Raw genomic sequence first — 144,179 nt, 5'->3', positions numbered from 1 at the left:
CAGTTTTTACGATTTCTGAAAGGCTGTATCAGCCCCCCCCCACCCCCCCCCCCCAACCCACCTCCACCTTCGTAAAGGTTGGGGTTACTCGGAGGGCAATTCGAAGCTTTGGTACACATCAATTCTGCTACTTGAGAATTGTCTGTAAAATGTATATCTTATTAGCAATTTGTTTTTCAAGTTTATTTGATACTTTTCAAAGGCAGCATTTGTCCTCGTGTTTGTAAAACACACTGGTGGTAGATGCGCCCACCTCCCCCACCCCGAGTCCTGCTCCCCTGGCTGAACACAGAGCTGGAATACTCCACCTGCTGGGAGGGGGAAGCCGGGCATGGCTTCTCCTGGAGACATGGCTCTCTGATGAATCATTAAAACCCCAATATATCAGCATCGACAGCTGGTAATTATTACATTTAAATAAGAATATAACAGAAAGAAAGGGGGCGTGGCCGTGGCCGTGGCCTTTGCTCATCCACATCTTAGAGCGCAGCTCTGCATTTCAACCTGTGCCAGAAGTTCATCTTTTAGCGACTGAAATCGGATGACCCTCTGCGGACCCTCTGCGGACCCTCTGCGGACCCTCTGCGGACCCTCTTCTGACCCTCTGCTGACCCTCTTCTGACGCTCTTCTGACGCTCTGCGGACCCTCTGCGGACCCTCTGCGGACCCTCTGCGGACCCTCTGCTGACCCTCTGCTGTCCCTCTGCGGACCCTCTGCTGTCCCTCTGCGGACCCTCTGCGGACCCTCTGCTGACCCTCTGCGGACCCTCTGTGGACCCTCCGCTGCCCTCTATGGACCTTCTGCTGACCTTCTGCGGACCCTCTGTGGACCCTCTGAGGACCCTCTGCTGACTCTCTGCGGACCCTCTGCGGACCCTCTGCTGGCCCTCTGCTGGCCCTCTACAGACCCTCTGCTGACCCTCTGCTGACCCTCGGCTGACCCTCAGCTGACCCTCGGCGGACCCTCTGCTGACCCTCTGCGGACCCTCTGCTGACCCTATGCGGACCCTCTGCTGACTCTCTGCTGACCCTCTGCTGACTCTCTGCTGACCCTCTGCTGACCCTCTGCTGACCCTCTGCTGACCCTCTGCGGACCCTCTGCTGACCCTCTGCTGACCCTCTGCTGACCCTCTGCTGACCCTCTGCGGACCCTCTGCTGGCCCTCTACAGACCCTCTGCTGGCCCTCTACAGACCCTCTGCTGACCCTCTGCTGACCCTCTGCTGACCCTCTGTGGACCCTCTGCGGACCCTCTGTTGACCCTCTGTTGACCCTATGCTGACCCTCAGCTGACCCTCTGCGCATGAACGTCGCGCGGGCCGGGGAGGCAAAGCCGGAGCAGTAACGGGACCACGTGGAACCCTTCCGGGCAGCGGGAACGAGCACTGAGGCCGCGGGACGGAAAGCCCGCGAAAACGCCGAGCAGCAATTGGGTGCGTTATTCAAAATCTGCGAGCCGTCCAATGGGAGAGCGGGGCGGGCGAGCATGGAAAGGTAAAAGGGGGCACAGGCCTCCCTGGTCACACAAATGACCTCACTGGAGAAAGCCTTGCCATGGACGACGCCGTGGACGTGTCTGTTGCAGCGTGGAACATCAAATTCCCCCTTCGACACAGACCAAATACCTCAATAGTAAATTCACTCAAATACATCCATTGGTGGGGCCCATAACACCAACATTCACACTAAGTTGATCTGTTTCCCTAGAGGAATAAGCTTCCAAACGCTGACATGAAAGGAATATCTTTACCTAACTCTAAATGCGTTGACTACAACCCTGAGATATTCCCCTCATTAGGAGATGAATCATTTATTTGTTATCTATGGTTTTAGTGAACACAATCATTTATCTATACTTTACTCATTAATCTAGATTTTCTTCTTCAAATAATCGACACAACACATTTGTCAATTAGTCAAATATCCTTTATCTAAGGAAATTGCAAATGGTTAGAAATCATCCTTAGAACCGCAGAACATCATATTTACCTAATCTGGCTAAAAGTAGTCCTCAAAGTCAGTCAAGTCGTGGAAAAACTTTAGATTCATCAAAGTCAGGCCGCAATTCAGTCTCTCAAAGATTCAGGATAACAGCTGTCCAGCAGTGTCACCGTCCTCTCCGTCAGCATAACGTCAGGAAATCGAGTTCGTCAAGGAAGAAGAGTTTGTTTAGTTCAATTCCCTACCTACTTTTATAATGAAAATAATGTCAAAAAGTATCAAGATTGGGGTTTTAGAAAGTTCTGATTGGTCGTCTTGGGGTCATCCGTTAAAGTGCTCACAGAGTCTGCAAAATGAAGTCATCGCACTTGCTGGTTCCGGTTTTAAGACGGTCCTTTGTGATATCGTTGGCGTAGTTCCCGGAGCAACCTTGACTAGGACATCGGCTCCTGGGGCCAGGACTAGGCCACTGTTGCTGGCGGTGACGCATGCGCACTTCACCCAGAACCTCGCGTTGTCAGGAGCAGTCATGTTCAACGTCTCGTTCAGCCATTTTGACTAGGCCGAAATGGGCAACTTAAGCAAAACAAACACAAAAACGTCATTAAAACATAGAAATGGCTAATAAAATGTTAATCACTCGCTAATACCCTTATGTGTAAGTAATTATCTAGCAGAAAGCAACATCCAAAGCGTTTATACTCACTCAATAAAGCACAATTTACAATTACATCACAAAAGCAGATGTGGGAAATGCTTACATTTCAAATATATAGTCTTCCTGTGTGTGTGTGTGTGTGTGTGTATTCCTGTTTTCATGGCCGGGTACAGCGTACTGATAATAATTGTGATAAAAGGCGCTGTAAGACTACAGTGACGCGTTTCACCGTATATGCAGGACTGCGATGGCCAAATTCTAAACCAGCTGCTGAGAGCCAAGTAGCACTCTGCAAGCCACCCACAATAAGAAAAATATAAACAAAAGTATCTTATTAACAACAGCACCAAATTCCTACATTGAAACTGATTGTTGAATGGGAAAGAATAAAGAACGAACAAGTGGAATCTCTGTTATCCAACGGAGAGTACACCTTAAAATGGAAAGTGAGTCTTAAAATGTTCTTCATATGTGAATTCTAGTTTATATTTTCATTGTGGTGCATGTTTATTTCTTTGGCCAGTAAGCATATCGTGGTATTACAGATGTCACTGAGATGTATGAATCCACCGCATATCATGACACATTTCCAGCTCCACACACGCAGGAAAAGTAGGCAAACAGAATATCGCTGTATTAACACTTATTTTCAGTGAAAAAATACACATGAATATTCTCCGTAACAAAGCAGCAACTTACCAGAGAATAGGTCTCCTTCAGCCCGGGCTGCTATGTGATGGAGGCAAGTGAGTGACACTGACACAGGCCAGGACTGGCGCGAGCTCCTCTCCATCTGCCACTCCCCTGCACTGCTGCCCACGGCTCGTGCTGACTCCCACTTCCGACTGCAGAGTGGGAAGGGGCTGTCCAAGAATGATCCAGCCATTAAAACAAGGAGTGCGACCTTGCGTAATGTAACTAATGCTCATGTAAACACATATTGGGTCAAGTTAACTCTGTATAACAAGCACGCGAGTGGTGCGTGCGCCACAGCGAGACATCTGGTTTCAATTATCGCACCCGTGTCTGGGCCTGTTAATTGAAACCACATGGCGGCCGTGCGGGTAACCGCAACCAATAGGCCGTGCGCAGAGCAATGCGCCCACCTTTAGCCCATTGCGTGCTGTCTTTGTTAAAAAGACGCACGCAAAGGCCAATATCCTGGGGCAAAACTAAAAGCACGCGAGCGAGCGTGTGCGAGCGTGTGCTGTGATTTCTGAAAACCCTTACTAAAAGTCGAGCAGAGCAGCGCATGCTCACTGCGCTAGGCTCGACCTAATAAGGGCGACATAGCCCAAGTCTTATAGAAAAGGCAAATGTCAAAGCGATTTATAAATGCACACCACTCTGGGATTGGTAATTTGGAACCCAAGTCTGCCACATTCCAGGAGATTAACTTAGATTGTGTTTCCCGGGCAGGCAAGGACACCACACCGGCAGCCCCAAGGGTTAGCATGCCAGGAGCAGTATTAGAAAGAACTGGTATATCTAAGCTATGGTGCACTACAGTATCCACAGGGGGTGGGTACTAGTGAGAATTTGGCTAGGGGAAGGATTTGAACCCTGCCCTTTTGGCTTCTGTGATTTAGGGGACATTGGCTACAGGTTACTTTTGAGGAGTCAATCTAGTTCATCTAATGGTTCAAACGGATTATGGGTTGAGATTGAATACATTTCACTCGATCTGGGCTGAGAAGGACCTGAACGTGCAAAGGGGGGAATAGGCCTATGCAGCTGCTGATAGTTAGCCGCATGGTAACAAGTGGGCTTCTTATGAAAATACCCCACGGTAAGAGGCTTAATGTGTATATTCGATTCAGAATTGTTTCCTATCCGAACAGAAAGCACTCGTCGGGCCAGAGAGGGGAACCTGAAGCTAACGATAATGCAGTCCCTTTCATGGTACACTCTACCTGGCCCTAACCATGCTGCCCGCCGGGTGAGTAGAATGTTACAGGCCCGTGACAGAGGAAAATCTCTATGTTTAACCAACCAATGTAGTGTTTTCTTAAATAACACCTCATGGGGCTCTTTCTGACCAACACGCAGCTTTGGTGCTCTAGTTACTATTACAACATACAGGCATAAGGCTGATGGAAGGTTTACCCTTGGGAGCCTTGGCCCCCCTGCGCATCTACTTATATATCATGAGCTCCCAAGGTGAGGGTGCCCTCACAATTCACCCCTGCCTTTCTTTGTTGCAATATATCTTGGGGGGCGGGGGGGGATTGGATGATGGATGAAGTGCCCAATGGGCCATAAGACTGTAGTGAATTAGTTGCCAATCTTACCCCTCTGTGCTGCTGCGTGCCAGAGGGAGCCTTAGAGCTGTTAATATTTTGCTGTTCCCTTACAGGTGCACTTCGGACAACCCTACTGCCCCTGGAATCATTAACATTGCCCGCATCTGGATGGACACCAGCTCCTATTAAAAGAGTCAATGACTCATACAATCTGCGATGAATTCCTCTATCCACTCTGGCTTGGGCACATAACTCCTGCCAGCACGATCCTCAGCAGAGACCTCCAGCAGCGGCTGCTCTGCAATGGCGGAGGAGCGTCGCCCCACTGCCTGGCTAAGAGCCCGCAGATGAAAAATAAACGATGTTCTAGCATCGTTTTATTTTTCATTTGCCGGCCCTGAGCCAGCGCTGTAGGGGGGGGGGGCCGAGGCATGGGAGTGGGGAGGAGGAGTGCTATGCGCACTCCCTAAGATCGCATATGTGTTTGGCCGGCCGTCTCAGGCCGGCCAAACACACGTGCAGTTAGGTTTCTCCAGACCTGCAGCACAATGCAGCCGGGCTGGAGAAACCCCACAAACTCCCTGGTCTGAGCAGAGCGTCTTTCCAGCCTGCTCAGCCCAATCCCCACACTGCTCTCATACCATGAGAGCAGCAAGGGGATTGCATGGGCGTCTGTCCCAAGGGCTGCTGGGAGTAGGAAGCAGACAGGAGGCATGATGAGGGAGGCGGCTGGCGGCTTCAGATAAGTTCTTCTTTTTTCAATATATATATGTATTATTACAAACACCCCCCCAACGCTCCCCCTCCCGTATTCCCTCCACCTGCCATACCACCCTTTGTTTGTGGCGGTCGCCACAGAGGCCTCAACAGAACATTTAGTCCATATATAAGCACCCTAGAATTCAAAAATACACACTAAATAATCTAAAAGCTAGAAAGTGAGGTAAAATCAACCAGAATTAGTTTTTTCAGAACTGACACAGCATCCTGTCAATTCCCCAACCTGCAGGAGTCCTTAGCCTTAATGTCACAACACAACAGAATTGGGGCTTTGGTAAACAAAAGTTGGCAAGAAAACACCTACCACCAGACGCACGCCTAGAACTCCAGCACCAAAACAACTGCTAGTCCGTCTGCCCAATCGAGGAATAACACTTGTAATACCACGAGGAGACTCTTCATTATCAGGAGTAAACAACACACGTGTAGCCAACAGTCTCCAGACTGGAGAAGTTCCTCCCCGTTTATTCACCAAGCATTGCGCGGGGCCCAAAAAGTAAAACATTTATTGAAAACAGTCGCAGACCCTTCTTAGTTCATCCGCACAAAGAAGCTCAAAAGCAAAAGTCCCCTGGTGGGGCAACAGGTATGGCCATCGGTCTCAATCTAGTCTCATTAGCCCAGCATGGAAGTTGGTCGCAGCCAGAAGAAATGCACACCAGATGCTTGGCTAAGACTTAGCGACCCGGCCCCAAGAAACGTGTTGTAATTTAACAAGTATGTGTTTGAAATGTACATGTGTATTTTCCATGCAATGGTTCGCTCCGCTCCCCCTGCCAGTCCCCAGTTATTAGTCCCTCCCAGGGAGCTCAAGTTAGAATGTTGGTGTTCTATCCTGTGAGATGGAGAGTGGATGATCAGGAATAAAGATACCTGGACTCACCTGCCATAGAGTCTGTACTTCTTTTATCTTTATAACACTGGCGACGAGCTGTGGAGGGGGCAGCTGATCATCTCCCCTTTGTTTTCTCTCCATCAACGTAATTGTGATGCTGCTCTCCAGGAGTTGGATACGCTTACTGGTGGTCCGTTTTACGGTGTGGATGGTGCGCTGTTACCTGCATACATGTCCTATGACACTTGTCGTCTGGCGTTCCTGAGGCGATGTGTGCAAGGCGAATCATCCGGCCACGAGTGGGACTTCTGGGGAGAATATTTGCTCCAAGGTATTTACCCGGTACTCATCCCTTCCGGGTGTGTGCTACGGCTGTTCTTGTGGGGCCAGTGAAGCTGAGAGTGCGTTCAAGTGGCCGTCGGTGTGGAAACAGAGAGGCGTCAGTTCTGTGGGTCGCCATCGTTACCTTGGCCTTCACCGGCTTCTGGGAGCGTTATTGGAAGCGACATTGGGAGCAGCACCGGTGCGTGTGGAAGGGCTTCTGGCATCTGAAGTAGCCTCTGTATCGGCTGATGGTGATATTCGAGCGTCTGTGCTGAGGTGTGTTTTCGGCGGCCGTCCTGCGCAACCAGTTCTTCCAGTGCTCACCCTGAGAGTCTCCATGCCGGAAGCCTCTCAGACCCTTTAGAGATCGGCGGAGGGGTGAAGGAAGTTCTCCTCAGCGCCTGCGCTCCACCTCCTGAGGGCCGGGTATGTTTTCTCTTCAGCTTCCTTCCGGCAGTCCGGCGCCTCAGCCACCAGAGGGCCGTGAGACGCCGACTCCTTGTTTCCTCAACACGCCGGGCGCTCCAGTTCCTGAGGGCGAAGTTTACACAATTTCATAGAGTGCTTCCCAGGCTGTCAGAGCTCCGGCGCCCCAACCACGTGAGGGCCGTGCGGGTGGAAATCTTCAATTGGCCCTGTCAGCAGCAGTCCGGTGGACCAGGGAGAAAGAGGACTTGGGCCATGGTGCTCGCCATGTAACTGTTGAAGAGGTTCTGGCATGGCAGGGGGAGGCGCTGTCCTCGCTCACCGTCCAATCTGAGATTCTGTGGTGTTCCTCTGAAGTAAGACTGGGGGGTGGGAGCGCTGAGTGTGTGTCAGCCAGAGGTTAGCACTCTCGTGAATACCCACGTTAGGGAATGACTGGAAAGGTTCTAACTATTTGAATTCCCCTAGTGCATACTATACTCTGGAAGTTGGAAAAAGGTGCGGAATGGATCTCAGCGGTATCATTTCTGCGTTTTATGAGGAACCTGTTTAGGTCACGTGTAGGACTGCCGGGTGAACTCTAGCTAACCTCCCATTTCGTACATAATTTCCGTTGAGAGGTCTGTGCAGCCGGGTTCCAGGGTGGGGGGTACCCAATCAGTGTTGTGTCCAATCCATATCACATATACAGTAGTGGGAGTAGTACAATCTTCATTATGGGCACCCCATGTATCAACCAGCCACCGTCTTTCCTTAATGAGTGCGGGGATCCTGAGATTCATTGGAAGGATTGGACAAAATTATTTGAATCCTATCTGATTGCAATGGGGGGGGGGCAGAAATTCTCTGCTCTCCGGAAACAACACATACTCTTGCATAATTTGGGGGTACATGGACGTAAAGTGTACGAAACTCTACCTGAACCTGAAGTGGATAATGAGGATGATTATGATATTTACGATGTTACTCTAATAAAATTAGAGACACACTTTGGGGACAAGGTTAATGTGGTTCTGGAACGACATAATTCTTTAGCAGAGTGCAAGGGAAAAATGAGTCCATCAACAATTATATTGCAGCCTTGAGGGGTCTCACCCAGCTATGTGAATTTGGGGATCTAAATGATTCTCTCATTCGTGATCAACTGGTCAGATGCACGAACAATAGCAGGGTTCAAGAGAAACTACTAGCGAAAAATCCCATGCTTAGGGAGGCTATCTCGATTGCACGATCTATTGAACACACTGCTAAATGTGTAAAGGAGATGAAAGTTAAAGAAGAGGTAGTCTCCGTAGTACAAGCGGAGGCCGGTAACAATGATGTGCATAAGATCTTGGACAAGCGGGGCAATAAAGAAAGTACTACGGTAAAGCATAGTATGGAGGGGCATGCTTTGAAATGTTTTAGATGCGGTAGCAGCAACCATCTTGCAAACAGTCCTGTGTGTACGGCACGTAGTGTCTTATGTAAGAAATGTAACAGGAGAGGGCACTTGGCACGGGTGTGTAGAGATGGTGGGAGTAACACGGTTAATGTAGTCAATACTCAGGAAGAACCACAGGCCAGATTTGTGTTTCAAGTGAAAGACAGTGATACAGAGTCAAAGCCTAACTATCCCAAGTGTGTTGTTTTATTTGATAACAAACCACTGGAAGTGTTTGCTGATTCATGCTCACCGTTTACGTTGGTAAATGTCAAAGACTTTGAGAAGTCTCTAAATGGGTGTAAAATGATGTTAAGTACGCCGGACCTATCTCCGGAGGGTTACACGAAAGATCCCATTCCTTTGGTAGGCATGGTAAGCAGCCACATACATTTTTAGGGAAGGTCCACGGTGGGCAAAGTGTATGTGGTAGAGTGTGGGGTTAACTTGTTAGGATGGCAACATCAGAAGGAACTGGGGATCATTTTGGATCCAAATGATAAGAATCAAGTACTACTTGTCAATATTCCTGACAGTAATGAACACCTGCAGGAGGCATATCCTAATTTGTTCACTGAGAGTCTAGGCAAGTTACGGGACTTTCAACACAGAATAAAAGTCAGGCAAGGGGCTAAACCCGTGGTACACAAAACACGTCCTGTACCTTTTCACCTTAGAGAGATGCTCAAAGCGGAGTTGGACAAACTATGTGAGATGGGGGTCATTCAACCCATTGAGGCCACAGAATGGCTCGCCCCATTAGTTCTTGCATCCAAAGGCAATGGACAAGGCATCCGCCTGTGTGTGGATCTCCGCTCACTCAATGACAATAGATGGGTGGAGAGGTTTCCTCTTCCCAATATAAATGAGATGTTAAGTACGATGGGGAAGGCTTGTTATTTCTCGGTTATTGATCTGTCCATGACCTATCACCAAGTCGAACTTCACCCTGAGTCAAGACCCCTAACTGCTTTTAGTTCACCTTTTGGGGCATATATGTTCAAAAGAATGCCCTTTGGCCTCGCCTCAGTGGCTTCCATTTTTCAAAAAATAATGCAACAAGTACTGCACGGGGTTAAAAACACACTCTGCTTCCAGGATGACATACTGATGTATGGGTCTACTGAGGAGGAGCATGACATGACGCTCAACACGGTGTGTCACAAACTCTCAAAAGCAGGGTTAACAGTTCGACTGGATAAGTGCAAGATTAAAGTTACATCGGTCGACTATTTAGGCCATACTATATCCAAAGAAGGTTTTAGGCCTAAATACAGCTTAATTCAAGCCGTAAAGGGTGCCCCACACCCATCGAACAGAGACGAATTGAAATCGTTCTTGGGTTTAGTGGAGTATATGTCAAAGTTCGTGAGGAATTTTTCTGATCTGTGTGAGGGTTTACGGGAGCTCCTCAAGAAAAATGCAGTATTTGAATGGGAAGAAAGACATGAGGAGATGTTTGAAAGGATAAAACGGCATATTTTGGAGTCTCCAGCCCTTGGCACTTTCGACCCCAAAAAGAAAACCGTACTAACCACGGATGCATCAAACAAAGGGTTAGGCGCCATGCGGTCTCAGAAAGGTGATGGGGAAGAGACGGTCATAGCGTTTGCATCCCGCACATTGAGCTCTTCAGAGCGTAATTACTCAGTCATTGAGAGGGAGGCATTGGCGTGTTTTTGGGCGGTGCACCACTTCAAATTTTTTCTGTGGGGCACAAAGTTTATGATACACACGGACCACAAACCTCTGACATTCATGTTTTCACCCAAACGTGCTCAAAGCATGTCTCCACGGATAAGTAAATGGGTCCTAGGTTTAGAAAATTACTGTTTTAAAGTACAGTACTTACCAGGTCCAGAAAATGTGATAGCTGACTATCTATCTAGGTCACCCCTAAGTGGCAACCAAAGTGAAGAAGTACTAGATGTCCCCATATTTCCCATCCATCTCACCTCGATAACCAATGATGAGTGGGAGAAGGGAATGAAGGAGGATACATCCATGGAGACATTAAAAGAATTCATCACAAAAGGATGGCCAGAGAAGATTTCAGAAGTTCCTGACAGTATCAGAGACTTTTGGGAAGTGAGACTAGAATTATTCCTCCTCTCGGGTCGCGTACACCGTGGTGATAAAATCATTCCGCCCATGGGTATGAGGAATAAAATAGTAGACTTAGCCCATGAGGGGCATTTGGGCAGGAGTCTCACTAAAAACAAGGTTAGGAGCTGTTATTGGTTTCCTAGAATGGATTCCATGATTGAGGTAAAAGTTAAGGAGTGTGTCAGCTCTGCCAGAAGTGATAAAAGTAGGATTCCACACAAAGCTCCCTTGGCCCCGGTCAGTGTTCCAATAACTCCGTGGACCAAATTGGCCATGGATATCATTGGGCCCCTTGAGATGCTAGGTCCACAGAAGAGGTTTGTGTTTGTTCTGGTAGACTATACCTCCCATTGGGTCAATTTCAAGTTTACAGCATCTACTACGACCACCAGTCTCATTTCATTTTTGAAGAACATCTTTGTCTACGAGGGTATTCCAGCCACTCTTGTCACAGACAATGGGGTGCAGTTTGTCTCTGAGACAATGAAGGAGTTTATGGAAGAGCTGAATATAAGGCATGAGAAGACTGCACTCTATTGTCCGAAAGCCAACGGCTTAGTTGAGAGAGTGAATCGTATGGTGAAAGAACACATTCAACTAGCAATCACGAATGGGTTCAATGTGGAAGACTCATTAAGAGAGTGGTTGTGGGCGTACCGCACCGCTCCCAATGTTGTTACAGGAGTATCTCCCTTTGTGTTCCTAAGAGGGAGGGAGCCCAGTACCAAAATGTGTCCCAAGTGGTTGGGAAGTGGGAAAAGTGTCTGTCCTGATCTAGGCCAGAGCAAAAAGAAAGTAGAGGGTCATCAACAGAAGTATAAAGTCTGGTATGATGTTAAACATGGTGTCAAGAATGTGGATTTTGAGCCAGGCACGCTGCTGAGGGCCAAGAAACCAACGCATGTGCCACCAGGGTCGAGCAAGTATGGGGCCTCCATACGGGTGGACAAGTCTGGGAAGAACGTAGTTCGTCTGGAAAATGGGCAGACATGGATTAAAGATAGAGTTGTGAACTCGTCCTGATTATGTCAGGTGAAAACAGTTATGTTGAACACCGTGAAATGGTTCAGGCAATCCTCCCCTAGATAGGGAGATGTGTTGTAATTTAACAAGTATGTGTTTGAAATGTACATGTGTATTTTCCATGCAATGGTTCGCTCCGCTCCCCCTGCCAGTCCCCAGTTATTAGTCCCTCCCAGTGAGCTCAAGTTAGAATGTTGGTGTTCCATCCTGTGAGATGGAGAGTGGATGATCAGGAATAAAGATACCTGGACTCACCTGCCATAGAGTCTGTACTTCTTTTATCTTTATAACAAAACGTTTTTAAAATGTCACTCACCACACTAAGAGAGCAGATGTGATAGCGATTGTGACACGCTCTTATGGCGCCATTGGCACACAGATGAGAATGGTGACTATTATGGCAAAGGGGGTGTGAGACAAGCAGTCCCCAGCAGCCGCACCCGCAGCAGCGCCCCACCCTGAATGCTGTTCAGACGTGTGGCCCAATGGAAGTCATTGGCTCCAGGTGATATAGTGACTGACAGGAAAGATCTCCTGCCTAGCCCTAATATCAATATCTCCTGTCCTATAGCACTGTAATAAGGCATCATGAAAAGAGGTTATTCCTAAATAGGGACACATCTAATTCCCCACAGGGCATAGGTGCAACGGAGGTCTCCGCCTTGGATAAGATGTGTTTGTGCAAAAAATGTATCCCTGCCCCCTAAAGTGCACGTGCACTCATGAGACAAGCGTGCGACCCGTTTAGATCGATACACTCTGGTTGGGAAATGTCCTAATCTATACTCTATGTAGAAAGTGCACTTCATTTCTGGTTGTAGCTAGTCTCAATTTGGGGCTTGGCTGCAGATATGATGCTCAAAACAGTTGACAGTTAAATGACTCCTATTGCTGCCAACAGTGAATCGCAGATGCCCGCAGGCCTCCATAACAGCTGCAGTGCTTTGAGCAGGCCAGAGATGGTCCAGGCCTGTATCGTTCAGTACTTTGCTTGTATGCTCCCCCCAAATGTAGCTTTCTTTGCGTTCTATAACTAATGTTTCCATGGCAGACTGGACGTACACTGTTGCCAGGTGGTTTCTTTTTTGTGTTTCAATTTTTTATTTTTATTTATAAATAGAATTAATAAATATATTATGATAACTCTATGTATTGTCATACAATAAATATATAAGAACATTGTTATATATAAGCATATAGTAAAACTTTCTGAATAATTAATCATATTATATAATTTCATAAAAACATAAACATATAAAACGCAAGGACAAATATTTGGATTTATATTGAGGCCATAAAAGATGGAATTAATGGAAGAGGGGGAAGAGAGGGGTAAGGAAAGAAGGGATCACAAAAGAAATCGATAAGTGACAAATGTACACATATGAAGCATAATACAATATGAGTATGTTCCAAGGCGAAAAAGACACGCTAGAAAAGCAATGCGAGGAGGTAAAAGAGGAATATAAGAGTTAAGTAATTTCATTTGATGTACATATATATAAATGTATGAGAGGACATTCTGAAAGATAAATAAGATAAGGTAAGATAAAGTAAGATAAAATACGATACACACTTACCATAACAAATTAATTAGGCTGATTCAAAGAAATAAAAAAAGTAATATTCTGTGACATAAACAAAATTAAATAAATTAAATTATGTTACAGGTATGTGAATATATTGTTACAGGAACAAGGGCGATGAAGTAGGAAAAGGAAATACGAGATAAGGTTAGAAAAAGAGAGTGTAATGGATAATATAGAGAAATGTACAGACAATAAATGAAAACAAAAGGCATATTGTGGAGAATGTAAGTGTAAGCAGAGAAACACACATGTATAGTATATTAAAAGGTACAAAATTACATGTAAAAGTTCTGGTGAATAGCTATTAAAAACAACAACAAACAGTAGATAACCTCTTCCGTGCTCAGGACGGCATAAATACAATATGTGTTAAGGTTTATAACCACCAATAATGAATAAAGAATGAGAATAAGAGGAAGTAGAAATTAAATTACTGCGTAGAAGGATCATTAACATTAGCATCGGTATTTGGAGCTAGAAAAGGTGACCATACTGAAAGAAAGAGATCAGATTGATCCTGTACGTTGTATATCATAAGTTCGTAGGAAGCAGTTTTGATCATGGCCACCATCCATGTTTCTTGTGCTGGTGGTTGGGGCGATTTCCATTGCCGTAATATACACATTTTGGCTGTAGCTAAGGCTAAAAGTCGTGCTTGTGGCTTAGAAAGTGATTGTGATTGACGTGTATCATGCAGAAGAATGGTAGCATGCGAAAGTGGAATTTGTCGAGACATCGTGGAACGTAAGGTTTTACCTACATAATTCCAAAGGGTTGGATCACAGGACATCCACAGATGATATGAGAAATGTTACAAGACGTACTATCACATCTCCAGCAGTTAGAATGGGGAAGCAGGCCGGCTTTATGCAGTTTTGTTGGTGACCAGTGCCAATCATGTAAAATCTTGAACAGGCAAAATTTCAATCGTGCTTCACGAGCACCCTTATTGAGATTGCTAAGAATGTCAGACCATTCTTCATCGGCATAAGAGACCGATAATAAGGTTTGCCATTTAGTACGTAAAGTTTGCGATAAGGGTTGAGAAAAAAGATGCAAAGTGAGAGTTTGGTAGAAGCCCGATGTTGCTCCTTTCGTCTTACCCCAAGTGTGGAGATCCGTCACAATTGGAGAGTCGGGCAAGAGCCATGGTGGAGGTCCTAGACTTCTCTGTAAGGATTGACGTAACTGGTTATACTTTGAAATTTGAATATCAGGCAAATGAAATTCTTCCTGCAGTTGGACAAATGATTTAATATCACCGTTTGAAAAAAGTTGATCGAGGGTGGAAACACCTGCTGCTTCCCAAATACGGCAAGAAATTGATTTTCTATTAATACGAATTGCAGAATTATTCCATAATGGTGCTATCCTATGGAGACGAGGATGTGAGCCCAGTAAGCAGTGTGCCCTTTGCCAAGCGGCGCCGATAGCCAACAAAATAGGATTAGTAGAGTCTCGGGAACAAGATTCCGAGCCGTATAAAACAGAAAGACCTGCTTTTGTTAATGAAAGGTAGTGTTCAAGATGTACCCACTGTGGCCCATCCAATGAATGTGGAAGCAGATATGACATTTGAGAAAGTTGTAATGCCAAAGCATAATGCTCCACTGAGGGCAGACCTATTCCTCCATAGGATTGATGAGCCTCTAGTTTTGAAGATGAGAGACGGGGTTTGGCAGAGTTCCATATAATAGATTTTATCTTAGAATCAATCGAACGTAACGTAGTTAAAGGGACCTGAATGGGGAGCATGCCGAGGACATAAAGAAAACGAGAGAGAGTGACCATTTTCACGGCTTGAACCCTGCCCCACATTGAGAGACGCAATGCCTTCCATTTTTCAAAATCACGTTGCATTTGAGCAATGAGGGGATTGAGATTATCCATAACCATGCCCTCTAGACCTTTGTTCACTAGTATGCCCAAATATTTGAGATGAGAAGATTTCCATTGAAAGGGAAAACCTTGAATGGCCGCTATTGTGGTCCCGTTCGAGATGGGCAGTGCTTCGCTTTTGTTCCAATTAATTTTGTACCCAGAAAGGGAGGAGAAGTCATCTATTATTTTTAACACAGACGGTAAAGAGGTGGAGAGATCTGTGAGTGTAAGAAGAATATCATCTGCATAGAGGTAAATTTTGGATTCACCTGTCGGAAGAGAAATGTCCTTAATATAAGTAGATTGTCTTAAGGAGACAGCTAACGGTTCCATGGCTAGAAGAAAGAGTAACGGGGAGAGGGGGCAACCCTGACGAGTACCTCGATTGATAGAGAATGGATCTGAGATAAAGCTCCCACAATTTACCTGTGCCGACGGATTTTTGTACAACAAGCGTATTTTGTTTTTTGAATTGGTCTCCCAGGCCGAATTTTTGTAACACTCTTAAAAAGAGAATCCCATTCAATCCGATCAAACGCCTTTTCCGCATCAAGCGACAAGGCCAAAGCGTCATCAGGAAAATTCTTGGCATACCATAGTGTGTGGGCAAGAGTGCGAAGATGATTTCTAGAGGAACGCCCCGGAACAAACCCTACTTGGGTACAGTGTATGAGAGATGGGATAACCATAACCATACGCAAGCGAGAGGCCAGAATGCTAGCTAGAATTTTGATGTCGCAATTCAATAAAGATATGAGACGACAGCTGCTACATAATAGAGGATATTTACCAGGTTTAGGTAACTCAGCAATAATAGCTTTATTAGATATGAGGCCCAAGGAGGCCTCACGCTCTGCATCTTGGAATGCGAGTAAAAGAGAGTCGAGCACATCCACTCCTGCCCAACGATAAAACTCTGCAGGAAAGCCATCTTCTCCTGGGGCCTTATGGTATGGCAAGCCAGCAACTGCACGCGATATTTCTTCCCTGGTAATTTCACCTTCCAATAGGATTCTACCTTCATCTGACAAACAGGGTAGGGTTACATTTGTAAGGAAAGAATCCAATTTGTCAGTGTCAAGTTGAGTTTCAGCAGTGTAAAGAGATTGATAATACTGGGCAAATTCGTTAACGATATCTTGGGGTTTAGTTAGGGTAACACCGTTCATTGACTTAATGGCCGGTATAGCCATAGCTGCTTGCTGCTGACGTAGCTGGGCTGCTAATAATCTTCCCGCTTTTTGCCCCTGCTCCTAATGTCTCTCTTTCATTCTATGTAGGGCGTATTCTGCCTTAGAGGTAAAAAGGTTGTTTAAGGCCATACGAGCTTTTTCCAATGACTTGCGATGTGATATCGTTGGATTAAGTGTATATAAGCGAGTGTAAGACACAATGTAATGTAATGTAATGTAATGTAATGTAAAATGTATTTCTATAGCGCCATTATCACTCGAAAGAGTATCATGGCGCTCACCCAACCCAGATGAAAAGGGTTGGTGAGAGAGGACACACTTCACGCTAAACATTACATACTTAAATCATTGCCATACATGCAGCATCAGTCATTGAAAAGAGCCAGATTTTTAATGCCTTCCTGAATTGGGTTTCATGAGACATAGAGCGTATAGCAAAGGGAAGCTTATTCCATGCTTTGGTCCCCAGTACAAAAAGGGATTTACCGCCTCTAGTCACCAGCTTAAATCTGGGGGTTGAAAGCAAGTTCTGCCCTGCAGACCTTAAGCAACGTACCGGATGGTAACGTTTAAACCCACTCTGTAGGTATTTAGGTCCTTGGTGGTGGAAAGCCCTAAAAGTAATTAGGAGGATCTTAAAAAGGATCCTCTTAACAACGGGAAGCCAGTGAAGCGCATTCAATGCTGCTGAGGCTGACGACTTACGCGGCAGACGTAAAACTAGACGGGCTGCTGCGTGCTGGACTATTTGCAATCAGAACCGATTTATTTGCTCCAGCATATAAGCTGTTGCAATAGTCGAGCCTGGAGTTTATTAATGCCACAGCAACTGTTTTCCTAGCTGACAGAGGCAAAAGATCAAAGAATTTTCTCAGCGCTTTTATTATATGGAAACAAGTGCCAGCTACGGCAACCGCTTGCTGCTTAAAAGACAGTTGGTTGTCAAATTTAATGCCTAAATTCCGGGCTGAGGTGATGGTATTAGGGGGAGCTGCTGCATCCTCAGGCCAACAGCTCTTTGGGGAAAACAACTTGTGCTTTCCAAATGGCAAAATCTCAGTCTTATCAGCGTTACATTTAAGGTGATTGTCAGTCATCCACTTAAATGTTGCTGTTAGACACTCTTTGAGATTTTCCTCAGCATCAGGTTGCTCCCTATCCAGTACTAAAATAAGCGGAGTGTCATCAGCATACGAAATAGTGCTGATCTGAAATGAGGCGATCAGCTTTACCAGGGGAACCATATACAAGTTAAAAAGTATAGGGCTCAGACTTGATCCCTGGGGAACTCCAAAACTGAGCGCCTTTGCTTCAGATTGATAGGGGCCCAGCACTGTAATTTGACGCCTGTCTCTGAGAAAGTTATCCAGCCAAGCCAGAGCCGTCCCAGCCACTCCTGCGGCAGCCAACCGGTCCACTAAGATGGAATGTGAAATCGTGTCGAAGGCTGCCGACAGGTCAAGTAAAATTAAGACCGCCTCCTTTCCTTGGTCCATGGCCATGCGAAGGGTTTCTGCTGTATACAGCAGAGCAGACTCGGTGGAATGGCTTGAGCGAAACCCTGACTGATTTGGATGTAAGATATTATTTACTTCCAAGAAGCTCGTAAGTTGTTTAGTCACGAACCTCTCAGTCAGCTTGGACATCACCGGCAATAAGGAGATCGGACGTAAATTAGAGAGAGTGGTAGGGTCGGCAAGGGCTTTTTTTTTAAGCGGTTTAACAGCGGCAAGCTTCCAGTCATTGGGAACCTCTGCCGTGGCTAGGGATGAATTAATAATACTGTTGATGATAGGATTCATAATTTCTACCAAGGTTTGTAGTACCAGAGGGGGACATGGGTCGAAAGGGGATCCTGATTTGCAAGCTAAAATAGCTTTAAAGGAGTCTTCAAGAGAGACGGGAGCAAAAGTATCCAAACATACTAGAGGGCTCATCCTCTCCCCTCTTTCTATATTTCCTAAAGTAGGAGACACTGGAGGAAAACTCTTCACAATATTGAGGATTTTGTTCTCAAAATAGTCTGAGATTGCATTACAAAGTTTTAAGGAGGGTGGAATTTCCTGCAAGAGGGCTGATGGATTCATGAAACCTTTAACTATCTGGAAGATTTCTTTTTGCTCTTGATCGGCCATCATTATGGCCTAAAGAAAGTATACTTTTTTAGCTGATTTTATGCCTGCATGATACTTTCTCCTAGCATGTGTATATGTCTCACGGGCAGTTGTTTCATAATTTCTGCGCCACTGTCGTTCTAATCTTCTTAATTTACCTACTTCTATTCTCAACTCCCGAGTAAACCAGGGGGCATTCCTTTTAATTTTGGTTGAAGTAGGATTTTTAAGACTCGTGGGGCCTAATTTCTGGCCTACCATAGTTAGCCAATCACAGAAATTATGGTAGTCTATAGAGGTACTACCTGTTAGTACTGGGGTACAAGCTGCACAGGAGTCCAGCACATCAGATCGGTTAGAGATTTGTTTCCAATTTGGTTTATATGTCAAATTTGATGTTAGAGGGTTATTAGTGATAGAACCCAAGTTTTTCTGATGTAAAGGAACACAAAATGGAATAAAAAAATGATCAGACCAGATCTGGGGGCAAGGGGATTGAACTGTAAGTCCAGTAAAATTGGAACAAACACAGTCCAGTAGGTGCCCTCCCAAATGTGTATGTTGATGCGTCAAAAGGGTGAGTCCTAATATATTAATGGTGTCCATAAAATGATCAACTCCTGGAGCATTAGGGGAGTCGAGATGTAAATTCAGGTCACCCAGTATAGTGAAGTTAGAACATCTAAGCGATAGATCACTTAAGACTTCCCCCACAGTATCTAAGAACTCCTTCGGGGGGCCTGGAGGACGATAAACAAGTACACCCGAAAAAGTCAATGAATCATGGATGCCTAGCGAAAAGAATAATGCTTCCGCTCCTTTGATGTCGACCAACTCGTGTGAGGAACATTTTAGTGAGCTACGAAAAATGATGGCAAGGCCCCCTCCCCGTTGTTTTTCTCTATCCAGACGCTGGATAGAAAATGTTTGCGGGAGGGCTATGGCTAGATCTGGGTTACACCAGGGTTTAAGCCACGTTTCAGTAACCAGAAGCCAATCGAGCTCATTGTCAATGATGAGGTCGTATATATGTTGGGCGTTCTTACAAAGTGAGCGTGCATTAATTAAACCACCTCGCAAAACTGAAGTGGTAGACAAAGACTTTACTATAGGCTTAATAACTGAAGCCATCGTGTTCTGAGTACAAGCTCGGGGACTAGCCGGGTCTCAAGGAGTGCTACAATATGACTATCATGAGGCAGTTCACCACGCAATAATACAGAGGCAGACGGCCCTCACAGAATAAAGGATAATAGTATTTACTTAATCTTACGCTTTATGCTACAGCGACTTCCGCCCTCGCGCGGACGAGCGCAGCCGGGCAAGACTCTGGCACGAGTCTGGCACCACCGCTGCGCGACTAATACGTGCTTTAAATAGGGCCTCCCCTCACCTCCGCCGGAGCACTAGAGCGCTCAGCGTGATTGTGCCAAGAGTGATACTTCGATCCTTCCCAAGATGGCGGCCAAATACGAAGGTATCTGCCGATTGAACCCGCTAAAACAGCGGTGGGGGCACAATTTATAGTGCAAGAGTGTGGCCAGTGTACAATATTAAAAACAGGGGAAAAGTTAAATTAACCCAACGAAAATACAAAAAATGGGGAACAGTTTAAAAAACAAGCTTAAATTAACAACAGAGCAATGTTGAAGCGCAAATTCAATACGAAACGCCGCGGTCAGTGATATTACCTTTCTCACAATATCTTGCTCCAATTCATTTTGTTTATTAAACTGAGCTGCATCTCTCTGCCAGGTGGTTTCTAGTTAGAATGGATCCAATATATGGCAGATAGTTGGACAGCCATATATGATACAGGTCGTATACCCAGCTCTGCATACAGGGGGGAGTCCCAGGGCCCAGTTGTAACAAACTATACAGGAAATTATTTGCAGTTCCCTAACTTTATGATAGTCCTGGATCTCAGCACCATAGACAGCTGCTGCAACTGCTTTCTGCCTGTAAACCTTAACAAGGAAGAAAGCAGGAGGCGTGCCGGCATGTGTCCAGCGAGCAGAGCTCAGATCCTCGAGGGGCAAGAGGCAGAGCGGGGGCCTCCTCGGTGACCGGGGGAGATGTGTCTGCAAGCTACCCTCCTCCAAATGCCTTAAGCTCTCAAGTTTGGTGCCCGCCTGCAGGCGGACGGCTCGAAGAGTGGGCGCGGGCACCTGGAGAAATGACTGAAGGCAGGACTGGCAGGACAAAGCCCTCTTAAAGCGACAAGGCCCACTCAGCACAGGTAGTGGGCCCCGCAAACATAACTTTAGCCTGAAATCGGCCACGGCAGCAGCAAGAAAGGGTTTGATAGTGCCGGTTGAAGTGAGGAGCACCAGAACAGCTGTTCCTTCCGCCACAGCAAGGCACAACAGTGGCGCCAACTTCGCTAAGGACTGCCTGGTCGCAGCAGAGGGGGCCAGGGATTGACAAGCATGCCAGCCAGCAGCAACATGCTTTAAACAAGCACAAGCACGCGCGGCAGCAGGGGGAGGGGGCCTGCGCGATTCTCTTGCGGGAGCGAGAAGCAAGGCGCGATAATTGATAACATATGGCGCCGCTGTTCGCTCCCGCTCCCGGAATCGCCAGATGTGCACGCGTTGTCATTGGAAGCAATGCAACGCGTGCACGTTTTTGGCCTCAAAACCGTCTCCATTTCTAAAGGTCTTTTCCTATGCAGCGCATGCGTGCGGCGTAGGCAAGACCTAAAAAACTATCGCAGTGGCCACAAATTCGGCGATCCAGCCGAGCGACGGTGGAGGAAGAAGTGGCCGGGACAGAGGAGTGCCGGAGGGGCCTGAGAGGAAGTGCAGATTTGGCTTGTTGAGGAAGCGCACGCTCTGAGGGTAAGTAATACCATCAAGGTGAGCGGCGGGGAGGTAAACTGCAGTTCCTCCATCCTGACCTGCGGCATCTGGAGCGGGCACTGGGTGCCAGAAGCAGAAGCATTGGGTATGCTGGACTCGGTTCACCGACGACAGCTGTTCGGGCAAAGTATTGAAGCCCCAACAGCGGGAAGGGCCATTCGGTTCCGGCCAAAGCGGCAGCAGACGAGGGCCCGAGGTGACGGCTCCAAGCGCGCTAGTGAATACATTCGCCTGTCCCCAGGGCACCCACCAATTACTACATGTTTAACTGGCTTGGCCAACCTCATACTCCTAGCAGTGAAAGAAAGGATACCGAGAAAAGAGTACATTGATATATTATCCTTACTAATTCTACTGCAGGGTTAGACCTCACAATGCCTGACAAAAAAGAGGAGGAAATGAGGGAGAGGAGCAAGGTCTGGATGGAGGTCAATAGAAAACATTTATTGAAAACAGTGGCAGCCCCTTCTTAGTTCATCCGCACCAAGAAGCTCAAAGGCAGAAGTCCCCTGGTGGGGCAACAGGTGTGGCCATCGGTCTCAATCTAGTCTCATTAGCCCAGCATGGAAGTTGGTCGCAGCCAGAAGAAATGCACACCAGAGGCTTGGCTAACCACACTAAGAGACCCGGGCATGCGTGTTCGTGGAAACATTCCCACAGAGTGCGGCAGCATTGTTCCTGCATGAGCAGAAGGGGCATGAAGCACAGCAGAAGTACCAAGGGGAAGCATGGCTTCATTATGACGAGGGCTTCCGGGAAAAGAAGCAAACACGGCCAGTCACAGAATGGGACCACCAGGACGTAGAAGGCTTCACAAGTCATATGGTAGCTGCCAGAGAGGGGTAGGAGCACGCAACAACAATTTTTGTCCCTCGGGGTTCCATGGTAAATACGAGAGCCACATGCAGGCTGCAAGAAAAAGGGGCCCACCTGGGGGGAAAGCTGGGAAGGGACTCACCGCCATATGCGGGAAGTTTGACAGAGATGAATGTAAATGGGGGCACGCCTGTAGGTTTCGGCACCGTTGTGGCACCTGCAGCGGCACCCACCCGGCTATCCACTGCAAGCAGGCCAAAGGTGCAGGGGACAGCAGAGATAACAAATCCAAAAAATAGCGATGGGCGGGAGCAGTAGCCCAAAGGGTGGGGGGGAGCAGGCACCAGAAGAAGCATTACCCACCCCGTTAAGGTCAGGAGACTGGTGCAGTTACTGAACGCAAATGAGTGACAGACAACTACTAGCTGAGTGTTTTACAGCGGGATTTTACCAAACCTTACAAGGGCTCAGTGGCCCCACACCTCAGTCAGAATTTAAAATCCGTAATGGATAACTCTGAGGTGGCCAGACAAAAAGTAAGGAAAGAGGGTCAGCTGGGGATAGGGGCAGGCCCTTACAGCAAACCCCCCTGGAGGATTTCATGGTATCTACACTGGGGGTGATACCGAAGAAGGAGGTGGGAAAGTACCGCCTCATACGCCTCCTGTCACACCTGCAAGGGGAATCAGTAAATGATGGTCTGGAGCTGACTAGCTGCTCTGTGTCCTATGCCTCTTTGGATGAGGCGATGTAGCAGATTAGACTGGTAGGATAAGGGGCGCTGCTAGCCAAAACAGAGATAGAAGCGGCTTTTTGCCTCCTGCCAGAGCCTCCCTACAGCCACCACCTACTAGGCTTCCAGCTAGAAAGGGCCTTTCTACTATGACAGATGCCTGCTGATGGGTTGCGCAGTCTCTCGCGCCTATTTTGAAGCATTCAGCAGTTTCCTGGAATGGGAGCAGGGGAAGCGCCGCCCAGTGGGGGGACGCTTACATTACTTAGACGACTTCATGTTTATTGGCCGAGCAGGATCAGGCAAGTGCTAAGGTTTACTCCACCAATTCGAGGACATAGCAGAGGAACTCGGAGTCCCACTGGCCCCAGACAAGGCAGAGGGCCCGGCAACAAGGCTGTCCTTCCTAGGGATAGAGATAGATACAGTCAAAGGGATATGCAGGCTGCCCTATGAAAAAGTAGTAGAGCTGCAGCAGATATTGTGGCAGCTACGGTAAAAAAGGAAGGCGACCCTGAGCGAGCTACAGCAACTGCTCGGGAAACTCAACTTCACGAACAGGGTGATCCCGGCAGGGCAGCCTTTCGCTAGGAGATTGGCCTGGTTGGCAAATGGCCTGACGAAGAAACATCACAGGGTACACAAGGGGTGAAAGAAGGCTTGGAACAATGGGACACTTTGCTCTCCGGGTTCGATGGCACCCTCATGTGGAGAGTGCCATGGATAACTTCTAAAAATCTGGAACTGTTCTCAGATGCTGCCGGAAGCCACAGCTTTGGGGTGATACTGAGCACCGCCTGGACAGCGGCACACTGGCCGGGCACCTGGCATAGTACAGGCTAACAGAGAACATTACACTCTTAGAGCTCTTCCCATTGTGGTGGCCTTCGCCATATGGGAGGACATGCTAGTGAACAGACAGCTCACGCTATGGTCAGACAATCACACAGTGGTTCAGGCAATAAACATGGGGACAGCAAAGTGCCCGGCAGTGGTGCAAGTGCTGCGATTGCTGGTAGACCGCCAGCTGAGGGCGAATATAGCGGTTAGAGCTGACACATTAGGGGTATGGCTAACTCAATAGTGGATGCGATCTCTCGTTTTCAGTGGGACAGATTCAGGGCACTGCCGCCCAAAGCAGAGTGGAGCATGACACCTATGCCCGGGTGACTATGGAGCCTCTTGGACTTGAGCCGAGGATGATGGTTGAAAACGCACCGGCCCCCAAAACAGCAAGGATACCGTAAGAGTTGGGGGGCGTTTCAGAGTGCGACGGGGGCGGTGGCCCCAGGCTGGGTCACATAGGCTGAGGTGACAGTTTTACTAGAAGGAGCATTCCGGGATGGGAAGTCCAAGTCCTGGGCACAAAAACACCCTAATGTGGTTTGACACTATACCAGGTTGGCAGCAGGAAAAGACCCAGCGGGATCTTTCTACATTAGGTCAGTGATGAAAGGCTGGGGGAGGTTACGGCCCAGGGCGGTCCTGGGGACGTTAGCAGAAATATGTACATCACATCCTGAGAGAGTGCAGTTCAGGGCAGCCTTTTCCCTCGAATTTTTCGAAGCCTACAGAATTAGCAAGCTGGTGGCTCCGGCCAGAAGGACCCTGGGGTGAGCATATATATACTTGGAGGACCTACATATGAGGGATGGGTACATGACAGTACACCTGAGACGGTCAAAGACATATCAGAGCAACAAAGTGAAGGACACGTGGATCGACTGTTTGAGGAAAGGGAGTGCTGCCCGGTATACCTCATGGAGGAATACGTGGGTCAGGGAGTATGCACCAACAGACCGTTATTCCCCCACAAGGATGGTACATGCCTCAGCCAGTTTCAATTCATGGCAGTACTGAGGAAAGCTCTGCAGAGGGCGGGTTTCCCTCCCAGGGAGTTTGTGTCACACTCCTTCCGCATAGGGGCAGCAACCACCACGGCCCACTTGGGGCGAACTGCTGAGTGAATGAAGAAGTTGGGCCAGTGGGTATCGGGCACTTACAAAGGGTATATATGGCCAGCAGCCATCTGAATTTTCTCTATCTCCCAGCAGATCCATTGGGGGGGCCTGAACGAGGTATGGATCGTGGGGCATTCGTACATTGCACAGGCACAGCGGTGGGTGGCAGCGCACAGTGACTTCTGGGGGATATGGCTGAGAAACATGGAAGTGCCCTGGCTTGGGCAATCTGGTATGAAGTGGGACCAGCAGCTCCCAGCAATGCAAAGGGCAATGCAGCAGGGAGGGCAACCGGATACAGTCATTGTGCACCTAGGTGGGAACAACTTGGCAAGCATTCGGAGAAGGGAGCTGCTGGGGGCCATGACATCAGGGCTGGCCGCACTGGCCAGGATGGTCCACCCTGCGGACATTGTTTGGTCAGAGTTAATAGCACGATGGGCATGGAGAAGGGCCATTGAACAAGGGACAGTGGACAAGTCCAGGCGTAAGTTGAACATTATAATGGCAAAAATATGCAGGGCGAACAGGTGGGGGTTCATGTGGTACTGGATGATCAACCTTAGGTCACCAGGTTACCACGCACAGGATGGGGTACACTTGACCGGGGTGGGAATGGATATGTTCCTACTCAATATAGTCTAGGTTCTGCAGCAGCTAGGCATCTCATGAGCCAACGTAAAGGGGGAGCTGCCACGATCCGTGAACCCCTGGCTGCATGGCAGAGGCAGCACAGAAAGGTACCCACGCAAAAGAGTAACCTAGATAGAAGAGCTGCTCAAACAGTGTCCTTTGGATGCCTCATGGCAGGGGCATGGGTGAGCAGGCGACAGCACACACAGACAACCAGAATGGAAGGGCTGCTCAGACAGTGTCCTTGTGATGCCACACTGCAGGGGCGCAGTGAGCAGGTGAGTGGTCAGCAAGGGTCCATGGCAGGAATAACAGCACTTGCAGCCCGGGCCAGGTCTGATGGCCGTCCACGAGGCCGGTAGCAAGGGAAGCATAGAACCGTAAACACTGAGATACCTGCGGAACTGGCCACTGGGCAAGATTAGTGCTGTCATACTGGAATGGAAATAAAACAAGAGGGGACAATGTAACTAAGAGATGTAAAGTACGACAAGAAAACATGGGTTTTCGAATGACCAACCAATTGTTGCAAAATGTATGATTCATGGTATGTTTTGGAATAATAAACTGCAGCCTTTTATACACCATAAACTTGTCTCCTCTGAATGATGTGAAGGAAAAGGGGTGTAATGCTTGGGGCCATGAAGGAGGAAACGGGAGAGAATTGGCAGGCCTGGGAGGGGTTATGCCATTTACCCTCTCAGTATGTGGTGGTGTTTCCTCAATAATTTATGTGATTACTTCCTCATTGTTAGTTAATTACTTTGCTACATAATTATTGCACTAATGATGTAGGCGGAACCAAAGGATCAATAGTTCACAGAATTGATTGATTTCTTAAAACACAATCAGCATATATCTAGCTCAAGGACATTCGCTCGGTTTGATTTGGACTCAGTGTGAAACTGAGGGACCTAGGAGTGACGCCTGGCACTTGGAATGATCATTCGATGGCCAGGTTTACACTTCCGGTTCAGTATCAAAGGAAGCCTCATAACACATGGATAAAGTCTATCTGAAATGGAGCCATCTAAACAGGGAAGCCATGCTGGGAGCATCTCAAGGGACAGCGTCTGTGGTGAGTGAGGGCGGAGATGCAGCGGAAACGGAGTTTAATCTATGACTAAAATCAATGAGAGACTAACCTGCCCCCCTGAAAAACTATCTGTGACCAGTAGAGCAGCGCCAGAGCCTCGGTTCTCAAAGGAATTAAAAGAGCCCAAACTGAGACTTTCAGGCCTCGAGCAGCAGGAGCAGAAAAACTACAACAAAGATTGCAACAAAATCTTCAGAGAAGGCTTAACTGACTACAAACATAAACTAATACAAAGCAAAACAATCTACTGCCCACAGAAAATGACTGAAGCCCCTAATATAGTATCAAAAGAGGGGACAGAGGGTTTGTTTAAGGAGGTCCAGTGTACATACCCCAGGAGACTATCTGCGAAGAAGGGTACAAAGTTCCTCATGTACAGTAAAGAAGAGATAAGGAAGGCGGTGGAAGGAAGGACTCGACCAACCGCTAGTTACCAGAAAGGTAACAAAGGGAAGACCGGGGGAATCCCCTTGGTGGAACTAGAGCTCTCACACACCCAGCAAGCTAGGTGTCATGCTTCATCATATGAGCATTGCCCCTCGTCAAGTCGGCGCTGCAATCCTTGACGGGCTCCCGAAAACGGGGCTCTTTATCGGGGATCTTTTGTTCCTGCCGATAGGTGCATGGGGGTGAGGGGTCTAGTATGTATGAATGTAGCAGAGAGTGAGGTAAAAAGGGTCAGTTAGTCCTAATTACTGTTTTATTCACAAGGTAAACTACCCTATTAAAATGGTGTAGAGTGGCTAGGTACTAGAAATAATGTGTCTAGACGTTTAGCTCTACTCTAGGAGATCAACATGTTTCATGCCGTGTATGTCAGGAGGATCTGGGCAATTCATCAGGATCAAAAAACTGTCTACACTACGTGCTGGAGTGAAATCTACATAACACGTCCTTAGGTCTGTGACCTGTTGAAAAAGACAACAATAAAACAAAAATGAATAAAACCAATCTCTTATTACTGTTCACTATATATAATACAATGGTGTCGTGAAGAAATAGGTCAAAATGTATTCTATCTGGTGAAGTATCTCAGAGAGCCGTGAGGGAGTGATAGGAAAGGGGTTGTGGTGGTATGGAGGGGGATTAAGTAAAAATTCTTCTACAGATAGTTATCTGGCGAGAATTAATGGAAAAAACACAAGGACGAACTCACCTAATGATGCTACTAGATTTGCTAGCAACAGTACTGGCGGCTATTAAAAGGACACCGGTTGGGTCCTGTAAGAGAATGTATAAAAAGGGGAGCCCCTAATAAACAGGAAGACATCTTTAAATTCATTACTGTTCTAGGAAAACTCCCTTTTTGGATGATCAACCCACTCCCCCCACACACACACTTTTTGCTCTTGATGCTGGGGCAATAGAACTAAAAGTGCCCCGGGAGCTGCTAACCAGGCCCCAGAGCCAGTGCTCGTTCACCTCCAAAGGTCATGTGATTTGATACACCCAATTGGTAAGATACTTTAACCCCCCCTCATAAGTCTCTAGTAAAAGGTACCAGTGGTACCCAGGGAAGGGGTCACCAGGGCTGCAGCGCTATTTGTGTCACCCTGAGTGACCCAAGTAAAAGTAGAGTCCGAGGGGCTGCTGCTGCAGCCTGCACAAGCAGCTTCTCTAGAGTTCGACCCTGCACACTCCATGTGTGGCAGAGTCCCCTCATTACCTCGATATATGTAAGTCACCCCTAAGGTAGGCCTCCTCAAGCCCAGGAGGCAGGGTGCATTACTTTGTTGGTATAGGCATATATGTACAGAATCATATACCTCTACAATAACCTTTCTGTTCAAGTTTACTGTAAGTGAACGGCGGTCCATATGTTAACGTGGACTGGCTGCTGGCCAAACCCAGGATAGCCACCTCCACAATGGTACCACCGAATCTAGTGGTGTTTGATATCAAACACCGTGCTTATTCACCCCTGACATGAGTCGAGGGTGACGTGGCATGCACCCAGGTGGCACCCTTAGAGGTTGCCCACCAAGATACACAGTCTCCTTACTCCTTGGCGGGCTTTCTGAGCTGTTTGCCACCAAGACAAAAGTCTGACCTCCTACTGGCAAGTGCTATCACTCCTAGAGAATGTGAGACAAAAGGCCTGGGCCGAAAGGAGGTCCAACCGCTGCCCTCCTAGGTCGACTAGTGAACGACCCATCAGGGCAATGAGCATCTAAGGCTTCATCGCCTCTGATATGTAAGTGACTTGTCTTCCAGTGGAGAGAAAGACCCTTCCCTCATGCACACATGTGTGTGAGCAGGCAGAAAATTAGGTATTCGGGAGATGTACACCCCCCCAAAGGCTGGCCACACCTTTAGGGTGGGCTAGTGGGTCTGTACAACCGAGGATGCCATCTTGAAATGTCCTCATAATAGTGGCTTCTGGGTAGTTTGGTGACATACTAGCCTCAGCTGTTGTCACCTCAAAGGAGGATTAGTCGCAGGACTAGATGCACATTGGCTACGTGCCCTCGCACCCCTAATCACCCCTTAAATCCAGGATTTAATGGGCAACCCTGACACCAGAACTCCAAATCTGCTCTGAAGAAGAAAGCACAATAAGAGACCCACGTCAGCACAAGGCAAGACTCCACAAAAAAGAGGCACAAAGTACTGCACCTGTGGTAGCCTCCAGCACTTGCTGGAATATGACTTGTCGAGGACTAGAGACCAGTTCCAAAAGGAAGGCAAACCCCTCTGCGACCCAAAGACTTAACCAGAACTCCCTAGTGCTAGAGGGATTAGTTCCCTGCAGTTGGCAGATACAGACCGCACTTCTGAGATCCAAAGAAGGACTGTCGTGGACCAGCCTGAAAGTGACCATACAGGTGCATTCTGGGAAGCATAGTCCTGAAGCTCAGCAAGTCCTAACCCTCTACAATGTTCCCAGGACCATTGGAAGAAGATAGACTAATTTGTGACCTTTGCTGGGACCAAGGCTTTAAGGTGGTCTGGTTGACTTCTAACTGTTTCGCTTGGCGCCCAACACAGAGGGAACCTTTTGCATCATCCCCCACCCCACTCCTGTGATGCAGTTGTAGAGTTCTTGCATCTCAAAGACAGCTTTGTTGGCATGCCTGGTAAAGCCTCCTCCCTCAGACCCGTTTGGCACCACGGATAGCCAGGTGCACTTCTGCATCTGAGACGCCCGAGCTAGGAAGAGCTGTTCTGTCTGGTGATTCCTGGTCCAGGGGCCCCTCTAAGCTTCACCTCCAACGGGCTTCTCTGAAATCACCCAGCAAGTATTGGTTTGTCAATTACTGTTTTGACAGCTCCTGCAGGTCCCTTTCAGCATCAAGGACAGCCAGGTCACCTCTGTAGCCAGACTCCCTGGGTAAGGTAAAATTCATTCAACCGTCCAGGCTTGGTCTGGTGACCCACAAGACCTGAACTCTAAGTGGGTTCCATTGAACTCACCCGAGGTGACTGGGTGTCACCTGAGATTTCTCCCATTGACAGCAATGATAAAGTTTGACAGCTCTGCAAAGTATTGATTTTATTCTCACTGTAAATTCTATAACTCCGGTTATACGAACTATACTTACTTTATTCTGGTGTGTAAATTTATATAAAAGTAAGCTCTATTTTGCCAAAGTGGCTAAGATCCTGTCTGCTCTTTGCCACTCTACCACGAAAGAGAGAAGGATCACTGGTGTGAATCCGAGGTCTACTTCTGGGTATCGTGTTAATATTACATGGTAAGGCCTCCCAGCCATACCACATAATATTGCCCCCTTGCTACATTGGTGTTTCAGTGGTTGGGATCTACAAATTGTGTTTCACAGTACCACTTGACTGTAAGTATTATTTTTGTTCACAAATAAATCATCAAAAGTGTCTTTAGAAAGCTTTATTAGATCTTTCTAAAAACCAGTTTAATTGAAATTTTTAGGTTCCTGTGTAGACCCTCATTTCAATAGCACAAGTGCAACAGTTGCGTAATGAAAGTTTACGGGGCCCCCCTGCAATGTACACAGAGAGGCACCCGCTCTGAATTTTATCCGGGGCGCTAAGACCTGGGTACTGTGCTGAGTGGGCCCCCTGCAGCTTGTTCCCCCCTGCACCGTGGGGGATGCGGGGTTCTGTGTTACGCCCTTGAAGTTCAAGCTCCTGTATTCTAGAAATTTAGGATGAAAGTGTGTTTAAAAGATCCTAGTAATTTTTAATAAGATCCCCACTTCTAGATAAAGTAAGCACAATGGAGGGTGGACGAAACTTTGATATGCCCATCTTCTCCACTCTCAGGGTGAAGGATCTGAGAGCGCTCTGCACAGTTAGAGGTATTAGCTTTAGATCTACTGCCAAGAAACAGGACCTCGAGAAGGCACTCAGTGCCTACGAGGTGTTAGGTTTGAAATTCCCCTTCCCGTTGTGTATTTGTACATGCATGAAAGCTTTGTTAGCTTGTATGACTCCATTTTGTATTTTGCAATCACTAACAAGACTGCTTGGGCCGTGCTCCTATTAAGCCGTACTCCTCTTTTTGCTTGCTTTAGCAAAACTGTATTCCGTTATTATTTTCTCTCCTGTTCAAGGTTGTAACCCGACTTGCTAATGAATAGATGTTCTTTTCATGCATTCCGATATTTATGTGCAGCTCTGCTCCTACGTTAGGAGACGCTGGAAATCGGCATAGTGGACTTGGAGAACTGATAATGCACCCATCTGGCAGGTGTTAGCTCATCTTTGTGTACCTCCTTTCTTCATGCCCGGCTCAGGCCGGTAGTTTTCCATTAGAGGCGTGGCCGAAATCTCCAGAAGGGTATATTATATATCAGCGTACCCTGGGGCATCAGTCCCCCTCGGCAGACATCTTGGGGATAGGGCCCGACTGGGCTCCTCTGCAGACTGTATACTAAATAAAGTACGTTTGTATTCTCTACTGTCTGACAGACTCTTCATTTTGGGAAGGAATAGCAGGTGGTTATCTATATAGCCCGCGGGGCCCTAGAGGGCCCCGTCCTTCAGAGGAACAGCCGGACAAGGAGAGTCCGACCTCTGAGGTCGAGATAGAAGAAGAGGACGAGCTCCTAGTCTAAATGGACAAATGCTGAAGAAGGTGAAGACCAAAACTCTGCACCCATCCCCAGACCCCCCTCACCCAGTGGGAAGTGACAGAGGTCACTCTAGTATCCCCCACAGGAAGGGACAGTATTGTCATCCCTTCCCTTTTGCTCCACCCTGGGCGTTGGTCTGCGCAGGGGTGTATTGCAGCAAGCCCGATGATGAAGCATGTCACAATTTTGTGAGTGAGGGCAGTATTTGTCCACAGAGCATGTGCCACCTCTCTCGAAGCAAACCCAACACTCTACTCCTCGCTGTGTGTGTTTAGAGTTGTGATTGGGGAGGCCGGAGCAGTGGGTTTGTTTTGCCTCTCCCCCCTTCTTCTGTGTGATAAGCTGTAAAATGCTTAACACATGTTCCTCTAAGGAAGCCTGTCTGCTCTTTGTCACTGTACCAGGACTTAGAGAAGGCTTACTAGTGTGAAATCGAACCACGTTTGAGTATCGTGTCAATATTACATGGTAAGGTCTCCCAGCCGTGCCACATAATATTGCCACCTTGCTGCAACTGTGCTCTCACCTACAGAAAGAGTCACTCAAAGCATAACCCCCATGCAAGGATGCTGGGATAAAACTTAATGATGACTTTATAAATATATTAAAGTAATCAAAAAGTGTTATGTATATTAAGTCACAGGGAAGATAGCAAAATCAGACAAAAATCTTGTCAGTTTACCCTTTTTCAACTAATTGATGAGGAGGGTCTTGAAGATTTGATGAAAAAATGTAAATCTGTCTCTGTTAGATCCCTGTCCATGGCAATTTTAAAATCAATGTTATCTGCAGCACAGACTCCGCTGATTGATTTATTGGATGAATCCATACCAAAGGGCTCTGTCCCCCAATCTCTTAAGAACACAGTGGAAACAAGCGGAAGATCTTACAGTAATAAAACAATTACAGGCCAATTTCACAGCTTCCCTTTCTGCGTACATTCCAGCAGCCAGTGTGGCTCAGTAAATTTGTGGTGATCTACAGAGCTCAGATTACCTTGACCCCCTTCAACCAGCTGCCTCTCTGGCACATGGAACAGAGTCTGTGATTCTTCGAGCGATCTGTGATCCGCATTGGGATGGTGACGGAGGACAGACTTCGGCATTGGTTTGATTAGATCTGTCCTCAGCTTTCGACGCGGTCGACCATGGTGTAATAGTTGATCGTGTGGAAGCTGCTGGACTCCAGGGTCTCTCGCAGAATAGGGGGGAAGTCTTTCCTAGAAGATAGATCTCAAGCAGTTCAGCTGTCCCCTTGCCGGGGCTCCCTGATACCACCATCGACAGACTACTAGTTCTTCAAACGAGGCTGCTGATTTAATCCATAAACTCCCCAGAAATCCCCATGTTACCCACTATTGTAGCTACTCAACTGACTGCCAGGGAAACAAAGAGTTCAATTTAAAACTTCTGCCTCATTTCTAAGGCCTTGAGAGCTGTTCTCCTCACTTTTTAGCCTGGAGGATCAAGCTCTAAATTCCATTACACGTTCTCCTGACATCCTTCCCCAACATTCTGCCCATGTCCAATAATAGAAAGAAATCATGTAGTATCTTGTATGTGTATTTATGCTTCTCCCCTGCTGCTTTGGCCTCTACCTGCTCGGCCGGTGTGAATGTTCTGCGTGGAATGATGGTGATGCTGAATGGAATGCTTGGGTGCCTGTGAGGTGAGATGGACATTCGGAGCATTGACTGAGCAGCAGGCAGACTGCTGTACATGGACTTACCAACCTGCAACTAATCCTAAATAAATCATCTTAAACTGCACCTCGGCAACAAGAATTTGATCACAACAAAGCAGCTATGGGCGGATACTGTTCAGTGCAAGCTGGCTCTCTGTGGAATTCTCTCCTGTCCATCTACACCAAGAAACCAAACTCAGGTCATTCAGAAGAAACCTGAAAATATAGTTCAAACAACCTACCATTATTAATATGCTTTGCCTCCAAAGCCTATCACTGCCTCATTCAATCTTTTACTCAGCACCAAGAAACTTTTGGTGACCGTGCGCTCTATCACGATTGCTTAACAGAGCATTACACAACCTTAAGCCCTCTGTGGGAAGTTGGCTCTTGTGTACGAGTCAAGTGGAATCTTACACCCCATCACTTTCCAAGTGCACCAGTCGCCACCACTTTTTCCACTGTTTCCACGATGACTCCTGAAGGGTTGTATCTAGTTAGGCGAGGGCTTTGTTGTTAGTGGATATGCAGACGCCTCAATCTAATAAATGTTTGTATTTTTTATTTTTTTGAAGGCATACAAAAGTTCAGAGTGTCCTCTGTGGTGCAGTCATGTGGTCCTCGGATCCAAAGATGTTCTGCCATTGAGGGGTTCACTGCTTGTCCTTGGGGTGAGCAGGGCGTTTCTTGCAGGCGTCGGTCTCCAGGTAAGCCTTGAGTTTTGGGCGGGCATCCATCTTTGCTACGAAGGCTTTGAGGAGTGGAAAATCATTGAGGCACCCTGGGGCAAGCTTCAGGTGCATATGGAGGACGTGCAGGAGGTTGTAGTCTGCATATGAGATCTGTGGGTAGAAAATAAAGGCATTAACAAACCTGCAAGAGACTCCATGACCAGATGTCCAACCAGCCAGCCACCTACATGCATTGAGCAGAACAACAAAGTGAATGGACCGTGGGCTCTCTCTGTCTCTTGAGCTTGCAGGATAAGTCGCCTCCTCGATACAGGAGTGAAGCTTACTCCATGGATTTCAAGATTCCCTCAACTGCTTCCAGCCTAGCATTGGTTCGTCAAGGACTATACTGCCAAGTGTGGGACAGACTCCGTGGAGAGGAAAAATGTACTGTCTCTTTTGGTCTGTAGGCGGTGAGCTCATCGAGATAGGAGGGACACACTCAAGGAACAGGAGACCACAGTGTCTATGTCGCTCTGTAGAGAGCGATACTAGTGCCGCAGGAGGGATGGACCCCATGGATCAGAAGACCACACGGTCTCTTTCATTCTCTGGGCACTGAGGGGAGTGCCAAAGGAGTGATAGACTCCATGGACTAGAAGAACACACTATCTCTTTTTTCTCTAGGCAGTGAGGTAGTCACTGGGTCTGTCACCTCCATGCAGTGGGTGCGAAAGGCTCTAAGGCCCCTCTTGTGTGTGTGTCACTGGGTCTGTAACCTCCATGCAGTGGGTGTGACAGGCTCCAAGGCTCATCTTGTGTCTGTCACTGGGTCTGATGTCTCCATGCCATGGGTGTGACAGCCTCCAAGTCCCATCGTGTGTGTGTCACTGGGTTTGGCGACTCTATGCAGTGGATGTGACAGGCTTCAAGCCCCATCTTGTGTGTGTCACTGGGTCGGATGTCTCCATGCCGCGGGTGTGACAGGCTCCAAGTCGCCTCTTGTGTGTGTCACTGGGTTTGTCGACTCTATGCAGTGGGTGTGACAGGCTCCAAGGCCCATCTTGTGTGGGTGACTGGGTCTGTCGTCTCCATGCACTGAGTGTGACAGGCACTATAGTCAATAAATCTCTCATCCACACTCCTCTTGAGACTTTCTGCCCCACTTAATAAATATACAGATATTGTTTATGTTCTTTTGTCAGCGCCCCCCTCACCAGCAGACAAGTAACTGGATAGAGGCGCCCCTGCTGGCCAGTCAGCAGAACGCCAGGCCTCTCAGATGCAGTTCCCACTTTCTGTCACTAGAGGGGTCTCATCTGCAATTTGGATGGTGCCATTTCCTCTTCTGACCCTCATACTCAGAGTCATAGCACAGCCCCCTGTAGCCCTTGCAGCGCAGGGGACCCCACCCTCCAGGGAGCCCGAAGCCCCCTAAGCTCAGTGCATGTCTTCGAGGCATTGATAATCCCAGCTGCCCCTCACCCCTGTTATGCTACTCCTCTTACCTGGCTTCCTGCGACAAAGCCCCCTGGATGTTCAGAGAGGATGCGCTCGAACGGGCGCAGCTGATTGGGCAGGTCTGCGATATACTTGTCTTTTCCGGTTTCCTGCAGTGGGAGACCAATAATATCAGAACACGTTGCCTCCCATAGGGCGAACGATGCACGAGGCACACCATATGAAACATTTGTTGTCATTGCTGCTTGAGTTAAATACCTAATGCACTTGAGGCTTTGGAAATGGACTTAAGGGGCCCTTCATGGTCTGTGTTTAGGGGGATTAAATAGGACCCCGATAAACCCCACTGATGTGGAACATCCCTCTCTGCTTTTGTGGTCTGGCCTCTGGGGGCACTAGCATAGGCTACCAGGGGGCGTGGATCCAGTTGGTGGTTGTGAGTTTATTATTTGGGGTGGTTGGGTGTCCACCACAAGTGATAAAGTCACGATCATGTTAGGTCCAGGCAAAGATTCCAGTCTTTACCCTGAGCTCAGCCCCTGGTAGCTGTGGCACAGAGCAGACAGACCTAACTTAGAGACAATAAGTAATGAATTTAGAAGTACCAAAACAGTTACAAAGTGGAAAACCCAACAAAACAGAATTGAAATGAAACTCCAAATTAGAAAAATAGAATAAACGTTAATAAACACAATGACACCAAAATGACAAAAATCCAATAGGGGAAACTGCAGATGAATTTTTAAAGATTTTAGTGAAAAAGATTTAAGTGAAAGGCTGTCAATGGTCGTGGTGGAGCAGACATAGGCACGATTCGAGGCCGACCACGAAGGAGCATGGGTCGGACACACCCAGAAGATTGGTCCTACTAGTGCCTGCAAGTAGAGAAGTTCGAAAAAGTTTCCAAGTTCCAGTCTGAAAGTGGACGCTGTCATTTTTCTGAAGGAAACCTCTTCTCTGCATGAGGCAAACCTGACATTCGGCCCGACGCTGTGGAACTGCTGGTTGGATACTTCTATCAGTCAGTCCTTTGAAGCACTGGAGCAAAGGCTTTGAAAAAATTCCCAAACCGCTTTTGTTGCAAAAAAAAAAACCACACAACAGGAAGATATATGGCCTGATGGCTCAACTCCCTGCCTTTGGAACCTTGAGACCCAGGTCCAAATCCCAGCATCGCCAGCTCAACTTACCATTGTGTGATTTTGGGCCGATAACTTAAATATTCATGTGCCTGAATGTGTATGATGTATTTGTGCAAATCCCGCCTGATGTGCAAAATCATCTACTGTTTCTTAATACCTCATGAAACGTACAGTACTCCGTTGCTTCAAAGCTTGGTTTGCTCTATATAAATACCTATATATACAAACCTTAGGACTACACTCCTAAGGTGCTTAAGGGAGGCCCTTAGAGACTATGGATGCCAGGCAGAGCGCAACAGCAAAATCCAGTCTTGATCCAGCTTCCACTAGTCAGCAGAGATACTTTAAAGGAATGTCCTCTTCAACTTTTGTATGTTCCTAACTTGTCCTTTTTCCGAGTCAGCAGTATTAGTATTTTAATATGCACTGTAGCTTTCTACATAGGACAGCTAGGCCTGCCACAGTCAAACTAGCTTTTTAGGCCTTGTCACTATAGGGAGAGGTTAATACTAATTTTCTGCATGTCCTACTTGTAAATATCATGCAACCTATCTTTTGGGCTACAAGGCCAACATAGGGTTGACTCGATAATGTTCAAAAGGGAGGCACCTGATTCACAAACGTAACTTGCACTTTTGAGTAAGTTTACACTTTTGAGTCAGTTTTCAATGTTTTGGTATTCACAAACTGCCCTTTTGTAGTAAGGCCAGCATTACATATGGCCAACCACTGGTAATGCAACAGAGTCCATTACACAAAAGTGTAAGATACAAAAATATCATAAGTTACTACATATGTACAGTTTGTGGATACCAAAAAGTTGTAAACTTGCTCAAAAGTGTAAGTTACTGCAAAAGTGCAGTTTGTGAATAGTACTTTGTGGTATATTTTGTAGTAACTTAAGTAGTGCTACAAAACTCACTACAAAGTGCTGTTTGTGAACCAGGCCATGGGGTTTACCTGTCAAAAAGGGTTCTTGTAACAGGCACATTGCAGGCGTAAAGTGCTCTGGTCACGCTACACTTGTAGGCCTGAAGCCATGTTTCCTTGTCACTCTAGTGGATGGCACAATAAGTGCTGCAGTCCATAGGTGACATTCAACCTTTCATGTCATGGATGCGTTTCTACACCATTTACTAGTCTTGTGGGAGAGTTAAATATGCCAATCAGAGACTAGCCAGTTCCTACATGTTTTAGGGGTCAGAGCACAAACACTGGGCACTGGACACCAGTGCCCCAGGGTGCAAAGTCTAAAAACCAACAATAAAGTTTTGCAAAAACATGGATAGTAGCGACCCCACAAAAAGAGGCATTTACTCACAGTGATGGTGACAATGTACAGCCCCCCGGGTCACTGAACCATGTCAGGGGGCTTCTGTGCAATAATGACGTGTGTCATCAAGCAAGTACTGCAGGGAGCGGTAGGAGGCCATTGATGTCACACTTACAGGTTCAAAATGGTGTCTGTGAAGGCCGACTTTTGAAAATTTGCCCTTTCTGCAGGGTCATTCTGGATTTCTTTTTTCTGGACCCTATTTTTCCTAGCTGTGGAACTCTGTGTCCTTTACCCTTGCTATCTAGTGGAAAGGAAAAAGAACAAATGATGGACGGAATGCTGAACAATGCAAACAGTCTCCCCCTGTAATGCGCCCGGGTTAGGCCCATATATCAAAGCGGCTCATTTCCCCCATTGTCCTATTTTTCACAATAACATTTCAGCTGTGACCTTTTGCTCATATTTGCATGCGCGACAATGTTGGATTCTTTTTTTCTGAAACGACTTTGTTTACACATCTAGCTTCGCACAGCATTCTCACGATCCCTCAAAACATCATGTACAAGGCCCTTCTACACAGTATGTACAAATGTTGTTCTATATTCATCCACGGGGCGACAGGGGTATCTACATGTCCATTACATCGCTAATCTGCATTTTTACATCACAAGGCTGCTTTCCATCATAAATAATGAGCATCCCGATAGATTAGCAGAGGAGGCACTTCAGCTGACACAAGGGTCCCTACATGCTGAGATTTCACCATGCAGTGTTCTGATATCTTTGTGAGAGGGTGTCCAGTTTGTGACCAAGACGGGCTCCTACATGCTCTTCCACCAAGTAATGGGGTTGGACCGTCCCTTGGGGAGATTCTTGGCTTCACACCTACACACAATCTAGATACACGCAGAGTACGGTTTGCATAGTAGGAGCCTTGTATTTTATGCCCGCATATATACACTGTCTTAGCACCATGGTAGAACTCTACCTCTTATTTCCTCTTTTGGTGCTCGTAATCACTTTCATCTGCTACTGATCATCGCAGCACATGCATTTTATTCAAGAAGAACGTTGGTCGAATAAATATATTGAAACGTTCCAGTGTGAATTCTCTTAATACTTCTCTGAGAATAAGTAAGCACGAGTAACAGAGCTCTGATCTGTTTCCACGATCCCTGAGGGATTAGGGTGGTCATGTTCAGTGGTTGCCAGAAACTATTCACTCCCTGGTAAGGTTAGGGGGCTTACTGTGGCACCGTGAGCTAGCTGGTTGCTAGGCCAATATATCCTGTAAGAGTGTTTGGAATCAATCTAGGCACTTTGCCAAAGTTTATGTTGTCCAACAAACGTGCAGATCCTACGGATTAGTGGGAACTACACGACACCTCAGTCACAAAGATTTGGGTTTAATCCATCGTTTTTTTGGTCACCACACCACCCCAGTTTGGACCCAGCCATATGCAAATCAATCTTGACCCTGCTCCTCATGGAAACAGTTCAGCCTGAACGGCCAAGCCAGGTCCTCCCTGGACTGGAAACAAGTATCTTGGGACCAGTTTCGGGGTATCACCCCCTCAGCAGCCAGGCTAGCTTAAATCCAGTGGCACAGTGACCTACTTCTTGGTATACGCTAACAACTTAGGGTGACAAAGCAAAAAGAACAACTGATAGATGAAATGCTGAACAATGCAAACAGTCACTCCCAGTCACAACGATCTGGGTTTAATCCATCGTTTTTTTGCTCACCACACCACTCCAATTTGAACCCAGCAATATGCGATCAGTCTTATCGCTGCTCCTCATGAAAACAGTCCAGCCTGAACTGGACTGGAACCAGGCATCCTGGGACTGGTTTTGGGGTATCACCCCTCATCAGCCAGGCTAGCTTGAATCCAGTGTCACAGTCAGCACGGAACCCACATCTGGGCATACCCTTCCCTCTTAGGGCGACAAAAGCAAAAAGAACAAATGACGGACGGAATGATGAACAATGCAAACATTCTCCCCCAGTCACAAAGATCAAGGTTTAATTGCTTGTTTTTCTGCTCGCCATGCCACCCTAGTTTGGACCCAGCCATATGCAAATCAGTCTTGACACTGCTCCTCATGAAAACAGTCTAGCCTAAATGGCCAAGCCAGGTCTGCCCTGGACTGGAAACAAGCTTCCTGGGACCAGTTTCAGGGTATCACTCATCATCAGCCTGGCTAGCTTGAATCCAGTGGTGCAGTGGGCATGGGACCCACTTCTGGGCATACCCTTGCCACTTAGGGCAACTAATGCAAAAAGAACAGTTGATGGACGGAATTCTGAACAATGCAAACCTTCAGCCCCAGCCAACAGATATGGGTTTAATCCATCAAATGTTTGCAAAGACGACACCCCAATTTGGACTTGGCTATATGCAAATCAGTCTTGACCCTGCTCCTCATTGGAGCAGTCCAGTCCAGACAGCCAAACCAGGTCCTCCCTGGACTGGATACAAGCATCCTGGGACTGGTTTCGGGATAGCACCTCCTCAGCAGCCAGGCTAGCCTAAATCCAGTGCCACAGTGACCTACGTCTTGGCATACCCTAACAACTTAGGACGACAAAAACAAAAAGAACAAATGATGGATGGAATGCTGAACAATGCAAACATTCACCCACAGTCACAAACATCTGGATCTAATCCATTGGTTTTTGCTCACCATGCCACCCCAGTGTGAACCCAGTCACTTGCAAATCAGTCTTGACCCTGCTCCTTATGGGAACAGTCAAACCCGAACTGACAAGCAGGTCCTCCCTCGACCGAAAACAAGCATCCTGGGACTGGTTTTGGGGTATCACCCATCATCAGCCAGGCTGGCTTGATTCCAGTGTCATGGTGAGCATGGGACCCACATCTGGGCATACCCTTCCCATTTAGTGCGACAAAAGCAAAAAGAACAAATGACGGACGAATGATGAACAAAGCAAACATTCACCCCCAGTGACAAAGACCTAGGTTTAATCCCTTGTTTTTCTGCTCACCATGCCACCCCAGTTTGGACCCAACCATATGCAAATCAGTCTTGATGCTGCTCCTCATGAAAACTGTTCAGCCCGAACTACCAAGCCAGGTCCCCCCTGGACCGGAAACAAGCATCCTGGAACCGGTTTCGGTATATCACCCGTCATCAGCCAGGCTAGCTCGCATCCAGTGGCACAGTGACCACGCCCCCATGTCTGGACATACCCTCCCAGTAGAAAGTGGAGGACATTGACATACCCCGAATTGGCATATTTAACTTACCTATATAAGTTCCTTGTATACGGTACCTAAAGTGTATCAAGGGCCTGTAAATTAAATGTCTCCAGTGGGCTACAGTACACATTGTGCCACCCAATAGAGTGACAGAACAAACATGACTGCAGTCCTGCCACCAGCATCCTGGCTACGCAGGTTTAAACTTCAAATTCGACCGGTTAAAATAACCCCTTTTAATAGGCCTACAACTGTCCTTTTGAATATGTATAATCACCTCTAATTAAGCCCTACTGCATATTAATACAGGGCACATGGTATTTAAAGATAGGATATGTAAAGCTTATGTTTTACATGTCCTTACAGTGACCAACACAACAATGCTATTTGCACAGTAGTAAGGTTGACTGTTCAATAGGAAGGCATTGGGATACAATATTAAGTTTATTAAATGTTATCTCTGCCTAGGAAACAGCTACAAATGTAATTTTAGGCCTCTTTGAAATATTTATTATAAGCCCAATTTCACTGTTAATGTAGGATTTGTAATTCATAGTTCAGAAATTTAGTTTCAGCTTGCAGGTACTTCGTCATGACAAAGGTGACTTTTTAAATCTGCATTTTGTTCCGTCCCTCCTGCCAGGCAGCAATTGGCATGTCAATGGACATGAAAAAGGTGTGAACATGCTCTCATGTTAGAGACAAAAGGCATTGGGCATGGGGAGGTATTGCTGTGCCCTTGACATGATTGCCTGTGGGCTGGGCCCAAGGACTTGAGTAACTTCAAAGAGGCCTACCCTGTAACAAGCAGATATAGCTAACACCCTTCTTTTGTCCCTTGCGTAAGACTGGCCTCCATCACAGTGGGCGACTTGGTGACATCACAGTGTCAAGACCTGCTTGGCAGGTCTGTTGTAGTTTTTATATGACGTTTGTGGGGGCACGTCAAATGAGGGAAACAGAACGTCAAAACAATTTGTGCATATCTACTGTCTGATTCCTGAAAGCTCAGCTATATCCTAACAGACTTCTGCCTCTGAGTTAGTTGGGGATTCAGTGACATATTAAGAATTTTAGGCACACCGGGCAAGATATATTTTGAGGCCTCCTATTTGGAACAAATTAAAACTTATTTGCCTTTTCGTACCATTAAAGATCTTGTAATAGCAAATGCAAACAATATTGAATGATATGTTATACTTTCAAAAACGGGGGTACACAAATATAGTCGAAATCTCTATCTGCCTGGAATCTGCTACCCATACAGTACCAAAAGAAAGCTTAAACAAGCATCAAATTGGAGGTATTTTAGTTGCGACAACAAAAGGACATAGCATTCAGTGTTTAACCAGCTCGATACTCCCTTTGTAGAGAAAACATGCTGTGAATGACTTGTTAGATGTTTAGTCGACTATCATACAATATGTAATTGAGAAAGATGCACATAGCACTTGAAATTATAGCTTTAAGTGCCAATGCATTATACTCACAAATAAATCCTCCTTCTCTACCGCTGCTATTCCTTCAACAGTGAAACAGAGGTGGGGTTGGAAGAGAGAGAAAGAGTGGTGGGGTAGAGAAAGGTGGGGTAGTGAGGGAGGTGTCAGGGAGAGAGAGGCAGGAGATAGAGAGGTGAGGGGAGTGCTGAGGTAGCGATTGTTAGATTGAAATGCGTACTAAGGTACAGGGAGAGGGGTGAGGTAGAGAGACAATGTGGGGAGAAGAGATAAAGCGATAGCTACAGATATCTGCACAAAGAGAGATAGAGAGAGGGGCGAGGTCATGTGAGAGAAGTACCTGAAGATGAAGTTGAGTATAGTACTGTGACTTTATCAAGACAGCAGTGAGGTAGACAAAGGTGTGGCAGACAGAGAGAGTGAAGGTACACAGAGAAGTAAATATGGAGAGAGGTCAAGAGAGAGAGCTACGGGAGAAGAGATGAGGTGAAGTAAGTAAGTAAGAAGCATTGACGCCAAGACTGGCAGGGTTAGGGCTGGGCGACCACGCCCGCACACGAAGGGGCAACCAAAGCTGCTGCTCTGAGCTGTACAAGGAGGACCAAGCAGCACAGATGCCCGCTCTGCTCACTACCGCTGCACTGGTGCACAAACAGGCATCCTAGCGCCATGCACAATCTTTGCACCACGGTGCGACCCTTCCAGCACAAAATATAATTGCCTCAGCAAATTCCTAAACATTGCATGTGTTCTGTACAGTGCAGCACACATGCAACGTGTGAAATGTTTGGAGACATGTTTTCCATGCTGGTGCCTTCTTTCAAGGATGTGTTATTTTTTGGGCACAGAGCCCAGGCTGGCTACACTAGCCTCAGGTTTTGCATCAAAAGCTTCACCGCCAAGACATGGATCAATGATAGACCCAGGACCTGCTGACCTTCAGGAGACTTCTCAAGACCTGGCTGTTCGATCAGTAGCTGTGCCATCCCCCACCTCCTCTAGTGCCTTGAGACCCTCACGGGTGAGTAGCGCGCTTTACAAATGTTTGATTGATTGGGTGCTTGCACTAGTCTGAGTAAAGCCTCCTGATGGCAAACGGCACCGAGTGGTGTTTGCGCTGAGAAATGGGCTCCTTTCCAGGCGAAATCCCTGCACGATGGAAAGTAAATGTATTACAAGAGTCTGCGCTGCTTTGGTCACTTTGTGTGACCTTGTCCAGGTGCACATGCCTAGGAATCTGGCCCCAAGATTCTGTTAATTATACTTAGCTTGTTGTTATGAGCAGCGTTATTATGGCAGGATTTCCTGCTGTCCCACTCACTTTACCAGGGGCCCCTTGGAAGCTGGGGGCCCTGGGCAATCGCCCACTTTGCCCAGGCCTTAAAGCGTCTCTGTGGATAGAATACAGATGGAGCTCTAACCCCCCTGTTACCCTCCTGAATGGGTAGAGGGCTCACTGCTGGGGATGCTGGAGGGACCCTGGCTCTACTCAGGGCCAGTATTACAGATGGGGCGCTCTTACCATGTTTGCACCACGGTGCACCTTAAAGCAGGCACGCCGGGTACAAACATGGAAAGAGCGCCCTATCAGGAAGCACTCGCTCCTCTCAGGGCAGGCGTGAGCACTCGCTCCTCTCAGGGCAGCGCATTCAAGAGAAATACAGAGCAGCGGTTTAAAAGATACTCCGCGTTTCTCTGTGCGGGCAACTTACTGTCTGCACTTTTAAAAGGGATTAGAGAACCCCTTGCAGGCGGGTACAGAGAGTGACTGCACCCGCCTGCAGGGGGATGTCTGGGGGTCCATGGGACCCCCTTTCATCCCTGTGGAGGGATGAATTTAGAAGGCGCACTAAAAGCACGCTACCTTTTTGTGTCACACTTTCAGTGCACCTTATAAAGGCATGTTTGCCTCTGCTCCCGCGCAAGTGAGGGAATGCCCTCTAATGATAGTGCCGGCACTGTGTGTATTGCAAAAGGTGCCCCACAAGGATCTGCTGCCCTTTCTGTAATACCAAAGTGCCCTGGGGGCGCATAAAAGGGGGTGCATATGCCTGTTGCACCCCGAGGGCACTTGTGTAATACTGCTCCAGGTCTGTGGTGCTTTGCGTAGGACAGTTACACAGTCCTTATCATGAATGCCATACTTTGAATATAACTGTGCCATGACCTCTTAGCACCGCTTCTTTCCTTTAAACAGGACAGCACCAACATGTCTTAGTAGGACTGCTGTACTGCAAAAGGACAGGCTGGCCCGTTTCACAACAGGCCAGCCAGACTCTACACTGGGCAGAACCAGCACTTCTCAGCAGGTCGGCTGGACTCCTGCCGGAACACTTCCAACAGACCACCGAAGTGAAACTCGGGGGCAAAATCAATAATTAACAGGGAGTTCAGACCCGGAAATACGGATTCCCTGGTCATTTCTCATTTCTCAGTAACTCTTTTGGGGAGCGGACTTACAGGTGAGAAATCGAGTCACTCGGAAAGAGGGTCTGAGTAGTTTAGTTTTCATTTCTATTGAAACAGACACTTCTATGTCAGCCAGTTTAAACAAAGGGAAGTTATCGACCCTGAAAGGATGGAAGGCTGAATTTGCCCTGCCAGGATTCATACAAAAGAATGCAACCTTTTGTTTAAGAATGTGAAGAATGTTGGTTCTGTCGGGTACAGAATTAATTCTTGGTTTACTGAATAATAACCAATAAAAACAACAATACTAAAACCTTTCAGCCACAGGCTGCTAACCTACAAGAAGTGTTCCAATCCTGGCTCTTATTCGACCAATTTATGTGACCCCAGGCAGATCATTTTTGTCTGTGTCTCAATCACCTAATATACATAAATGGATGGCCTTGGAAACAGGATGAACAGAGACAAGGGCACATGAACTTGACCCATTAAAACAGCCTGAATGGAGGCATGGCCACATTGTGCTAATGTAGGACCTGATGTGAGTAAAAACCCTTTTTGTAGGATCACTCCCACGTGCTGCTCCCCTCCTTTCGTCAGGTTTACTGACTCTGAACACTGGGGTGCTGCCGTCCAGTGCCCAGTGTAGGTGACCCCTAAAACATATAGGTGCAATTGTTTAAGATACTTATAAATCCCTTGAGTACGGTACTCGGTGTACCCAGGGCCTGCAAGTGAACTATCACTATTGGACTGCAGCAGTGATTGTGCCACCACTACAGGGACAAAGTGAAAACTTGACTCTAGGCGGCCACCGCCTCCTGCAGGGCAGCCTTTAAACTGCTAATACGACCTGGCAAAATACACCTTCTGCCAGGCCTAAATCTTTCTTTTTTGTACTAAGCCTAAAGTAAGCCCTATGTGCCCATAGGGTAGGGTGCAAGGCATTTAAAAGGTTGGATGTGTTCTTAAGTTTTAAATGTCTCGGTAGAGAAAAGTCTCCGAGAAGGCTGGCTCTTCCATAGAGCTTTAAATGGATACCTAAAAATACCTAAACACGTATACGTTCGGTAATAGCTAGACCCACGGTTCAAGGACTCAAATTAATAGGAATTACAATCCAATTTGATGTTAAATCCAAATTTGAAATTAATATTTTGAAAATGGCACTTTTAGAAAGTTGGCATTTTTCTGCCTTAATCCTCCAGAAGCCTTTCAGAGTTAATCTCCAACTTTTACCTGGAACCAGCTGAGAGGCGTGGACTGGTGCGATGAAAGGAGGGCCGGGGGGATGTTGTAGTCGACAGTGGTCACCAATTGAACAAGTTCAAAGTTTGGCAGAGCTCAGGGTGCACCCGGAGCTCTGACCAAGGGAAGAGCGATTCTGCCATGATGGATTTTGGCAGAGCAGGGCACTGTGTGTTTGTATAGGGCCAAACCCCTAGGGAATTATGTGAAAGAGAATCGGGGTGCCCGCTAGGAAGGTTTTCTTTAGCAGTTAGGGAGTCACCACCACCCACAAGCTAGTACCAGGTATGAAAATGGCACCCCTGACTACCTCCCTCAGAACACTGCTGCACCTGTGATGAACAGAAAGACTGCACCTGCTGAGCCAGAAGAGGGACTGGACCTGCTGAACCAGAAGAGGGACTGGACCTGCTGGACCAGAAGAGGGACTGGGCCTGCTGAACCAGAAGAGGGACTGGACCTTCTGAACCAGAAGAGGGACTGGGCCTGCTGAACCAGAAGAGGGACTGGGCCTGCTGAACCAGAAGAGGGACTGGGCCTGCTGGACCAGAAGAGGGACTGGACCTGCTGGACCAGAAGAGGGACTGGACCTGCTGGACCAGAAGAGGGACTGGGCCTCCTGGCCCAGAAGAGGGACTGGGCCTGCTGAGCCAGAAGAGGGACTGGGCCTGCTGGACCAGAAGAGGGACTGGGCCTGCTGGACCAGAAGAGGGACTGGGCCTGCTGGACCAGAAGAGGGACTGGGCCTGCTGAACCAGAAGAGGGACTGGGCCTGCTGAACCAGAAGAGGGACTGGGCCTGCTGAACCAGAAGAGGGACTGGGCCTGCTGAACCAGAAGAGGGACTGGGCCTGCTGAACCAGAAGAGGGACTGGGTCTGCTGAACCAGAAGAGGGACTGGGCCTGCTGAACTAGAAGAGGGACTGGGCCTGCTGGACCAGAAGAGGGACTGGGCCTGCTGGACCAGAAGAGGGACTGGGCCTGCTGAACCAGAAGAGGGACTGGGCCTGCTGAACCAGAAGAGGGACTGGGCCTGCTGAACCAGAAGAGGGACTGGACCTGCTGGACCAGAAGAGAGACTGGACCAGAAGAGAGACTGGGCCTGCTGAACCAGAAGAGGGACTGGACCTGCTGGACCAGAAGAGGGACTGGGCCTGCTGAACCAGAAGAGGGACTGGGCCTGCTGGACCAGAAGAGGGACTGGGCCTGCTGGACCAGAAGAGGGACTGGGCCTGCTGGACCAGAAGAGGGACTGGACCTGCTGAACCAGAAGAGGGACTGGGCCTGCTGAACCAGAAGAGGGACTGGACCTGCTGGACCAGAAGAGGGACTGGACCTGCTGAACCAGAAGAGGGACTGGACCTGCTGGGCCAGAAGAGGGACTGCACCTGCTGGACCAGAAGAGGGACTGGGCCTGCTGAACCAGAAGAGGGACTGGACCTGCTGGACCAGAAGAGGGACTGGACCTGCTGGACCAGAAGAGGGACTGGACCTGCTGGACCAGAAGAGGGACAGGACCTGCTGGACCAGAAGAGGGACAGGACCTGCTGGACCAGAAGAGGGACAGGACCTGCTGGACCAGAAGAGGGACTGGACCTGCTGGACCAGAAGAGGGACTGGGCCTGCTGAACCAGAAGAGGGACTGGACCTGCTGGACCAGAAGAGGGACTGGACCTGCTGGACCAGAAGAGGGACTGGACCTGCTGAGCCAGAAGAGGGACTGGACCTGCTGAGCCAGAAGAGGGACTGGACCTGCTGGACCAGAAGAGGGACTGGACCTGCTGGACCAGAAGAGGGACTGGACCTGCTGGACCAGAAGAGGGACTGGACCTGCTGGACCAGAAGAGGGACTGGGCCTGCTGGACCAGAAGAGGGACTGGGCCTGCTGGACCAGAAGAGGGACTGGACCTGCTGAACCAGAAGAGGGACTGGACCCGCTGGACCAGAAGAGGGACTGGGCCCGCTGAACCAGAAGAGGGACTGGACCTGCTGAGCCAGAAGAGGGACAGGGCCTGCTGAACCAGAAGAGGGACTGGACCTGCTGGACCAGAAGAGGGACTGGACCTGCTGGACCAGAAGAGAGACTGGACCTGCTGGACCAGAAGAGAGACTGGACCTGCTGGACCAGAATAGGGACTGGACCTGCTGGACCAGAAGAGGGACTGGGCCTGCTGAGCCAGAAGAGAGACTGGACCTGCTGGGCCAGAAGAGGGACTGGACCTGCTGGACCAGAAGAGGGACTGGGCCTGCTGAGCCAGAAGAGGGACTGGACCTGCTGAACCAGAAGAGGGACTGGGCCTGCTGTTTCACCTGGGGAGAGAATCCCCAAGGGCTGGACCTGCTCCCACTTGAACCCAGGACAAAAGAGTGGGCTCCACGGGTTAGTAGGCGCGCCTCCTGGGAGGGGCAGGAACACAAACGCTGCAAGTAGCCGGCTACAAAGAGGAGCCCAGCTGAGCCGTTTCAACTGGATTTGTCCAGGATTCTGCTGGCAGCTTCTGGGACATTGAATCTTAGCTCACTTACTGGTGCCCAAAAGGTCCTGCCCCCCGGGCTGGCGTTAGAATATACTCGCTCCACCTCAAGAATGCAAAAGTAGATAGTTTGGTACTTTTATGTAAAAGTTCAGAATAAGTTTCTTTGGCATCAACTGGACCGCCGTCGAACTGCAGCCGCTGACATTGCCTCACCGATTTAATTCCACTTGCTGGTTTCCCACTGAAGCAGCTCGACTAACAGAAAGGTTTCTAAGTGGCCAAGATGGAGGATTTCACCAGGTCCAGCGCCGAGCAGCACCTGGCCATCGTGGAGCCCTCCAATCGATCCAGCCGGCGGCCAGCTCTGGCCAATCGGGCCATCCTGCACTAGGGCGATGGAGTATTTTACTTGGTCGTCCTGACAGCCAAATTTAGAACTATCCATCGACCTGACAGACATTTCTAGCATTGACAGGAACCATCAAGGCGCTTCCTGACAGAGTCATGTGGCAAAGTTAGAATTTAAAAAAAGAAAAAACACACCAAATGGGGACTTTTCTTTTGAAAATAAAAAAAAAACACAATCCCCCCTCATCATGGGAGTTCTCCTATGGCAGGAGTGGCAGTTTGAAGTTTTTGCTGCCCCTAACCCCAAGGGTTTCCCTAGCGGTAACAGCAGTAATAAACGGCTATATGTCCATTCATCTAAACTGGGCAGGCGGACATATAGTTTATCCTCCAATGGCCCTCACTCCAGTGGATGTCGAAGACGTGTGGGCACAGCAGAGAATGAGCAGTCTCCATCGTCAAACTATGGCCCGCTTGTATTTAAATTGGATGGGCGGACCATACTTCTGGCAGGAACAGTACACCTTCGCCGTAGAGAAGGAATAACCCTTTCGCCTTGATATATACTAGGCCCTAAGGGCCAGATGTACCGTGGAATTTTGCATGCACAAACGGGTTTGCAACCCGTATGCGCATGCAAAGTTCCTGTGGGCCATGTACAAACACTATTTTGCGAGTCGCAAATAATCTGCGACTCCCAAAACAGTGCTTCGTGACTCGCTATTAGGAAGGGGCGTTCGCTTCCTAATAGCCACCACACAAGCCATGTAAGAATGTTTTGCGACCGCAATTGTGGTTGCAAAACACTCACAGTTTACCACCCTCTTCAAGAGGGTGGTAAAGCACTCGCAAAAGGGAAGGGGTCCCCAAGGGACGCCTTCCCCTTTGCCAATCATGGGAAAATATTTTTAGGGGCAGGCAGTGGTCCCAGGGAGCACTACCTGCCCTTAAAAAATTAAGCGAAAATGGTTCATTTTTTTTTTTTTAAGTGCATCCCATTTTCCTTTAAGGAAAATGGGCTGCATTTGAAAAAAAACAGCTTTATTTAAAAGCAGTCCCAGATATGGAGGTCTGCTGAGCCCATCAGGCCACCATCCCTGGGAGGGCCAGCCATTCTCAATGGGGTAACAAATTACGAGTACCCCATTAATATTCATGAGGCATGCAATTTGCGACCCCATTGGGAATCGCAAACAGTGTCTCAAACACTGTTGTTGTACATTGGAAATTGCGAGTCAAAATTTGTGACTCGCAATTTGGCACAAATTGTGCGTCGCAATTTCCAATGGTCGTACATCTGGCCCTAAGACTGAAGGGAAACTTTTCACCAGTGAACCCTAGACCTCGGACCAGGCCAGCAGTCTCCCCAGCAGCTTCGCTTCCTCTGCCGCATCGCCCAAGCACAGAGAGCGCCTCCCCAGAGCAGGGTTCGCAGCTGCAGCCCGCTCCCTTGCAGAGGTGAGCTGAAGTGCTCCCTCCCTAGCCCACTACTTGCTGTTTACTTCTGCCTTGTTTTCGTTCCTCCTGCTGCCCACAGGTAATTTTCCAATTTTAAATTTTATTTTCTCCTGCTACCCGCCGGTTTCCCTCTGCTGCTGCCCCTGTGGCCCCTCCCCTTGACACAGCCCCCGCTCCTGCCTCCCTACCTCCAGTCCCGCCCCCCTCCCCTAAGACAAGCCCGCCTGCGTCCGTACGTGACTCGACCGCGGCCAGCGCCAGGAACCCTGGATCTCTGGAACCCCGCCGATACATCTCCGCCGCCCTCCACGCACTCAACCCGGAAGACACAACGGCTGACAAAGAGCAACACCGAACACCACCAAAGGACAATTCTCCTGCAGACACTGCCAACGATCCTTCACCATCAACTGTGCCCCCAAGACCTCCAAAAACACGCTGGATGCCCGCACCACCGGAGCCTCGACATGCATCCTCCTCAACGTACGCTCCCTACACAGACACGCCATAGAGATCTGGGACCTGCTCGACACCCTCTCGCCCGACGTCGCCTTCCTCACTGAAACATGGACAAACGCCACCTCCGGCCCTGACATCGCCACCGCCATCCCCGACAGATACAAGATTCAGAGAATGGACCACCCCCACCGCCCAAGAGGAGGACTCGCCATCGCTCACAAGACCTCCCTTCGACTCTCCACCTCCAACACGAGCAACCCCCACTCCAACACAGAACACCTCCACTTCCAGATCCAGACCAACCCCAGGACCACACTACGGGGCACCCTCGCCTACAGAACCCCCAGACCGCTCACCCAGTCCGCAACCACCATCGCCGACCTCTGCGTACCCCACACCACCACTTCCAGGGACTACATTTTACTCGGAGCCCTCAATTTCCACCTCGACAACCGCAGCGACCCAAACTCCATCACCCTCCTCGACAACCTCTCCAACCTCGGAGTGAAGCAGCTCGTCACCACCCCCACGCACCGAGCAGGACACGCCCTCGACCCCATCTTCGCAGGAGGGACGAACATCCATTTCAGTCATACCTCGCAGCCCCCCTGGACGGACCACCACTGCGTACACTTCACTTTCAATACTTCCACTGGACCCAAACCGCCCCCACGCCCGCCTCGAAAGAACTGGAGCAAGATCACAGAGGAGCACCTTAACATCACCCTCCTCCTAAACCCACCCTGCGCCATGACCGACACCAACTCTGCAGCCAAGGAACTTCCCTGCTGGATCTCCGGCTGCGCCGACAAGCTTGCACCCCTCCACCACCCCGGCAAACAACGCCCCCTGAAAGCCGCCTGGTTCACCCCCAAACTCCAAGTTACCAGGAGCTCCTGCAGACTCCTGAAGAAAACCTGGCGAAATTGGAAAACCACGGAAGATCTGAACAGCTACCGGAACGTCCTGAAGGAATACCACCAGCGCTTAAGAGACACCAAGTGGACTTTCATCAAGAACAAAATCCACACCAACGCAACCAACGCTAAAGAACTCTTCAACATCATACAGCAATTCACCAAACCCCCCAGCGAAGCCACGGACATCACACCATCTCAAGAACTCTGCAACAAGCTCAGCTCCTACTTCATCTGAAAATCAAGGTCCTCTACGACAACTTCAGCAAACAGACGCTGGACACCACCCCATGCGCCACCACCACCGACAAAGAGCTGATCATCACATCCTGGAATCCTGCCACCATCAAACACACCACCGTGACCATGAAGAACACCCACTCAGGAGCCCCCACGGACCCCTGCACACCGCACATCTACCACAGAGCTGCTGCTGCCATTGCACCCGAACTACGACGTACCATCAATGGCTCTTTTGAATCCGGCATCTTCCCCGATGACTGGAAGCAGGCGGAGGTCAAACTCCTCCTCAAGAAGCCCACGGCAGACCCGACAGACCTGAAAAACTACCGGCCCATCTATCTCCGCTCCTTCACTGCCAAAGTCACCGAGAGACTCGTAAACACACAGACTACCGCCTTTAGCGAAGAGAACTCCATCCTAGATGCCTCCCAGTCCGGATTCCGCAGCAACCACAGCACTAAGACTGCCCTCCTCACTTCCACCGATGACATCCGCATGCTACTAGACCAAGGACACACCGGAGCCCTCATCCTATTAGACCTCTCCGCAGCTTTCGACACCGTCTAATATCGCACTCTCGCAGCCAGACTCCACGACACTGGGATACGAGGAACTGCCCTCTCCAGGATCCGATCCTTTCTCTCCAGCAGAACCCAGAGGATCAGACTCCCTCCATTCCTCTCCAAACCCACACAGATCAACTGCAGAGTTCCCCAAGGATCATTTCTCAGCCCCACGCTCTTCAACATCTACATAGCCCCCCCCTCGCCACCATTGTCAGACAACACGGGCTCAGCATAGTATCATACACCAACGACACCCAGCTCATCCTCTCCCTCGCGAAGAACCCCCGAAGACACCAGACTCTGTTTCCAGGAAGGAATGAGGGACGTAGCTGCCTGGATGAAAAGCAGCTGCCTGAATCTCATCTCAGAGAAGACTGAGGTCCTCATCCTCGGACCCTTCACCTCTGCCTGGGACAACACCTGGTGGCCCCCCGCCCTCGGGAGTCCGTCCACCCCGACAGACCACGCACGGAACCTCGGCATCATCCTCGACTCCTCCCTCACCATGACCCGCCAGATCAACTCCATCGCCTCTACCAGCTTCAACTGCCTTTGGATCCTCTGCAAGACCTTCAAATGGATACCCCCAGAATGCAGAAAAACCATCACCCACGCTCTCATAACCAGCAGACTGGATTACGGCAACGCCCTCTACACCAGAATCAACAAAACTCTTCTCCACAAGCTCCAAACGATCCAGAACGCTGCAGCCAGACTCGTCCTCGAAACCCCACATCGAGAAGACAGTAACCTTCAAACTGCTCACCCACGCCTACAAATCCCTCCACAACATCGGACCCAAATACCTCAACGAGAGAGTCTCCTTCCACGTACCCAAGAGGAACCTTCGCACCGCAGACCTCTCCCTCGCAGAGACACCCCGCATTTGCAGAACCAGAGCAGGCGGAAGAGCTTTCTCCTACGTCGCAGCCAAAGCCTGGAATGAGCTCCCTGTCAACATCAGATGCTCCCCCCACCCTCCACACCTTCAGGAAAAACCTCAAGACCTGGCTCTTCGACTGAACCGGAGCTGCACCACCCCACCCCAGCGCCGTGACACCCTCACGGGTGAGTAGTGTGTTTTTATAAATCCCTGATTGATTGATTGACCGTAAGAACCTGGCCCCTGCATATGACCTGCACTCGATTGCAGTCAGCCTTAACATTTGACTTCGACTCTATCTAGCGCAACCAGATACCTGCCGTTGGCACTTTGCTGTTTTGGGTGCTAGAAAGCTTTAAACCTTCTAAACATCATAGCTCCGTTTCTCTTCATCAGATTTTTGGTGTCTATTTGAAGATTATAAATGCGCAAATTTTATGAATTGGATTGGGATTTTTATTGTGTCGTGTTTTTTTTAACTTATTCACTGTTTTGGTTTTGACAAAAGCTTTCCACTTGTTTTCCTTTGAGCTAACTCTGAATGGTCTGTGCTACAGCTACCCAGAACTGAAATACGGTTTGATTAAAAGAAAACTAACTGGACCTGATATAGGATAATGACATTACTACAGAATGAGGTCTCACCACCCCCCCAACTAATAATCCACTTCCTCACACCAAACAAGCTTCCACTCAGAAACACGTACAACCCCTAGATCCGGAGATGTGGATAATAGTGCCTAGAACGTACGTAATCAGTGTGAATGAGGCGTCCAAATTTCTGGCGAAAGTCCTCCAGCCCATCATTCACCATGTCGATAAGTGCGGCTTCCTTGTCATTCTTGCCGTAGAGACCTGCGTGGAGCACAACATTTATAAGAGATGGAAGGAAGGCGTTAGTATAAATACTCAGAAACAGGGCCAGCAAGAGTATTTGAATTGTGATGGCCAGTGAATGGGTGGTGACATCAGGAATGTGATAGCTAGCGTGTCTGTGGAGCTAGCGTGAGGATCGAGGTTGTGATGGCCCATGTATGGGTTGCGATGGACAGGGTATGGGGCTTGTGTGGGTACATGTGGGATGTGATGTGCAGTGCACAGGTTGCAATGGACAGTGTGGGGGGCTCAAGGGGTCTGTGGGGGTGGATCTGGGCCAGTGCATGGGTTGCAATGGACAATGTGATGGCTAGCATGGTGTTTTGGGGGCTAGTGTGAGAATCTGGTTGCAGTAGCTTTGGCATGGGTTGCAATAGAGTGTGAGGGAGGCTCGAGGGGGTCTGTGTGGGTGGATGTGATTTGTGATGGTTAGTGCATGGGTTGCAATGGACAGTGTGGAGCGCTCTACGGGTTTGTGTGGGGCGATGTGGGTTGTGATGGGTTTGTGTGAAGTTAGCATCAAGACCTGGGTTGTGATGACCCAAGCATGTGTCGTGATGGACAGTGTGTGGGGCTCATGTGGGTGGATGTTGCTATGGACAGTGTGTGGGGCTCAAGGGGTCTGTGTGGGTGGAAGTGGGTTGTGATGGCCCGTGCATGGATTGCAATGGACAGTGTGTGGGGCTTGAGGGGTCTGTGTGGGTGGATGTGGGATGTGATGGCCTTTGCATAGGTGGTGACATCAGGATTTTGATGGTTAACATGGTGTCTGTAGAGCTAGTGAGAGGATCTCGGTTGTGATGGCCCGTGCCTAGGTTGCAATGGACAGTGGTGGATGTGGGTTGTGATGGGTGTCTGTGGGGCTAGCTTGAGGATCTGTTTGCAGTGACCCATGCATGTGTTGCAATGGACAGTATGGAGGCTTGAGAGGTCTGTGTGTTTGGAATGGATATGGGTTGGGATGGCCAGTGCATGCGATGCATTGGACAGTGTGAGAGGCTCGAAGGGTCTGCGTGGGTGGATATGGGTGTCGTTGGGGTTAACGAGAGGACCTGGTTGCAGTGGCCCATGCATGACTTGCAATAGACAGTGTGGGGGGCTGGAGGGGTCTGTGTGAGTGGATGAGGGTTGTGGTGGGTGTCTGTGGGGCTAGCATGAGGATCTGGTTTATGGCCAGTGCATGGATGTGATGCCCAGTATGGAGGGCCAAAATGCTCATGCCAGGTGTAGGGTGGTACAGGAGACTCAGGCTGTGATGGATAGGACATATGCATTGGGGCTCCTGTGGTCAAATACCAAAGAGAAGACAGTAAAAGCAATAGGTTCCCTCTCCTGGGGCCAATGTATGTGAGGGCTCATCACTCTCTGATACCAGAATTGTCTGTCACAGTGACTGGTGTAAAACACAATGTAGGGGACCTAAAAGGCACTCACATTGAGAACTCATATCTACTGACCTGAGGCTCTCCTTCAAGAATGGCATCTGCCATCTGAGGCCCTCATCTGAAACTCACACCTACTGACTCGGGCCCTCCTTCAAGAACTGACATCTGCCCATCATAAGCCCTCAACTTACATCTGCCGACCAGAGTCCCTCAATTGATGTCTGCCCTCAACTGACATCTGCTGATCAGAGGCCCTCAACTAATATCTGCTGATTAGAGGCCCTCAACTGACATCTGGGATCAGAAGCTCTCAACTGACATCTGGGATCAGAAGCTCTCAACTCACATCTAGGATCAGAAGCTCTCAACTGACATCTGTTGATCAGAGGCCCTCAACTGACCTCTGCGGATCAGAGGCCCTCAACTGACATCTGGGATCAGAAGCCCTCAACTGACATCTGCTGATCAGAGGCCCTCAACTGACATCTGCTGATCAGAGGCCCTCAACTAATATCTGCTGATTAGAGGTCCTCAACTGACATCTGGGAGAGGCTCTCAACTGACATCTGTTGATCAGAGGCCCTCAACTGACATCTGCGGATCGGAGGCCCTCAACTGACATCTGGGATCAGAAGCCCTCAACTGACATCTATTGATCAGAGGCCCTCAACTGACATCTGGGATCAGAAGCCCTCAACTGACATCTATTGATCAGAGGCCCTCAACTGACATCTGGGATCAGAGGCTCTCACCTGACATCTGCTGATCAGAGGCCCTCAACAGACATCTGCTGATCAGAGGCCTTCAACTGACATCTGCTGATCAGAGGCCCTCAACTGACATCTGGGATCAGAGGCTCTCAATGGACATCTGCTGATCAGAGGCCCTCAACTGACATCTGGGATCAGAGGCTCTCAACTGACATGTGCTGATCAGAGGCCCTCAACTGACATCTGCCGATCAGAGGCCCTCAACTGACATCTGGGATCAGAGGCCCTCATCTGAGATCTGCCAATCAGAGGCTCTCAACTGACATCTGGGATCAAAGGCTCTCAACTGACATCTGGGATCAGAGGCCCTCAACTGAAATCTGGAATCAGAGGCCCTCAACTAACATCTGCCGATCAGAGGCCCTAAACTGACATCTGCTGATCAGAGGCCCTCAACTGACATCTGGGATCAGAGGTTCTCAACGGACAACTGCCGATCAGAGACCCTCAACTGACATCTGGGATCAGAGGCTCTCAACTGACATGTGCTGATCAGAGGCCCTCAACTGACATCTGCCGATCAGAGGCCCTCAACTGACATCTGGGATCAGAGGCCCTCATCTGATATCTGCCGATCAGAGGCCCTCAACTGACAACTGGGATCAGAGGCCCTCAACTGATATCTGCCGATCAGAGGCCCTCAACTGCATCTGGGATCAGAGGCCCTCAACTGACATCTGGGATCAGAGGCCCTCAACTGATATCTGGGATCAGAGGCCCTCAACTGATATCTGCCGATCAGAGGCCCGCGACTAACATCTGGGATCAGAGGCCCTCAACGGACATCTGGGATCAGAGGCCCTCAACGGACATCTGGGATCAGAGGCCCTCAACGGACATCTGGGATCAGAGGCCCTTAACCAGCATCTGTTGATCGTGGGCCTTTCCCGAGGTTCATCCCATCGTCTCTATATTGATCCTGTCCTAGGACAGCGCCATCTTCTGGGCAGCATCCTTCAGGAAGCAGGACTCAGAGTGAGCTGCACCCTCCAGACCTGCCCTAGGACAGGATGAGGACAGTCTCTGCCCCAGGACACTGGCCATACAGAGAGCACTTGTCTGACAGATATTGCCACAGGCCCGTCACCCCTCCGCCCACAGGTCCCCACAAGACGCCCACATTCTCACCATATTTGCGCCCCAGGTGCCGCAGGATGGCGTTGGACTGGTACATGACAAAGTCTCCATCTTGAAACTTAGGCATCTGTCCAAACATCTGAAGGAGAGAGAAATTAACACATGTCAGACTGGTGGGGCCCCAGAGGGGCCTGGTGACTGCCAGGAGTGAGTACAGTACAGCGAGGGCCCCTCTGAGGGGCTTGGCCTATAGAGGAGAGTTTTAACCCTCAAGGCAGCCTACTTACTATTAGATGGTGGCGCCCACAGAGGGGTCTAGCCTACTAACTGCTAAAGGGCCCTCAGAGAGTCTGCTTAGTAGTATAAGAGTGGGGCCCTCAGAGAGGCCTGGGGTCTAGTCTGCTCAGTAGTATATGGGTGGGGCCGTCGTGGAGGCCTGGGATCTTGTCTGCTTATTGGTATAAGGATGGGGCCTGAGAGAAGCCTGGTGTCTAGTCTGCGTAGTAGTAAAAGCGTGGGGCCCACAGATGGGCTTGGGGTCTAGCCTGCTTACTAGTAAAGGGCCCTCAGAAAGGCCTAGTGTCTAGTCTGACTAGTAGTACATGACCTTGAAGAGGGCTGTTCACTAATGTCAGATAGGGGCCCTCAAAGAGGTCTGTTCACTAGTGTGAGATAGAGGCCCTTAAAGAGGTCAGGTTACTTGTGTGAGATAGGGGCCCTCACAGAGGTCAGGTCACTAGTGTGAGATAAGCGCCCTTGCAGAGGCCTGGTCACTAGCGGTGAATGTGACCCTCATGCAGACCTAGTTACTGGTAGATAGATGGGGGGTATGACCCTAAGCACAACAAGTATGCCAGGCACAGTATGCACGCCAAGCACAGTATGCACGCCAAGCACAGTATGCAAGTCAAGCACAGTATGCACGCCAATCACAGTATGTACGCCAAGCATAGTATGCACGCCAAGCACAGTATGTATGCCAAGCACAGTATGCACGCCACGCACAGTATGCACGCCAAGCACAGTATGTATGCCAAGCACAGTATGTATGCCAATCACAGTACGCACGCCAAGCACAGTATGCGCGCCAAGCACAGTATGCAAGTCAAGCACAGTATGCATGCCAATCACAGTATGCACGCCAAGCACAGTATGTACGCCAAGCACAGTATGTACGCCAAGCATAGTATGTACGCCAAGCATAGTATGCACGCCAAGCACAGTATGTATTCCAATCACAGTATGCACGCCAAGCACAGTATGTATGCCAATCACAGTACGCACGCCAAGCACAGTATGCAAGTCAAGCACAGTATGCACGCCAAGCCCACACGTATGGCAGGCACAGCATTAGGTCCAGGAGTACAGCTTAGTTAGTCTAGTGAGATTCGGGGGCTGTGAATCTTAAATCTCCCAACTGAAACAGTAGTCCTCCCCCCCATTTCACCCTCTATGTGTTAATACATGGAATCTGTGTGGATGGGTGAGATGACCAGGGTTGGGGATGACTGTTCCCATGAGGAGTAGGGTCAGGACTGACTTGCCTTAGGCTGGCATCTGAGGCTGAATTAGAGTTGAGCGGAGAGGGTACTCCGTCGCAATGGCAACAGACCACCCTGTCCACTAAACTCAGGGTCCGCCCACCTGATTTTGAGTCGAGTGGACCGCAAGTTATACATTGACGAAGTAACATTTACTCTGTCAGTGTAAACCGTTCCCTGACCGAGTAGGAGCAGATGGAGTTAGGCCATCGGACTGTCCATCCTGTTTAGAGTGGAGAGTTGGACGCCTTTTTTAAAACTGTTGCTCCCTGCTGGGCATACCCTGGCAGTGAGAGACAGAAAAAAAAAAATAAGGAAAAATTATTTTTCAAAACAAACTCCCTCTTCGACAGTTTGTTTTTGAAAAATAAAAAAGCTTTGGAAGAGTTGACATCCGGCTGTCGTGTTTGATGGACCCGTCCGTCAGTTTTTTCTACATTGAGAGGAACCCCATGGCGGCAGTTCCTGTCAATGTATAGGGATGCCCACAGGCCAGCGGGCATGAAACTACTTGGCAGATGGAGTAAAAGCAGGGTGGCGGGCGAAAAGTCATCCGCCACCCTGTCTGTCTTTACTCCTTCCATCAAACTGTAAACCAGGCCCTCTGTCTGGAGAGGCACAGTGGGCAAAAGACGATGCTTTGGAATACTCCCCGAGTGACTGCCAGTGGTTGGACTCATACGTCCCATCCCCTTTTGGGTGATTGTGTGCCTGCCCACTACTGCCAGTGTATGTGGATTTAAAAAAGTAGTACATTTGCATCTATTCAAGGAGCACAACTATGGGGGAAGATTTACCCCTCTTTTGGTAAACCGGTCACTATATATATTTAAGTTGCTGATCCAAAAATGAAGAAATTAAAACCTCCTATTAAAATCAGGACAAAGAAGAACCAACACAGACATAGCAGACCCGACTCTGGGGGCCCCAGACCCAGCTACCAAGCCAAGGATGCCCCCACCCGAAGCTACACCCCTCATACTCACCACAGTATGTATGCCAAGAACAACAAGTATACCAGTCACATTACGCACAGCAAATATGCCAGTCATGGCATGTACAGTAAGCACAGCATGCCTGCCAAGTACAGCATGCCCACCTATTAAAGTATGCATGCCCGTCACTATAAGTATGCTAGTGACATTATGCATGCCAAGAACAAGTGTGCCAATCACGGTATGCATGCCAAGCACAGCAAGTATGCCAGTCATAGCATGTACAGTAAGCACAGCATGCCTGCCAAGCACAGTAAGTATGTCAGATATAGAATACCAGCCGAGCAATTCACTGACTTGATGCATGTCCTAAAGGCGGCTAAGCTAAAACGTTGTCTGATTTGGACTGGCCAGAATTTTTTTGTTCATATCACAAGATGTTTCAAACGCAACTAATGCCCGTCGTAAAGGAATTCTTAGCTCTTTGTCCACAGATGAGACATTTGAACATTCAGTATGGCATTCTCCATCCTTGCCATTGCAAGATCACCTATGAAGGCACCTCCCGATCGTTTGAGGATCCGGTGAAATTGAAAACATTCTTGCAAAATATTGTGAGTCGTAACATGGAGATTTCTCCCTAATATTTTCTACGTTGTTCACTTTTCTCTTCACTAATTTCTTTACTTCTCTGTTGATCTATTTTTCTTATATCCTTTCATAGCAATATAATTATCTCTAATTCATACCATAGTCATCCTTTACTATATCTTGCTTTTCTCCACTTTTTAAGCTTCAACCCAATGGCTACTTCATTTATAACTTTTATTGTTCTTACTTCCATCCGTGTCCGTTCTTGTCTTTGGTGTAAGCGTGTTCCCAACTCACTTCCTAACCTCTGTACTTCAGATCTAGATCTTTTTCCTTGATCGGTCTTTCTTTTTTCATCTTATTCCTCTTCTCCCCTCTCCCACCTCCCCTTCTATTTGATATTTCTCTTCATGGTTCTCCCTTATCATTTCTTCATATGCATGAGTGTTTTTCTTTACCTTTACTGTCTTTCCATTTCAACTACTTCTGTCTTCCATTATTTAATGATTGTTAAATGTTGTTTTTCTTTCTTTTTTATTGGTCCTGCAGCTTATTGTTCCTGTTCCCCCTCATCCTACAACATGTTTAACGTTGTCTCGTGGAACGTGCGTGGTCTACATCACCCTGTCAAGTGTCAAAAGGTATTGTCTCATTTATCCAAACTCAATGCACATGTTACCTTTTTAAAGAAAAATTCACTGTAATGATGTGGAGTCCCTTAAGCTCAATCGTCAATGGTTTAATCAGGTTATTTTTTCTCCTGCTGTTAATCGTCATGGTGGTGTTGCCATTCTATTTCATAAGTCACTAAATGCACAAATATTATCAACTGAATGTGTTTCGAATGGGTGATGGGCTTTGGTTGATGCCTTTATATGCAAAAAACAAGTCACTTTATTCAAAATTTATGGTCCTGTCAGATCTGATCCCGAATTTTGGCACTGTGTTAAACTGAAATTATCCTCTATTCCTAACCCCAATATAATCGTTGGTGGTGATTTTAATGATTGGTTAGATCCATTCTCTGATAAAAAATCTAAGTGTCAATTTAAACCTGATGTAGCTCACAAGGCGTTTCAATCCGCCATCGCCTCTTGCCCTTTCTACGACGTATGGACAACATGTAATCCTGATGCTTGTGAATTTACTCTCCTTTCAAATGTTCACAATACTATGTCCCGGATTGATTACATTTTGGTTTCTAAATCATTGCTCCCTTCTATACATTCCTCTGAAATTGGTTCTATTTTTACTTCTGACCATGCCCCTGTAATTCCCTCATTTGATATGGTCCTCAACATTTGCAAATAAAGGCCGTTGGCGATTTAATAATTCCCTACTTTCAGACCAAACCTTTATTTCAGAAGTGACCTCCTTTATCAATGAATTGTTTTCATTTTAATCAATCAACGGATACTTCTGTTCATAACAATTGGGATGCCTTTAAAGCTTCTTTTAGAGCCTTCACTATTGCATACTCTGCAAGAAAAAAGAATTTACTAAACACTGAATTTCACACAACCCTTCTGATAAAGACTTTAGAAAAAACTATTTCTCCTCAAAATCCTCCTCAAGTTTGGAAGAACTGATTAAAGTCAAATCTACTTTGAATAATATTGCCACTGTAGATGCTTGTAATATTCTTCCTAAAATTAAATCTAAATTTCATGGAGGCCACAATAAGGTGGGGAAAATGTTAGCCAACTATTTAAAAATTAAATCAGAACGTAAAACTATTGGCCCTATACGCTCTGAACAGAATAACAAAATTTTCTCCTCTGATTCTGAAATTGTAAATACCTTCCAGTCCTATTATGAACTACTTTATACGACTCTTTCTGAAAGGGATTTTGAGACTTTTTTCCAGGGTGTCCCTAAACCTCCTTCCCCATCTGACACTCTTTTGCCCCTTGAGAGAGATATCTCCCTTCGGGAGATTACTGATGCTCTTAAATCTTTAAAAAAAGGCCAAAGCCTCTGGACCAGATGAACTACTCTTATCCGTTTCCACAATTTTTCCCTCTAAACTATTAGAACTTTTTAACTCATACTTCTGTAATTGTAAAGCATGTGGTTCCTTTTTGGAGGCCCTCATTGTCGTGATTCCCAAGCCAGACAAAGACTCTACCATCTGTAAACATTTTCGACCCATTTCACTAATGAACAATGATTTTAAGGTCTGTGCAAAGATTTTAGCTTCTCATTTGGAAAATGTCATTCCACCCCTTTTAAAAACGGATCAAGCTGGTTTTGTTAGGGGTAGGCTTGCTTCTGACAGTGCTAGAAAGATTTCTAATATCCTCACCCTTGGGAAAAAGTACTCATCTCCTTTAGCTGCCCTTTCACTCGATGCTGAAAAAGCTTTCGACCGCATCAATTGGCAATATATGTTTTATACTCTTCATTGGTTTGGTTTTGGTCAAAAGTTTATTTCTTATATAAAATTGTTGTATATTAATCCACGTGCTTGTGTGTTTGTTAATGGCCATTTCTCTCCCTATTTTAAATTGCAAGGAGGCACTATACATGGTTGTCCTCTTGCCCTATTACTTCTTCTCCTTTGTTTAGACCCGTTCTTGAACGTATCAGACATAATTCTGATATAACTGGCTTTAAACTCAACTCCAATGAAATGAAGCTTTCTGCATGTGCAGTTGATATCCTAATTTACATGTCCAGTCCCTGCATTTCCTTAAACCCTTGCTCACAAGAGATTGCTTTATATTCTACTGTTTCTGGGTACAAACAAATATTTTCTAAAACTGAGATTTTACCACTAAACTCATCCTGTTATCATTATATGTTTGATAAAACTAACTTTACTTGGTGTCCCCAAAAGATTAAATAATTAGGAACATGGTTCTCCTCCAACATACCTGATACATTAGCTCATAATGTCACTGCTTTAAAATTTAAACTTCAAAAAATGATGTCCTCCTGGTCCCCGTTATTTTTTATCCTTGTGGGGTAGGCTAGACACTATTAAAATGATGATAGTCCCCCAGGTTCTTTTTACGCTCTCAATGTTACCCTTTAAAATTCCTAACTATGAATTCTTCCAGATCATTTCTATTTGTACTAAATTTCTTTGGAATAACAAATGTGTTCGTATTGCTTTATCTAGACTAAATTTGAACAAAATCAGAGGGTGGTGTACGTTTACCCGATTTTAAATTATATCATACTGCCTTCTTAATCCATCAATTCTATGATATGTCTAAAGATTATCATGACTCTCCTATGCCAACATGGGTTGCTTTTGAACATTCACTGTTACATGACTTTTCCTTTCAGGATGTTGTTTTTATGACCAATTGTACTTTCATTTCCAAATACCCTATATTTAAAGTATTCTCAGCATTCACTACATATTCTTTTTACCCAAGGATGTTACTTGTATCAGTCCTTTTTGATCTCCTCTTTATGGTATAACAAACATTTTAAATTTCGCCACAAATCTTTTTATTTCAAACACTGGAAAGAAAAGGGTATTTTCTATGTGCATCATTTGATAGCCAAAAATTTAATTTGATCATTTTTTCAACTACAAGAAAAATATGGCCTCCCGGATTCTTGTATTCAACAATATAACACATTATTCCCTGTACTTCAAACCTTTTTGCTGAATAATAGTTCCAACTCTGATGTTAATTCCGTTACTCTTGTTTCGCCCTTATTTAATGTCATTTTGGATCCCACTCCAAGGGCTTCTTTCATATACAAAACGTTGTCCTCCCCCATTAACACAAGGAATAAATCTTCTATTGAATTACTATGGGAAAATGATCTATCTCAATCACTCTCTGTCCAGCAATGGGATCGAATGTGGCAAAAGATTTCAAAGACCTCTAAAGCTGCGAATATTACACAGTCCTTATATTTCATATATAACAGAGTGGTTGTTACTCCCCAATTTTTACATAAAATTGACCATTCCATCTCTCTTCACTTGTGCTGGTCAGGTCTCCCCTCTGAAGGCACTTTGACGCATTTACTTTATTATTGTCCTAATGTATATGAATTTTGGAAAGCTATATGGTCTAAATGTTCACTGATTGTTTCATGTAATATTCCATTTGCAATTCACAATGTCTTTTTGGGAACTATTTCTACTGATTTTGATCATCTCCCCTCAAAACTATTCTATTCGACCTCTTTATCGCTGTTGTGTTTAAAGTTATATTAATATGTCGGAAAGATAATTCTAAACTATCCTTTTTCTTTTGGTGGAACTTGATTTGTGATGAACATAGAATTGCCCTGTTTCTCATTCCTCTGTATTTCAAAAGATAAAATGTGATTTATTATGGTTACCTTTTACCACTTTTCTATCCTCACACTCATCCTTCTCCTAATTCCTTTACTGTAGTTTGTCTACCTACCTGCTCTTTCTTTCTTTCCTCTTTTCCCTTCCCCCTTCACCCTCTTTCTTTCTTTTTTATATAAAACAAAAACAAACAAACAAAATTGAGACATTTATTATGTAATATATTCATTTTTTATGTTGTTGTTAAAAATGAGTTTGTCAATTCTTTTATCTTTGTTACTTCTTACATCTCTTTTAACCAATGTAATGTTTTATTACTGTGCCTGTATTCTCAACAAAAATTATTAAACAAACAAAAAAAAAAGTTTGAGAGGACCAGAGATGTTAGGCTTTCCCAAATAACAAAACCTCAGTTGTCTCGCTGTTTAACTGAAGATAGTTCTTGGACAGTCAGGCTGCAATGTTCCTCATGCAGGCTTGAAAGTGACACCTGGTATCATCAATGTCCTGTCCCAAAGAGGTGATGAGCTGAGTATCGTCATCATAGGAAATTACTTCAAAACCTGATGTTTTGACAATCTGGGCCAGAGAGGCAACATAGGTGTTAAACAGCGTCGGGCTCAGGGATGAACCCTGTGGTACTCCTCTCCTTTGGTGATGGAAACTGTACGGAATCGGAAGAGACCAAGAGTAATAATTGAGACCGATCTTCTAGGAAATCAGCCAACCATTGCAGGACACTCCCTCTGACACCGACCTCATGCTGTCTGCTGATCAGTGCTGCATGAGCAACGGTGTCAAAAGATGCTGATAAATCCAGCAGCACAAGTGTGGCAGGAGTACGTGCATCCAAAGAGAGACGGATGGAATCTGTGACAGCAACCAATGAGGTCTCAGTGCTGTCTGTGTCTCTGGAGATATCAACCAATGCCGTCTCAGTGCTGTGGGAGCTCTTGTGACAGCAACCAATGAGCTCTCAGTGCTGTGGGTGTCTCTTGAGATAGCAACCAATGCCGTCTCAGTGCTGTGGGAGCTCTTGTGACAGCAACCAATGTGGTCTCAGTGCTGTGTGCCACTCTAAGAACTGATTAAGAGGGTCTCTATGAAGGACATAAGCTGTTTGTTCACACAGATTTCGAGTATTTTTCCTAGTAAAGGGAGGAGGGAAATGGGATGGTAGTAAGTCAGGTTTTGGGGTCCGTGTAAGGTTTTTTAAGAATGGGGAGACCAAAGCCGTCTCCCAAGCTGAAGGTAGTTTAGCAGATTCGAGAGAAAGATTAAATAGTGAAAGAATGGCAGGAGCTAAGACTGCTGATAGGCTGGCGCTGAGGTGTTAGGGGGCAGACATCCCTGGAAGAGACAGGCTAAGACTGCTGATAGGCTGGCGCTGAGGTGTTAGGGGGCAGACATCCCTGGAAGAGACAGGCTAAGACTGCTGATAGGCTGGCACTGAGGTGTTAGGGGGCAGACATCCCTGGAAGAGACAGGCTAAGACTGCTGATAGGCTGGCGCTGAGGTCTTAGGAGGGCAGACTTCCGTGGGAGAGACAAGCTAAGACTGCTGATAGGCTGGCGCTGAGGTGTTAGGGGTCAGACATCCCTGGAAGAGACAGGCTAAGACTGCTGATAGGCTGGCGCTGAGGTGTTAGGGGGCAGACATCAGTGGGAGAGACCGGTTTGGCTTTGGATAAGAGTGTTAAAATGTGGTCGTGGGTGAGGGCTTCAGACCTATCCCATAGCGGAGGAGAGTCGTTACAAGAGGACATCGATGAAATGGGGTCGATCGGCCCCGGATTGAGGGGGAGTTTCTTGCAGATGGCATCAATTGTGTCCTCAGAGAATCAGCTAGTGGATGACCAAGGTGTTGAGAGGCAGGAATGGCTGAAGCGCAGGCATGAGGAGGATGGAATCCTCGAGCACTTGGCAGAGCTCCTTGGAAGACTTGCGGCAGACAGAGCTCCCCTCGTTTTCCTAATACGCACATGGTATTCAGATAGGTCGCTCCAGCTTCTTGCATGATGCCTTCAACGAAGGGAGTTCACTAGAAAACCAGGGACATGTGTGTGGAGGAGGTCTGTTTGGGTAGTTGTATGGGCGACATTTCATCAAATGCCATAGACAGGGCACAATGGTAGTTGTTTAAAGCAACATTAATATCAGGGTCCTGGGTTCCGTTCCCCATGACACGGCCTTAGAGAACTTTTCTTGCGAGATGTTATTCCATGTTCTATAGCTCTTATTCCCTGCTGTAGCCAACTACTTTGTAGCCAAGCACAGCACACATACCAAGCACAGCCCACATGCCAAGCACAACACACATGCCAAGCACAACACACATGCCAAGCACAACACACATGCCAAGCACAACACACATGCCAAGCACAACACACATGCCAAGCACAACACACATGCCAAGCGCAGCACACATGCCAAGCGCAGCACACATGCCAAGCGCAGCACACATGCCAAGCGCAGCACACATGCCAAGAACAGCACAGATATCAAGCACAGCACACATGCCAAACACAGCACACATGCCAAACACAGCACACATGCCAAACACAGCACACATGCCAAACACAGCACACATGCCAAACAGCACAGATACCAAGCACAGCACATATGCCAAGCACAGCACACATGCCAAGCACAGCACACATGCCAAGCACAGCACACATGCCAAACACAGCACACATGCCAAGCACAGCACACATGCCAAGCACAGCACATATACCAAGCACAGCACACATGCCAAGCACAGCACAGATACCAAGCACAGCACAGATGCCAAGCACAGCACAATTGGCAAGCACAGCATGTACCCCAAGCACAGCTCACATACCAAGCATAGCACACATGCCAAACACAGTACAACACACATACCAAGCACAGCACACATGCAAAGCACAGCACACTTGCCAAGCACAGCACACATGGCAAGCACAGCACATATGCCAAGCACAGCACACATGCCAACAACAGCACACATGGCAAGCACAGCACTCATGCCAAGCACACCACTCATGCCAAGCACAGCACATATGGCAAGCACATCGTGTACCCCAAACACAGCACACATACCACGCATAGCACGCATGCCAAGCACAGCAGACATACCAAACACAACACTCATGCCAGGCACAGCACAAATACCAAGCACAGCACACATGCCAAGCACAGCACACATGCCAAGCACAGCACACATGCCAAGCACAGCACACATGGCAAGCACAGAACACATGGCAAGCACAGCACAGATGCCAAGCACATCACACATGGCAAGCACAGCATGTACACCAAGCACAGCACACATACCAAGCAAGGCACGCATTCCAAGCACAGCACACATACCAAGCACAGCAGACATGCCAAGCACAACACAAATACCAAGCACAACACACATGCCAAGCACAGCACACATGCCAAACACAGCACAGCACACATGCCAAGCAAAGCATGCATGCCAAGCACAGCACACATGTCAAACACAGTACAGCACACATACCAAGCAAAGCACACATGCCAAGCAAAGCACACATGCCAAGCACAGCACACATGCCAAGCACAGCACACATGCCAAGCACAGCACACATGCCAAGCACAGCACACATCCCAAGAACAGCACACATCCCAAGAGCAGCACACATCCCAAGAGCAGCACACATGCCAAGAGCAGCACACATGCCAAGCACAGCATGTACCCCAAGTACAGCAAGTATTCCTACCGCAGTATACATGGACAGCACAACAGTACACCTTTCCCACCATGAATGCAAGCATAGCATGTACACCAAGCACAGCAGCCGCTCCATAGTGCACCATGATACAATAAAGAGAGATCCTACTCACCGCCTCCTTTTTCAGCGCAGAGCTTCCACCCATCCAATCCGCGATCTGCACTACTTCATCCTTCCACTGGGCGCCCTGGTCAGAGAGCAGCAGCCGTATGGGCTCTGTCCGTCCTGTGGGGGGGCGCAACAATTTCATTAGCACAGGAAGCCACCCTTCAGCTCACTTGTTAGGAGAGGAGGTCCTAAAATCCCACATTTCTTTTAGTTCAGTCTGTGTTGGACGCTTACTGACCCATTACAGTCTATAATACAGCACCACTGAGGGCTAGGGATGACAACGGATTTGGGTAACTCCTAGCCCTGAAATGGTACAGGCTTACCAAAAGGTTTTGCAAGGCCTGGGGCAAAAAACTAATACGTGTCCTCTGGGATCGTCTTGCATTTTTGCCAGGTGTCAGTATCACCTCTGACTAGATATTAAAAAATGTACTCCAGGTAAAGAGAGAACATGGTATCTGGTGCCATCTAGAGGCATACACATGTAAACTGCCTCTTTGTTAATGAAGACGCCAGAACATCTATAAATAACTTGATGAAGTAGTGCAGGCATTAGAATTAAAGAGCCAGGGTGTTAGAAAAGGGGCTTTTGGTTGACTTTGGTGTGGACCTAACCAGGCAGAACCCACCACTCTAGTCAGAGCAAGTAAATTACACACCAAAGATAACCTGTGCTCACCCTCTCGTAGCTTGGCACAGAGCAGGCAGGTTTATCATCAGAGGCAATGTGTAAAGCGTTTGGGCAATATACCCACACAGAAACACAATGAATGCACCACAAAGACACTCCACACAAGTGTAGAAGAAATGTATCTATATAGAAGACAAAAACTATAACATCCCAATCAGTAGATCACGAGGTACCTCTGATAAATGGATTTAGGTAAAATTAGTGCTTTCAAATATATGATTGTATGTAGAATACATAAAAATACATCAACAGATGAAGAGATACCACGTTTAAATGAATCGAGGCAAGCAGTATTTTAGTATATACATAAACGTTTGCAGAATACGTGAAATGCATCAATAGATGAAGATATACCACATTTAAATGAATCCGGGAAAGCAGTATTTTAGTAAATATTAACGGTGGGCAAATAACTCGGCTCCACTAGCAGAGTTCACAGAGTTTTACCAACTCTGCGTTCCGTTTGGGACACGGAGGTCAGGCAAAAACTCTGACTCCGCCATGTAGCGGAGTTAGCTCCTGCACCCACATCCCTTTGGTAAAACAACTTTACCTTTACATGCTAAAAAGCATATAGCCAATTCACAAAAGTGAACTTTGAAATATTTCAGGGTGTGAGAGAGGTGATGATTTTGGGCCCCTCTAACCTAGGGAGAGGACCAAGCAGATGCCTTGGCCACCAGGAGCGCATCATGCTGAACGATTCGGGGGTGGTCCCATCCTCCTAGGACCACCCCAAGCAAAGTTATGGGCAAAAATACAATGCCAACCAAAGGCCCCGCAAAGCATCTTTGTGTTCAAGGCATCTGCTTGGTCCTCTCCCTAGGTTAGGGGGGACCCCAAAATCATCACCTCTCACTGCTTGCTATATTTCCAGTTTCACTTTTCCGAGATAACTATATGCTCTTTAGCATGTAGAGGTTTAGTTGCTTGTTGCTTTACCAAAGGTGTGTGAGGATTCTGTTTTATGAATTAGGGTGGAGCGGAGCAACAGAGCGGAGCGGAATTTTTACGGAGTTTATTTTCAATTCCGCGGAATTTACGTAGTGTTACTCCGCCAACTCTGCCCACACTTAGTGTGTATGTATATATATATTCACTGAAAAAACCATAGGTTTCAGGGGTGTTATAGTTAGCTGGACTTTTCACTTGCACAAAACCATTGAAATTCCCCCGTTATAGTTAGTTCAGCTAACTATAACTCGCGCGCCCGCAATGCACTGCTGATGACGTCACATATTACATCACTCATGACATGGTCAGTGACATCACTAATGACATCACTGATGACATCTCAATTGACATCACTGATGACATCACTGATGACATCATCCAGTGAATGTGTGTTTTTCTGAAAATAAAATATGTTTTATATATGTATATCTCAAGGTCGATGGAAGAATAAATGGGTATATAAGTGTCTAAATGGATGATTTGTTTTTGAAAAATTGATTGTGTAACTGACTGATTAAGTGTATCATAGTGAATACATGGCTTAGTGAGTAATGTTTAAATATGTAAATATCTGTATCAGTCTCTCACTTTGTGTATAAGTGGCTGCATGGGTTGGTGAGTAGCTACATGGGTGTCTATATAGGTTATTAGTTGGTTTTTTGAGTATCAGTCTGAGTGTCTGCATGGTTCGGTGGGGGGTATTACGTAGTGCATAGGTGCATGAATGAGTGACTCACTGTTTGTATGTGTTGAACACAGCATGTGTGCAGGACTGTATGGGTGGATGAGTGTGTGTATGGGTGTGTTAGTGAGTGAATGACTGTCTCAATAGTGTCTTTATGAGTAACTACATATGTTTTAAACTAGTATATGTGACTATTGGTGTATATATGTGAGTATATGTGAGAGTGAGAGATTGAAAGAGTTCCTGTATGAATAAGTATGTGTTTCTATAAGTGATTGTTTAAAAGACTAAGTATGTGTAAGTTTCCGTAGAAGTAAGTATGGTGGTGTGTGTATAACTGTATATGCAAGTAAATGTATGTTTGATTCTTTATTAGCATGAGTGACTATGTGTGTGAGTAACTCTATGGATGAGTGGCATTGTGTAACAGGATGTATAGGTGTATGAGTACATATGATGAGTGAGTACATGTATGAGTGACTGTATAGGACTGTTGGTGAATGAGTGGATGTGTATGTGGATCTTAGAATTACTGAAGAGGTTGTTGTAACTGGTATTGGCATGTCCATTGTTTTGAAAATTTTAGTCTCTATTTTTGAATGTGTGTATCAAAGGTTATATTAGGGTGAGAGGAGGTCTGCCACTCTATCACAAGGATGATGTCATCAGTGATGTCATCAGTGATGTCATTTGAGATGTCATCAGTGATGTCATGAGTGATGTCACTGACCATGTCATGAGTGATGTAATATGTGACGTCATCAGCAGTGCATTGTGGGCGCGCGAGTTATAGTTAGCTGAACTAACTATAACAGGGGAATTTCAATGGATTTGTACAAGTGAAAAGTCCAGCTAACTATAACACCCCTGAAACCTATGGTTTTTTCAGTGAATTTCTGAGGTTTTTTAAATGCTAATTCCTAACTATAACGTGCCTGAAACCTATGGTTTTTTCTGTGAATTTCAAAGGTTTTTTAAATGCTAATTTCTAACTATGCCTACAGAGATAGGACATGTGAAGAAAGAAGAAAAAATGCACAGAAAGAAACAAAAGAAGTGCAGAAAGAAGCAACAGAAGTCCTCAAATACGAAGATAAGTGCAGGAAGAAGGATAACGTGCAGAAAGAACAAAAAGAAGAGCAGAAAGAAGCCTTGTTGCAAAATCATCCTGTACCCTCAACTTTTTCAGACGGATACTGGTGGTAACTGAGTCTGACTAACCAGTCCTAGAGCCAGTGCTATGTTAAAAGACACTTAGAATACAGTGAAAACACCTACATACACTAGGGAACATTATGCGTTGGGGTCCCCCTGTGATTAGCATGACCTCCTCTGTAAGCCCCTAGTATATAATAGGGCATGGAGATTAAAACTACCTCTTAAAACAGGCCACAGGGCGTTTTTGCACACGTTAACTCAGGCCCCGTCCCCTCCATTCACCACTGTGTAAACACGCCCTGTGTCCATTTTTAGTTGGGAGATTAAGTTCATTTGAATCCTGAGGGTCCCTAGGGTCCAACTAGCCCACTAGGTACCTCCAGTAAGTGCCACAGAGCTGCGTTGCAGAGAGGTGTAAAAAGTGGCACGGCCTGGACCACCTCTCTGCAATGCAGCTCAGTGGCGCTTACTGGAAGCACTTGGTGGGCTAGTTAGCCCCCAGGGGCCCTCAGTATTGAAGGGAAATTATATCCCCAATTTAAAACGTGCCATAGTGCGTGTTTGCACACGTCACCTCAGGCCCCGTCCCCTCCCTTCATCACTGTGTAAACGCGCCCTGTGGCTGTTCTAAGTTGAGAGATTAAGTCCCCTTGAATCCTAAGGGTCCCTAGGGTCAAACTAGACCACTAGGTACCTCCAGTAAGCGCCACAGAGCTGCGTTGCAGAGAGGTGTAAAAAGGGGCTTGGCCTCAGAACACCTGGCTGCAGCGCAGCTCCCTGGCGCATACTGGAGATGCCTGTTGGGGGCGCGTTTGCAGAGTGCTGCACGGAGGGGGCATGGCCTCCGGCACGATGCCAGTCTTTTATTTATTTTAGTTTTTTAAGAAGGGGGGCTGTTTGGTTCCCCTTCTTATTCTAATTTATTGGCCCTGATGACCCCATCCCCCAGGGCCAGTCTCCCAATTATATTTTTTTGACCCCAATCCCCAGGGCCAGCCACTGTTTTTTATTATTTTTAAAAAATATATATTTATAGACACACCTAGGACATGCTGGACAAACCGTACGTACCTATCACCATGACGATTTGCGTGATATTCATTAAAAGGCGACTATGCATGCAATGAATCCACGTGGAATGTATTTACACCACTAGTGAAACTCTGACATGTCTGATGCCCTACCGTGCCTAATCCTGGTAGACACCCTTGTCGTTTATTTATACAAACATGGGTAGCTATTGACGGGCACATTTAATACACATGCACACCAAGCCATTCAAAGGGGATTCGACAAAAATTCGACCAAAACTATGCAAGAAACCCCCCTCACGGTTAATAAAACACACATCCACTGCCGGATGTGTAATACTTTTTATTTTACTCTCTGGAAAGGGGACGAACATCACTTGAGAGTCACAGCGTGCTCCTGACAGAGCCCAATGCTGTGTTACACCCACCATTGCCTGCCGAGTGCCACACACCTCTGTGTTGTATTCCACTAGCTAGTGCATATGCTATGACACTCTCTAGCCCATGTGCACTGTAACACCACCCCGTGAATATGTCATGCCACACTTGTCTTCGCACAGGTTATATTGCCCCATCTAACGTGCCTTTCTCGATGCCTATGTTATAACGCACAGTGCTATGCCATACATATTACAATCTGGGATCCATATCTTTGTCACAGTGCATATGCAACGTTACACTCCCCAGCACATATTTTATATTACAACTTTAGAGACTAGTTAGGTTACACAACACTGCCCTGTGCATATTACACTCCAAGGCGCATATCGCATAGCACGCGCTAGTGCCTGTGCTATCTCGCGCTCTCCAATGAATCTGTCATTGCGCACAATGCATTGCATATTATATTTCACGCCCGGTTCATCTTATATCACACTTTTTGGTGCATAGTTTATACCATACACTATATCTAGTTTTCATTTTCAATCGTGCTCTCAGGACTATGTTCTATATAACACTGTGTTCACCTACCCTTTTCACGGGCATTACATTTTGCGATAGGGGGTGGAGGGTCAGGGGGTGTTTCTGCCAAGTGAGCCCGGAGTCACAGTCACAAACGTCCTCTTCTTCCTGAATAAAAGTGAGATTATGCTGCATACTTGTTCATATTTTAAGTAGTTCGCACAGACACAATGTTTTAAAAACAATAAAGTTCCTAATACCCGCCTTCTCTGAACAGTTAGCTTGCTGCCCCATCCCCTTCCTCCCTATCCTCTGTTGTGTGAATCCATGGACTAGCCTCCTCCCTCCTGCCATGCATGGTCTGATGTGCTGCCACTGCCCTCAATTTAGTATGATGTACCAGTCCACTCCTCCTGCCCTCCATTGCCCAATTCTATGCCCCATCATTGACCTCCTGCTTAAACTCTGTGCTTAGCTTGCTGCCCCTATTCTCCTTCCCCCTGCCCTCTGATGTCTTTGTGCATGCCCCTGCTCCATCCTTTTTGCCCACCATGTCCCATGGACCTGCCACTCCTATCTACTCTGAGTGTTCTGTTGAGCTGCCACTCCCCTCCCACCTGCCTAGCATTGTCAGATGACTGTAACCTGTCCCTGCCACCTCCACCCTGCCTGTCCACATGCCATGCCCCTATCCTCTTCCTCCTCTCCTACATGGTCCATTGTACTGCCACACCCTTCTGCCCTCCCTGGTCTGTTGTGCTGCAACTGCTCCTCCTGCCTGCCCCGTGTGGTCTGTTGTGACGTCCCTTCCCCTGAACTTTCTTGTCTGTGCACAGGTCCTGACCCTCCCTTCTATCCTCCATCGTCCTTTGTGCATGCCCCTCCACCCTCCTTCTTGCCCATCATAGCCATTGTGCTGCCACTAACCCTCCCACTTGCCATGCATGGTCTTCTGTGCTGCCATGGCCCCTCCCACCTTCCCTGTGTGGTCAGTTAGCTGCCCCTGACCCCCTCCCACCTTCCCTCCATGATCTGTGTGTATGCCATCACAGTCTCACTGTTGCTCTTCATGGTGTGTCTTGCTTCTAGTGCCCATCCTGCCTGACCTCCATGGCTATCTTGCTGCTCCTGCCCTGCCCCCTTGCCCCCAGCCCTACTCCCTCCCTCCTGGCTTGTCTGTTCCATTGTAATGCCCCTGATCCGTCCCTCCTGCCCTTTATGGTCTGTTATGCTGCAGCTTTCTCTCCTGTCTGTCCATTATGGTCAGCTAGCTACCATTGCCTCTTGCCCCTCTGTTCTCTGTTGTCCATGTGCATGGTCCTGTCCCCTCCCTCTTGCTTTCTATGGATTGTTGTGCTGCACTCCCGTCCTGCATGCCCTGTGTGGTGTATTGTGCTGCTGCAAACCCTGATGCCTGCCCTGCAGGGTCAGTTTGGTGCACCTCTCCATGTCCCTCCTGTCCTCTGTTATCCAAGTCCATGTCCCTATCCCATTTCCTTCCATGATCCAATGTACCATACTTGCGAACATTTTGAACTTGGTAAGAGGGAGATTTTGAAAAAAAACTGGGGTATTGATTTTCCCCTTTGAGTTACATTGAAAAAGAGGATATTGTAGACAGGAGACAGATCAAATAAAGCCCATTTGAGCTTAAAAACATTGGACGTTTCCTGGCTGAATCGGGTCGGTTGGCATGTATGGTTGTACTACCATTGCCTCTTCCTTCTGCCCACAATGGTCTATTACATTGCCACAGCCTTAAAGGAGGGTAGATTTTGTATCACAGGGGGCCCCTGGCCCGTTCTGTCCACACCTGAAGTATGAGACCCTTGTCCTTGCCCTGCCAGCTGCATTTGTAGGCCGTATTAAATTGACCAGCGGGTCCTGTGTTGCTATATAATTATCCTGAGACATCCTTACCACTCAGCCAGCATAAAACCCCTGTGTAGGCCCTTCTGTTCAATATGTAGGCCTCTTTGTTAAATTGACCATAGCTCTGCAATTTTAGTGTATAGCAGTCTGAAGGCAGGTCTGCGAGGCCTTCTGATCCAAACTAGTAGCCCCCACCCTACCCGAGTGCTCCGTGCTCGGTATCAAAGTTCAACATCCCCCTGAAGCAGTCGACATACAGTAGGCTGCATCCTGGACTGGTACTTGCTTCCTGGGCAGGTTTCCCGCTTTTAAGGAAGTGGCAACCGCAGAGCGTCAAGTTAGGAGAACTGAGGAGATTTTATACATGAATATATTGAATTCCCGTACAATACCCATTATTTTCTGCTTGCTCTATGGAACTTACGATAAGCGATTGGCCTGAGAGACTGACCTTTTCACCCAGTCCATTGTCAGCATTAAGTGGGTAAATGACGAAATGTCTGGTAAAATCTGCAGACGAAGCTTTTGGGTAGCATACGTAGGTAGATGTATCGTGCAAAGGAGCCCACAAAATGATATAAAAAGGGAGCACCCACAGATATCGACGGACTACCTCGCCGTCTGTATGTAGGTTAACAGGCAGTGCAGGTTTTCCCCAAGAGCTGGGAGCTCTTGTCTTCCTTTGCTTAAAATGTCTTGCTCTGCTTTGCTTGAAGTATCTTATTCTATTTTACCTAAATGAAATGTCATGTTATGTTTAACCATTGTTCTCTTTACTTTTGCATTTAAAAGATTTTGTATTGTAATTGCAGGAATGCTTGCTCTAAGAGTAAACGTGAGTGTTCCTAGGTAACATTTTCCTTGGTGTAACTTGTTTCCCATGATGCATTTATAGATGTGTTTTCTCTCTCTCTCTGTCAGTACATTAATTGAGATACAGAGAATATTATGACAGCTGTATGATTATCTGGATTCTGTATTTTGTACTTTATGTCTCTATTCTGCGGTTTCTTTGAAGTTGCATCTTCTCATTAAACTGCCATTGTATTCTGCCTCCAATTCCATGTCTCATATGTCTGTTTTCTTCATTTTTGGAGCAAGCGTTCCTAGGCACCCCGGCTCAAATTAAGGTGCCCCTTTTGTCCCTGACTCACTCTCCTGCTCAGTTCTGTGGTGGCTCCCGGGGATCTGGGGACCGCCCCTAGCTTCCTTGACCCGTAATAGATCTTCCCTCCAACAGCCTCTCTTGCAAGTCCTGTATTGTTGGTTTGTTGCCCCTGCCCCCCTTTCCACTGCCCTCCATAGTCTGTTGTGCTTCCACGGCCCTTCCTGCCTGCTCAGTGTGGTTAAATTGTTGCCTTTGCACCCTCCTACCTGCCTTCAATTTTCAGAGTCCGTGCCCCTGGCCTCTGCCTCTCAACAGTATCCTAATGAACAACTAGATTGCTAACATTCTATATTTATTACAAAAGTGTGGAACGCCTGACATCATCTTGATGTAATCAAAACTGTAATACCTAGAGCATTTCCTTTAGAAATTACATATATGAGAGGGTCTTATTGGCATCAAAATTATGGTTAGTGCTCTAAAAGACTAAAATAAGGACACATTTTCTGAGTTTTCAAATAGCGACAAAGCACTTTTAAATTATTTGTTATCTTTATGTTTTTTTATCCAGTTGACCACTTGATTAAATGTTGCACTTAGGGGAGAGGATGTGGTGTTACTTCCAGAACTGCAGACTTTGCAACTGGGGAACCAGGTTGAAGTTTCTGCTTCAGCTCGACATTCTGTGATTCTGGTCAAATCACTTAACCTCCCCATGTCTACAACCAAAATGAATTTGTTCTTGTGTGATGTAACCAATGCTCATGTAAAGCACTCCAATACCTTACAAGTCTGCACTATATAACACTGCAAAAACACAAAATAATAAGTGTTTTGCAGACTTCTGTCATTGGGCTATATTTGGGCTACATCTGGGTGATTTTGGGCTACATTTGGGCTCTTTTGTCTCCGGTGGCCATCTTGGGAGATTTATTTGTTATGAAGTTTCCTAATTTCCTCATGTACTGCAGTCTCCTCAGTAGGAAATGCTTTCAGTTTTTTACTTTGATTCCATCATGAAGGTATTCAGATATGTCACACATTTGCCATAAATTCTGAATGTTAGCACTCTAGTTGCTCATTAGATCACTGTAGTAAAACTACTGCACCATGGAAGTCTGCTCCTGGTATTAAAAGTGCATGTTTCAGTCTGCATGTCAGAATTTTTTAATGAAATAGAAGAGGATTTGAGAAGTCACTCAAAATGTGCCCTCATTTTCTTTCTTCAGCATTAATCATAATTTCTATGGCAAAATGAACCTCCTCATTGTGTTCCTTTTTAAATTAAATGTTTTAAGTGTTACCAGTTTATTCCAATCAAGATGGCTTCAGGTGTGCCATACTTTTGTCGTAATGAAGACAGTAAGCGCTCTAGTTGTTTTTAAGAACATTCTGGGACATTCTGTCATTGGGCTATACTTGGGCTACATCTGGGTGATATTTGGGCTACATTTGGACTCTTTTGTCTCTGGTGGCCATCTTGGGAGACTTATTTGTTATGAAGTTTCCTAATTTCCTCATTTACTGCAGTCTCCTCAGTAGGAAATACTTTCAGTTTTTTACTTTGATTCCATCAAGAAGGCATTCAGATGTGTCACACATTTGCCATAAATTCAGAATGTTAGCACTCTTTTTGCTCATTAGGTCACTGTAGTAAAGCTACTGCTCACCAGGGAAAACTGCTGCTGGTATTGAAAGTGCATGTTTCAGTCTGCATGTCAGAATTTTTTAATGAAATAGAAGAGGATTTGAGAAGTCACTCAAAATGTGCCCTAATTTTTCTTTCTGCAGCACTAATCATACTTTTTATGGAAAAATGAACCCCCTCATTTTGTTCCTTTTTAAATTAAATGTTTTAAGAGTTACCACTTTAATCCAAGCAAGATGGCTTCAGGTGTGCCATACGTTTATCATAAGTAGGACTGTTAGCGCTCTAGTAGTTCTTTGGAACACTCTGGGAAGCTGCAGTGGAACACAAAGGAATCAACTGACAGTCTCTGCCCTTGTTGGATGTACATGTTTTACTGAGAATGTCAGACTTCATTCTCACATGACTGAGAAAGATAATGTGAATTTATAGAAAATAAGCTCTCAGTTTAGCCTATAGATCACCTTCCAAACCTCTGTGGTAAAAGCATGAGAAAATATTTTTCTCTCAATCATGATATCCCAGCAGAAGGCTTTTTCACATGGTGAAATCACCTTAGAACATACCACAATTCCTAAAATGAGTATGGTACCATCAACAAATGATTTATAATGTAACTAAAGTCTTAAAATCTTCTATTAACTGCAATGCTTTTTAATGAGGTGTTATCATGTATATTGGTCCCAAGATGGCTGCCAACACTTCTTGGATGAAGTGCTGACAGCCAATCAGATCTCAGGATGAGATGTGTGGTTAGGCTCCGCCCACATATATATATGCTTTTAAATGCTATTTTCTCAGGAAATACTGAACAGATTTACACCAGACCTGCAAAAGGCAGTTCCTTGACCTTATGGCTACCTCTCTGACAAATTTCAAGTAATTCTGTTCAGCCGTTCGGGCTGTAGCTGTGTCTAAAGGTCCTATGGAAAAATGCATGGGGAAAACGCGTTTTGGGACCCCCCTTTTTTCTCGGCCCCTGCTTGACGAATCCCCCCGAGACTTTCAGGGTAGGAGCGGAGCGTAGCGCCCCACCTATTTTGAAAATTTCGCGAGGATTCGTCGACCGGCGCCAAAGTTATTCCAAATAGAATGTTGCGGATTTCCTATGGAAACAGGGTCCTAACTAGGCCTGGGCAAAAATTTCGTTCCGTTCGCGGAAATTGCGATAATTTGACATTTTTGCGTTCCGCGGAGAGCGCGAAAATGTCAAAAATTCCGGTTTCCGCAGCTTGGCGATAATTTGTTTCTTGCTCGCGCTGTAAAATGATACATTCTCGCGCGCGCGCGATCGCCTTACCTGAATCCCTGCGTTCGCCGACAAGTTTTCTTGATCCGGTCGCGTTCTCCATGAGATGTTGTATTGTTTTTAGCCATTTGCGCTGTCTCGCGACAGTTCGCGCCCGCAGTGACGTCATGCGTCGCGCGATCACGTCTTTCTTCTCGCGATCATGCACCGCGAGAACAACTCAAAACAAGATGGCCGCGCCCGCAAGCAACCACATGGGTAAGTTGGCGACCCGCAACCATGAAGAAAATCTCGCGAACATGCCGGAAAAAAACTTCCGCATCTTCGCGATATTTCTGCTTGTTTGCGATAATTTTAAACATTCTCGCGATAATTTGCGAAGGTTAATTCCGCAAATTCCGCCCACCCCTAGTCCTAACTATACCTACCTACTGGCGACCGCCAGTAGGTAATATATATATATATATATATATATATATATATATAAATATATATACACACACACACACACACACACACACACATATTACCGTTTGCAGAATACGTGAAATACATCAACAGATGAAGAGAAACAATGTTAAATTAATTGAGACAACCAGTATTTTAGTATATATATATATATAAACGTTTGCAGAATACGTGAAATACATCAATAGATGAAGATGTGTGGCCCGGGTGTGGCCTGGCATGCTCCTTTCGACTGCTGCAGCCTCTGAAGAAGTGAAGCCACGAAACGCGTAAGGCTGCGGTCACATGCTTTGAAAGACTGAGAAGTAAAGCTGTGTATACCATTTAGGGGCATATTATCAAGGACAGCATTAAAAATTATCGCCTGTTTAGCGGCAGAAAACTGCCGCTAAAGCAGCGATAATGGGCTTGATAATATGCCCTTGAGAATTCGAATAGAAGCCCATGTTCTGGTGTCAACGTGGGCTTCTATTGGAATTCTCGGCGGCATATTATCAAGCCCATTATCGCCGCTTTAGCGATAATTTTTAACGCCGTCCTTGATAATATGCCCCTAAATGTTTTTATTGGGGAAAAAACGTGCCGAGTTCGAGTGCTACTTAAACTGTTGGTGCCCCAGTGAGCTTGATATATATATACACATATTACCGTTTGCAGAATACATCAACAGATGAAGAGATACCACATTTAAATGAATCGAGGCAAAGCAATATTTTAGTATTTATGTAAACGATTAATACAAGACAGTCAAAGTGGTTTGGCAGTGCACTCTGCTATCGGTGATAGCGGTGGGGCTAGACCAAATCCCCCAATCAAAAACTGCTGCACAACAGTCCTCGGTCATATACCCATATTTATTTGTGATTAGAAGACACCTGTTGCTTGTGTTTGCTAATCGCAAATAAATCTGTGTATATCATCAACGATTGGTGTGCAGTGCTTTATTTTTCAACTTGGATGTGCAATAAAGATTTGCAGAATACGTGAAATACTACAGTCCTAGAAGTCGATGCGCATCTACTATGGTATCTCTGGTCCCATTAGGGATAGAAAATCGAAGGTCCAGGATGTACGTTGCAGAGTTTCGTCCAGGGTAATCTAAAGTCCTAGGGCCTGGATTCCCATACTTATACTAAGTTTAGGGGATGGACTAACTCTAAGGCCCCACCTATGGGTGGGCCAGGAAAGAGGGGTGGTTACACCAATTTCCTTTGTCCAGTTTCGCGCCAGAGCAGGAGCAGGTAGCCCCTGCAACTGGTTTGAACTGGACTATGCACAGGGACACCAAGTGTGCCCCCAGTGGAGAACTTCAAAGCACCGGAGAGTGCCCCCGCGCAGCCCCAATACACATCTGCCTGTCTGGGGAGGTGGTTACACCTCCCTGTGACAGGAAACCTATTGTCCAGGCCTCCCCTGCCGGAGTTTCGGTCAGCAGCAGGAGGCCAGACCCGGGTCTGTGGCAGAGGCATCCATTTTGTGATGCCAGGGCTCAGGAAAGTCCTACCGGGTTTAGTCAGTGTGAGCATGTCTCTCCCTCTAGAAGGGTGGATTTCTACCCCCGCTGCCAGGACTGGCGGGGGGGGGGGGGGGGGGGAGTATTCCAAAGCGTTTGACACCAAACACGACAGGTTTTGATGCAGCCATCCCCAAGTTAGCATTTACCGCGAGGTTATAATGCACTTAAGAGTAAATGGTATGACTGCAGAGTGGCTTAGCTCATGCTTGGACACCCTCTCACACAAAACCAAGCACTCTGCCTTCAGGATTGTCAAGGCCTGCCATAGGAGTGACTTATAGGTTTATATGTGTCTGTATATATATGTGGATATAGGTAGCCTATACCACTGTAAGGGGTGCAAGCACACCCTTACCCAGGCTACAGTAGAAGACCTGTGGTGCCATTTTAAAGTGCTTCCCAGGGGTGGCATAATGCATGCATCAGCCCCTGGTAGGCCTCTGAGGTACCTATGCCCTAGGTACATAGTATACCATATACTAGGGGCTTATAAGGCACTCCAGAATCCAATTAGATATGTACCTAATGTACATGGAAACCATTTTAGAGTGGAAGCAGCTAGGCTGTGGTCCTGATTAGCAGGGCCACAGCCAGACTAAGGTCGAAAAAATAGTGAAACACCAGCAAAAAGTGGAAGTACCCATGTGAAGCAGATCCTACTCTCCTACATCATCAACGACTGGTGTGCAGTGCTTTTTTTTCAACTTGGATGTGCAATATATAAAGGTTTGCAGAATACGTGAAATACTACAGTCCTAGAAGTCGATGCACATCTACTATGGTATCTCTGGTCCCATTAGGGGTCGTCAAATTCAAGGGATAAAGGGCATCTGGCTGCGGGGAGCATCGCACAACTTCAAGGACCGCTCGGGTCTGACCCCAATTAATTACAAGGTACTTTTGTTCACGGCTGCAGGGCTGGGGCAAACCTCTACAGATCAGAGCCTACCCACGTCGAATGTATTTGCAAGGCACCTTGTGGGGGATCCGTTGAGGTTGTCGGCAGCCTCATATAGGGGACTGCGTTGCAGTATGCTGTCCTTCAGGAGAATGGAGGAAGCGTGGACTCCGCGATCAAGATCCTCAGGCTGAAGATGGGGTCAGGCGTGGCTCCACCAGCGTCAGCTGACAACCATGTGTTGCTTGAAGGGGTCCACGCTGAGGGGGTTTCTCCCACAGTTGTTGGCACAGGTAGGTACTTGTGTCAAGCAGGGAACCTTTCCTCTAGTCAGGGTAGGGGGGGTACACTCCAACAATAACCCCTGCTCACCCTCTAGGTAGCTTGACGCGAGCAGACAAGGCCTATCTCAGAGCGTTCAGGTTAAGCATTTGTGAACACACACACAGTAACTCAGTGACAACCCCACAAATGGACTCCACACTGGGATATAGAAAAACAACACTTTATATATGTAGTTTAGGCTTAGCACAAGACCAGATAACGTTTAAACGGCCCACAATACTTATTAACAAAGAGTTCTTGGTTTTAGCGTAGTTTTAAAGTTCTGTGTGCTTCGTTCCTGTCCGTACGCTTCGTATGCGGTAAAAACTGCTTGGGAACGGGTCTCACACGCACTGTAGGTGCTTCGGGATGAAGCGTACACCCTACGGTGCGAACAGGCACAGTACCTTTACTTTTGGTGAGTTCGTCACGGATCCTGCGCTGACATCAAGCGCGATGTACGGTGCGTTGTCCTCCTGGTGCGATGCGTACTACGGTACGTTAGACCTTGGGCGTGCAGGGCTTCAGGGGACGGTGCGTAGGTACGGTGTGTTCAAAGTTCGTCGGCCGTACCATGAGATCGGCAATCTTGATTCGAAGCGCTGGATACAAGCGAACAGTACGCTCCGCACAGGGGAGACGTACGCAACTACCGTACGCACCGCAGCCTTTCCAAAGCATGGGAAAGGAGCGTATGCCAGCAGTACGGTTCGTAGGGGATAGTAGCAAGTACGGTTCGCAGTCCTTCCATTACGGTGCGAGCTACGGCTCGTAGAGGGGCCTTAGTCACGTTGTTCGGGCCGGACAGCGGGATACCAGCTTTCAGGGGGTACGCTGCGATCAGCGAGACGTACGCAGCAGTTCGAGTCGAAGATGCGTTGAAAACGGTCCGTTTTCCAAGGTGGTCTCACGGCGGTGAAGTCCACTGGCCCTGGGACTTCGTTCAGGGGGCAAGCTCACTCACAAGATCTCTCAGCACAAGTCAAATAAAAGTTTCTTGAGTCTTTTCTTCCTCTTCTTCAGCAGCAAGGCAACCACTGCAGGCCAATCCCCCAGGTCAGTCCATTTCTGGAGCACTTTGTTGATGCGATGCAGGCTTCTTCTTTCAGGGTGCAGGGCAGAACCATCAGACATCCACAGGGGGCGGAGCCAGCATTGTGGTGGCAGAGCACAGCCCTATTCCGAGTCCAGGTGTACTCCTCCCACCCATCTACAGGTCAATCCTTCTATTCATCACCAGGCTACCTAGCCCTGCCCATCTGGGTTTCACCAGCCCTGTCACTCACACAAGCCAGACAGCAGATACACATCACGCAGAGGCGGGCTGAAATGGTTAGGCAAGCAAAGGCCAACTTTCTAAAAGTGGCATTTGCAAACGCAGAATATTAAAATAAACCTTACTAAAAGATGTACCTTATTATTCTGAGTTCAGGCATACTAAACTCGATTTTCTACCATGTTCCCTGGGTCTGTTAGGTTCATAGGATGTAACAATCTTAACAGCCCATTCTGGCCTATGAGAACAGGGTAGCCTTACAATAGTGAAAAACGAAAATGGCTGTAATTCACTATTAGGACATGCCACACACATCAGGGCTTGTCCTACCTTATGCTACAATGCACCCTGCCCTTGGGCCTACCATAGGGGTGACTAACATGAAGTTAAGGGAAGGTTTAGGGACTGGCAAGTGTGTGCACTTGCCAGTCAGCATGACAATACCAGACTGCATGCAGGTTCTACAATGGCAGACCTTAGACACATTTTACTAGGCCGCTTCTGTGGGTGGCACAACCAGTGCTGCAAGCCCACCAGCGGTATTTGTATTTACACGCCCTGGCACTCCGGGTGCAGTTTACTGGGGTCTGATAGTAAACCAAATAAGCCAATCATGGAATCCAACCAACATATACATTTTACATAGGGAGCACTTGCACTGTGGCACTGGTTGGCAGTGGCACAGCGCTCTGAGTAGCCAACACCATAAAAACACATGAGGCACAGCGACAAAAAGTGAAAGGGAGATTCACGCCAAGGTGCCAGGTCTAACACGTGTCCCCTCCAGCTGAAAAGTGGGGAGAACTACCCTAACCCAGGGAGTTCCTCATCACTAAGGCAGAAAAATCTGGACAGACCGTCAGCATTGGCGTGATCTGTACCAGGGCGATGCTCCACCGTGAAATCCATACCCTGTAGGGAAATGGACCACCCCAACAGCTTTGGATTCTCACCTCTCATATGCATCAACCATCTGAGGGGCCTGTGGTCTGTCTGAACCCGGAAGTGAGACCCAAACAGGTAGGGTCTTAGCTTCTTTAGTGCCCAGACCACAGCAAATGCCTCACGCTCAATAGCACTCCACCTCTGTTACCGTGGAAGTAACCTCCTGCTAAGGAAGGCTACAGGTTGATCTAGGCCCTCTACATTAATCTGTGAAAGAACAGCCCCCACACCATGCTCTGAAGCGTCTGTCTGAACGATAGACTCTTTGGAGAAGTTGGGAGCCAAGAGCACGGGCGCCGTGCACATAGCAGCTTTCAGGGCCTCAAAAGCTTTCTGACAGGTGTCAGTCCAAATCACTTTCCTGGGCTGCTTCTTAGAATTCAGCGCGGTCAAGGGGGCAACAATGTTGCCATACCCCTTGACAAACCTCCTGTAGTACCCGGTGAGACCTAGGGAGGCTCTCACCTCTGTCTGGGTTTTGGGCGACTCCCAATTCAGGATGGTTTCTATCTTGGGTTGTAGGGGCGCTCCCAACCTGGTGCCCCAAGTTCACCACAGAACCCTGCCCGATCTGGCACTTACTCGCCTTGATCGTGAGGCCTGCCCTCCGCAGCGCCATCAACACTTCCCAGAGGTGGCGCAGGTGTTCTTCCCAAGTGGAGCTGAACACTGCGATGTCACTGAACGAATCCAGTCCAACCAACACCTGGTTGACCAACCTCTGGAAGGTGGCAGGGGCATTCTTCATCCCAAAGGGCATAACCCGGAACTGGTAGTGCCCATCAGGGGTGGAAAATGCTGACCTCTCTTTGGCCCCATCGGTCAAGGCGATCTGCCAGTACCCAGACATTAAATCAAACGTGCTGAGGTAGTTGGCAGCCCCTAGCCGATCTATGAGCTCATCAGCTCTGGGGATGGGGTGTGCGTCAGTCCTGGTGACCGAATTGAGTCCTCTGTAGTCCACACAGAACCGGAGTTCGGGTGTGGCTCCCGGCGCTGCAGCCTTTGGGACCAAGACCACTGGGCTGGCCCAAGGACTGCTGGAGGACTCAATTACCCCGAGTGCAAACATCTTGGAGACCTCCTCCTTGATGCATGCCCTCACCCTGTCAGTCACCCTGTAGGCCTTGTGCCTCACAGGTGGACTATCCCCAGTGTCCACATCATGGACGCACCAATCAGTGACACCGGGAACCAGGAAAAACAGATCAGAAAATTGCCCCAACAATTGGCGACATTCATTCTGTTGCTCAGGGGTCAGGGTGGAAGAGAGGATGACACCATCCACTGACCCGTCTTGCTCCTTGGCTGACAGGAGGTCAAGAAGAGGCTCGGTCTCCTCTTCCATCCCAGCATCTGTTGCCAAGAGCATGCCCACTTGGGACCTCTCCAAGTGGGGCTTGAGGCGGTTGACATGAAGGACCCTTAAGGGGTTCCTTGGAGACCGCAAGTCCACCAAATAGGTAACAGGACTCTTGCGCTCCACAACCTCAAAGGGACCGGTCCACTTGTCCTGGAGTGCACAAGGCTCTACCAGAGTGGCATTCTGGTCGTACCACCGCTTCATCTCCTCCTGGCTGGCTTCCAGATTCGCCTCAGCGAGTTGTCTGAAACGCCTAGTCTGGTTCCTAAAGGCCAGCATGTAGCTATATACATTCTGGGGAGGTTTCCTGGGAGATTGCTCCCAGCCTTCCTTGACCAGACTTAGAGGTCCTCTCACTGGGTGGCCATACAGGAGCTCAAAGGGGCTGAACCCTAGAGACAAGTGAAAAAGAACGGGTTATAGTTCTTTCACTGTCTCATCATTTTAGAACTGACGCATTTTCAATATTATATTCAACAAAGCCATGGTTGCTGCTTTTTTATTTTAAACAACTAACAACCATTGACAAATCCAATAGTCCTGGCTTGTAGGTGTAAAGCTACTTGTTGTGTTAAATATCTGGATGCAATGACAGTAAACAACATAATACCAGTCAGGCGGAACACTATGCTAAGCACAGATTTTAAGCCCAGGTGTTTTAAGCTACCCCTTAATTACATCGAACACCCCCTTTGAAGAGACCCCCCAGTTTTGTTACCCCACTTTAGGCCCTGGAAACAACACCATGTCACAGTCACCTCATGTCCTGGCACTGTGCATCATGCATGGCTCATGACTTCTAAGTTTTCAGATAACCAATGCGCAGAGGCATAGTGAGCCCTCTGGAGAGAGAAAGGGAGGATGAATGACTGAAAGGGTGAATGGGTGAAAGGATGAGTGACTTGGTGGATGCATGACATGATGGCTGGATAGGTGAAATGGTAAATGGCTGGATGGATGAGTGATTAGATGGATGGGTGAAAGGGGGGATGGATGATCAATGGATCAATGAGTGAAAGGGTGGATGGAGGAATGGATGAGTGAAATGATGGATGGAAGGATACATGGTGGATAGGTTTGTAAATGGTTGAATATGTTTGAATATAGATGGGCACACAAATGGAAGGACAGAATGAATGGTAAAATACTGAGTGATAGATAAATTAATGATTACATCTTGTAGCACCCATTATCTTAAGTAACATTTTTTATACATTGACTTTCACGTTTATATGAGTCATTGTCTCTATATGATGTGTGTGTGCGATGTAACGCACTCTGACACCCTGCTCTACATACTTGGGATGAGTAGCACTATAAAACAAATTAAATACACATGAGAGACAGTCTATATGAAGATGAGGGGCATCATTGGAGGGTGGTGGAAAGGCCGGACTGGGCATCAGGTTGTAGGTTTCAAAATAATCGTAGGGCTATGCCCCTTATGCTATGCTATTTAGATTAGCCTTATATAGCTAAATATAGCAGTGATAATAAGGATGATGTTTTACAGTATAGGATAGTCTAGGACGGGTGGCATCCATTTTGTATACCGGACGCCATTTTATATTTTGGTTATATACAAAGCACGCAGTGAGCTCTAAAATGCGAACGAGGTATGCCCAGATAGTTGCGCCATGACACTTGTTGTTCACTTAATAAGTATACGCCCAGTTTCGTTTTTGTATTGAACAAGGGGCGCTCCCTCGCTTATGAATAGGCCCTTTCTGTATATGTAAGCAATATGCTATCCGCAGTACCTCTCCTGTGTGGGGAGGAGCAGGGATGCAGCTGGTTGACCTTGGCTAAGAGATACTGTGTGCCCATCTTGGGCTGATGATGTACGCCCCTCTGCCTCCCTGGAATACGCATCCCCAAACCTGTAACTTTCCCTTGTAGGCATGCTTTAGAGGTCCAAGACGTATTTGATGTATTATACTATGATGCAAATTAATTTTGATTCAGTCCAGTAGCAAGCATCGCATGCGACTTGTTGTATTTGGGCTCCTCCGCAGAGTATTATTAATAAACTGCTTGTTTGCATTCTCTACTGGCTGACCTCCTCTATAATAATATAGGTAAGGCCGAGAGGTGGTTTAGTAACCCGAGTGACCCTATTCGGGTCACTTCCTTCAGTTGGTGCCCGAACAGGGACTCCGCAATATCACCCATCACACCCGCAAACGGGTCGTGAGGTCGGGGTGCGGGCTGGTCAGGTGGGCGGATCGGGGGACCCCACAAGATAGAGCTCTATCTCTGTGTGACTTGCCCGGCACGCCTGATCGAGGGTGCCCTGCCTAGTGGTGATAAGCCGGAGTCCAGAGACGGTGAGACCTTGGAGCTGATCATGTTGTTCCGGAGAGTCGGTGGTAGAGAATCACGTGTGAAACCTTGTGGGGAAACGTGGTGAGTGAACTTGTGTACGTTTTAGTACCTGGAAATGTACTGGCGCCAGTCTTGAGGTAGTGCTGGACTGGACCATGCGAGGCAGACTGTTGACGTCCACCTTTCGGTGTGAACTTGAACTGCTCCATGCGATTCGTGCTCTTGAGACCCGTCTCATAGTAGTTCGTGGACAGCACCGGGAGGGGCAGGGCCTTCGGGGGGTGTTTCGTGGACGGAGCCAAACTACCGACTTTGGGAGGCAGAACCGATCGGTCTGTGCTCCATAAGTGGTGCTGGACTGTGAGTGTGAGGACGCCCATCGAGCTATCTCAGTGGTCTTGAACCACAGATTGAGATGAGCTTTAGAGGCGAAACCTCACGGACAGTGACGGGCCGCACTTTGACGAGGCAGCACCTTGAGTTGTTCCCTTAAGTATTGGGGACAAGCTGCTTGAGCTGTGCTCTAATAGAGAGTTTGATCTGAATGATATGGCAGATTCATGGGGCTGAATCTCGTAGTGGTTTGAGAGTTGTTAATGGCTCTACGAGCTACAAGATGTGAGTTAGGCTTTACATCGTGTCGAGATGCAATAGGATTGAGCTGGGCCATCCATACACGTAACAGAGGTTCTTAGGTGGTGCTTAGTGAAAGGCTGTTTGAGCCATGTGGTGTTGCGCTCCTAAGAGGTTTGTTCGTGCTGATTTTTGATTGTATTTTGTGTATCATTTTTGAACAAGAGAAGTGGATTTGTTTTGCGCTTGTGCAGTGGAAAGTGCTTTGTATCTTATATTAAGATACAGTGTTTTAGTAAAATTGGATGTTTTGCATGTCGATGTTGTTGTTGTTCAAGTGATCGATTGGAGGAAAGACAACCTGCTCCTCCAGAGGGTACCCCGAATTATGATATGTACATAAAGCATGGCATTGGCCTTATTATGTTTAGCAAATGATGGCATAAATATACGAAGGACAATGCTGATTTGCATTGGCCACTCGATGGCTCATTCGATGAACAGAAGTTGAATTTTTTAGAAAGAAAGCGGTTTGCTAAGAAGAGTAGGCAGTCGATGTTTGATATGTTAATGGTTTGGCAGAAGGAGGCAAAGCAGCGGCGTATTAGAGAGGAGAAAAATGTGAGGAAAAGACAGGCGCAGACGATCATGCAGAAAGCCATGGCTTATGATAAAGTGACAATAAACAAAGGTATTGAGTGCGCAAATAGGGCGTTTCGGTTGCAAATTGAGAAGAGTTATGTCGTTCAAAATGAGAGTGATTCTTATGCTCCTGTACGGATATATCCTACTGTTCCAGCTTCACAGTCCCCGGCTTCAGGGGTTCTGGCTCCGGTTCTTGGCCCCATTGATCCTCCCCTGCTAATTTTCCGGGTCTACATTTGACACCTTCTGGGCATTATAGTACCTTATCGATGCCCAGGTTGGAGGATGTCCCTCCATCTGTGGAACTTGCTTCTGCGCCTTCTGGTTCGACTTTCTTTACCCCCTCTAGTCAAGATTGGTCATCAATGATACCTGTCTCTTTATCTACTCTTTCACTGAGGGATGTTTCATCTCCCATAATGCAATTTGACAGAACGCCTGTGAGTGGAATGTCTCCAGGAAGTCGAGTGAATGTGCAAGACCGTGTGAGTAGGGTGTTGGTGCGTTCTGCAGTAAGTGACCGAGAAAAGGAAATGGTGGCAGATCAGGCTGCACAGTAGATTTGAAATCCAATCTATACGGTTTATGAAGTGTGGGATGTGATGAGACAGTATGAACCGCTTATGCAGCAACTTGCACTTCAGCGTATGTGTACAGTGTTGATGAGTTTGTGGGAGCAGCGTTTTAATGCCGAGGTCCCGAGGGAGATTTGTGAGATACGAGATGACGTGTATGGTTATGGTATGGATCCTGATACTGTGTTGAATAAAGTTACTACTTTGTTAAAAAATCGAGGTAGGATGCTTAAAGAGAGTTCCACAGCATTAGCACAGTTCCCTATGAGAGAAGTTCACTCCATATATCACCCCGAGACACCAGCAGAAATAAATGCAGCGGGTGACATTGTTTGGGGAAAAGGTGTGGCGCCACGGCCAGGGCGACTGACTCCGGAATCTGGGAATCACGGTTCGATCCCCGGAGCCGGCGGCAGATTAGTCCAGCACCATGTGACTCTGGCCAATAGCTTGCTTAATCTTCCGGATGGCCCCCAGCGCCTAGAGACCCTTACGGGTGATTGTTCGCGCTTTACAAATGTGGATTATTATTATTTACCTAGCCGAATTATTTTGTACATTCATTCATTTATTGCTCCAAAGAAAATAGATTGGGATAAACTTACGGCATGTTGTCAAAAGAAAGATGAGAACGTGTCAGATTGCTTTATTAGATATGAGGGAGTGTTTTGGGATTTCAGTGGACAGGATTTGTCAGTGGATGGTCGAGTCCGGCTGTTTGTCGATAGGTTTGTTAATAATTTGCTTCCTGAGATTGCAGCCATTTTGAAGGCTGCGGAAAGTACCTGGTCCACATCCATTCCCTCTGGAATACTGAATATGGCGCAATATTATGAACATCGAGAGAACGAACAGAAACAGAGTGCAGAGAAGAAAGGGAAGGAATTGAAGACAAAGGTGTTGTTACAGCAGGCGCAGGGAAGTAGTGGAAGAGGAAGGGGTCAGCCCCAAATGCAACAGCCATGGTCCGTACCGCAAGGTGGTGGAATGAGTGCTCCATATGTACCTGTGGGACCTAATCAATGTGCGTACTGTAAAGAGGAGGGGCATTGGCGACATGAGTGGCCTGAATTGTTACAGAATGGTGGGATCTCTAGAGGAGTTTTTCAGGGAAGAGCTAGAGGAACAGGAGGACAGGGTGAAAGAAGACCTGGACGATTTGAGAATGTTGAAAAGGATCAGAATTACTTCGATGATCCTAGAGGACGACAGTATTGTTGTGAGAATTATGATAGAGATGACAGAACAGGGAGGTCCATTAACAGCTAGGACAGCGACGGACAGGGTGTGGGACCAGTTTCAGTGAATGTAGATCAACGCGGACCCTATGTTGCTGCAGGTTTGCTTGGTACCTTTCAAAAGTTTAGTTGACTCGGGTGCTATGAACAGCTTCGTTTCCCGTTCGCTGGTCCCTGGGGCAGCTCTGTTTGGCAAGAATAATGTTTTGGTGGGATTTTCAGTCTCGCCGGTTGTTAGTCCCATCTCTAAGCCCCTTGTTTTGACAATTGGTCCATTTTCTGTGAAATCTTTGTTTCTTTTGACTTCAAATTGTGGGGAAAATGTATTGGGGCTTGACTTGTTGAAAAAGCTGTATGCAACCATTTTCTGTTCCCCAGACGGTATTTACATGACGATTGGACCTGATGTGGCACGGGCGAGACAGCATTTTGCCAAAGGCACCCCTCTCCCCGATGAGTTCAAGGACGTGCCTAGTAAGCTGTGGGCTACAGGTGACACGGTTGTAGGACTGTTGCAGGTACCACCAGTGTCCATTCAGGTTAAGGACAATGTTTCTCTGCCTCGTATTCCACAGTCTAAAATATCGCAAGCAGGAGAGACTGCTTTGTTGAAAATCATAAATGATTTAATTGCATCTGGAGTAGTAGAGGAAACAGTTTCTAATGTGTGCAACAGTCCTATTCTTCCGATTCTTAAGAAGGTCCCGACAGATTCACCTGATGCCCATTTAGATGTGTATCGAGTTATTATTGATCTTCGGGAATTCAATAAAATAATAATACCACAATTTCCTGTTCCCGATATCACTTTGATTTTGACTATGATCCCTCCTACAGCTCAGTATTTTTCGGTGATAGATTTGAAGAATGCGTTCTTTAGTATTCAGATTCATCCAGATTCCAGGTATCTTTTCAGTTTCAATTTATCTGGCAGAAGCTTTGTTTTCTGTCGCGCTCCTCAGGGGTATACTGAAAGTCCTAGTATATATAGTCAAGCATTGAAAGCACAATTGGACTCACTAGTTCTTCTGGCTGGTAATGTACTGTTGCAATATGTTGATGATCTCCTCGTGGCCTCTGATACTTTAGAAGGATGTAAGGAAGCCACGGTTAAATTGTTAATGCACTTGGCACAACATGGACATAAAGCGTCCCTTTCAAAGTTTCAGTATTGTCGACAGGAGGTTACCTATTTAGGTCACCTCCTATCGAAGGAGGGTAGAAGATTGACACCTGAATGCCTATCTGCAATCAATAATATGAGCGTGCCAAAGACACAGAGAGAAGTATGAGCTTTTATTGGAATTACCTCGTATTGTAGACAGTGGATCCCTAATTATTCTTTGATTGTGAAACCCCTCCTTTCTTTAACTACAAAAGATGTGTGTGAACCCTTGCCGTGGATGCTTGAGTATCAGCATGCCTTCGAACAGCTGAAGCATGCGCTGTGTTCTGCTCCTGTCCTTGGTACTCCTGACTATAGGAAGCCCTTTGTATTGTATGTCCATGAAGTGGAAGGTTTCGCGCTGAGTGTGTTGACACAGGCTTTTGGTGGTAAGTACCGACCTTGTGCTTATTTTTCTGCAGTCCTTGATAATGTGGCTAGAGCACTCCCGAGCTGTCTGAGAACTGCTGCTGCGGTGCCAAATTCAATCAGACAATCGGCAGGGCTCGTTTTCGATACTGACCTAACGGTCATGGTACCCCATTCTGTAGACACTTTATTGAATAGAACGCAGACGCAGCACCTAACCAGTGCTTGTCAGACTGGATATGAGCTAACATTGTTAGCTCCACATGTCACCATTAAACGATGTGTCACTCTGAATCCAGCCACATTACTACCCCTCCCTTCGACGAGTCATGATGCAGATGCACATGACTGTATGTACAGAACAGAGGAATAAACAAAGGGACAGGTAGACCTGACTGATGTTCCCTTATCTGAACCCCAAGGGGAACTATATGTCGATGGCTCCTGCCTTAAAGATGGCACTACTTCTGCTGCATAAGCGATCACCACATTGCGCACAGTCGTAGAGTCTTCCCGCGTCCCATATCAATCTGCCCAGGCTGCTGAGTTAGTAGCCTTATTGAGAGCTTGTGAGTTAAGTGAGGGAATGGCTGTTAATATTTACACCGACAGCCAGTACGTGTTCGAGTCGCTCATAATTTTGGGCGGCTCTAGGCGAAGAGGGGGTTCCTGACATCCCATGGGTTGAAGATACAGCATGGCCCGTTGGTCCATAGATTGCTGTCTGCTTTGATGTTACCTGAAAAGCTGACAATAATAAAATGCAGCACCCGCAAGGTAGTTACAGATGACGTGGGTAGGGGCAATGCATTTGCGGACCAAACCTCTAGAGAAACTGCTAGATTGGAGATGAGTAAGATCTTTGTGGCAGGACCCGCTAGGTGGGTACCTGATAATACGATGTACGAGAACAGTGTAGACAGTGTTAAGGACATACAGAATGAGGCCACAACAGACAAAGTGGCTTTATGGCAGGAACGGACAGGCACTCTAGATGAAGATGGGTGCTGGACTGATTTATCCGACAGCCGGAGATGGCTGCAGCCCATTGCATATGTTTTCCCAGTAGTTACTATGGCTCATGGTCCCTCTCATATAAGGGATCTGTAAATTTTTAGACTCAGTGTGGCTAATTATCTCATTCCCAAGGTAGCTGCACAGTTAGTGAAGACTTGGATGATTTGCTTGAAGCATAATCCTGTGAAAGGTACTCCTGTGCCTCCTGGGAATTTTGCACCACCCTCATTACCCTTTTAGGTTCTCCAAATGGACTTCATTGAGCTAGACCTAGTGAATAATTTGAAGTATGTCCTAGTGGTAGTGTGTTCAGTAAGTGGGTGGAGGCATACCCTGTGAAGGAAAATACTGCTAGTTCAATGGCGAAAGCACTCATTACTTTCCTTGATATGGATTGAATCGGGTGATCTGGAGTGACAAAGGGAGCCATTTTAATGCCCGACTTATGCAGTTGGTGTGTGAAGGGTTGCATATAAACCAGAAATGTCATGCCTCAAATCACCCCCAATCTGCAGGTCTTGTGGAGAAATATAATGGAACGATAAAATGGAAGTTGGCAAAAATAGAGGAGAGCACAGGCCTGACGTGTCCGGATGCTTTACCATTAGCCCTTTTATCCACAAGAATGACTGCACATACGAGGACTGGTCTATCTCCTTACGAGGTAGTTTTTGGGCGCCCTGCCAATATCTGGGGTGTCCCTAGCCCAATAAGATTCAGTGAGGTCGAGTATCTGATGATGATAGATTACCTGTATGAGTTAACTACAAGTCTTCGTTCTATTCATCAGCAGATCGAGGAGTTACTGCGACCACTTCCTGAGAGTCCTGGGCATAAGCTGCAGCCCGGAGACTGGGTTGTGATCCAAAACTTTGCGAGGACCAAGGCTTTGGAGCCTAGCTGGCTCGAGCCGAAGCAAGTGCTGTTGACCACGAGGACTGCGGTAAAGGTGGATGGGAGAAAGCATTGGATCCATGCTCACCACACCAAACTGGTACCACTGCCACTCCCTTATGACCGGTGAGTCCAAGAAGGAATCGGAGATCAGGAATATGAGCATGTACCACGGTTCATCTCCTTTTCGGATGCCCAAGCTGACCTGGACGGAGACAGAAAAGGAGAACGACGACGTGCTGCTGGACGCTGTCCCCCCTGACATAAGGGCAGCCCGAGCGTCGTCTGACACTGAACAACGAGTGTTGGAGTCTGGGAGTGTTGTTGAGCCTGAAACTCCATTGCTTTTTCCTGATCAAACAGTGCCTGGGTCTGCGCGATATGACCTACGCCCACGACCAACGAAGAGCACCAGAGGGAAATAGAGTGTCACGGATTTAGGTTAATGGTAAGAGCACGATAAATGTAGTGCCCGCCATGAAGAGAGATACTGGTGCACTGCTTTGAACACTTAGGCCCACATGCATCAAAGCAAAAACCGGTTGCAAACGGGCAGATTCTCAGAATCTGCCCCTTTGCGACCAGTATTTTTGCATTTGGGATGCACCACCCCAAATGCAAAAATCACAATTTAAGTCATCTCTAAATTACGATTACTTAAATTGCAATTGCATTTAAGGAATCTCAAATTGAGATTCCTTAAATGTAATGCATTAAAGTTAAAATATTAGCGATTTCGCTAATAGGGGGAGCAAATTACCATGAAGTTGAACTTCATGGTAATTTGCTAAAACTTTGAAAAATGCACTAAAGTGCATTTTTCAAAGTTCCATTTCACACACACACACATGCCCTTGGACCATGTGTGTGTGCAAGATGTACTCATATGCAGATTTCAGGGGTGCAACAGGGTGTCCTTTTGACACCCTGGCACCCTTGAAATTGCATGAGCAATTTGCGATTCTCTAATTGAGAATCGCAAATTGAGAAAGTCTTCCCATTCATTCCTATGGGCCTCTTTGCCCATAGGAATAAATGGGGAGGTATTCCTTAATTGCGACTCGCAATTTGCGAGTCGCAATTAAGGAATGTTTAGAAATCGCTATTTTGTAAGCGATTTCTACATGCATAGCCTTTTGCTATTCCTTATTAGCGAATCCTTATTTTTCGCTAATAAGGAATCTCAAATGGCATTGTTGATGCATGTGCCAGTTAGACTTTCGAGTGAGCTGTTAGTGTTTGCCAGGAGGGCACTCCGACAGATGCTAAGAAGGACTGGTTCTATGAGAAGGCCTAGACTGTGAGGCCCCACACGGAGGAAGAAATCTGTTACAGTTTGATGGACAATAGAAGCCTATCAAAGAGGCTTAGAACTGACTTTGGCACAGTTGCCTATTGATTGAAGAAGGTCGCAAGTGACTCCATTACTATTGTAAAAAAGTAGGTGTTAGATATGTTTCCGTTTGGGCGATTAGTCGCGCAAGAGGAGCAGCCTCTGGCGGCCCCGCTCCTAGGTCAAAATTATCCTGGGTGGCCTAGTTGGATCACTAAAACCAAAGTTGTGGTATTATTTTGTATTTTTATTATATTAATTATATTGTTTGGTGTGATATTTTATTTAGAAGACAAATACCCCATGCATGTTCTGATAGGGACTACTCCTGATCCGCCTGAGCATTCTTTTGTTTCCCTAGCTTGCAATAAAGAAAGACATAGGCAGACGTATTTTGGAAATGCTTTTCTTCAGATGCTCCATGAAGTACACCAAACGACTAATGCGACAAAGTGTTGGATCTGTGGTTTACTCACTTCTATGACTCATAAGAATGATCTCCTTATATCCTTGCCTCTGTCATATCTAGGGAGTTGTGAAGCATGGCTCCAGCTTCTTACTGTAGTGTATACCCATTCACACGCAGATACTGCCCAACTGACTAAAGAAGATTATGAAGCAGTGTTGGAATACATAGTGATGCTCCAGGGATACACTCCGGGAAAAGGAGGGAAGGCAGGTACTTTGCATCCAGATGCCTGTATGAATGTCTATGAGCAAAGTGGAAATAGTTCATGGGAAAAAAAGATGAGATGATGGAGTTTCAAGGGTTTAATATCACAGAGTATTTTAGATCCTTCCATGAGAGAAATATCCCAGATAATGAGGCCATACCAATACCGATAATTGATTCACCAGCCCCATTTTGTGTTGAAGGGGTTGGGAGTATTCCTGTGGGTCAGAGTCATTGTAATTACATGTTTACATTGACTACAAATAGTAGTTCACCCTTGCTCACACCCCTAAATGTATATTATGTCTGTGGGACACATGCTTATGTATGGCTCCCAAGGGGGTGGGCAGGACGCTGCTATGTATCTTTCCTCCTACCCCCAGTTTACTTAGCCCCGTCCAATTATCATAAGAATCATCAGTTACAGAAAAAAGGTGCCTCATTGCCTAGAGTAAAAAGAACTATTGACACTGAAGACGTCGATCAGACAGATACTACATCACAGCTATTCATTGATACTATGGAAGGCTTGATTCCTCTATGGGGACCTATGTATAATAGTAGGCAAATTCGTCCTCTTACTAGAGTAGTGGAAGCTGTTATTAACACTACTGCTGGTATACTCACAAATATTACAGCTGAGCTTCAGGCGACCAGATTCGCTGCTCTTCAGATGGTCCTTGATGTCATCCTCGCAGATAGGGGTGGAGCCGGTCGTGTGATCGGCAGCAGTTGCTGGGTTTACATACCAGACCACGCCCCTACTGTCAATCAATCAATCAATGACACTTATAGAGCGCGCTACATACCCGTAGGGTCTCAAGGCGCTGGGGGGGGGGGGGTGCCGCTACTGCTCGAACAGCCAGGTCTTCAGCTTCTTCCTGAAGGAGAGGTGGTCTTGGGTCAGGCGCAGGTCGGTCGGGAGGGAGTTCCAGGTCTTGGCGGCCAGGTAGGAGACTGTGTATTCAGCTATTCAGAATCTCCATAGGTTAGCCTCTGACATACATGAAGATAAATGGTACAGGGTCTCTGACACAGTGGTTCTGGAGTCTGATGTCTGCTTGGGGATGGAAGATTCTCATGGGTTTAGTAGTAGTTGCAGGGATCATCTTCACTTGTTGCCTTTGTGTGAATGGTCTTCCATCCTGCTGTACTTATTGCATGGCTAAACTCACCCCCTCTGTTCCAATAAGTGAGTCTAAAGCCAGGGATGCGGTTATGATGCTGAAAGAACTTCAAGAATGTATGGATATCGATGAAGATATTTTCGAGGACTGAAGATCCGAATTCTACTGAATCTCGCCGTAGTTTTGCATAGTTGCATACCCCTTAGGTTTTCCCTCATGCTGATAAATGATAAAGACCAAGTCTGATGGCCTCCGCTCATTTATATTTAGCTTATAACGCTAAAAGGTAGGTCTGTAGGTTTCAAAATAATCATAGAGCTATGCCCCTTATGCTATGCTATCTAGATTAGCCTTATATAGCTAAATATATCAGTGATAAGTATCGATATTTACAACCCACTGAGCTATAACAATAAGGATGATGTTTTGCAGTATAGCATAGTCTTGGACGGGTGGCATCCAATTTGTATGCCGGCCGCCATTTTATATTTTGGTTATGTACAAATCACGCGGTGAGCTGTAAACTGTAAACTAGGTAGGCCCAGAAAGTTGCGCCATGACACTTGTTGTTTACCTAATAAGTATACGCCCAGTGTCGTTTCTGTATTGAGCAAGGGGCGCTTCCTCGCTAATTAATAGGCCCTTTCTGTGTCTGTAAGCAATGTGCTGTTCACAGCACCTCTCCTACGTGGGGAGGAGTAGGGATGCAGCTGGCTGACCTTGGATAAGAGATACTGTGTGCCCGTCTCGGGCTGATGATGTACGCCCCTCTGCCTCCCTAGAATACGCATCCCCAAACCTGTAACTTTCCCTTGTAGGCATGTTCTAGAGGTTCATGACAGGTTCGATGTATTATACTATGCTGCGCATGATTATTGATTTAGTCCAGTAGCAAGCATCGCATGCGGCTTGTTGTATTTGGGCTCCTCTGCAGGGTATTCTTAATAAACTGCTTGTTTGCATTCTCTACTGGCTGACTGACTCTTCAATAATATAGGTAAGACCGAGAGGTGGTTTAGTAACCTGAGTGACCCTATTCGGGTCACTTCCTTCAAGGTGTTTCCCTGGGAGGCTGGAAGGGGGGGGGGGCTGTTTAGTTACTGGGGCTGGCACTGCAAAGTTCTTAGTATATCCAGTAGTTTTCAATCAACAATAAAAGTGACCCCACTTGTATTCAGGTGTGGTTCACCATTTTCTGGTGGCTAACAACTGCTGGAGCGAGAAGCAAGTTTTGAATCCTCTAAGGTAGCAAGCTGCGGGTATAATGCAAAACTTTGAAGTGCACGATTGTCTCAACCTAATATAATCTTATTTTGACTTATGCTTAAGTGGTTGTCTATTTACTTACGGTTTTACTTACTTTTATACTATTGCGCGACCTCCTCGGATGTGTCTGTAAAACGTACCTTTTGTCCCGAAGTTTTGTCCTGAATTTTGACCTCCTGTCCTGAATTTTTGCCCTCAATTTTGACCCTTTGTCCTGAATTTTTACACTCACTGTCCTAAATTTGCACCCATGCCAGTTGGTCACCCTACCTGGCACCTGCGCCGGCGTCACTGCACCATCTACACAAACAACTACATCATCGGGCTATGGCATTATCCGAGAGGCGGCTGGCACGCCTCTACCCCAGCGCAGCCCACAGCTGGGTTTGTGTTTAAGAGTTGAGTTTATTTCTTGGAGGATGAACTTCTTTTTATTCGAGTTAAAGGGCAGTGGCTGAAGGAAACGTACCCTGCCGGCTATCCCGTTTTGGTTGCACAAATGCAACTACTAGCTTTAATTTTAATTCAAGGATTGTGTGTAGCACTCAAACCTGGGGCTTCCAAGCACTTGACGATCAGGGCTTTGAAGCTGGTGATAATGAGTGATGCATCTGGGTGGCACAATTGTGTGTTGTAGTGTGTATAGATCTGTACATGTATAGTGCAGGTGCACAGCAGGCAGCGGCAACACTGGAGGCAGACGCGCATGTGACCTCCGCGTCTAGGCGCTATGAAGACACCGGGAGGTAGTGAGGGTTAAGAATACACTGGGACACTTGAACAGATATGCAGTGCGCCAGGTGCTGTGCTCTGCCCACTGAAGGCGCAGTGCCTGCCGGGAGAACAGGGCCGTGCAGAGGTGAGGGATGCTGAGCAGGACGGTGTGTACCTCGGGGCTGTCTCAGAGCTGGAACTGCCGTGACCTTGGATATCACTAGCCTTCCGGCTCACACACCTGATCATTTTTTGCACAGTAGTGAGACACCACAACCGTAGGATATCCTGTTGTGATACTGATATTAGGCAGAGTTGACATTATCTTTGACACAATAACATGTTTCTGGTTCCGGTTCATTTAGAAGTCTTGGTGCATTTAATATGAAAGGAAAATCTAGTCTGCACAAATGATGTATTAATCATATAATTATTTTACATGATGAATATAGTATATATATATTGAATATAATATATGAATATAGTATATATATAAATATATATATATATATAAAACAAAGAGGTTGCCGCTCCGGATGGTTGCACTCGCCGAAGGTCAGGTCACAGGCAGGGCTGCTGAAACAGAACATCTCCCCATAAACGCGCCGCCTACGCGTTTCGGGATGTCTCCCTTCCTCTGGACGGCTTTTACGTTGAATAAGGAACGCCAGCAGTTTTCAAAGGGACACTCCCATCTTTATTTGCAAGTTAACGCTGATGTTAAACAGGTGAGTAATACAGCAAGGCATGATGGGAGTAGAAGTCCATATAGTTTAAGTATCCATGTGGATGCCAGCATTGTCAGTAAAATAAAAGTTCATGGGACAAACGAGGTCGATAAAGCTTCCCTGTAATACAACGACCCCTTCAGCACCGCTATGCTTCAGAAATCCTTAGCTGCGGACCCACTAAGGTATTGTGGTGGTGCAAACCGTGGCCTGGACTTGGCCACAATATGTAAAACAAAGAGGTTGCTGCTCCGGATGGTTGCACTCGCCGAAGGTCAGGTCACAGGCAGGGCTGCTGAAACAGAACATCTCCCCATTAACGCGCCGCCTACGCGTTTCGGGATGTCTCCCTTCCTCTGGACGGCTTTTACGTTGAATAAGGAACGCCAGCAGTTTTCAAAGGGACACTCCCATCTTTATTTGCAAGTTAACGCTGATGTTAAACAGGTGAGTAATACAGCAAGGCATGATGGGAGTAGAAGTCCTTATAGTTTAAGTATCCATGTGGATGCCTGCATTGTCAGTAAAATAAAAGTTCATGGGACAAACGATGTCGATAAAGCTTCCCTGTAATACAACGACCCCTCCAGCACTGCTATGCTTCAGAAATCCTTTCGATTCCGACCGCCACTCTATCACAAGGATGTTGTCATCAGTGATGTCATGAGTGATGCCACTGACCATGTCATGAGTGATGTAATATGTGACGTCATCAGCAGTGGATTGCGGTTGCGCGAGTTATAGTTATCTGAACTAACTATAACGGGGGAATTTCATTGGTTTTTTACGAGTGAAATATCCACCTAACTATAACATGTGTGAAACCTATGGTTTTTAAGTGAATATATATATATATTCACTGAAAAAACCATAGGTTTCACACACGTTATAGTTAGGAATTATCATTTACAAAACCTTGCAAATTCACTTAAAAAACCATAGGTTTCACACATGTTATAGTTAGCTGTACATTTCACTCGTAAAAAACTAATGAAATTCCACGTTATAGTTAGATCAGGTAACTATAACTTGCGCGCCCACAATAAACTGCTGATGACGTCACATAGTACATCACTCATGACATGGTCAGTGACATCACTCATGACATCAATGATGACATCTGAAATTACACATTGTGGATTGCGGTCGCGCAAGTTATAGTTACCTGATCTAACTATAACGTGGATTTTCATTGGTTTTTTACGAGTGAAATGTACAGCTAACTATAACGTGTGTGAAACCTATGGTTTTTTCAGTGAATTTTTACGGTTTTTTAAATGCTAAGTTATGTATTTTTTTTTTATTTTTTTTTCTGGTTTTTCACTATGCGCACACCCTGCGCGCACGGTGCGCTTTGCGCACCGTGCGCGCCCAGTGGGCGCTCGGTGCGCTTCACGCACAGAGCGCCCACATTGCGCAGTCCATGCCGTGCGCGCCTCGCATTTTTTTACGCAGTAACATTTGTTTTTTTCTCCCTTGTGGGTCCTTTAATTTATTTAATAAATGTGATTGTTACTTCTTTATTTTTTTGTTTTATTTTTTTTTGCCGTGCGCGTACGGTAAGCTTACCGTACGCGTACCCCGCGATTTTTTAAAAAAAATTTTAAATTTATTTTTCGTACTTTTGGGTCCTTCTTGGACCCCCTGACAAACACTAAGGGGTCTGCAACTCTCTTCGTTGCCCCTGTTTCACGTTCCCCACCTTTGTTTCTCAGTGCGAGAGACATAAAATGGCGACCGACACTTCCTGATTTCGACCGATTCGAATGTTTACAGTCATGTAACCACCAATCAGAATTGAGCTCGCGCACGGCACCGTACGCGTACGGTAAGCGCACGGAGCGCGCTTACAGATATATATATTGATTTAAATGCTATTTTCTCAGGACCTACTGAACAGATTTACACCAGACCTACAAAAGGCACTTCCTTCACCTGAGGACTACCTCTCTGCCAAATTTCAAGTAATTCTGTTCAGCCGTTTGGGCTGTAGCTGTGTCTAAAGGTCCTATGGAAAAATGCATGGGGAAAACGCGTTTGGGACCCCCCTTTTTTCTCAGCCCCCGCTTGACAAATCCCCCCGAGACTTTCAGGGTAGGAGCGGAGCGTAGCGCCCCATTAGTTTTGAAAATTTCGCGAGCATTCGTCGACCGGCGCCAAAGTTATTCCAAATAGAATGTTGCGGATTTCCTATGGAAACAGGGTCCTAACTATAACTATCTACTGGCGACCGCCAGTAGATTATATATATATATATTTTTTTTTTATTGATGTCCTCTGTGAGAAGATGGCTGCGAGGACGTGAGTCGGCTCAGCTCTCGCACCGAGGTCCGCCTTCACAGAGATATTGGGCCCTTCCAGGGAGCCCACAGACCCGCTCCTGGATGCCTGATTGATCGCGCCTACCTTGTATCCCTCGGGGTGCATAGACGATCGCTCAATCCCTCTTGAAGCGAGAGGGGCCCAGGAGCAACCGCAACACCAACATGGCGGCTCACGAGTAGCACTGCCGAGCCTCCCGCTTCGCGGTGTGGAGCGGTGCCAACACTTTCAGCCAGCAGCGGTGTAACTCAAGCTTGCACCGACAGCCTCACCGGTCCCCTGGAACGGAGGCGACCAGAGCCACAAGCGGAGGCCCAGCACCTCCGGCGAGCCACCAAAATCCACAAAATGGCTTCCGCCTTGGAAAAACAGCTTTGAGGCGCGACACCTGGCAAAACGGCGCACTTTTGATCTCAGCAGACGACCAGGGTGAAGAGCGGAGCGAGGACCTGGCGGCAGAATAACGAATTCAGTGCTATGCAGAGGCTGGGACCGGCAGAACACGGTGAGAGTGCCTAACCCTGCTTGTGAAATGCGGGCTTGTGGAATCACTGGGGACCGAGTAAATGCCCCCAGGGCACCGCGCTGTTGAAGGGATGATCGGCAGACCCTGAAGGGAAGCGCAGAGGCCTGCATGAATATTAGACCGTTTGGGCTGACGGTTTGCCTGACTACTCGTGCCTGACTTTAAAATGGCGCCAGGAGCTCCGTTACCCCACACAGGCCTGCAAATGGTTTTCTGAGGGCCCAGGTGCATGGCGGAGGCTCACAAGTGATCGACTTCAATAGTATGAAGGAGTGCGCGCGATGAACAGAAGAGAGCCCACCAACCAGAACCCACCGCTTAACGGATGCTGGGAGTCGCCTGGCAGTTGCAGTGACTCCATCATGGCGCCCATGCGGATGCAGCTACAGGAGGGACAGTGGTGGCCCACTCCAACTGATAATCTACTTCCTTCACCACCAGGGAAGCTCATGATTGCTCATAAACCCAATCCTGGGAACTGGCTTATCTCCAACAACAATATGCCGGCAGGCATCAAAATGCAGATTGGTGCTCTCGCCCGAGTGCCACACAAAGCACGCTGGGCTGTTCCCAAAAATTCTATCTGGATGTATGTTCAATTTGAAATAGTGTCTCATGTCAATCAATCAATCAAAGACATTTATAGAGCGCGCTACCTACCCGTAGGGTCTCGAGGCGCTATGGGGGGGGGGGGGGGTGCCGCTACTGCTCGAACAGCCAGGTCTTGAGCTTCTTCCTGAAGGAGAGGTGGTCTTGGGTCAGGCGCAGGTCTGCCGGGAGGGAGTTCCAGGTCTTGGCGGCCAGGTAGGAGAAGGACCTTCCTCCTGTGGTGGCTCTGCGGATGCGTGGGACGGCGGCGAGGGCGTGGCTGGCGGATCGGAGGTGGCGTTTGGGAGCGTAGAAGTTGATTCGGTTGTTGAGGTAGCTCGGGCCTTGGTCGTGGAGAGCTCTGTATGCGTGGGTAAGGAGGCGGAAGGTGATTCTCTTGTTGACCGGGAGCCAGTGCAGGTCTCTTAGGTGTCCGGAGATGTGGCTGTGTCGTGGGATGTCGAGGATGAGTCTGGCTGAGGCGTTCTGGATGCGCTGGAGCCTCTTCTGGATCTTGGCGGTGGTTCCGGCATAGAGTGCGTTGCCGTAGTCCAGTCGGCTGGTGATGAGGGCCTGGGTGACGGTCTTCCTGGTCTCTGTGGGGATCCACCAGAAGATCTTCCGCAGCATGCGCAGGATGTTGAAGCATGACGAGGAGACGGCGTTGACTTGCTTGGTCATGGAGAGGGAGGAGTCCAAGATGAAACCCAGGTTGCGTGCGTGGTCCGTCGGTTTGGGTGCGGTGCCCAGGGCGGGGGGCCACCAGGAGTCGTCCCAGGCGGAGGGCGAGGAGCCCAGGATGAGGACCTCCGTCTTATCTGAGTTCAGTTTCAGGCGGCTCGTCGTCATCCACTCGGCTACCTCTCATCCCCTCGTGCAGGTTGGCTCTGGCGGTAGCGGGGTCGTTGGTCAGGGAGAGGATCAGCTGGGTGTCGTCGGCGTAGGAGATTATGTTGAGGTTGTGTTGGCGTGCGATGGCCGCGAGGGGGCTCATGTAGACGTTGAAGAGAGTCGGGCTCAGTGAGGATCCTTGTGGGACGCCGCAGATGACTTTGGTGGCCTCTGACTTGTACGGTGGTAGGCGGACTCTTTGTGTTCTTCCGTCGAGAAAGGAGACGATCCATTCCAGCGCCTTCTCCTGGATTCCGACGTTGCTGAGGCGCTGCACTAGGGTGCGGTGGCAGACCGTGTCGAAAGCCGCGGAGAGGTCTAGGAGGATGAGGGCCGCTGTTTCCCCGTTGTCCATCAGGGCTCGGATGTCGTCGGTGGCGGCGATGAGGGCGGTCTCGGTGCTGTGGTTGGCACGGAAACCGGACTGTGATGGGTCGAGGGATCCATTCGTCTCGAGGAAGGCGGCCAGCTGTTTGTTGACGGTCTTCTCGATGACTTTGGCTGGAAACGGGAGGAGCGAGATGGGGCGGTAATTCTTGAGTTCGGTGGGATCTGCTGTAGGTTTCTTCAGTAGAGCGCTGAGTTCGGCGTGCTTCCAGCTCTCGGGGAAGGTGGCGGTGTCGAATGAGGTGTTGATGATGTCCCGCAGGTGGGGTGCGATGACAACGTCGGCTTTGTTGAAGACGTGGTGAGGGCAGGGGTCGGTAGGAGATCCGGAGTGGACGGAGTTCATCGTGTGGACGGTGTCTTCGGTGTTGACCGGGGTCCAGGCGCGGAGGGTGGTGGTGGGTGGAGGTCCTGCGGTCGTGGCGTGCGTCGGTTGAGTGCTGAAGCTGTCGTGTATGTCCGCGATCTTATTGTGGAAGTAGGAAGCGAGGGAGTTGCAGAGGTCTTGCGAAGGGGTGATGTCGTTGTTTCCGGCGTTGGGGTTGGAGAGCTCTTTCACGATGTTGAAGAGTTCCTTGCAGTTGTGTGCGTTGTTGTCTAGTCGGTTTTTGAAAGCTGTTTTCTTGGCGATGCGGATCAGTTGGTGGGGTTTCCGGGTGGCGAGCTTGAGGGTGGTCCTGTTGTCCGGCGTGGGTTCCCTCCTCCAGGCTTTCTCGAGGGCTCGGCAGTCCTTCTTGGAGCTCTTGAGTTCGTCGGTAAATCCTCCCTATGCTCAACCTGACTTTAAAATGGCAGCTGCGCTTGAGACACAGGATAATGTTGCCCTAGCCTGAACATGGACTCGGTTCATAGAACTACTTTTTCCCATCATTATTTCTGATTTATACTGATCCCCAATTAACACCATCAATATTCAGGATACGTGTTGACACTTAGTGAAAACATGAAGCTTTTCCACTAGGTGCCTTAGCAAATGCCCAAACACTCACTATTGTTTTCACATTCACTGAGGGCAAGCTGGAGGATGAGGCGACCAACGCTGCTTCGATAGAATTATGACGTTACCCCCTGGGCGGAATCCAGAGTTGTTCAGACTTTTCGCGGAGCTAGATTAACTTTTGATTGATGCTTGGCGGAGCTATCACATGTAGCTATAGAGGAGCTTGACTCTGGGTCACCCCCTTTGGTTGGCAGCTACCCTGCTGGATATTAAACATTGTTTTCTTCCTCATCTACCCGTTATGTTCCTTTTCCTCCCTCCATCGATCTTCTTTTTCTATATTTACTGAATGCTCTAGCAACAAATTTAACTGTAATGTAGCTGTAACTGATGTAATGCTGTAACTCGTCTTAATCCTTATGTAAAGCGCTCGGATACCTCCGGGCCCAGCCTGGACTTCCTTGTCACCTCGCCATGTCTCCTACCCCCTCTCCCAGCTCTTCCCTCCGTCATTCTTTGCTTGCCTCCCCTATTCCTTTCCTCTTTTCCCTGAATCTCTTTCCCCCTCCATGCTTTGTTTATCCTGTGCCTATGCTCCGCTCAATCTCCCTCCCGGTCGCCCTTTTTTTACATTATCCCCTTACCCTCTACACGCCATGAACCAACGGATGCAACCCGTAATTGGCGCACCTTCTGTAACAATGGGTAACTTGTAACCTATGGAACCCTACCAGCCTGACTCCCTGAAACCGCCCCCTTAAGCATGCCCTTGTCCAAAGCACTCCTCTCCCCTTGTTGGGGATGGATCCAGCATCTTTGCCCTGGAGTCTCAGAGACCCCTTTGAGAGAGTCCACAGTGACAAGGGAGTCTCACATAGTAGAGGACTGGGATTGATCCCCTTGACTCTGGGAACCGTCTCCTACCTCCCGGAAGTCGGACACTGTGTTCACGCTGGGTTTCCTTCCCCCTCCCCCTCCTCCTCCCTCCTTCATTCTTCAGAGTGTGCCCGTGACCAAAGCACTCCTCTCCCCTTGTTGGGGAGGGATCCAGCATTTATGCCCTGGAGTCTCAGCGACCCCGCTGAGAGAGTCCACCGCGACAAGTGAATCACACAAAATGGAAGATTGGGAATTACCCCTTTACCGCAGGGAGCCGTTTCCCACCCAGCCGGACATCGGACACAGTTACCTCCTCGTCTCTTCGCCATGCCTTCTACCCCCCCACCTCTTCCCTCCTTTTATTCTTGGCTTGCCTCCCCTTTTCCTTTCCTCTCTCCCCTGAATCTCTCTCCCCCTGCCTGCTTTGTTTTTCCTTGTGTCTATTCTCCATTCCTTTGACATTACCCCCTACCCTTCTACACGCCTTGAACCAACGGATATAACCTGTAATTGATGTAACATGTAATTGACGTACCTTCTGTAACAAAGTGTAATGTGGAACCTATGTAACTCTCCTCATGTAAAGTGCTCCGATACCGCCGGGTCTAGCCAGCGCTATATAAAACTCAATAAATAAATAAATAAATGATTATAGTGCTAGAAACGGAAACAAGCATTGGCAATGCAGTAGGTCTCGCATTACTGAATGTTTGAGATATTGGCGTTGCAAATAATAATTCAACGCCAATAGCTCAAACCTTCCATAATGCGAGACCTATGGCATTGTAAATGCTTGTTTCCACTTTTCCTTATTTTACGTCCCCTGCGTGCTACTGGTTAAACCGCCTCGAGGCGCTGTACTTCAGAAGTTTAGGACTCACTGAGCTTGAGTTTCATGTTTTGTCTGGGATCCGAAGGTTGGGGTCGTTAGTGAGGTCCTGGAACTCCGGGGTGACTTGCAGTACCCTCACTACAGTTACTCCAGGGGGTATTTTATTCCATATAATAATGTATTACAGAGCAGTAGATATGGCATTTTCTTCTGATAGGTGATTAGAGTAATAAGGAAGTCCAAGGCGGGTTTTTATATAAGGATTCTGTGACTTATAAAGAACTTATGCCCCCCGAGGGCCAGCCCTGGGTACACGGGGGGCCCTAGATTTGTCAGCCAGAACTTTCAGCTCTCTGCCTCAGGGTGGCAGCAATAGTGCCCTGATGCAATTAAGAGAAATGGGTGCCATTGCCCCTCAGTGCTATAAGTCAGACAGGAGGCCCCTCGGGGGCACTACCCGGTGCCACTCACCCGCTGCACCCCTCACAGCTTCGCCCGCTGCACCCCAGGCCTGGACGACCCGGTCTAATCAGACACCACTTTATAAAACCGAACCTTCTGAATCTGGTCAGATCATTCCAAACACTGCTGTGGCCGCGGTGCCAGCCTAGCGCCCCAAAAAGTACCCGTGAGGCTTCGCAGGGTAATAGGGGACCGGTGTGCACAACCCCAGAATACCCTCTGTGTTAATACAAGGAATTGGTGTGCACCACTCAAAGCACCATCTGTGTTAATACAAGGAATCAGTGTGAACCACTCAAATCACCCCCTGTGTTAATACAAGGAAGCAGTGTTAATGCAAGGAATCAGTGTGCACTACCGAGAATCACCCTCTGAGTTAATACAAGGAATCAAAGTGAACCACTCAAACCACCCTCTGTGTGTGAATACAAGGAATCAGTGTGCACTACCCAGAATCACCCTCTGTGATAATACAAGGTATCATTGTGAACCACTCAAACCACCCTCTGTGTGTGAATACAAGGAATCAGTGTGCACCACTCCAAACCACCCTCTGTGTGTGAATACAAGGAATCAGTGTGCACCAACCGAAACCACCCTGTGTTAATACAAGGAATCAATGGATACCCCACGAATGCTGAAAGACCGTCACCCACGCACTCATACACAGCAGACTGGACTACGGCAACAACCTCTACGGGGGAATCAACAGAACTCTTCTACACATACTCCAAACCATCCAGAACGCCGCAGCCAGACTCGTCCTCGGGACCCCACGGCACAAACACATGACCCAACATCTACGAGACCTCCACTGGCTCTCTGTCGAGAAGAGGGTCACTTTCAAGCTCCTCACGCACACCTACAAATCCCTCCACAACAGCGGACCCAAATATCTCAACAAGAGAGTCTCCTTCCAAGTATCCAAAAGGAACCTTCGCTCCGCCGACTTCGCCCTGGCAGAGACCCCACGCATCTGCAGAACTAGAGCAGGCATAAGAGATTTCTCCTACATCGCAGCCAAAGCTTGAAATGAGCTCCCTGTCAACATCAGACACTCCCCAACCCTCCACACCTTCAGGAAGAACCTCAAGACCTGGCTCTTCGACTGAACCGGAGCTGCACCCCCCTCCCCCCAGAGCTTTGAGACACTCACGGGCGAGTAGCGCGCATTATCAACCCCTGATTGATTGATTGTGCACCACTCACATCACCCTTTGTGTTAATACAAGGAATCAGTGTGCACCACCCCAAACCACCCTCTGTGCTAATACAAGGGATAAGTGTGAACCTCTCCAAACCACCCTCTGTGCTAATACACGGGATAAGTATGAACCTCTCCAAACCACCGGCTGTGTTAATACAAGGAATCGGTGTAAACCACTCAAATCACCCTCTGTGTTAATACAAGGAATCAGTGTGCACCACCCCAAACCACTGTGTTGATACAAGGAATGTCTGCGCACCACCCCAAATCACCCCCTATACTAATACAAGGAAACAGTGTGCATCACCCCAAATCACCCTCTACGTGTGAATACAAGGAATCCGTGCACATCACTCCAAATCAGCCTCTTTGTTAATACAAGGGATCAGTGTGCACCACCCCAAATCACCCTCTGTGTGTAAATATTATGAATCAGTGTGCCCCACCCCAAATCCACCTGTATGAATACAAGGAATCTGTGTGCACCACCAAAATCACCCTCGGTGTTACTACAAGAAATCAGTGAGCACCACCCCAAACCACCGTATGTGTTAATACAAGGAATCACTGTGAACCACTCGAAGCACCCTCTGTGTTAATACAAGGAATCAGTGTGCACAATCTCAAATCCCCCTCTGTGTTAATGCAAGGAATCAGTGTGTATCACCCCAAATCACCCATTGTGTTTATACAAGGAATTGGTGGGCACCACTCCAGATCACTATATGCGTCAATACCAGTAATCAGTGTGTACAACCCCAAATTACCCTCTATGTTTGAATACAAGGACTCAGTGTGAACCACCCTAAATCACCCTCTGTGTTAATACAAGGGGTAAATGTGCACCACCTCAAATCCCCGTCTGTGTTACTGCAAGGAATTAGTGTGCTCCACCACAGATCACCCTCTGTGTTAATACAAGGGGTAAATGTGCACCACCCCCCAATTACCATCTGTGTTAATACAAGGAATCAGTGTGCACCAATCAAATCACCCTCTTTGTTAATGCAAGGAATTCATGTGCCCCACCCAAAATCACCCTCTGTGTTAATGCAAGGAATCAGTGAGCACCACTCAAATCACCTCTGTGTTAATGCAAGGAATCAGTGAGCACCACTCAAATCACCTCTGTGTTAATGCAAGGAATCAGTGAGCACCACTCAAATCACCTCTGTGTTAATGCAAGGAATCAGTGAGCACCACTCAAATCACCCTCTGTGTTAATGCAAGGAATTAGAGTGCAACAACCAACTCACACTCTGTGTTACTACAGGGAATCAGTGTGCACCACCCCAAGTCACCCTCTTGGTGTAAATATTAGGAATCAGTGTGCACCACCCCAAATCACCCTCTGTGTTAATACAAGGAATCAGTGTGCACCACCCTGTAGGAGAGTGGCATCGACTGCATAGTTGCCCCCAACTTTTTGCTGAGGTTTTGACTGTTTTTTTACTCTAGCCAGGCTGTGGCCCTGCTATCCAGGACCCCAGCCTATCTGCTTCCTCTCTAAAGTGATGTGAGTACTATAGGTACATACCAATTGGATACTGAGGACACCCTGTGAGCCCCTTGTAGATGGTACCCTAGGTACCCAGGGCATGGGTCCCTCAGAGGCCTACCAGGGGCTGCAGCGCTTATTTTGCCACCCCTGGGACAGCCATGCAAACTGACACCACCAGACCACCACTGTAGTCTGGGTAAGGTGGTGCTTGCACCCCTTACAAGGATACAGGTACCCTGTATCCCACCCATTACAACACATATATCCTCATAGGTCACCCCTAAGGCAGGCCTTGCTAATCCTACAAGGCAGGGTGCTGAGATATGTGTGAGGGGGAACCCCTACCTGAGTAGGGCCCCTCTGCAACCTTCATTAAAACTAGTGCGAGGTTATTTGTAGTGCAGCCATACCATATACTCTTAACCGCATTATAAGTAATCGCGATAGCATGATAATTTGAGAGTGGCTGCACAGAACCATGTCATGTTTGGTGTCAAACATCGTGGAATCATACCCCCAATCCAGCCATGGGAGTGAGGGCATGAGTCCCCCCTGCTAGAGGGGTGATGGTAAAAGCGGCAGATTTTAGACAACAATTTAAAAAAGAGCACGCGTAGTACAAAATGGATGCTACCCGCCACCCACACGACTTCTGGCTGCCTGTTGCTGGGCAGAACTCCGGCCACGGCAGCTGGACAATAGGGATCTTGTTGCAGGGAGGTGTTCCCACCTCCCCAGACAGACTATGTGGATTGGAACTGGGTGAGTGCACCTTAGAATGTCTTTCAAACTTGCACGTAGGCTTCTCCAGTGCCTACTTCTGCATACACCGCCTCAAACCGGTTCAGGGGCATCCTGTCCCCTGCCCAGGCAGGAAACACACAAAGGGGAGAGGGTGTAGCCACCCTTTCCCGTCTGAACTCCCATTGGTGAGCTCTGATTCAGACACTCCCCTAATCCCTGGATAAAGGTGGGTGCAGGGTCCCCAGAGCCTCAGATTAATCTTAGACGAGAACTTTGCTTCAAAGACTTGAAACTTCGACGAGCTACCGCTCAGCTGAACGAAGAAATCTCCCTTGGGGTAAAGGAGTTACCCCCCTGCTTGGCAGGCACCTGAAACACTGCAAGTGACCCGGTTGGAACTTCGCTGCTCCTATGGACAACAAAGACTTCTGCCTACCCTGAGGTGGGTTCCCAAGCATCCCAGAGGCCAGTGAGTGTGCACAGCAAAGCTTAGCACCGTGGACCCCATGGGTGCCGAGATACCCAATACCCCTGGACACCGGCCACCTCTTGCACAGCACATAAACCCGACCAGTGGGGAAGTTGTGCTTTGGCCCATCATTGAGCCAACCTCTCAGCATCACCTATGCCAAAGGACGACACCCCAGCCCGCTCCGGCGACCCGTGGGCACATCTTTACGCACTCCAAATTGCTGCCTCCCACGGTCCCTTGTCTCTCGACTGGTGGGCCCTAGGGAGGTCAAACCTTACTTTAAAGGGCTCCTCTGGTTGCTCCAGGCCTGCTCTACAGTCTCCTTGCTGGAGACCTCGCTCAGACCTCGTGGGTCTGCACCGTAGTGGTTTCTTGATTCTTGCGTGGGTTGCAGTTGCCAAGGCTTAGTGGATCCAATCCGGACACTAACACTGCAGCGGCCTTCATCCTTCATGAGACAGTCGCCGTCCAGCAGCTGGACTTTCTTGAAGCCTCCTGGACCCCATGACTGCTGGTCCAAGCTGCCAACCTGAAAACACCCGACATTGAAGGGCTCTTTCTCCTGAGGCCCCTGGTCACTGTGCCGTGACCCAGACTCTGTCCCCTCTGCTTTCAGGTCCTTACCTTCAAGATCTACATCTTCAATCTGCACGACATCGACGACGCTTCACGCCAGCAGCAGTTCTTCACGTTTTCCATTGAAAACGAGACATCGACCCAACACCGAAAACAACCTATGCACCCGGCTTCCCTGGGGCAGGTAACAGGGGTACCTCTGTACTCTCGTGGGTGTGGGCCCTCCAAGAGCTTAACTTAAAACTCCTGAACTTGAAATCCTGCTAGAAGTGTCCAGATTCTTGCAATTTCCAACCGCAACATTTCCCATAGGGTTTAATAGGGATCCCCAATGTAGTTTAAACACTGCACACGCTTCCCGTGGGTCCCCTTCCTCACTCCCTTGGGTGGTTTTGTAAGGGGGCAGTGATCCTAAGTGCCCTAGGCACTGTCTGCAGAACTGTCGTGGTTCTTATACCACTTTTTTAATATATGGTTTGGCCCCCCCACCCACGGGGCCCTGTGATTCCAGTGCTATTTATTGTTGTTATAAATGCTTGTTTGAATTGTATCTTTACCTCCAGCCTCACAAGAGACTAGTGGGATTTGTTCTTAGAATAAATACATATATTTTGAATATATACCTGTGTGGACTACTCTTTCATTTGGTCACTCAGGAGGTTCTGATCTGGTAAAACAATAAGCTTTACACTCCTTCAAGACTTAGCCCGAAGGCTGCTCTCCACAGCTACCACTAGGATAGCTTTCTTTAAAGGTTGTCTTTTAACCTATCACCTTAAGAGTCGAATTGGACTGGTGCAAGGTGTCCCCTATAACTAGTGGACAGCATATGCCAGGCCAACTTCTCGCACACCCAAATCGCCCTCTGTGTTAATAAAAGGAATCAGTGCACATCACCCCAAATCACCCTCTGTATTATTGCAAGGAATCTGCGTACACCACTCACATCACCCTCTGTGTTAATACAAGGAATCAGTGTGCACCACCCGAAATCACCCTCTATGATTGAATACAAGGAATCAGTGTGCACCACCCGAAATCACCCTCTATGATTGAATACAAGGAATCAGTGTGCACCACCCCAAATCACCCTCTATGATTGAATACAAGGAATCAGTGTGCACCACCCCAAATCACCCTCTATGATTGAATACAAGGAATCAGTGTGCACCACCCCAAATCACCCTCTGTGTTACAACAAGGAATCAGTGTGCACCACCCCAAATCACCCTCTGTATTATTGCAAGGAATCTGCGTACACCACTCACATCACCCTCTGTGTTAATACAAGGAATCAGTGTACACCACCCCAAATCCCGCTCTGTGTTACAACAAGGAATCAGTGTACACCACCCCAAATCACCCTCTGTGTTAATACAAGGAATCAGTGTGCACCACCCGAAATCACCCTCTATGATTGAATACAAGGAATCAGTGTGCACCACCCCAAATCACCCTCTATGATTGAATACAAGGAATCAGTGTGCACCACCCCAAATCACCCTCTATGATTGAATACAAGGAATCAGTGTGCACCACCCCAAATCACCCTCTGTGTTACAACAAGGAATCAGTGTGCACCACCCCAAATCACCCTCTGTATTATTGCAAGGAATCTGCGTACACCACTCACATCACCCTCTGTGTTAATACAAGGAATCAGTGTGCACCACCCCAAATCCCGCTCTGTGTTACAACAAGGAATCAGTGTACACCACCCCAAATCACCCTCTGTGTTAATACAAGGAATCAGTGTGCACCACCCGAAATCACCCTCTATGATTGAATACAAGGAATCAGTGTGCACCACCCCAAATCACCCTCTATGATTGAATACAAGGAATCAGTGTGCACCACCCGAAATCACCCTCTATGATTGAATACAAGGAATCAGTGTGCACCACCCGAAATCACCCTCTATGATTGAATACAAGGAATCAGTGTGCACCACCCCAAATCACCCTCTGTATTAATAAAAGGAATCAGTGCACATCACCCTCTGTATTATTACAAGGAATCTGCGTACACCACTCACATCACCCTCTGTGTTAATACAAGGAATCAGTGTGCACCACCCCAAATCACCCTCTGTGTTACAACAAGGAATCAGTGTGCACCACCCCAAATCACCCTCTGTGTTAATACAAGGAACCAGTGTGCACCACACTGAATGACCCTATGTGGTAATACAAGGAATCAGTGTGCACCACCCAAATCGCCCTCTGTGTTAATAAAAGGAATCAGTGTGCACCACCCCAAATCACCCTCTATGATTGAATACAAGGAATCATTGTGCACCAAACCAAACCACCCTTTGTGTTTGAAAACAAGAAATCAGTGCACATCCCCCCAAATCACCTTCTGTATTATTACAAGGAATCTGCGTACACCACTCCCATCACCTTCTGTGTTAATACAAGGAATCAGTGTGCACCACAGTGATTGACCCTCTGTGTTAATACAAGGAACCAGTGTGCACCACACTGAACGATCCTCTGTGTTAATACAAGGAATCAGTGTGCACCCCTGCAAATCACCTTCTATGTTACTACAAGGAATCAGTGGGCACCACCCTGAATCACCCTCTGTTTTAATACAAGGAATCAGTTTGCACCACACTGAATCACCTTCTGTGTTATTACAAGGAATCTGCGTACACCACTCACATCACCCTCTGTGTTAATACAAGGAATCAGTGTGCACCACCCCAAATCACCCTCTGTGTTACAACAAGGAATCAGTGTGCACCACCCCAAATCACCCTCTGTGTTAATACAAGGAACCAGTGTGCACCACACTGAATGACCCTATGTGGTAATACAAGGAATCAGTGTGCACCACCCAAATCGCCCTCTGTGTTAATAAAAGGAATCAGTGTGCACCACCCCAAATCACCCTCTATGATTGAATACAAGGAATCATTGTGCACCAAACCAAACCACCCTTTGTGTTTGAAAACAAGAAATCAGTGCACATCCCCCCAAATCACCTTCTGTATTATTACAAGGAATCTGCGTACACCACTCCCATCACCTTCTGTGTTAATACAAGGAATCAGTGTGCACCACAGTGATTGACCCTCTGTGTTAATACAAGGAACCAGTGTGCACCACACTGAACGATCCTCTGTGTTAATACAAGGAATCAGTGTGCACCCCTGCAAATCACCTTCTATGTTACTACAAGGAATCAGTGGGCACCACCCTGAATCACCCTCTGTTTTAATACAAGGAATCAGTTTGCACCACACTGAATCACCTTCTGTGTTATTACAAGGAATCTGCGTACACCACTCCCATCACCTTCTGTGTTAATACAAGGAATCAGTGTGCACCACCCCAAATCACCCTCTGTGTTAATACAAGGAACCAGTGTGCACCACACTGAACGACCCTCTGTGTTAATACAAGGAATCAGTGTGCACCACACTGAACGACCCTCTGTGTTAATACAAGGAATCAGTGTGCACCACTCAAATCACCCTCTGTGTTAATACAAGGGATCAGTGTGTACCCCTGCAAATCACCTTCTATGTTACTACAAGGAATCAGTGGGCACCACCCTGAATCACCCTCTGTTTTAATACAAGGAATCAGTTTGCACCACACTGAATCACCCTCTGTGTTACTACAAGGAATCAGTGTGCCCCACCCCAAATCACCATATGTGTTAATACAAGGAATCAGTGTGCACCACTCAAATCACTGTCTGTCTGACCACAAGCAATCAGCGTGCGCTTTTATGTGTAAGTACATGTGACCTGTGTACAAATCCCTTCAGTGCAAGGAGCTTATGTATTAGTACATGTAACCTCCGTGCAACACCTCTAGGTTCTGCATATTTACGTGTTATTACCTGTAACCTGTATGCAACAACCCTGCCTTACTGGACCTTTTTGTGTTAGTACATGTGACCAGCGTACAACATCCTTTGGACTGGTTCTTTATGTGTTAATACACGTGACTTGCATGCAACGCCCCGCTGTACTGGGCCTTTATGCGTTAGTACATGTGTGGTGTGTACAACATCCTGCATTAATGGGCCTTTAAGTGCTACTAAATGTGACGTGCATGTAACACCCCACAGTACTATGGGCCCGATTCACAGAACTAACTTAAGACAAAATCCTAACCTTACTACCATTTTGGTATTCACAGAAGGCACTTACTCATTTCGGAATTCACAGAAGTTAGGAGTCCTAACTTTAGGACTCCTAAATGCCTTCTGTGAATACCGAAAGTCTTAAAGTTAGGATTTTTCTCAGATTAGGACTCCTAAATATACTACTCCTAAACTGAGAAAAATCCTAATTTTAAGACTTTCGGTATTCACAGAAGGCATTTAGGAGTCCTAAAGTTAGGAGTCCTAACTTTACTACTCCTAAACTGAGAAAAATCCTAATTTTAAAGACTTTCGGTATTCACAGAAGGCATTTAGGAGTCCTAAAGTTAGGACTCCTAACTTCTGTGAATACCGAAATGAGTAAGTGCCTTCTGTGAATACCAAAATGGTAGTAAATTTAGGAATTTGTCTTAAGTTAGTTCTGTGAATCGGGCCCTGTGCCTTTATCTGTTAGTACACGTGACTTGGCTGCAACACGCTACAGTGCTGGGTCTTTATGTGTTAGTACATGTGGCCAGCGTGCAGCGTTCTTCAGAACTGGACCTTAATGTCTTAGTACATGTGACTTGCGTTCCACAGCCTAGAGTACTGGATCTTTATGTGTTAGTACATGTGACCTGCGTGAAACATCCCGCGGTGCTGGGTCTTTATGTGTTAGTACATGTGAACTGCGTGCAACAGACAGCAGTACTGGTTCTTTATGAGTTAGTACATGTGACCAATGGGCAAAATCCCTCAGTACGGAGTCTTTTGGTGTTAGTACATGTGACCTGCATGCAACATCCCACAGTGCTGGGTCTTTATGTGTTAGTATTTGTGACCTGCATGCAACATCCCACAGTACTGGGTCCTTCTGTGTTAGTACATGTGACATGTGTGCAATTTCCCACAGTATTGGATCTTAATGTGTTAGTACGTGTGACATGTGTGCAACATCCCGCAGTACTGGGGCTTTATGTGTTAGTATAGGTGACCTGCGAGCAACATCCCACAGTACTGGGCCGTTATGTGTTAGTATATGTGACCTGCGTGCAACATCCCACAGTACTGGGCCTTTATGTGTTAGTACATGTGACCCGCTTGCAACATCCCACAGTACTGGGCCTTTATGTGTTAGTATTTGCGACCTGCGTGCAACATCCCACAGTACTGGGTCTTTTTGTGTTAGTACATGTGACCTGCGTGCAACATCCCACAGTACTGGGTCTTTTTGTGTTAGTACATGTGACCTGCGTGCAACATCCCACAGTACTGGGCCTTTATGTGTTAGTACATGTGACCTGCGTGCAACATCCCACAGTACTGGGCCTTTATGTGTTAGTATTTGTGACCTGCGTGCAACATCCCACAGTACTGGGTCTTTATGTGTTAGTACATGTGACCTGCGTGCAACATCCCACAGTACTGGGCCTTTATGTGTTAGTATTTGTGACCTGCGTGCAACATCCCACAGTACTGGGCCTTTATGTGTTAGTACATGTGACCTGCGTGCAACATCCCACAGTACTGGGTCTTTATGTGTTAGTACATGTGACCTGCGTGCAACATCCCACAGTACTAGGCCTTACTGTGTTAGTACATGTGACCTGCGTGCAACATCCCACAGTACTGGGCCTTTATGTGTTAGTACATGTGACCTGCGAGCAACATCCCACAGTACTGGGTCTTTATGTGTTAGTACATGTGACCTGCGTGCAACATCCCACAGTACTAGGCTTTACTGTGTTAGTACATGTGACCTGCGTACAACATCCCACAGTACTGGGCCTTTAGGGTTAGTACATGTGACCTGCGTGCAACATCCCACAGTACTAGGCCTTACTGTGTTAGTACATGTGACCTGCGTGCAACATCCCACAGTACTGGGCCTTACTGTGTTAGTACATGTGACCTGCGTGCAACATCCCACAGTACTAGGCCTTTATGTGTTAGTACATGTGACCTGCGTGCAACATCCCACAGTACTGGGTCTTTATGTGTTAGTACATGTGAACTGCGTGCAACATCCCACAGTACTAGGCCTTACTGTGTTAGTACATGTGACCTGCGTGCAACATCCCACAGTACTGGGCCTTTATGTGTTAGTACATGTGACCTGCGTGCAACATCCCACAGTACTGGGTCTTTATGTGTTAGTACATGTGAACTGCGTGCAACATCCCACAGTACTAGGCCTTACTGTGTTAGTACATGTGACCTGCGTGCAACATCCCACAGTACTGGGCCTTTATGGTTAGTACATGTGACCTGCGTGCAACATCCCACAGTACTGGGCCTTTATGTGTTAGTACATGTGACCTGCGTGCAACATCCCACAGTACTGGGTCTTTATGTGTTAGTACATGTGACCTGCGTGCAACATCCCACAGTACTGGGCCTTTATGTGTTAGTACATGTGACCTGCGTGCAACATCCCACAGTACTGGGCCTTACTGTGTTAGTACATGTGACCTGCGTGCAACATCCCACAGTACTGGGCCTTTATGTGTTAGTACATGTGACCTGCGTGCAACATCCCACAGTACTGGGCCTTTATGTGTTAGTACATGTGACCTGCGTGCACCACCGCTAACTTACATGATGTGGGTGCAACTCCCTCTCGTGGCCGGGACTTCAGTGGTGACACGTGACAACTGTGAGCAAGGCTGGGTTTCTTTGTGGTAACTCAGTGTCCACCACGCCCTCCGTAATGGACCGTGATGTGTGTGAAACATGTGTCAGGGGCTCCCAAGCACTGAGCTGGTCTTGGCCTTTCATGCTAACCCGGCTCTCTGTGAATAAAGACTTCCTATTACTACGTCTCCCAGCATGCACTGGGGATGAACGGGACAGCAGTCAGCTCCACCCCCTTCGATAAACTTCCTGTAAAACTCTTACACAACGGTCTACACCATGAAGAAGAAAGAGTCAGAGGGTGCACTTACCTTGCACGGCGAAGTAGGTGATGGTGTACTGCGCCACTGCAAGAAGAGAGAGAACAAGTTACACACTGTAGAGTAAGTAGGGAGGGTGGCAGAGTGTGGCCGTGGTTGAGTGAGTGTGCAAGACGATGTGATGGTGCACTCATGCAAGCAGGGCCGGCTTTAGCGCTTGTGGCGCCCAGTGCAACAATCACTTTTGGTGCCCCCACATCCCATGACCGCCTCCTCAGATTCTCTCCCTACCATCTGCAAGTGCCCCTCATCTCTCCTATCTTAAGATATTGCTAAGCACAGCGCCCCCCTGAGGTCACAGTGCCCCCCTCAACAGGTCAGAGCCCAGTGCGGCCGCACCAGTTGCACTGCCCTAAAGCCGGCCCTGCATGCGAGGGTTCAGACCTGAGTCGGTGTACAAGAGCGCACAGTGTATGTGCTAGTAACCAAAGTGATTGTGTGTGCGAGAATGTAATCTAGGTGCGAGTAGTGGGGGTGTTTTAAAGTGTAAGGAGGCAGGGCCGGACTGTTTCCCGGCGAGCCGCTAGGGTTGGGGGCCGGTTTTGGGCCCCTGGAGGGCCGTTTTTGCTACCGAGGGTTGGCAATATCGGCCCACTGTAACAAAATCGTCCGAAACCGGCCCTCACAAACTGCTCAGCTGCATCCCCTCACCCCAGGGGGGTGCCGGCTGAGCAGTTTCCCAGTCAGGCCCTGTAAGGAGTGGGAGTTGCTGCTCTTGCGTCAAGATCCCACCGCAGCACCTTTTCTCACCTGTGGCCCCATAACTTCCCTGGTTCGATTCTTAGGTCGAGCCTACCAGATAGCAGCCGCAAAGATATATAATGTGGTTTCCCCAGACCTTTCCCGGCCATAAAACCCACCAATTGCTTTCCATTATCTTGTTTTATCGTCAATTACATAAGTTTGCTTTCTATTGGCTTGTTTTATTGTTAGTTGCATTAGCTTTCTTTCTATTGGGTGAATTTGCTGGCTTCAGCCTGTCCACCTTGTACCTGTCCCTCCCATGGAGCATGGCCTCTTTACTATCCCTATGATTCATTGGCTTCGGTGCTCTTTCAGCTCACTTTTAGTGAACAAATGTTTTTAAATTATTGTTTCCACACTCCGTGAGAGTACATGTGTTTTCCAGCCATCTCCGCGGTGTTCTTTTCTCCCCCTTACACATTGCTCTCCCTTGCCCATGTGCTTCTCTTCCACCACCGCACTCATGTTGCTATCTCTCATCTTTGTGCTTCCCCCGCTATGCTCCTCTTTGCTTTCTTTCACCCGTGTATTTCTCCCCTTTTCCCCCCAAGAACCCTTCCTTGTGTTGGCGTAGGACAGCGTAGCAAATGCGTTAAAACCCCATAAATGAGGCCCGTGGTTTCCAAGCTTGCTACGCCGCTGCCCTTCAACTGGAGCCAAGCTTTGAAGAATTCATACACGTGAGTCCCCTCTTTACGAATGGCTCACCCACATACTTGGCACGCCTTGCTGTCTGTGTGCACAGTTAAGTCCTTTTGTAGGTGTGCACAGGTTAGCCCTGCTGCGGGTTTGCACAGGGAAATCCTGTTGTGGATTTCCACCGGAAAGCCCTGCAGCGGGTGTGCACAGGTTAGCCCTGCTGTGGGTGTGCCAAGGGAAGCCCTGCAGCGGGTGTGCACAGGTTAGCCCTGCTGTGGGTGTGCCAAGGGAAGCCCTGCAGCGGGTGTGCACAGGTTAACCCTGTAGCGGGTGTGCACAGGTTAACCCTGCAGCGGGTGTGCACAGGTTAACCCTGCTGTGGGTGTGCAAAGGGAAGCCCTGCTATAAATGAGTGAAGGCAGGGCAAAGCTGTGGTTTCACTTTAATGTCGGCCACGCCCCTTTCTTTAGACACGGCTTGTCTAAAGAAAGGGGGCGGCGCCATGAATGTGAAAGCACCGCATGAGTGACAGTAATTTGCAATGCAGTAGGTCTCGCATGTGCGAGAGTTGAAGCTATTGCATTGCAAATACTTGTTTAGGACTTGTGCCCTAAGTGAAAGGTTACCCCGCTGGAGGTGTGCACAGGTTAGGCTTGCTCCGGGTGTGCACATGTTAACCCTGCCGCGCACAGGTTAACCCTGCCGCGGGCGTGCACAGGTTAACCCTGCCGCGGGCGTGCACAGGTTAACCCTGCCGCGGGCGTGCACAGGTTAACCCTGCCGCGGGCGTGCACAGGTGAACCATGCCCCGGGCGTGCACAGGTGAACCCTGCCGCGGGCGTGCACAGGTGAACCCTGCCGCGGGCGTGCACAGGTGAACCCTGCTGTGGGTGTGCACCTGTAAGCTCTCCTGCATGAGTGTAGATATTCGGAGCTCCGTATGTGTGCACAGGACAGTCCTGCTGCAACTGTGTAAACTGAAGACAAACTCACTGAGTGTTTGCTCCTGTCGATGAGTCTCGGCGCTGCTGGCTGCCTCCTCTGCTGGTGTCTGCCTGCCTCTGCTGGTGTCTGCCTCCCTCTGCTGGTGTCTGCCTCCCTCTGCTGCTGGTATCCAGGTGCGCACTGATGCCCCTTCAGCTCCTCCTTTTAGCTGTTCTTTGCTGCTGAGTCACCATGAGACGATGGAGGAGAGAGGGAGTGACCAGGAAGGAGGGTCTGAGGCAGGTATGGAAATGCCTGCCTAAAATCAAAGGTTTTATGAAGTAACCGCCGCAGGCAGTGCCCAGAATACACACTGCTGAAGATCGGGTACAGTCAGCAGCGCTGACTGAGGAAGCTTCTAGGCGCTCTGCTTTCAGAACATTTACCGGGTCCGGGACACGGCCCCTTTAAGAGCCCTGCGGCCCAGCTGGGGAAGATGCTGGCACTGCAGGCGGTGCCGATCGGGGTGGAGAGGAGGGATGCACACGAGTGGGGCTCATTTTATCCACCTACATACTTCTTGGCTTCAGACACACGTGGCCTCTCTCGCCCCCCAACTCTCTCGATTCTCATTTCTTTTCCCCTCCATGTCTACTTGCAGCTCTCACTTCCCCCTCACACGACTCCAGCTAGACTCATCTCTGCCTTGCTCTCTCTCCCACCCCTCTATCTCTCTTCTTACTTCTGACACTTTCTTTCCTCACCTCTGTTCCTCCCCTTCTAGCTTTCCTCCCTCAGTTTATCGCTCCTCCTCCCCCTCACCTCTTCTTCTATCCCTCCTCTGTCCTTTTTTTCCTCCACTCGTTCTTCCCCTCTTTTCTCTGTCTCCTTCTGACGCACTGACTGTCCCACTTCCACTCTCCCCTCTCACTCCTATCCCTCCCTCGCTCCCTCTGACACACTGATCGCCTGCTTCTCCCCCTCTCACTTCTCTCCATCTCTCCTCTGAGACACTGACCACCCGCTTCTACTCTCCCCTCTCACTTCTCTCGCTCCCTCACTCGCTCTGTGACACTGACCGCCGTGCTTCTACTCTCCCCTCTCACTCCTATCCCCCCCTCGCTCCCTCTGACACACTGATCATCTGCTTCTACTCTCCCCTCTCACTTCTCTCCCTTCCTCCCTTAACACACTGACCGCCCGCTCCTACTCCCCTCTCACTTCTCTCTCTCCCTCCTTCTGACACACTGACCGCCCGCTCCTACTCCCCTCTCACTTCTCTCTCTCCCTCCTTCTGACACACTGACCGCCCGGTTCTACTCCCCTCTCATTTCTCTCCCTCCCTTGACACACTGACCACCCTGCTTCTGCTCTCCCCTCTCACTGCTCTCCCTCCCTCACTCCCTCTGACACACTGACCGCCCCGCTTTTACCCTCCCCTCTCACTGCTCTCGCTCCCTCTGACACACTGACCACCCAGCTTCTACTCTACCCTCTCATTTCTTCTCCCTCCCTTGACACACTGACCACCGTGCTTCTACTCTCCCCTCTCATTTCTCTCCCTCCCTCGCTCCCTCTGACACGCTGACCGCCTGCTTCTACTTTCACTTCTCTCCCTCCCTCACTCCCTCTGACACACTGACTGCCCGCTTCTACTCTCCCCTCTCACTTCCCTCCCTCCCTCTGACTGCCTCACTTCTGCTCTCCCCTCTCATTTCTCTCTCTCCCTTGACACACTGACCACCCCTTCTTCCACTCTCCCCTCTCACTTCTATCCCTACCTCCATCTGAGACACTGACCGCCCGCTTCTACTCTCCCCTCTCACTTCCCTCCCTCCCTCTGACTGCCTCACTTCTACTCTCCCCTCTCATTTCTCTCCCTCCCTCACTCCCTCTGACACACTGACTGCCCGCTTCTACTCTCCCCTCTCACTTCCCTCCCTCCCTCTGACTGCCTCACTTCTGCTCTCCCCTCTCATTTCTCTCTCTCCCTTGACACACTGACCACCCCTTCTTCCACTCTCCCCTCTCACTTCTATCCCTACCTCCATCTGAGACACTGACCGCCTGCTTCTACTCTCCCCTCTCACTTCCCTCCCTCCCTCTGACTGCCTCACTTCTACTCTCCCCTCTCATTTCTCTCCCTCCCTCGCTCCCTCTGACACACTGACCGCCCGCTTCTACTCCTCCTCTCACTTCTCTCCCTCCATCTAACACATTGACCGCCCTCTTCTTGCTCCCTTCTTCTCTCCCCTCTCACTTCTTTCTCTCCCTTCGACACACTGACCGCCCTCTTCTTGCTCCCTTCTTCTCTACCCTCTCACTTCTCTCCCTCCCTCCGACACACTGACCGCCCCGCTTCTACCCCCCTCTCACTTCTCTCCCTCCATCTGACTCACTGACCGCCCTCTTCTTGCTCCCTTCTTCTCTACCCTCTCACTTCTCTCCCTCCCTCCGACACACTGACCGCCCCGCTTCTACTCCCCCTCTCACTTCTCTCCCTCCATCTGACTCACTGACCACCCTCTTCTTGCTCCCTTCTTCTCTCCCCTCTCACTTCTTTCTCTCCCTCCCTCTGACACACTGACCGCCCCGCTTCTACCCCCCTCTCACTTCTCTCCCTCCCTCCGACACACTGACCGCCCTCTTCTTGCTCCCTTCTTCTCTCCCCTCTCACTTCTTTCTCTCCCTCCCGCTGACACACTAACCAATGTAGTGTCTCATGGATATGAATAGCGAGACCCTACTGGTCCTTGATAGACTCCGTATGAGAATGACATAATAGTTTAGGTGTGTCTGGGTGTGGTTAATAAAGTTCACGATGCAGTGTGGACAGTTAACAGTTGCACTCCAAACAATAAAGACCTGCATTACAGAGCTCTGAATGTGGCGCGGTCATTTGTATGCTCCCAGGCTGCGGAGGATGCTACAACTGGCGACAACGATGGGATCTGGAACCCGAAGCAATGAGAGTGCTCTTTACACACACGAAGCTAAGCAGCAGTCTGACAGAAATTTACATGCACATCTATAGTATTTATATCGTGCCTTCACATTAGTTGTATGAAAACTTTTCTCCTGGTAATAATATGGTGCTCTCGAACCAAAACTCTCCCTCTGCTTTTGGGAGAAACAACAGACCCGTAGGAGTTGAGACGCTGATACAGGTCCCGCTTACAGGTGTATCATGACCTGTTTTGGCAAATATAAATATAAGTGAACCCTAATCGGGGGGACTCGGGAAAAAATCTTGGGCAGCTGAAATAAAGACGTGCTCAGATTACTAATTTTGAGACAGTGGTCTCCATTGAGACATGGAATAAGGATGTTTACGACTTCCATTTGATTTCACAGTAGGGAAGGTGTATCACTACTTATTGGTTACGGCGCATATATTGTTATGGCAAGCAGATAAATACGATTATGTGATCCACAAGGAAAGGACCCATTGTGATGGGACAAGTATCTAGCTACCATTGAGACTAAACAAGTGAGGAAGGAGTGGCCGAACCTCTCGTCTAATACACACTAGCCTTGAAAAAGTCCTGATGGACGAAACACGTGTCGGCTGTTTTGTGTTGTATTGATACATGGGCATAACAAGAAAGAACAATAAAGAATGAAAATTCAATTAAAACTGTGGAGCATTTTGTGGACTTTGAACATATATCCTCTTTTTATATATAAAAATCTCTATCTATGCTTATGTGTGCCTCAACTGATGGGTAACCAATGAGAGTGCTCTCCCTGAGAGTTTGCTTAGGGCCGGCAGACTGCTTCTGCATGCCACGTGCGCCTCAGTTGAAGTGGAGCAGCCGACAGTTGGAGTATGTGGAGTCAAAGCGCCACTCCAGCCAGTGCAAGGCTACAGAAAGTTCAGTCCCAGTCGGCCCAGAACCTTCCGGTAAGGCTAAAAGAAAAGGTACTGTGTCACAAAATAACAAAGAGTAAGCCTACATACGGCAGCGACAAGCAGAGAAACACAGAAGGCTGCAATAGGCAGGTGCAAAAAAGTGCGCCAAGGAAAACAGATGCGTCTAGGCAGAAAGACCATAATTGCACTCACCGGCAAGAATGAAGAACGAGGCAGTTTACATTGAGTCGAGTTCTGGCCGGGGACCGGTGCGTTCAAAGTTGAAAGTAGCATTCGCAATGACCCAAGTGAACGCACGGAGGTTATGCTTACGGAGCCGCTGGTACCTAAAGCGGCAACCTCCAAAGTCGATGGCTGTTCCCAGCACAACGCCAACGTCTCCAAGATTGTAAAGGCTCCAATGGAGACCAGTGTCAAATAGGGCACCGCCACCTTCTTGAGCCACTTTCTTGAAACCGCCACCTCCATTCAATACCATCAAAAACAGAATATTGGCGCCAGATGGACCGCCTGGACTGAACCATTCGATGAATTCATCAAAACGCTAGAAGAAACGGATGACAATAAGATCATCAAATACTTAAACAACCTTGCAGGTGACGGAGTGAAAGAAGCAATAAAGAAAATATCACAAGCTGATGAACTATCGTACTGTCAGATTAAGACAGTGTTAGGAATCAAGTTCAATCCAATGCTGAACATCAACTATGAAAAGAACATCTTTAACCAAGAGAGACAACAAGCTGGAGAAATGATGGCTGAGTTTGCCGAAAGACTTGAGGCCTTTATTAAGCACTGCAAGTTCAACGAATTCAGTGAGGAAGAAGTCATTCATCTCAGTCATTGATGGCTGCCTCTCTGACTCATTCAGATGAAGTGTGCTGCACGAGACACTCGGGGTAGATTTACAAGCCCCTTGTGCTGCAACTGCCTCACTTTTTTTGTTGCAACGGCGGCGCAAACAATGCAGCCTACTTACAATGTGACGCATCTAGGGAGATGCATCACTTTGTTAAGACCTGTGTCACATTATACCTGCGTCAGGTATAGTGTATGCAGGGTGGGCGTTCCCACGCAAAAAGCCATGTAGAGCTGACGCAGTGAAATCTACAAGGCTTCACTGCATCACTCTACGCCTTCACTGCGCCAAAATCTCTACGCCTGCTCAGACCAGGCATAAGGAATGACGCAAGGCTTTTTGAATGGGACTCACCCATCTATTGTGGCGCATTGCTGGAGTTGCATCACTTCCATGAGCAACTCCAGCAATGCGTCGCTTTTGCGCCAACAGATGCATCAGAATTCCTGACGCATCTGTCAATCCTTGTGTCATGGAACACTGTACACACTGACTGTTCCACTTCTACTCTCCCCTCTCACTTCTCTCCCTCCCTCCATCTGACTCACTGACTGACCCACTTCTACCCTCCCCTCTCACTTCTCTCATTTCTCTGGCTACCTTCGACACACTGACCGCCCTCTTCTACTCAGCTCTCACTTCTCTCCCTCCCTCCCTCCCTTGACACACTGACTGCCCACTTGTACTCTCACTTATATCCCTACATCCCTCTGGCACACTGACCGCTCGTTTTTACCCTTCTCCCATTTATCTCTCTCCCTCCCTCCCTCATACACACTGACCACCCGCTTCTACTCCCCCCTCTAATTTTTCTCTCTCCCTCGCTCCCTCTGACACATTGACCGTCTGCTTCTACTCCCCCTCTCACTTCTCTCCCTTCCTTCCGTAACACACTGACTGCCTGCTCCGACTCCCCTCTCTCACTTCTTTCTCTCCCTCCCTCTGACACACTAACTGCCGCTTCTTGCTCTCTTTTTCTCTCCCCTCTCACTTCTCTCCCTTGCTCCATCTGACACACTGACCGCCCGCTTGTACTCCCCCTCTCACTTCTCTCCCTCCATCCGACACACTGACCGCCCTCTTCTTCCTCCCTTCTTCTCTCCCCTCTCACTTCTCTCCCTCCCTCTGACACACTGACCACCCGCTTCTACTCCCCCTCTCACTTCTCTCCCTCCCTCCGACACACTGACCGCCCTCTTCTTGCTCCCTTCTTCTCTCCCCACTCACTTCTTTCTCTCCCTCCCTCCGACACACTGACCACCCTCTTCTTGCTCCCTTCTTCTCTCCCCTCTCACTTCTCTCCCTCCCTCCGACACACTGACCGCCCCAGTTCTACTCCCCCTCTCACTTCTCTCCCTCCCTCCGACACGCTGACCACCCTCTTCTTGCTCCCTTCTTCTCTCCCCTCTCACTTCTTTCTCTCCCTCCCTCTGACACACCAACCAATGTAGTGTCTCATGGATATGAATAGCGATACCCTACTGGTCCCTGATAGACTCTGTATGAGAATGACATAATAGTTTAGGTGTGTCTGGGTGTGGTTAATATAGTTCACGATGCAGTGTGGACAGTTAGCAGTTGCACTCCAAACAATAAAGACCTGCATTACAGAGCGCTGAATGTGGCGCGGTCATTTGTATGCTACCAGGCTGCAAAGGATGCTACAACTGGCGACAAGGATGGGATCTGGAACCCGAAGCAATGAGAGTGCTCTCCCTGAGAGTTTGCTTAGGGCCGGCAGACTGCTTCTGCATGCCACGTGTGCCTAAGTTGAAGTGAAGCAGCGGGCAGACGGGAAACAACCTTTACTACGTGGTTTTTACACCGCAATACTATCACAACTCAGTCATTACATCGACCGAGTTGTTACAACGCAGTGCCTTTACAACGCAAGTCGTTACAACAACTTGCGCTAGATGGCGATATAGACTAAGGAATAGTGGGCCATATGTATCATTCCAAATTGCGATCGCAAGCACTGAAATTTGCAGAATTTCAGGGTTTGCGATCACAATTTGGCTCAGTGGTATGCATTAAAGAAAAACTGACTCGCAAAATAAGGAATCACAAAATTTGCGATTCCTTATTTTGCGATTGCATTTAAGGAATCGCAAATTGCGATTCCTCAAATGCAATGTAAGAAGCACAGAAAAAGTGCAATATGGCCTTAAGGAATCGCAAATTACCACCAACTTCAAGTTGGTGGTAATTTGCGATTTCTCTGAAAAATTCACTTTTTTGCATTTTTCAAAGTGCCATGTAGGGCATGCACATTTCAGGGATGCAACAGGGTGTCCTTTTGACACCCTGGCACTCTTGAAATTGCATTCTCAATTTGCGATTCTCTAATTGAGAATCACAAATTGAAAATGTCTTCCCATTCACTCCTGTGGGCCTCTAGACCCATAGGAATGAATTGGGAGGTATTTTTTAATTGCGAATCGCAATTTGCAATTTGCAATTAAGGAATATGTAGGATTCGCAAAATTATTTACACATCCTACATACATAGCGTTTTGCAATTCTCAAATAGCGATTCGCAAAAAATCGATATTTGAGAATCGCAAAACCAAACTTTCATACATATGGCCCAGTATGATTTACTATACCAACACCTTACCTAGTGTTGCACACACTGGAGTTGGAATAGTAAATTATACTATTCCTAAGTTCAGGGCGCCATCTAGTCCAAGTCGTTGGAACGACTTGCGTTGATAAGGCACTGCGTGGTAACAACGCGGTCGATGTAACAACTGTGTTGTGATGGTATTGCGGCGTAAAAACCACATACTAAAAGTATATATTCCCGACAGATGGCATATGTGGAGTCAAAGCGCGACTCCAGCCAGTGAAAGACTACGGAAAGTTCCTTCCCAGTCGTACAATGGAGGAGGAGCTTCGTCTCACTGCCTGGCTCAGAGCCAGCAAATGTAAATTAAAATGATGTTCACTCCACTCCCTAAGTGTGCATATGTGTTTTGGCCGGCTGTCTCAGGCCAACCAAAACATACATGCGCACTTAGGTTTTCTCCAGCACAGCTGCTCAATGCACACCCCACAGACTCGCTGGTCTGAGCAGGGCATCTTTTCTGCCTGCTCAGACCAATCCCCGCGCTGCTCTGCAGCATGTGGATTGGACAGGGAGTCTGTCCCATGGGCTGCTGGGGCCAGCAGGCAGGAAGAAGAGAGGTGGTGCGAGGAGACGTGATGCTGGAACGGCCGGCGGCAAAACGTATGCTTTATTTATATTCTATCCCCCTGCGCGATGCCTCCCACATGACCCCACCTGCTCCACCTCCGTTCGTTTATGGTGACCGCTGCTGCCTGCTGGGAAGGCTGTAAGAAAAGGTACAGTGCCACAAAATAATAAAGAGCCAGCCTACATACGGTACGCTAGTGCTCAAGGCAGAAACAACCAGGCACAGAGATGCACAGAAGGCCGCTATAGCCAGGTGCAAAAAAGTGCGCCAACGAAAACACTTGCGTCTAGGCGGAAAGACCATAATTGCACTCACCGGCAAGAATGAAAAACGAGGCAGTTTACATTGAGTTGAGTTCTGTCCGGGGACCGGTGTGTTCAAAGTGGAAAGTAGTATTCGCAATGACCCAAGTGAACGCACGGAGGTTGTGCTTACGGAGCCGCTGGTACCTGAAGCAAAGGCTGTGGGAAAGAAAACATTTGTTATGGTTTGCAAAGTGAAAGAGAAACCAACTACGTCACGTCGAGCTGAGAAAACGGACTCCAGAAAGTTCCAGAAATCCTCTAGCCACTCCCACAAGACCAAGCAGCAGCACCAATAGAGGCAAGTGGAAACTAAACGAGGTCGATCATCATCAAACTCATCTTCTAAAGGATCCTTAATGACACTGTCGAGCTGCTCACCATGCTCGTTCACGTAATGTTTTTCATCATGCACATTGTGACGTGCGTTCTCATACCAAAACGTGCTTGCAAACGGCACCACATGGTTCTCATGGGTGCGCACATCTTGTTTATGGGCCTACTTTTTAATCCTTCTTTAATCTCTTTAATCCCCCTATCAAATTTATCTACCCCTCATTTTTATTTATTATATTACTGTATGTCTTTGCATTTATGTACATTTTTTGTAAATTTCAATGTGTTTTTGTGACTTTTGCACCTTTTTTTATTTTTTGCTTTACTTTCTCATTTTATTTCCCACCTTCCTTCCTTTTACCATTCATATTCTTATCTTCTCTTCCTCCCACCCAGTGCCATGGCAGAGCAGGGGCGCGGCAGTGCCGGGCCACCCCGAAACACCCGTAGCACCAGCCGCTTACCTTGCGGTCGGCGGCACAGTGAAGAGATTAAGGTGGCTGCACTAGTTTTTTATGTGCAATGCCACCTCTACCACCCTGGGAGCAGGCCTGGGAGTTGGCATGGCCTCCGGTTGCATTGGCAGCACTGGGACAGGGTACGCCAGGCTGTGCACTGTAGCTTTGGGTCCAGCACATCCAACAAAAACACACGCACCAGTGGGCTGACATCCTGGAGCAGGACCTGCTGAGCATGGAGGTTACGGGGCTCAGTGAGTAACAATCATTTAAGTTTTATTAGCGCTAGCTAGACGCGTAGGTGTCAGAGCACTTTGCATGGTCGTGATAGAATACAGTAATGCAGGCATGCAATGGACATATGAGTCAGTAGTTCAGTAGACAAATGGTGCCCATCATAGGTGAAATTTGAGTGACCAACACTAGAGACACAATTCGAGAGGATCTAAAAGTCAGAGAAGCACAAAAAAGAAAGAGAGAACCGCCGCTTCAGACAGAGGGTCTAGGTCTGATAAAGCGATATTTGACTAAGATCCGTAGACTAGGAGTTAAAGTATTTTTTGAGGAGGAGGAGTTTCAGGTTTCTCTTGAAGCAAGGGAAGGAAGGGCTGCATCGAAGGTCCCATGGTAGGAGTTCCATATTCATTTCCAGAAAAGGAGCGCGACTTGGTTGCTGTCTTTGTTAGGATGGAGGTCGGAGCAGAAGAGCGCTGGAGCTTCTGAATGCTCTAGCGGATCCTGCTTTCGTCAGCTTGTTTTCTAAGTAGTTAGGTGTATGAGAGTGAAGGGCTTTGAGGATGACACACGCAGTCTTGTAGGTACATCTTCCTTCAATAGGAAGCCAGTTGAGGCTCTTGCGCACAGGAGTGATGGGTTCAAACTGTTTAACGTGTGTGATAAGGGGGCTGCCATGTTAAGGACTGCTCTGAGGGGGGCGAGGTGAGTTTTAGGCGTCCCAGTGAGAGTAGCATTGTTGGACTTGGCCCTTATTGTCCTAAAATCTTTTGCTTTTCCCCCTAGCCTTTTTACTGACAGGGTGTGTCTGAACTGAAAATGATAACTGCTGTGCAATGGCGTACGCACCTTTATTTCCACCATTGTAGAAATGCACCTTTGTAAAATGTCACTTTTAAAATGGACGCCATTTCTGTCTGCATGTGCCGCCTGCCTGAGGTGGGTTGGCCGTCTAGTGCTTGAAGTGACAGAGTGCCCTACACCTTCCCCACAGTGACAGTTGGGACTGAAACTGCCAGGAGCCTTCTGGAAGGTTCCAGCCCTTGCTGGTAGGTGGGAGGAGGGGTGGATATGTAGAGGAGCTGTCCCTCCATGTGCTCAGACTGAGCGTGAACCTGAATGAGAGGGGACACTCTGCCAGGAGGTACCGCCTCATGGGCCTGTGTGCTGTCCCCTGTGCCCAACTGCACCCCTCTGCTGTCCAACGGGCTAGTGAGAGGCCTTTGCTGGAGTGGAGACTGCGGTGCCAGGAGGAGTGCCACTTTATGGGAGTTGACTGCTTCTAAGAGCTGCTGTCCTATACTGATGAGTGCCCACTGACTGATGATCTGGCCCAGCATTGCCTGCCTGCTCTCCTGCCCTAGCGGCTCGTGAGTGCTACAGCGTTATTCTGTGGGACCTAGTGCCTTGAGAGGGCTCTATTGGACTGGACTGTACTCCCAGGAGGTGAGGAGCGTGGGCGCTACTTTGCTGTGTGAGACTGTGTGCCTCTGGGCCCTAGCGCCTCGTGAGCGCTGCATGTGGAGTGCCAGGAGAGAGAGGCGCTATTGTGTTGTCCCTGGAGCGCTAGATTTCCATTGCCCAGGAGGTGAGCTTGGGCGCTACTCCCTCGGGTGGAACCTTGGGACTGTGAGCCATCTAGCTCCTCGTAAGCGCTGCCTCCAGCCCCTGCCCAGGAGAAGAAGGTGCGTGGGTCCTGCAGCGCTGTGCTGCCAGAGTGCTATATTCGCATTGACAGTGCTCTGCTTGCTGTCTAGCGCCTCGTGAAGTGCTACAACTATTTTCCAGCCCCCAGGACTCTTAGTCCTGCATACCTGGATTTAGCGCTGCAACTTTACTCCTGCATGAGGAGAGCACTTTATCTATACTGCCCACCTGAGAGACAGCTACTTCCAGGGAGTGGTGACAATCTTTGCAACGTGTGTGCATGTATGAGGTTCGCCCTTCTGACTTGAGGCATAATGCATTTCTACGCGCAGTGTAATCCTGCCATGATGTTCATGCTCTTATGCTAATGAGAAATGCCCTAAGGATGCCTAATGTACCCGCAAAGATTCATGCCTAAGGTGTTTATAGCCCAGGATTGGTGCCTATTGCATTTGATGATGCCTAATGCCATGATGGATGCCTAACGTGTCTTTACACTAATGATGTTGCATTTAGGCCTCATCTGTTTTACTGCTTAAGGTGGCTGCAGGCTGATGCTACGCGTAACGTGTTTCAAAACCTACGGTTGATGCCTGATGTCCTTTTCCCCCAAGGCTTATATTGTTGGTGTTCTGCATAATGTGTTTTTATGCCTATGGAGAGTATGCAGGTATGCCTCATGTCATGGGATCCATGCCTCCTTCTAATGTGATGACGTTTATGTCTATGGCTAATGCATTGATTCATGATAATGCTTTTTCCCTAATGACTACATGGCTGGTTTTATGTTTAAGCTTCGTGCCTTCATGCTGTTGATGTTTTCAGGCTAATGAGGTTTATACTCCATGTTGAGGCCTCGTGCCTTCATGCTGTTAATGTTTTGAGGCTAATGAGGTTCATACTCCACGTTGAGGCCTCGTGCCTTCATGCTGTTAATGTTTTGAGGCTAATGAGGTTCATACTCCATGTTGAGGCCTAGTGCCTTCATGCTGTTGATGTTTTCAGGCTAAAGAGGTTTATACTCCATGTTTAGGCCTAGTGCCTTCATGCTGTTGATGTTTTCAGGCTTATGAGGTTTATACTCCATGTTGAGGCCTCGTGCCTTCATGCTGTTGATGTTTTCAGGCTAATGAGGTTTATACTCCATGTTGAGGCCTCGTGCCTTCATGCTGTTAATGTTTTCAGGCTAATGAGGTTCATACTCCATGTTGAGGCCAAGTGCCTTCATGCTGTCGATGTTTTCAGGCTTATGAGGTTTATACTCCATGTTGAGGCCTAGTGCCTTCATGCTGTTAATGTTTTCAGGCTAATGAGGTTCATACTCCATGTTGAGGCCAAGTGCCTTCATGCTGTTGATGTTTTCAGGCTAATGAGGTTTATACTCCATGTTGAGGCCTAGTGCCTTCATGCTGTTGATGTTTTCAGGCTTATGAGGTTTATACTCCATGTTGAGGCCAAGTGCCTTCATGCTGTTGATGTTTTCAGGCTTATGAGGTTTATACTCCATGTTGAGGCCTAGTGCCTTCATTCTGTTAATGTTTTGAGGCTAATGAGGTTCATACTCCATGTTGAGGCCTAGTGCCTTCATGCTGATAATGTTTTGAGGCTAATGAGGTTCATACTCCATGTTGAGGCCAAGTGCCTTCATGCTGTGGATGTTTTCAGGCTAATGAGGTTTATACTCCATGTTGAGGCCTAGTGCCTTCATGCTGTTGATGTTTTCAGGCTTATGAGGTTTATACTCCATGTTGAGGCCAAGTGCCTTCATGCTGTTGATGTTTTCAGGCTTATGAGGTTTATACTCCATGTTGAGGCCAAGTGCCTTCATGCTGTTGATGTTTTCAGGCTTATGAGGTTTATACTCCATGTTGAGGCCAAGTGCCTTCATGCTGTTGATGTTTTCAGGCTTATGAGGTTTATACTCCATGTTGAGGCCAAGTGCCTTCATGCTGTTGATGTTTTCAGGCTTATGAGGTTTATACTCCATGTTGAGGCCAAGTGCCTTCATGCTGTTGATGTTTTCAGGCTTATGAGGTTTATACTCCACGTTGAGGCATAGTGCCTTCATGCTGTTGATGTTTTCAGGCTAATGAGGTTTATACTCCATGTTGAGGCCTACCCTGATAAATGCCTACAGTGATTTATGCTTATCGTAAGGTTTTTCAGTGCAGGGCTTGTCAATAACTACCGGATGGTAGACATGTATTGCTGATGGTATGAAGTAATGCCAACGGTAATGTGATTAGCCCTAATGGGTTGCTCATGCTTTATCCTAGTGTTTGCATGCTAATGTGACGATGCTCTATGTGTAGGCCTCAGGCTATTTGCACTGTGGCTAAGTGCATGATCCTGCCAGGAGGTACTAGCTGCTTTACGTTTATTACTGATGCTTCCATTTATTCTAATTGTGCTGGTGATGGTTCTGGAAGCCGCCCGATTGGCCCTGCCTTGTACATAATCCACCTGTAAATGTCTACCTGGTGCCAGTAAGCACAGTACTGTTACAACTGTGATTGCCTTATGACGTGTTCTGCATAATACATATGCTGTTTTTCTCACCTAGTCTGGTGTGGAGTCTCTTTTGTAGTGTGTCCGGTGTGTCGCCAGTGAGTGTGCTGCGCAGATGCTTTACACAATGCCTCCAAGTTTGGCCCACCCGCTCCGCACCACGCTACCCTGTTTCTAACAGGTATAACCATAATCTAGATTAGAGAGGACCAGAGATTGCACAACATTTTTGAAATCATCTGCTGGAATACATGGTTTAAGTTTCTTGGGGTTTTTGAGTGTGTACAGTGCTCCTTTTGCTGTATTCTTGATGTGCTCTTTCATTGACATGTTGTTGTCCAGGACGAAGCCAAGAGATTCTGCAGAGTTTGATAAGGTAAGAGAGCACTTGAAAGCATTTAGGTCGATGAGCCGTTCGTGTATTGGAAGGCGGTTACTTTTAGGGGAGAAAAGAATAACTTCTGTCTTGATGGGGTTTAGCTTTAAGTGATTTTAGTTTGTTGAGTGTCGTTAAGATGTCAAATGTCGCTGGGTGATTTTATTTTGTAGAAAGGTGGGTGTGATCAGCATACAGGTGGTATTAGATGCCTGTTTCAAAATGGCAGTTAAGGGTTCCATAAAGAGATTGAAAAGGGAGGGGGATAGAATTGGGCCCTGAGGCACGCCAAGATTGATCCGAGTGGGTTTAGACAGGCAAGAGTTGATTTTGATTTGTTGCGAGCGGTGTTGAAGGAAGGAAGGGAACCATCTTAGTACAGTGCCATTCAAACCGAAACGCCAATTCAGAGACTCAAGTCGGGCTGGGTGATTGAGAGTATTGAATGCCGCCGATAGATCAAGTAGAATATGTAGGCAGGCGTCACCCTCGTCTAAGGCTCTGTGGATGTCATCCGAAATGTTCAGCATGGCCGTTTCAGTACTACAGCCTTTCCAAAACCCGGATTGAAAAGTGTCTAGGAGGGAGAATTTTTGTATATGATGATTAAGTTGCTGTAAGACACATTTTTTCAAAGTCTTGGCAAGAAAAGGGAAGTTGGAGATTGGTCTGAGGTTGTTGAGATCGTTGAGATCGTTGGGGTCAGCCCTGGTATTTTTGTGGATGGGTGTGATTTGTCCTAGCTGGAGCAAGATTGGCACACAACCCGTGGTGAGAGATGTGTTGATGATGAGAGTCCAGAACGGGGTGATGATGTGGTTGAGATTTTTCACCATCGTGGATGGGAGGGCATCATTGGTGTGGGTCGTTGGCTTTAGATTATACTGAAGAGTTCCTTTTCAGTCAAAGGTTTGAAGTCCAACCAGTTGGCGCTGTTTTTCCGTTTGGCGAGATTCATGAAGTGTTGGTTATTATCGTGGTCGTTTGGTGCGAAACGGGCTCTGGAGCTGGATCAGCTGTGAGGGGAGGTAGGATGGCGAAGGTGGGAAAGATGGAGGGAGGAGAGGAGACTTGCAAGAAGGTTTACTCAATTTTTGCGACTTTGTCAGCGAAAAAGCCAGCGATTTCTTCATATTGTTTGTGGCGATTATAGCAGGAGGGGGTGCTGATGTAGTTTTTTGTTTAACAATGTTAAAGAGCTCCCTAGGTATGTTTTTTGCACGGTCCAGTTGGTTGCGGAAGAAGGAGGCTTTTTCTTTAAAGCTGTCCAGCATATTGGAACTTCCTGTATGAGTGCTTTAACGGGCATTCTATTATCACGCTGAATGATCCTCAACTGCTTTAACAGAATGGCTGGAACGAGTGCAGATTCTTCTGCAGATGGGCAGTACGTTGCTGACTCTCTCTTTTTTTAAGTCCACTACAATGATGTTAACGCAGTGCGCCAAACACAGGACCCTGAAATAGCCACCACCTGACATGGTCTTAACTAGATTACTGTCATTGACTACGGCAACAAATCCAATCTTCGGCCCTCTGAGTCACAGCCTTCAAAGACCTTGTTAAAGTCGTCCAAGATGTTTGCAGCTGTACGGGATTTCTCCATTGCAATCATGGCTACAGTTGCATGCTTATGAGCGCCATTAAACATTTTAGCAGTGTGCACACCCGCAGATATAAATTCTTGAACCCCCATAAAAGAGCTCCAGTGTGCAGTGATGCACATGTAATCAGTGGCTTGACAACTGGTCCACATGTCTGTTGTCAGGTGGATAGTGTGAACAGCACTCTGCTGCAAAGCTTGTCTAACCAATTCCAGCACATCATGATGTAGCGCTGGAACAGCAACTCTGGCAAAATAGTCCGGCTGAGAGCCTTTCAATTTGGGCAGATGGCTTCCACAAATTCAAGAAAACCCACTCCTTCCACGAAAGAGAAAGGGAGGAGGTCCAGCCCTAACATTTTAGCCAGCTTCTCACTGTACAAACATGCCATTGGGTGGTTGCATTCGTACTACCCCTCCTGCCTAAGCATGCCAGGAATAGTTGCAAGCTTACCCCGACTAACACTTGCTTTGCAAATGGAGTAACAGCATTGTGCAGCTCCTTATTGCTAACCATAAAGAAGTCCCAAACTGGGAAGGTCATCTTTCTGACACTGGTGCCACTGCCAATGTCGGAAGAAGTGTCGGTAGGTTGGTGTTTCGACGTTTGACTCTCTGCAGTGCCTACTTCTACTGAGGTGGTTGTGGGTGTAGGTCGCAGCAAGGGTCTTGAAAATATGGAAGCTGGCAGTGGTGGTGTCTGTGCCATGTCTCTCAGAGCAGGTTGAGATGGAATAATGTCGATCTCCACTGGGGCTGGGTGAACATCCATGATGACTGGCTCGTTGCCATCCTCTTCATCCATAACTTTGAGGCTTTCATGAACCTTCCATTACCCTAGCCTCTCCTGGCATGTCTCAGACTGAGGTGGGGATCCAAGTGGAGTCATGATCATCAGAAGCGGAACCTGGAGAAGAAAATGGTGGAGTACCCTTCCTTTGTCTCGCTGCAAATCTGGAAGACAATGGATCTTCTGAAAGAGTGGATTTTTCTACTTCCTCAGCATTAAGCTCAATCTCCTAAAGTGCTCCTACTTCAGGAGGAACTACTACGATTACTGGCTGGCGCTGTTGTTGTCCACTTAACTGAGTTTTCGGCAATGATTGAGTACTACTTTACCAAAGAGATAAGCCCTATTCAACGTCACTGCTCGTCTGCAGTACCGTAATTAAAGTGGCTGCCTCTGTGCAAGACATGGGCTAGGTCCTAGGTTGGGGTGGGGCCGCTGATGCTGGAGTGCTAATCCCAGCTTGCTCTCGGATGCCGGTGCGGCAGACACATTTTTGCCTGAAAAAAGGTCTGGGGCAACATACCAGTGGTGGTAAGCTCCTTCTTGTCACTGTCCCCTTTCTTGGTAGCACCTTTCTTTGGGGGCCATCTTGAAGTTGTCAGTTGGCTCTGGCACTTACTTTCACAAGATGAAGAGATGTCTGTGTTGTGCGGTCACGCAACACCTCATGCATAGGCCTTCTGTCTGGCAATACTGTGGATGAGGTCTCTTCTCTTGTGCACCTACAAGCAAGCAAGCAAGTAGAACATCAGTAAAACGTGGAACTGTTGCAGTTCAATCAGTAGTACCAACAAACAATATCATTTAGTGTGGTCACTGGTTACTTAAGTTATTATAAATAATTAACAATACAGAGTATCCATCCAATCATAAAACCGCACCAACATCAACGTTCAATTACAATCAGGAAGGATAAGAAAGAGCAACAACATACAGAAGTAACAGTTTGCTTTATGTGCATCAAGTTGTGATTTGGCACTCAGGGAGGTGCGGGTGACAATGGAATAATTGTTAAAAAATTAATGCTGTTGTGTGACTATGCGCCTATGACAGACATGGTGTTGATGGATTCCAGGAAAATGGGAAAAAAGGAAATTCAGAATAAAAAATAAAATAAATAAATAATAGTAATAATTTAAAAAAATAACACACAAATTGGAATAAAATGTACTAGGGGAAGGGGATTACAATGAGAAACCAACTGGGATTTGAGAGGCACGGAGTGGTACCGGTGAAAATGCGAAAAAAGTATATAATATTATAAGGCACTGTTCATACTGTGCATCTAGTATGAGCATTGAGCTACTAGACCTCAAGAATAACATGCACAAAATGGCCACCAGCCACATGGTCAAACAACAGCAACAACCAGCAAAGAGGCATGGCCACAACAAAGAACACATGCAGGCCTATGGCAAAAGCACACTGGCTGCCTACACAAAATGGCCACCAACCACATGGTCAAACTACAAGCAGGAGGCATGGAAAAAAAAGAACACATGCACGTGTATGGACACTAACTAATCAAAAAAGGGCCCCTGGCCTCTGAAGGAAGTGACCCGATTAGGACCACCCGGGTCACTCGCGACCACCTCTCAGCCTTCCACACAAAGAAAGAGTCGGTCAGACTGTAGAGAATACAAACCAATTTAATTTATTAGTATTCGCTCAAGCAGAGTCAAGTCTGAACAGCCTCCTTAGACAACTGCCGAGGGACTGCCCCCTGTCCACACAGTAACAAAAAATATGCATTTCCAACAGCTCTAAAACTCTGCCTAGACTGGAATTTTCCAGCCTGGGCACAAATGAACAAAGGGAGTACAGAAAGGCCAGCTACCATCTTGAGAACGGGTACATGTTATCTTGGTTTCAAGGTTACTTCGCCCGTGCTTGTCTCTCTAGGGTGGGAGCAGGGCTTACTGGAGAGGAAAGTGATGCAAAAACAGAACGATCTAGTCATTAAGGCAGTGGAACTCAACCTTGGATAACACTAAAGAGAAACAATCAAAGCTGATTTTCTGCTGAGTCAAACATTATGAATCAGGAGCATATTATATCGATCATGGCACAAAATGGCGGCTGAATACAAAATGGTGCCGCAAATGCTAACATAACTCGCATAATGCTAGAAGGAGTCGGCTAGACACATTCTCAGTCCAACACCTCATCACATGGGGAAGAAAGACAAAGACAAATGGTGGCCGATGCCAAATGGCAAACACATTCACACACTGGCCAGACAAAGAAAGAATGGTAACAGTAAAAAACAGCATTAATTCCACATTGCCATAAATGAAAATTAACTAGGCTAATTTTTTTACAACAATACACATCCTCCAAAGGCATCAAAAATAATACCCCACCGATGCACTGTTTGCAGAAAAGTCGCGAAATATCCCCAAAAAACACATTTGTAATTTAATCCAATTAAACAATGCTTCATTTCAGCAGACACCCAAGAAACAGTTGTTTCATGTCCACTGGCAAACCAGGCCACATACTGAATTAAATGAATATTGCAAATTCATTAAGCAAATATGGAGAAAATGTACTGACCTGTGGAACAACATGCAAACAAATAACTAGGCCCCTATTGAAACTGAACAACCCACCACAATACATTTTAAAATTGAAAAAAAGTACAAGTATATCTTGGTGCATGCCCTCTATCAAACAAACAACACCCTTATGCAACAGTTTTTGAACCTACTTGTGATATCACAAAAACAAAGTCCTCAAAATCTAGTGGTATATATGCAGACAAACAGAGTGATCCTTCCAGCTCCAAATCCAAATGAGAATTTGACTAGGAGGTGGACAAAGCACTGGGAGGAGCCTGTGGGATAGGGACAGGAAGTTGGAGACTCTGGGGTACTACCTCCATGTTGAAAAAAAAAGTAAAATAAAAATAGTAACCCTGGGCGGAGCTGGCGGAGCGGGACTACACGGAGGCTCATTGAGTTGGGAACCAACTCCGCTCCGCCTCCTGCCTGCCCCCCCCCAGTAAGAATTAATTAAAAAGACATAAAAGGTAAAATAATAGAGACTTATCTTGACTGCGGCGTCCCCGAGCTGCCGTCCTCCTCATCCTCGCAGTCTCAGGGTGAACTGCACATGCGTACACAACTGTGCATGCGCATTTCTTGCAAGGAATGCGCGGACGCATGCGCAGATCACCCTGAGACGACGTGGAAGAGGAGGACGGCAGCGCAGGGACGCCGCAGTCAAGGTAACTCTTTATTATTATTATTTTTTTTAATTTAATTAATTCTTACTAGGGGTGGTGGAGGCGGGGGCTGGTCAACTCCGCTTCACTGCGGAGTGTGCAGTGATTTGCCTACTCCGCATTCTCTGTGGAATGCGGAGAAGTCAAATTTCCGCACACTCTGCAGGCGAAGGGGAGCTCTATAAATAAAATAGGCATCCTTGCACACAAAAAACAACGTGAACAGTCCTTTTGAGAAGTTTTTTAACTCCAAATTGTCCTTTTGAGGAGATTTACCTGTTTCTCGAGGAGAGAATCTCACTCACTCACGCTCACCCATGACAAAAAAGAATCACCGGAAGTTGCTGGTGCAGCCTAAAGCCTAGCTAGAGGCTGCCAAATCTCGCAGGAGCTCGTGGGCAACTAGAAAATCTTGTGGGCGCTCGCGAGTGCCCAGCAAGTTTCTTGCTGCACTACGCGTGCATGCAAAACAACGTTATGAGCACGCCAATGGAAAAAACCCCCGGTCCATTGCAGAGTTTATTGGTAACTCCACATTCTCCGCAGAACGCGGAGTTGCTGAATTCTGCAAACTTCATCAACTATAACATAAATGCACATGCAGACATAGTAAGTCTGTAATTGTCGTTGTTTTATGGACTAGAACATCTTTAGACCATGAAAGTGCAACTTCACATCAATGAGGACATTCGTCGGGTTGCTCAACGACATCGTCAAATTGCCAATCTAACAAGGCAATCGAGAGAGAACAACATCCAAGTCCGCACATTGCCAACATGATGATATAGCTGAGTGGGGCCAAAGTATTTTCTCGTCTTGATCTGAACAAGGGGTATCATCAACTCGAACTAGAGGAAAACTGCGGATACATTGCCAACCTTTCGACCCATGTTGGTTTATTCAAGTATAAAAGACTACATTTTGGGGTGTTTTCAACTGCAGAACTTTTTCAGGATGTCATTTGTCGCATAATAGAGCCTGTCACATAAGCTTTTAATTATAATGATGATATATTGGTATTTGGGACCAATCCAAATGAACATGACAAAGCCCGTGCACAGGTATGCTGCTTGTTGGCTGATGCCGGTCTCCCTTTGATTGCAGAAAAGTGTGAGTTTCACAAAACAAAACTCAAATTCTTCTGCCGTATTTTCTATAAAAACAGAGATTACACCAGGTCCGGCTAAAGTACAAGCGTTATTGCCCACTACTCCACCACAAGATGTAACCATGCTGCGATCCGTTAGTGGCATGGCCAGTTACTGCTCCAGGTACAGTCATGATTTTGCCACAGTGAGTGCCCTGTGAGAAACTTGACAAAAAAGAACGCTGTGCTGAAGTGGTCACCTGAATGCAATAGAAGCTTTACGAAAATCAAACATGCTTATTTTGATCGAAAATTGGATTTTAGTGGATGCCATCCTAGTGGGGTTGGGTGCAATCCTTG

General features: G+C 47.6%; 1 protein-coding gene across 1 annotated transcript; it reads right to left on the bottom strand.

Annotated features, from left to right (window-relative positions):
• Positions 1-33,919: 33,919 nt before the first annotated feature.
• LOC146839358 (glutathione S-transferase P 1-like) lies at positions 33,920-124,125 on the bottom strand. The gene is made up of 7 exons (XM_085651355.1): positions 123,389-124,125; positions 121,004-121,039; positions 68,901-69,013; positions 57,770-57,857; positions 54,362-54,465; positions 35,552-35,653; positions 33,920-34,214 (listed from the first exon to the last, which is right to left on the bottom strand). Coding segments are annotated over exons 1-7 (633 nt in total). The 5' UTR covers positions 123,390-124,125; the 3' UTR covers positions 33,920-34,025.
• Positions 124,126-144,179: the final 20,054 nt, after the last annotated feature.

This window comes from Triturus cristatus, chromosome 4_1 (assembly GCF_964204655.1).
Source record: "Triturus cristatus chromosome 4_1, aTriCri1.1, whole genome shotgun sequence".
Lineage (NCBI taxonomy): Eukaryota > Metazoa > Chordata > Amphibia > Caudata > Salamandridae > Triturus > Triturus cristatus.
The sequence above is the reverse complement of the archived record's forward strand: the minus strand, read 5'-3'. Positions and strand labels throughout refer to the sequence as shown.

Excerpts from the sequence above, each read along its gene's own strand:
- LOC146839358 (XM_085651355.1), bottom strand. Across the intron at positions 35,654-54,361 it reads GCCTCATTCACACTGATTAC|GAAACCGGAAAAGACAAGTA; the intron begins GTACGTTCTAGG and ends CTCCCACTGCAG. Across the intron at positions 34,215-35,551 it reads GCTTTGTCGCAGGAAGCCAG|ATCTCATATGCAGACTACAA; the intron begins GTAAGAGGAGTA and ends TTCTACCCACAG.